Raw genomic sequence first — 144,179 nt, forward strand, 5'->3', positions numbered from 1 at the left:
TATGTAGAACAAAAGGGATTAAGGACCTTAATTTTCCTGATTTTTATTTGTCAGGGCAAATACTAAATGTATGCACTGCAATGAAATATTTGGGACACATCATTAATGATGAAATGAATGATGATGACAATATGTATAGGCAGCGCTGAATGTTATATGGCCAAGCTAATATGTTGGTGAGAAAATTTTACATGTGTTCGGATCAGGTTAAGATAAATCTTTTTAGAGCATACTGTACTTCTTTTTATACTGCTCCTTTGTGGGTTAATTAAAAAAAAGTAAGCATATGTAAGCTTAACGTTGCCTACAATGATTGTATGAGGATTATATTAAAGAAACCGAGGTGGAGCAGTGCAAGTGATCTATTTTGTATGTCAAGAGTAAAAACCTTTATGGCTTTACTGAGAAATTTGATGTATAAATTTAGTTGGCGGCTGGATAATTCTCAGAATGCTATTATTATGCTGTTGTCAAACCCTACGCAAAGTGTGGTGTGATACCAGTCATCTATGAGAAAGTATTGGCATAATTGTCTATTTTAAATGTATTGTATGTAATTGTGTGTAGGTTGATGTTTGTTTTTTCTCTAATGGACCTTGAGTCTGAAATAAAGTTGAATTAGAAAAAAATATTTAATAAAATGACCTTGAAATATATTAAAGGCCAAGCATGAATGTACAAGGCTGCACATAGGCTCTGTGTGTAACAGTGACCACATTTCTACTTCTACATTTCCACATTTCTACATTTCATTTCTACCACTCTTTATTTACTTCTCTGAACTCTATCCCACTGATGACAAAGCGGCCTCCACAAACCCAGGTCAAAGGGAAGAGATGGCCAATGACACATTTGTTCTCTGATGTTAACAGAAATATTAAAGTATTATAGTACACAATCTACACATACTGAAGCATATACCATATACTCAAGACTTCATGATTTCTATTTTTTTGAAGGTAATCAAACCTTTAGGGATGCACGATGATATCGGCACAACATCGGTATCGGCCGATACAAGCTTAAAATGACCATCATCGGCATCGGCCGATATGAATATTTCTGCCGATGAGCCAAACCGATAGGGGGGCGTGTTTCATGTGCGCGCGCGACGACCATGAACGTAGCTTGAGCGCCAAAAACTTAAACTTACAACATGTCAGCTGTGTGGAGGCATTTCGAGATCTGTCAAACAGATAACAAACTTGCTATTTGTAATATTTGTAAAGCACAAGTGATGTGAGGAGGCGTAAAACAACAGTCTTTCAACACTACAAATATGAATACACATCTTAAGAGCCATCATCCTGAGCAGCACCAAGACTTTTTGAAAAGTAAGAAGGAAAAAATGCCGGTGTTCTGACGGAACACCATACCCATCAGAATGGGATACCTTCGGTTAATGCGCATGCGCAGCAGTGACATTTGTGGAATTGCGCATGCGTCACATTTAAACCATCATTTCAGCATACCTCAGATTACAAGCGGTAAGTGTTGGTGTATTATATACACATTACCCAATTGCATGCCTTGTACAATCACAAGAAATGTTGACAGACGTTTTCAATGTATTATTTTTAGCAAGTTGAGTCGTAATGTCGTGTTGAAACGTTAAATCTGGTGTTAACTTCGAGGTTCTAGCGTTTGGCGCCATATGACCGAGATTAAACGCATTGAGGGACGCAAACACCGCGCTTTTCGGCGCCTCACGCTTTTTTCACGTCAGTTTGGGTGACAAAGTCATCTGAAGTCATTCCATAGCTTAATGTGAGGGACAGAAGTCTATTTACACCATTAAAGTAACGTTATACGGAAACTCGTTCTCCCTCCTCTGCGGCTGTCAATCATTCTCCATTCAGTATTCAAACAGGTTGGATGCACGGTAAAACTCTCTCCAATATGATATTAAATTGACAGACCCAGACAGACTTAATATTCACATATAATGCATAAGTAGATAAAAGGCTGTTGGTTTGCATAAAATGACTTTATTTTGTTGGAGTTCGTTTTTAAACGACTCACTGCCGTGTGCTTGTTAGATCACACATATCATAAGGACTATGAATCGGCATCAAACGCACAATAACTGGAATTTAAAACTGTGAAAAAAATGATCAATAAAATGTTGGACAGATATACACTAGACTAGGATTTGTGCGCTCGACATTTCTTCACTTTGTGCCGTGAACTTCTAAATGCGCACTTTTGCGCAGCGCTGTACACTGTTACTCCATGTTGCTTTGAGCACATCATTCTGCACCCGCTATGCGCATACGCGCTTTGTGCACTCTGTTTTGAAGCGTTTCATATTATCATGGTTTTGGGCATTGAAAGATAATTAAAAGCCTGTATTTTTTATACCTAGCCAGCTCAATACATTTAAAATAAGCATAATTTAATTGTAGCCTATATTATTTCTCTGTAGTGTAGGCTATATAAATATATACACTTCTGAATTCTTGACATTAAAATATAAATAATAAAATTGTGAAATGTATGATTGCCTGATTAAATTTTATAAGAGTGCTAATAGTAATTTGTTTTTATTAATGTTTAGATTTTAGTAATTTTCAAGAATTACTTTTTGCTGCTGATTTATACACTCATTAAGTTTAATAAAAATACATAATACATTCATGTAATATTTAAAGGTGTTAACTGTAATCTTACACTGCAAAGTAATAACTTAAAAAGGATTAAATTCATCACATTTATGTAAGTATCTGGAAATTTGCCGCGGGGCGAGTGCTTCGATAACCTCTCTCTTTTTTGACCATACGTGTGTTTGCATCCCTGCGACTAATGTTTTGCTTTATGTGATTAATGCTTATTTTTCTGCTAACTGTAGTTTAACCATGGAAAAAAAGTGGGAGGAAATTTTCAATTACCTTTTAAAGGGTTCATACCCTGCAGAGCTGAATAAAGGGCAGAAGCAAAGCCTAAGGAAATACTCCTCGAAATTCAGGATTCACGGTCAGTATTTACCATCAAAATACGTCTATAATACTGACAGGAATATGCACGTGTACATATTTTGTATTATTTATTATTGGTTATGTCAATATTTCTTAAAGATGGAGAACTAATCTTTGGCAGTCACAGAAGAGTCATAAAGACAAAGGAGGAGGCTATGAATTTATTTAAAGAATTTCATGCCTCACCAATTGGAGGACATACAGGAACCTTAAAAACACGAGCTGCCATGTGTTCACGGTTCTACTGGTATGGCATGACAGTGGACATTGACAAATGGGTATGTAGTTTATCTGTTCATCCATAAGCTAAAATTTGGATTTTTTTATACGTCTTTATCTATATTAAAGGGGTGATGAACTGAGAAATCAAAATTTCCTTGAGCTTTTGACATATAAAAAGTGTAATTATTCAAGTTCAGATATTTCTCTTAAAAATCGTTCAATACTGTTTATGCATCAGTGACTAAACCATCAACTTCACATAATTTCTCGTAGTATTATGAAAATAATCTTTTTTAAACTGTTATTAAATTATATACAGAAAGCGATCAAAGAACGATCCAATCACCCAAGCTGTCAATCAAACAGCACAGCGCGAGCCGCGAGAGCTTATCTGGACACTTACCAAACTCGTGATGAAATAATGACACTGTTACACTACACGACGAAGCTCTTACTGTGTATTCACATCGTGTTTGCATTGTGATTTGGTGTAAGCATTTGTGAGAGTGCAAAAATTGCGTTGCAATGATAAGATCTTTATTCACGAGATCAACTGCTCAGTCAGTGCTCATCATGCTGCAACCTTTCATGTGATGGAATAGATTTACATATACTTTAAACGATACTTTTCACGATTTGTTAATCTCGATAGCTGTAATAGTAAAAACGTAGTAAAAGTTTTCGAGAGAGTTCATATAATACTAGCTATTTCATATGCAAGCATGTCAGCCAATCACAGCAGTGGGCGTTTGCACTGCAGTCTCACAGCAGACACGCCCCTTAAAACAGAGCGTTCAAATCTGAGGCTGAAATCAGGCTTGGAAAAATGGCTTTTATTTATAAATTATGACAATTTTTGATGTAAAAATCATACTAACATTATAAGGGCACCCCAGGCAACATTATAAAATAATAAAACAATCCAGTTCATGACCCCTTTAATATTAGATATTAATATTATTAATAGATATGTGAAACTTACGGTTTGTAATTTGAGCTTCTTTTTTTTTTTTTAAGATATCTGAATGTGACCAATGTCAACAACGGGTGGGACCACCCCTGAATGCAGTTAAAACTCTGGACTGCATCAAGGTCACCATCTTTTGTAATCGACTAAATTTCGACAATGCTAAGCATCATTTTATTTAATCTATTATGCATTCAAATCACTAATAGGTATCTGCTGTTTTAGAGCTCATCGGAATTGATCTCACTGGTCCACTCCAAAAAACATCTACTGGGTATCAGTATATAATGACAGTCACTGACTATTTTTCCAAGTGGGTGGAGGCCTTTCCTCAAAAGACAAAGTCTGCATTGGAAGTAGCCAAAAACCTTTGTACATTCATTTATAGACATGGCTGCCCTAAGCGCATACTGTCAGACCAAGGAAGGGAGTTTGTCAATCAAGTAAGCTTTACTTTATGCATTTTGTTTTGATGAAGTTATTTGTGATTTGGTGCTCAACAAATAAAGATTTATTGATTGAAATATTTGAAAGAAGTACCATAAACCAAATGAAAATAATGTTCTGAATGTTTTTTTTTTTTTTTTAGATCAACAGCACACTTTGTGAGCTGCTCTCTATTGAGAGGAGTGTTACGGCTGCTTACCATCCCCAAACAAATGGACTTGATGAGAAAACCAATGATAACATCAAACGGTAAGCATTCATTATTCTTGCCTTTATTTTCAGGGTTTTGTTTATTTGGTAGCTCTTCTGATCATTATTACCAGAGTGTATTGAAAGTTGGTCGTTTCTGTCTTGAAGTACATTCATTTAGAAATAATTCTAAAAATTATGTTTCTAGGGCACTTAAAAAGCTTGTTAATGATCAGCAGGATGACTGGGACCAGTACCTAGATGCAAGTCTTTTTTCGCTGAGATCCAAAATACACACCACAACAAAATTCTCACCATTTCTTTTAATGTATGGGCGAGAAGCTAGATTTCCATCAGAAGTGCCTGTTGAATTGCCGGTAGGTTTTTTTTTTTCTGTCTTTTTCTCGAAAATGGCTTTCTGTTAGGGCCAAGCATCAAGTGACCAAACATTTTAAAAGATAGGCTTAGATAATATAGCTTAAACCAGTAGGGCTGTCACTTTACGTTCGGAAATAGTGTGAATTCTGCCGGTATTCAGACAGTCTCATGCGTACAGATACAGATTAGGGCTACAATCGCCTACGTAGGCAAAATTTGTTAGACGTTTCTAATCGTAAAACACAGCCATGTTGAAGCCTGTAGTGATGTTTCTCATTGATGTTATGGCAGTCCACTCTGCTTATTGTTTTTCGAGAATGTTGCACTCCTGTTTGTCATTGTGCACGAAACTTCACACCAATAAATCATCAGGAATATTGCTGACTTGTGCGCGTCTCAAGTGCCCTCTTTACGTTCGTCCTAATGCCTCTTAGTTGTCCGTGGATTTGCCCTTATTTGACGTTTAAAATGGAAACGTCTTTAGACATGGAAAATCGATTTTACAATCGATTCAATGAACACTTATGTCTCAGAAATCGAACAGAATTTTTTCACAAAAGTGACAGCCCTATAAACCAGCATGATTTGAGGTTGCATAGCATATTACCCCAAAAGGTGCCACTGCTCCTCTTTTACCTTGCTCAGGTTTTCTGAATACCCCAACCACAGTATCTTTTCCTGTAACTCCCAGATCCCACATATATCCATTAGATGCAGCAGTAATATATAAATTTGTAGATTAATTTAGTGTAAAAGTCTATACTTTGAAATGTACAAGTCATTATCTATTTTGTTGTAGCTTTCAACGATAATACTCCCTGAAGACTGCAGTGAATTTCTCAGGGACAGTCAGAGAATGCAAGAGAGCACAAGAGAAAAGGTTGAGGAGAATATTGCACGGTCACAAAAAAAAATGACAGAGGCATTTGCAAAAAGAGTTCAGAAAAAGTACAGAAATGTGGAGTTTAAAGAGGGAGATGAAGTACTCTTACTGAACATGAGAAAGAGAAGCAGGAAAGGAGGGAGAATGGAAGCAGACTACACCGGAACCTACACAATTAAGGAGATTTTAGGAAAGACAGCAACTTTACAAACACCACAGGGTGTCTGTCTTAAAACAAAATATAACATCAGTCACCTGAAACCTTATAAAAAAAGTAGTGCCAGCTCTCAGGTCCCAGCTCAAGCCAGCTCTCAGGTCCCAGCTCAAGCCAGCTCTCAGGTCCCAGCTCAAGCCAGCTCTCAGGTCCCAGCTCAAGCAAGCTCTCAGGTCCCAGCTCAAGCAAGCTCTCAGGTCCCAGCTCAAGCCAGCTCTCAGGTCCCAGCTCAAGCAAGCTCTCAGGTCCCAGCTCAAGCAAGCTCTCAGGTCCCAGCTCAAGCAAGCTCTCAGGTCCCAGCTCAAGCCAGCTCTCAGGTCCCAGCTCAAGCAAGCTCTCAGGTCCCAGCTCAAGCCAGCTCTCAGGTCCCAGCTCAAGCAAGCTCTCAGGTCCCAGCTCAAGCAAGCTCTCAGGTCCCAGCTCAAGCCAGCTTTCAGGTCCCAGCTCAAGCAAGCTCTCAGGTCCCAGCTCAAGCCAGCTTTCAGGTCCCAGCTCAAGCAAGCTCTCAGGTCCCAGCTCAAGCCAGCTTTCAGGTCCCAGCTCAAGCAAGCTCTCAGGTCCCAGCTCAAGCCAGCTTTCAGGTCCCAGCTCAAGCCAGCTTTCAGGTCCCAGCTCAAGCCAGCTTTCAGATCCCAGCTCAAGCCAGCTTTCAGGTCCCAGCTCAAGCAAGCTCTCAGGTCCCAGCTCAAGCAAGCTCTCAGGTCCCAGCTCAAGCAAGCTCTCAGGTCCCAGCTCAAGCAAGCTCTCAGGTCCCAGCTCAAGCAAGCTCTCAGGTCCCAGCTCAAGCAAGCTCTCAGGTCCCAGCTCAAGCAAGCTCTCAGGTCCCAGCTCAAGCAAGCTCTCAGGTCCCAGCTCAAGCCAGCTTTCAGGTCCCAGCTCAAGCCAGCTTTCAGGTCCCAGCTCAAGCCAGCTTTCAGGTCCCAGCTCAAGCCAGCTTTCAGGTCCCAGCTCAAGCCAGCTTTCAGGTCCCAGCTCAAGCCAGCTTTCAGGTCCCAGCTCAAGCCAGCTTTCAGGTCCCAGCTCAAGCCAGCTCTCTGGTACCTGTTAGGAGTAGTTCTCAAGAACAAGGTGCAATAGAAACTCATAAGTTAGTTCTGACCTGTTGGTCGTTGGTTTAGACCGGTTGGTCATCAAGTTCCATGTTTCTCCCATGACCCGTTCCTGGTCATGGTTGCATGTGTTCTTTGTCAAAAATGTAAATGGTACAGTTTTTCATCTAAATATTAACAAGACTAATTTGAAATGTTCTGTGTTGCAGTCCAAAAACTTTGGTCTTCTAAAGATTCAGGACAAGTGGAAGCGGTCGTGGGACCATACAAAATTTATGATACCTCTTTTAGAACACTATCGGGACAAGGCTGGCTTTCAGATGAGGTGAAAGTACATCCATGTGATATACAAGTTTAATGTTTCTGTCCTGTGTCAAATTAATTACTAACAACTTATTTTATTTACATAGATCATTGATGCATACCTGCACTGCATTATGAAATTAGCCAAGGTAATAAATGAAATTTCACTCCTTATCTGTGTTTTCATTCTGTTGTTAGAAATACTGGATTTTAACAGACCAATACTGTTACAGATACCTGTGTATTGGTTGGACGCTGTACTTGGGTCCTCTCTCTTTCATCGTGGCCATTTCAGAGTTGTTCAAAAGGTAATATAGTTTTATTACAGTCTATGTAACCTTATACACATGTCAAGTCAAGTATATTTGTATAGCGCTTTTCACAATACAGATTGTATCAAAGCAGCTTCACAGTATTAAATCAAAATAACACAACAAGGTTTGTTTCTAGTGGAAAAAACGTCCACGTTTGGTAAGGCAGACCAATACGCTGATTTCACACAGCCGTTATTTTGAAATCGAAAGCAAGGCTCCGGTGGGAAGAAAACCGGAAGTGTCGCCTTTAATCATAGGAGAGTCGTGAATGCGATGGCGTATTGTTGTTTATTGTTGTTTAATCATGTTGTCAATTCTAAAACTGTACATACATTTCTTTCATACTTTTAGACTATATACAGTGAAATTCATTTATAAATAGTATAAAAAGAAGCAGGAATGAACTATATACATATCCTATATTGGATATTAACATCCAATAGTGTAAATCGCGGCAGCAGCTTCAGGTTGGTAGTCCAAAGGCATTGTTGTTTTAAGACGCGCTCGGCCGTGACCCACAGGTGAAAATGCATGTTGGAACTCTGGATTTTAAGTGCTCTCTTCTATTTTTAGATGAAGTTACCCACAACCTCAACTTGGATTTGTCCTGTAAACATTGGAGCTCACTGGATTTTAGTGGTACTTTTCTTGATTCTGTATTTGCCACAAACTTTATTGGTAGTTTTTGGTGTCTATAAAATCTTTAGGGATTGTTTTAGGAGTAACTAATACATTTTTAAAAATTTCAACAGATTGTCAAAATGGATGAAAAATCCCTCCTTGTGATAGACCCCCTCGGTAATGAAAATATGTACCAGAGAAAAATTCTTCGGAATTGGAGGTGATGTAAAACAAGCCTTTCTTACTGTGTTTGTAGACTTATGTATTTGAATATGTTTCTGAACTAATGACTTGTACAATAACAGAAATTTTTGGAAGATAAGAAATGTCAGTGAAGGCCCGTGGACGATCCAAACTGCAAAACACAGTCTGCAGCAGGACGGCTCTAGTTGTGGAGTCTTAATTTTGATGGTATGGGTATTATTGATATATGTAATTGGGGTGAATGTGTGTTACTTTACACCTACACTGACTCTTTGTAGTTTGCAGAGCTCATTCTCCAAGGTAGAAGTATCTGCGTTGCTCAAACAGACACAGAGGAGGTCTCAGCCGCAAGAGTCAAAATTGCAGCCACTCTTCTGGAATGCAAAGGTATCTAATAATTATCCATGTCTGACTTGTCCTTTGACAAGAGACTATATTCAGGATAAATTGTGCTAAAGTCTTGCAGCAAATGTCTGTAAATTAACATTGCTTGTGTTGCACTATTTTTGTTTTCATTTAAGACGGTGTGGAAGATCTCTGTGTTTCCTGCAACATGTTGCAGTTTGATGCTGAGGAGGATTTCACAGAGATGATAATAAGACTATACGTTATATACTGACAAACTGGCAACTTTCACTATCCATCCACTCAGCTTTTTAGCGCAATTTTCCACCGGACAAAATTGCGATTGTTAACTCATGATTTCTGTTCTGTGCGTCTGTGCGCCTATCTACTCCTCAACCAGACCACCTAGAGACTTCGGGTTTTCGGCAGTATGTTAAGGAAGGTCTAATCTCGGGAACGCACAAATAAAAATCCAGGAAAAGATTTTGGATTTTCTGGAAATTCGAGAAAAAAATTCTGTTTTCTAGTCAAGTGATTTTTTTTTGTGCCTTTTTTATTATCCATTGCTGATTTGATTTCAGAAAGTTGATTTGAATTTCAAGAGAAAGTTATATTCTTGAGCAACTTATTTTCTCTTTCATTTACTATCTCTTAGTGTTGTGATCCCATGAGGTGAGAAAATTGCGCTAAAACACTCACTGAGTTTTTATTACTTGTTTGTCTTTATCTGATGTAAATCAATTCTGATACACCCGACAATTGCAGAGTCGTCTGAGTATTTCTGCAGATGACAGGTCTCTGACTTAAACTGGAAGTCTGAGGTGTACAGAGTGAAGTGTGTGTACTCAAATCAAGCTACAGCAAAAGAAGAAGAGTTTACAATAGTCTTAACTATGGCTATTTAAGGCTCTTGTAGCAGTAAGATGAAATGTATTTCTTCTTACTGCTAGTACAGCTAAAAAAGTTCGTAACAATTCTTCAATGCTTCATTGTTTATATATTGCACTTCTAAAGTGACTTTTTTAAAATCTTGTCTTTAAAGGTGCAGTGTGACATATGCTCAAGATGGACGCACAAGGAGTGTACCCCTGCAACCTTTGCCTCAGAGCATTTCAAGTGTAAAAAGTGTGTGTTAAATGCATAATGTTTGCCTCAAACTGTTGAAAAGTTCTATGTTGAACTTGAACTTGTTCTATTTGAAATTTGTATTAAAATATTTTAATATACTAAACTAATAATAAATTAAACCAGTCTATAAACAATGAATGTTTTAATAATTTATTTTCTTTTAGTAAGATACACAGAAATAGGTTATGAAGGGGTATGCTGGTAAGTGTGAAAATACACTTTCTATGAATACATTTTCTATGAAGAAAGACCTATTAAACCAGGTGCCATCAAAACAGCATACCCCTTTATAAACTGTACTTTTATTAAACCAGGGGCCATCAAAACGGCATACCCCTTTATAAACTGTATTTGTATTAAACCAGGGGCCATCAAAACAGCATACCCCTTTATAAACTGTACTTTTATTAAACCAGGGGCCATCAAAACGGCATACCCCTTTATAAACTGTACTTTTATTAAACCAGCGGCCATCAAAACAGCATACCCCTTTATAAACTGTATTTGTATTAAACCAGGGGCCATCAAAACAGCATACCTCTTTATAAACTGTACTTTTATTAAACCAGGGGCCATCAAAACAGCATACCCCTTTATAAACTGTACTTTTATTAAACCAGGGGCCATCAAAACGGCATACCCCTTTATAAACTGTACTTTTATTAAACCAGGGGCCATCAAAACGGCATACCCCTTTATAAACTGTATTTGTATTAAACCAGGGGCCATCAAAACAGCATACCTCTTTATAAACTGTACTTTTATTAAACCAGGGGCCATCAAAACAGCATACCCCTTTATAAACTGTACTTTTATTAAACCAGGGGCCATCAAAACAGCATACCTCTTTATAAACTGTACTTTTATTAAACCAGGGGCCATCAAAACAGCATACCCCTTTATAAACTGTACTTTTATTAAACCAGGGGCCATCAAAACAGCATACCCCTTTATAAACTGTACTTTTATTAAACCAGGGGCCATCAAAACGGCATACCCCTTTATAAACTGTATTTGTATTAAACCAGGGGCCATCAAAACAGCATACCTCTTTATAAACTGTACTTTTATTAAACCAGGGGCCATCAAAACAGCATACCCCTTTATAAACTGTACTTTTATTAAACCAGGGGCCATCAAAACAGCATACCTCTTTATAAACTGTACTTTTATTAAACCAGGGGCTTTAAAATAGCATACCCTTCACAAACACTGGTATGCTGTTTTGACAAAGTAGGTTAAATTGACAGACCCCGCTATAAAACTTAACTTCCGGTATGCTATTCTGACAAAGTATGCTACATCGACAGAACACCGGCAAAAACACAACAGCAGCCTCTACTTCAGTCCTTTGACAAAGCTAGAAAATACAGCAGCGACCACCCAAAGGTAAAAGATCTTAATGAGAAAATCATTGAATTTATTGCTCTTGATAACCAGCCATTCAGCGTGGTGGAAGACGTTGGCTTCAGGAGGCTAATGATGTACCTAGAGCCGCGGTATGCTATGCCTAGCCGGCGCTATTTTTCTGACGTGGCCTTACCTGAACTCCAGAGTGTTGTCGCCAGTCACATTGAAAAGCTCCTCGCCCGCGCTTGTCACATTAGCTTCACCACGGACATTTGGACATCAAGCGTGAGTCCTGTAAGCATATTGAGCCTCACTGCCCAGTGGTTGGACGAAGACTTCACCCTTAAAAAAGCTGTCCTACACTCACAGGAATGCTCCGGTTCTCATACAGCAGCTGCAATTGCGTCCGCATTTGAAAGTATGTTTGGGAAATGGAAAATAGAAAGAGAACGAGTGCATGTCGTGCTACGTGACAATGCCCGTAACATGGCTAAAGCTATGATGGAGTTTGGTGTGGCAAGTCAACCGTGCATGGCACACACACTGCAACTGGCGGTGAATGACGGTGTCCTGTCCCTCAGCGCAGCGTGGCGGATGTTGTGGCCGTGGGAAGGAGAATAATTGGACATTTCAAACACTCCCAGCTGGCATACAGTCGACTGGAGGATGTACAGAAAGAGCTCGGAATGTCGGTAAAACGACTTCAACAAGATATCGCTACCAGATGGAATTCCACATTTTATATGATGCGAAGCTTGGTCGAGCAGAAGAGGCCACTAGGTGCTTATGCCGCTGATTTCGAGCTTCCTGCAACTTTGACGGCAAATCAGTGGGGAATTATAGAAAATATGATCACACTTCTCGCCCCTTTTGAGCAACTGACCAGAGATATAAGTTCAGCAGAGGCCTCTGCTGCTGATGTGATCCCCGCGGTTGTGGCGCTGACACGACTGCTTGGCCGGCCGAGTGACACGGACAGAGGAGTGCAGACTACCAAAACTACCCTGCTGGAAGCCGTCAATCATCGCTTCAACGGTGTGCATTGTGAGGCACTTTATTCTGTTGCAACCATGCTTGATTCCTGCTACAAAGACCGGTACTTTGACGAGGAAAAAAAGAGGAGTGCTCGCGACCTGTTGCTCAAAGTTTTGGATGACATGAGCGGCAGTGCAGATGCCAGCACAGAGTATCCCCCAGAGAAGAGGACCCGAACAGGATCACTGCTGGATATGTACGAGGAAATTCTGGAGGAGAATGTCATGTTTGAGGAGCAAGACAAGACCGCGTCAGCGTCACAGGTAAGCATCAAACATGCACAAATGTAGATTATTATTATTATTTTTAAATATTTCACTTTTGGACCGAGAGCATCCTAATTAATAATGCGACTTTAGCTATTATTATTCTGCAATGTCATAGATAATCGCCTATTTATCATAATTTGCTATGTGTACGGTAGTAATAATAAAAAAGGTGCAACTAATAAATCATTTGATTTCTGGAAAAAAAACATTAGTGTTAATCTGTTAATGCCTAAAGCATAAAGTAAAAAATAAAAATCCGTAAGTGATATTTTTGGTATTCTGTTACTTAATAGGTAATATCATACCTGGCCGAACCCACAATTCCCAGGAACCACAGTCCATTGGAGTACTGGAAATGCAACGGCTTTTTAGCATTGCCTCTGATGTGATAGATGAAAAGAGAAATCGAATGGACGGTGAAAAAGCAGAGATGCTCATTTTTGTGAAGAAAAACCTACCTCTGGTATTAAAAAAATAGCTGAACAGAAGCCTACCGGTCAGCCGAATTTGTCACCCTAGTTAGTTGGACTAAAAAGGTTTGCACGACTCAAGTTCAAGTAAAGGATAAGATGTCCTTGTATTTTAATTTTATTTTTTTGCAATACAGAGAGCACATTGTTTGTCACTGAGTTGTTACCAGACTGTCTGTGGCTCACAAGATAATATGTTGAGCTTGGTTTTAAGTTTGATTATACTTTAAAGTGGGTCCTCAGGACTGAAGTGGAGGTCTGGACTACAGAAGTGTTTTCTGTAAGTTGTTTCAGTACAATGTCATGTTAACCACTATGTTGGGGGAGCATTTGGTAGACCTGTTCCAGTAGGAAAAGATGTAAAAAAAAATATTTGAAAATTTATTTGTATTTATTTTACTCTTAAGGACTGAAGTTTCGAAGTCTAAACTTAAAAATAAAATGTGGCACTGGCATATCATTTATTCTCCAAGTGAAATAATTTACATGTTTTTCAGGGGTGAATGTCTGTCTACATTTGTAAAATGATACATTTATGGTAGAATCATTACAGGAGAGAGACTTGGATTTCTCTTAAGTAAAATTAAAGTGTAAATATATCAGGCGAAAAATGTGTATATATATCGGTATCGGCATCGGACAAAATTAGTTTGAAAATATTGGCATATCGAATATCGGACAAAATCCAATATCGTGCATCCCTACAAACCTTGAAACCTTTTCGATTGGCAGAAGGGTCAAATGCTGAATTCCTGAACCGCAAAAAGTTTTCCCTTCACAGGTTGAGGGTGGATTTGTTGTTGTAATAGATGTGTTACGTTCTCGGGGAGGTAACAAAGGAAAAGAAAATATGACTAAAAAAAAGTAACAGAGACATAAAAATACGTGGAGAACACACTTCAGCCTCACTCTCAGAGTGAAAACATAACACAGCTTTAAGGAAAAGTAAAAGTATTTATTTCCTTCATATATCAAAAAGGTTAATAAAAGATGGGAATAAATCTTCAGGAGAGAGTATGGCCTAAAATAATAAACAAAACAGAAGCTAACTAAGGCTTAAGGGAGCTACCTACCCTGCACAAAAACAAAGATGAAAATCAGCAACACAAACTTCCCTGAGCTTACTCTCTAACCAAAAACAGGAGAAAAAATATAGGGTCTGTGCAAGAAGGCTCACTGGGGGAAACGCATACTTGCGTAGGCCCCGCGGCCAGCTGTGCGCCAGTGCATCCGTGCCGAGCGTGCCCTCGGTCATGGAATAGAACAGGTCGCAGCGGGACGAGTCTTGGGAGGCAAACAGGTCTACCTGTGCGTCCCCGAACTGATCCCAAATCAGCTGAACCGTCTAGGGATGGAGTTCTCCATTTCGGCTGGAGGGACAGTCTTGATCGCACCCTTCGCCAGTAGGGTGGCGACCTCCGCTCTCATGATAGGGGCATTGCCACCGACCATAGTGAAGCAGACTCCCCTGAAGCGGGGAGGAGGCCGCGTGAACTGAATCGCGTAGCCGAGCTTGATGGTTCTCGCGACGCCTTCCTGCGGCTTCCTTCATGACGCGGCCCAGGTGAAGGCTGCTGCTCTGGGGCCATGCGGGAGGTGCGGGATGGGCGGGAGCCACGGGAGGGCGCCCTCGGCGGTGAGCAGGCTGACGATTCTGTGCGACGGCTGGGTGGTGGCAGCAGCGGGCCGTAGGGGCAGAATATGCTTTATAGCCTCAGTCTGCTTCTGGGCGGTCGAGAACTGTTGGGCGAAGTCCTCGACCACACCGCCGAAGAGGCTATGGGGGTGTCAAGGAGACAAGTCCGCTCGGCATCCCGAATATCAGCCAGGTTCAGCCAGAGATGTCTCTCCTGGACCACAGCTGTGGACATCACCTGGTCCAGGGAGAGTGCGGTCACTTTAGTCGCTCAGAGAGCGAGGTCGGTGGTGGCACGTAGCTCATCAAAGAGCCCTGGTTCAGTCCTGCCCAGGTGCATGTCCTTGTGCATCTGGGCCTGGTAGACCTGCAGAATGGCCATGGCATGCAAAGAGGCGGCTGCCTGTCCCGCAGATCTATAGGACTTCGCCACCAGGGTAGACGAAAATCTACAGACTTTGTATGGATGCTTTGGGTCACCGCGGGAGGAAGCGCCCTGCGGACACAGCTGCATCGCGACAGAGCGTTCCACCGGGGGAACCCCAGTGTACCCGTGGGCAGCGGCCTCATCGAGGGGAGGAAAGGCGGAGGAGGTCGACGAGCGATCACGGGAAGACGATAGTGCCTTCCAGGACCTCGAGACCTCCTCATGCACTTCCAGGAAGAATAATATTGGGTTTGGATGCCGAAGGGGGTCAGCGGCCGCACCCAAAAACCAGTCGTCCAGCTTTGAGCGCACAGGGTCCGGTGGCGGGGACCACTCGAGCCCAATGGCCGCAGCTGCCCGGGAAAGCATGGCCGTCAGCTCGGGATCTGACTCGTGCAATGCTGGAACACCCAAGGGTGGCAGCACAGCCGAATCGTCACTTCCCGGGGACTCCTGCCCACCTTGTGATGCTGCGATTGACATAGCATCCTCTTCTGGAGCGCTGAAAGAGACACGCGGGACCTCCGTAGAGGGACCAGCGGTCTCAATCTGAACGTTCTCAGGTAACAATGCTGGTGAGTGGGGTGTGGGCCGCGGACGAATCGACAGCGTTTTGTTCCACACCGTCACCCTCAGGTCACCCTGGCCACCAGCCGAAGTACAGCCTCTCGTGGAGACCGTAGATCGGGGTGTGGATGAGGGGACTCTCGCTCGGAAGAGGTCATTGAGTCTCGACCGTAGCGTTGAGATGGTGGATGATTCATGTTCTCACTGCGAGAACATGAATCATCCACAAGCGCTGCTTTAGTGTGATCAATGCCCAAACACACAAAGCAGCGATTGTGCCCATCAGAATTGGATACAGTCCGACCGCAACCACGGGCGAGGCATCTTTTACCCTCTAGGCGCCACGGTCGAGTTTACTCGACAAGATGCGGCACTGAATAAAACGGCCGATTTTGTCAAATAGGGTATCAAATTTCGTTCGACCTCCCCTACACTAGATGGCAGACATGTCAAACTTCATCCCAGACTCAAAAAAACGTCATGCTTCTATACAAAATCTTCGAGCTAGAGCGCATTGAATCAGTGCGAACAAAAGCGGAGCTAGTGTGCGAGTGAGCCATTTTATCAGAGCAATATTGTCAACGTCAGTATTTGCAGAGTATACAGGACAAATACAGAGTTTTTGCATTAGATTATTATTATTATTATCTAATGGCATCAATAAAGCTTACCCGCAATGAAGTGTTGGGTCTTCTATGCGTGGACCCTGATTCTGAAGGGGAATATCTGCCTTCAGAAGATGACGGTGATTCTGAAAGTGAAAGTATAGCCCTACACCAAGCACAAATGGTGAATCCTTTGCCTAATGTAGATGGTCCTTTGCCCAATGTCAGTGGTGGGAACAATGTTTCCCGGGTCGGAGTGTTCATCGTGAAGTTAGCAGGCGTGTTAGTGTTGTGGGGAACGAGGCGGGAGATTTTTACCGCACTGGCCATGTAGCTTTGTCTTCTGACTGTGCCTCTCCGCAATCACGGCGACAGTATTGTGGTGGAAACTTTGTCTAATGCCACTGGGTATGTTAGACGAGGTCGGAGTATTCATAGGACAGTTAGGGGGCAATGTGGAGACAGGGTGGGGAGTCGCAATGACAATGACAGTAGTCCGAGCTGTGCACACTCGGCGTGCACGCGAGGCAGATCTGGCCGCGCTGCTCGTAGCAGGAGCAGAGGCGGTGTGACACTAGGCAGAGGGGCTATTATGCATAGTCTATCGCAAGCTGATTTGAATGCCGGCTTTGAGAACTTGGCCAATGAGGATGAGTACCAAAGTTGGATCACGCCCTTTGATCAGCCAATTGGATATCTAGGGGAAAGAGAACTCTCCAATGCCAATTCGCCCCTAGATTTTCTATCACTCTTTCTCTCTGATGATTTCTGGAATTTACTTGTAAATGAGACAAAGCGATACGTCCATCAGTTTTTAGCCTCCCATCAAGTCCAGCCACACTCCAGATTTAATCAATGGTCTGACGTAACTGTCAGTGAAATGAAAGCCTTCTTTTCTCTGCATTTGAGTATGGGTCTGGTAGAGAAGTCAGAGTTGGAGGGTTATTGGGCCGAATATTGGCCAACAGCAACACCTGGATTTGGCAAGGTGATGTCCAGGAATAGATTTGAGATGTTTTTGTCTTTCCTTCACTTCACCAATAATGAGGAGTGTGTTGACAGGGGTCAGCCAGGGTATGACAGGCTATTCAAAATCCGCCCAATCGTCAATTTGGTCATCCCCCCGTTTTCAGCAATGTATGGTCCATCTAAGCAGCTGGATGAAATGACCATTGCATTCAAAGGGAAATCAACCCTAAAAATGTACAACCCAAACAAACCAGACAAATATGGCTACAAAGTATTTGTTCTGAGTGAAGCCAAGTCAGGCTATGTGCTACAGTGGTCCATGTACACTGGACAAAGTAGGTCTAATGCAAGTGATTTTGGTGCTACACACCTTATTGTCCGTGAGCTGATGGCCCCATACACAGGGAAAGGGCATGAGGTGTACATGGACAGCTATTACACCTCGCCAGCCATAGCAGATGAGCTGGCAAGCAATGATTCGGGTTTGTGTGGGACTGTCAGCAGTAAGAGGAAGGGGATGCCAAAGGGCCTCACCCGTGAACAGTTACCGTTGAGCAAGGGAGATGACCGAGTCTTCATGAGGAAGGGGAAAATGCTAGCTTGTGCGTGGTGGCATGATACAAAGCGCCTCACAATGCTCTCTACACTGCATTCCAACACATGTGTCAGAAAGCGCATCAGGACCAAACACACTGATAGTGGCTATAGGGAGATAAATAGGCCTGTTTGTGTTGATGACTACAATTCGTTCATGGGGGGTGTCGACACAGCAGACCAGAGAATGAAGACCTACCTCTTTCACCATAGGTCAAGGAAATGGTACAACAGGATTTTCAATGCCATTCTCAGTGTAAGCATGGTGAATTTCCACATCATTTACTGCCGCTGCACTGCTGCTCCTCACAAGCCCCTGAAAGTCTTCATGCAGGATGTCATCACTGCTTTACTGGAAGGCTTCTCCAGGAAAGAGAGCAACAAAGGCCGAAAGTCGTCCTCACTGGGAGACTTGCCACAGAGACTCACTGAGCACCACTTTATCTGCCAGGCTGATGGTTACCCAGATTGTGTAATTTGTTCTGATCGGACCCGCCCTAAAGGCCGCTATCAGACAAAATACATGTGCAGGCAGTGTGGGGTGGGTCTTTGTGTTGTGCCTTGCAATGAGAGGTACCACACCATGAAACACTACAAGAAATGTCACCTGGATGGATAGGGAGTCATTATCTCTACATCAAAAGGTCTGCTACATAAATTCTTCTTTTTTTTTTTTTTTGTCTGCCATTTATTAGTAATAATTTACACTGTTGATTTACTATCTATTTCCCTGACCATTTAGTAGTGTACAATATGTGTTCTTTTTTGTGTGTTCATGTCCTTGTGATGTGTGCGTCTATGTCAGCTAAAAAAAAAAAAAAAAAATCAACAAAAAAATACAAATAAAATAAAAAATACTAACATTGTCTCTCGTCTTGTCTCGTCTTGTCTCGTCATCTCACTCATGATCTGTGCCTTGCCGTGGCGAGTGAGCTTTTGAACTAAACAGGTCTTGTCTACTTGTGTTTGTGTGTCATGAATAATATATATGTGCCCCATATATGGAATCAGAGTGCCTACTGTATATAGTAAATGGAAAATCTCTACAGCAAAAGGCCAACCGCTACATGCATTCGGTTTGTTTCTACCATTTATTAGTAATGATTTACACAGTTTGTTCACTACTTACTATTTACCTGAGCATTAAGTATTGTGCAAAATAGCATACAGAAGGTGAGGTACATTTTGGGGGGAAAGAAGTGCTGCATTTTATCATTTAAACGTGACTTTTCATGAAAATTCTATAATCCAAGATGGCCGCCACCATATGACGTCATAATATGCAAATTAGATGGGAAAACGTAATCCCTACATAAACTTTGGGTCATCCTTAATATTTCTCTAATTTACAGAGAGTCTCTATCTTTTATCACTTTTAAGATATAGCCTTTTGAAATTAAAATGTCAAAATCGAATGTTTTAGGGAAAAACCTCTGGCGCCTAAAGGGTTAAAAAGTACCCTTTAGGGTTAAAAAGTACTGAGAACTTGAGGTATCCTGAAGTACTTAAATATACCTTTGAGGCCTTTCAAAAAATCGTCATGGACATAGCGAAGATGCGAATGTATTTTAAAGGGTTAGTTCACCCAGAATTGAAAATTCTGTCAGTAATTACTCACCCTCATGTTGTTCCAACCCACTAAGACTTTCGTTCATCTTCTTGACATGTGTTCACGAGAGCAACACGGTTCAAAATGGTTCTAAAGTGTGCATTTACTGGATGTCCGAATCGTGAGAAACCAACGAGATAATGTAAAAGTGCCTTGCCAATGCTGCTAAATGAATGGCTTACCTTTCATACTCTCCCATCAAATGATCGTGAGTGTCATCTTCTCAGAAGAAAATGAAGAGTTGAATAAAGTCGTTATTTTTGTTTGTTTTTTTGTGCAAAAAAGTATTATTGTCGCTTGATAAACTTAAGGTTGAGCCACTGTAGTCACTTGGACTATTTTAATGATGTCTTTACTAATTTTTCTGGGCTGGCCGAATGAAATTACCTAGCAACCTATGAAGGAGTGAGACAGCTCTCAGATTTGATCAAAAATATCTTAATTTGTGTTCCGAAGATGAAGGAAAGTCTTATAGGTTTGGAACAACATTAGGGTGAGTAATTACTGACAGAACTTTAATTTTTGGGTGAACTAACCCTTTAAATGTTCCTGCATGTCATGTCTTTTAAGTAGCTTTCAATGTTGATTTGTTTCAATGTTTTTTGACATTGTTGACGGTTTTATTATTAAAGGTCCCGTATTATGCCCCTTTTCACAAGATGTAAAATAAGTCTCTGATGTCCCCAGAGTGTGTATGTGAAGTTTCAGCTCAAAATACCCAACAGATAATTTTTTACAGCATGTTTAAATTGTCATTTTTTAGGGCTCAGAAAAACGCTCTGTTTTAGTGTGTGCCCTTTAGAATAGAATAGAATAGAATGAGGCATTTATATAGCGCTTTCATATGTACTACTGTACACCCAAAGCGCTTTACAATCATATCAGGGGTCTCTCCTCAACCACCACCAGTGTGTAGCATCCACTTGGATGATGCGACGGCAGCCACAGAACAACGGCGCCAGTGCGCTCACCACACACCAGCTATAGGTGGAGAGAGGAGAGAGAGTGATGGAGCCAATTCAATGTAAGGGGATTATTAGGAGGCCATGATTGGTAAGGGCCAATGTGTGGAATGTGGCCAGGACACCGGGGTTACACCCCTACTCTTTACGAGAAATGCCATGGGATTTTTAATGACCACAGAGAGTCAGGACCTCGGTTTTACGTCTCATCCGAAGGACGGTGCTCTTTGACAGTATAGTGTCCCCGTCACTACACTGGGGCGTTAGGACCCACACAGACCACAGGGTGAGCACCCCCTGCTGGCCTCACTAACACCTCATCCAGCAGCAACCTGGTTTTTTCTCAGGAGGTCTCCCATCCAGGTACTAACCAGGCTCAGCCCTGCTTAGCTTCAGTGGGCAACCAGCCCAGCAACCAGCTTTAAATGCAAATAAGCTGCTGCTGCACGGCACAGGGGGCGGAGCTTCATGAGCTCGCGCTCAGTCTGTCAGGACAATTTCATCTCACGGAATGATGATAATATCAGAAACTCTCAATAACGGTGTTCATTTCGAGTCGGACAATAATGCCTACAGAGTCAGAGTGCTGATGTAACAGGTATAGTTTAGTAGTTTAATTACGGTTATTATAACGTATTTGTCATCTGCTTGTATGTATCCATTATTTATTAATAGCCTACAAGTCTGCTGTTTCGGACCAGGTCCGAATGATGATCAAACATATACTGATGAGTTTAATAAAGTTTATTGTACATCACACAAAAGATGAAGCGTCAGTTTTATTTTTTTTTTTATTTTTTACAGAAAATCACCGTAAGAGCTGAGTAAACACAGGAAGTTATTAGAAGTGCGCAAGTACATAAACGAATTTCGGTAGAGTTGAGGGAGCATTCCTGTGGGCGGAGGTTAGTCAAAAAACTGTTCTACTGACGTCATTAAAGAAGGAAGTAGAGGGATGTAGTCCAAACAGGCCGTTCGCTGTAGGCGACTTCTGTTAAATAAAATATCTCGCTTGGCATTGAACTTTGAGCTTTATAATTTTACAGATATTATTTATGCTCTAACAGCAACATTACACACTAACTAAAGTTTTAAACATGGGATCACGAAGAATGGGACCTTTGAGTCACTAAAACGGTTTCAGTATTGACTTTTGTAAATCAAATGAATTCCTCAAATGTTTTTAAGACAAGTGGAAATTCTGGTTTCTGTGAGTTTGTTGGAAGATTGCACTAAATAAACAGTTAAATGTTTGATTCCAGAGTGTAAAAGGCTTATTTTTTCAGACAAAAATTAGGTGATATTTCATGTTGTGTGTAATTTTGTTTTGTATTTATTTTGATATTTAATATATAAAAGTTTAAAAAATTAAGTTAATCCAAATAATAATTTATAATTTAATACTAATTAAACAAATCTCTTTGGTTGAAAGGGTATTTTTACTTTCAATTGACTATAGAAATGTGATTTGTGTAAATTAATTTTTTTAAGTTGAGCTAAAGTAAACCGATTACTTGAAACAAGTTGAAGTAATTTTTTTACTTTGATCCAAAGACTCATTTTTTTCAGTGCATAGTGTAATCTTTGACGCAGCGTCTTGTTCCCTTTGTAAGCTCACGCACGATCGGCCCAAAGCCCGGCTTCCGACCAGCGCGGAAGGTGTTAACGTGTTACTGTCCTTTTCTCGAGGCAAAGTATTTTTTGATTAAATATAATACATTTGAATATGTATTCTTTCGTTATTTCATCTGACTCCATAAATGAAAGGTTTTAATAATATCTGTGCCTCACTAAAAGTGAGCGAATGTTTGACTATTCCTTTTAACCATTAAATGAACAATGTCAAAATCAGTTAGAATAATCACATGTAACAATTTAATATTTCAGATATCAGAGATCAATTCCACAATCAATTCAAATATCTAGAACATGGTTATACATTGGTTACACCAAATAATCTTACCCAGCTTGTACCTGAGAGAGAGAGAGAGAGAGAGAGAGAGAGAGAGAGAGAGAGAGAGAGAGAGAGAGAGAGAGAGAGAGAGAGAGAGAGAGAGAGAGAGAGAGACCACCTATTCCATTTCTGTCCAGCAAAGAAGAGCCAGAGAGCGGGAGCACACCTTCCTTTATCCCTCTTGACCAGGTGACATGGGGGATGGGGTAGACCACCCTCAAATGGCTTAACCAGTTTTCTCTAAACTTCTATAAACCTTATTACCTTTTATTTTATCTATCTGGATATGAGATATCTGTACCACTCACTTTGAGACATTTCAAATGACACCAAAAACATAAGTCAATGATAAATATTCACATTAAACCATGTTCGTTCTTGTGTGAGTTCTTAGTTGTTTCTGAGAGGAAGTGAGGTTGTATGGGGGAGGTTGAATGTTAATTAGCCAGCAGGGCCCGACCAGGCCTCAACCAGTATTTCCAGTCTTACACCTTCTCAGGGAACAAGGGTTACAGTCGTAACTCAAGATGTTTTTCATCGCAATGGTAACTTATGCTACACGACTAACACTATGCTATACTGTGTTAGAGATCGCAAATCTTTTGCTGCTAATTATTTATTATATTTATATTATTTGAGTTATACTTATGTATAATTTGTGTAATGTATAAATATATTATATGAATTGACAATTAATAATAATAATCTTTGCATTTAACTTAAAGAGGCTATGTGCAACTTTTTCCCCAAAATAAATGTAACAATAGCCTTTTTATTTGACCATTTATGACTCAAACATCTCCTGATGAGCATACTGACACCTTTTCAGCTCACAGTGGGTGCACCTATGAGCCTGTATCCTATTTTTCCTATTTTCTGTCAGGTCGGATTTTTCGCGCGCTGTCTGTAGATGTGACGTCAAGCGCGTTCATGTTAAACGTTTCAGATCACTCTGCCACCACCGCTAGTCAGCAAACAAACTTAGTTTCTCAAACAATGTATGTATTTGACTGTTCTTACCTCTGTAAACATAATGTTGACTTCTTTGCAGCGGATGACTTGTGAAGTGTGCACGTACGAGAGCGAGCAGAAAGGAAGAGCAGTTCCGTTTTTTGCGGATTTAAATTTCAGAAAATCGCATGTAGCTTCTTTAATATAAATATATTCATATAAATACAAGCTTTAAAATTAAGCGTTTTAAATGCTAGCTTATGTATTTTCTTTAGAGCTCCTTGTGAAATTCGGTTGATTCACTTGCATTGATATAGTGGGATATTTTCTTTCGACTGCCTTCTCAAACTTTCGCTGCTGCAGCAGAGTTTGTTCCTGTATTGTAAATGCATTTAAATTCATGATATTTTTCGTAACAATCTCTTACGGACAGATTTACTAACATATTGTGCCAGGGCAAACCCTCTTTTGGCATTAAAAAACTACAGTCGGGATTTACTAAATACACGCAGTGCAAAATTAGTGCTGAACAGGGGCCCGTTCTTCGTACGTCGCTAACTCAGTTAGCTGGATTTGATTGTTGACGATTTGGCATGATCTTGGATTGTTTGGTTCTTCGACGCTCATTGTGGACTTGCTGTCATAGCAACAGGTGTGCAAGCTTAAACCTGCTCGGGAGCAGGATTATTTCATGTTAACAGGATTAGATCCCGGCTTCATAAGCGGAGCTGATGCGGGAAGTCCAGCGCAGCGCGATAGTGCACTTTCTGAGATATATATTTTTTCTCGTGACTCGTGAGATTGTCGTTTACATTATTAATTTGTTGGAAACGCACATTTATTTTCGACTTGTTAATCGAAGATTATTTGCGAGTGGCTCTTTCCTTTACACTATTGAAGATGTGGAGAACTTGATGGAAAGTGCTGTCTGACGTGTCATTCGGAGTTTACCTGGCGCTTTTAGGTTTAAAAAACAGTTTTAGGGTTTTTTTGTGGCATTTCCAAGCCACTTAAGACCCAATGTTGTAAAGCAGTTTTTTTTAAAGCAATTTTTTTTTTTTTAGGCTATCATAATTTTTTATGAAGATCATGCAATCATGACCATGCCGATTACAGTATATGTCACTCAGGCTTCACTAAAGGCGGGCGTACACGGTGCGAGTTCGGACCAGGATCGGACACTCGGGAGGTCGTGAGATATTGCACACGTTGCGAGTCAGTTTAACTGATAATCGCGTCAATGCAGCTGGTACACGGCACGACTGTCCTGCACGAATTTTATCCCCAGCCGGCAGCAATCACGTGAGCTTTCGCGCTAAACACAGAGACCGTCAATGTTGCATGGCAAAGCTTCAGATAGAAAAAATGACCGAAATGTGTGTGCAAATGATTTGTTGTAAAGCAGAGAACAGTAGCCATTCAACATAAAAACTAGAGAGAGAGAGAGAGAATTATTATTTGTATTTAATTATTTTTATTTAATATTATTATTATTATTATTTTAATTGAGAGAAGTGTGTGTGTGTGGGTGTGTGAGAGTGTGAGAGAGGGAGAGAGACAGTGTATGCGCACGCTGTATGGTTGCTGCCACTGAGGTATAGCCCCACGTGGTTGTGTATAATTTGGAAATAGGGGACAGCTGGTGAAAATCGGGCCGACTCCCCGAATTTTTTAAACATGTTTAAAGATGATCGGGAGGTCGGGGAGGTGCTCATAACGTGCTCGGCTCGGCTCGTAATTCCTCTCACACGCTGCGAGCCACGACCATGCGAGCATCACCGATTCCACACGATTTCTCCCGAGTGAAAAAAATTATCTGCGAGCTCGTAAAAACAGCAAAAATCGCACCGTGTACGCCCGCCTTAACATGATTGGTACCATAGACTATAGGCTAGACCAGTGGTTCCCAAACCTATCCTGCTGGCACCCCAACACTGCACATTTACTTTGTCTCCCTAATCAAACACACCTGATTCAACTCATCAGCTCATTAATCCATGTCATAATGAGCTGATGAGTTGAATCAGGTGTGTTTGATTAGGGAGACAAAGAAAACGTGCAGTGCTGGGGTGCCGGCAGGACAGGTTTGGGAACCACTGGGCTAGACCATAGACTGCCATCAAGGCCTCAATGAAGGGGATTATGTGAACAGAAAGGGGGTTTCACATGTGCAGCCCAGTTACTATTGTGATTCTTAATATTCCAGATTAGGAATATATCATCAAATAAAAAAGGTAGTTGACTAAAATCTTCCATATCACAAATGTGAAAGCAAAATGGCCAGGATCTGTGCATGACTTAAGAATTTTCAGAGATTCACATTTTTGCACATTATTTGAAAGTGGTAAGGAAAGTTCCACAATTAAATATCAAGTTCACTGTATTACATACACTTATGCTGATCCTAACAGAACTGCATTTTTTCATAGGTGATTATGACATGTTCCTGCCTGCAGACAGGTGAGTAGTTGATATCCTCCACCACCTGTCAAAAAATGATTGATTGAGAGGTGCCCCGCCCCTTCCGGTGACAGGTACCCGCCCCTTTTTGACATAGGATCAAGGGAGATCAAAGGAGATCAAAGGATCAAAGGGGTTTGACAGTTAGTTTTGACTTTTGATTGACAGGTTGACAGTTTCAGGTTTTGATGCCTTTTGAAGCCTTTTGATATTGACAGAAAGTGTTATAACAATATGTCATGGCTGTGACAGCTAGTTTTAATTGTTTGATGCCTTTTGATATTGACAGAAAGTGTTAATCGTTTGAAGACACTGTGATTAAACAATACGTTATGGTATCTGACAGAAAGTCTGATTGTTTTAAACCTATTGAAGCCTTTTGAACATGATAGTTAGTGTGTGTTTTGGAAGACACTGTTATAATAATATGACAGCTAGTTCTGGACTTCTGAAGTTGGTATCACACACGATCCTCCCCCTACATATCCGGGCTGTAATGTGAAACTGATAAGAAAAAACTGTGAAAGTTTATCTCACACAAACGTTGAAAAGCCATTCAGTTCTTTTAAAACAATATAAATGAAATGTTTATAAAATAGCTTACTAAAACCTCACACCAAAAGTTTAAATAAAATGAGTCACAAAAAATTGCAATGAGTCTCTCAAAGCACCGTCTCAAAACATAGGGAGCGTGCTCGTGTCTCTCTCTCTCTCTCTCTGTGTGTGTGTGTGTGTGTGTGTGTGTGTGTGTGTGTGTGTGTGTGTGTGTGTCAGTGTCACGGAATTCCCCCTGCCACCCTTTTGAGCTCTGACATCTGAAACGTGCTGTTCAGACACTGTGATTAAACAATGTCATACAAAACATTCTATCCTTTAAAAGAATATAAATAATTATAAAATAAAGATCTTACTAAAACCTCACTATCTAAAATGGTGCCTTCGAAGGGCACTGAAGTTTTTAATCATTATCAACATATTTTTTGATAAAAAATAACTATAAAAGAGTTCCAAATGACACTTATTTTTGAGCCCCACACTTTTAAGCGCTCCAAAGTTTTAACTAGAGCAGGGGGCAGAGTTAAAAAGGAACTTTGTCTAGCCTTAATTTACTGAAGGCTATGGATGTTAGGTAAATGTTTATTAAATTCATTCACAATATGTACACATTCATTATTAATCTTATGCCTAATATGATGAAAATGGCTGTTATTTGTTTCATCTCCTCTCACATTAAATCACATGTATTATATAGGCCTATTTTAAGTTCAAAATGGTGAAATTAGAAAAAAGTTGATTAGTTTGCCTTGATTATTTTTGTCGTTGTTTAACATTTCTCAAAACATTTCTGTCAAATATGAAATGTTTAGTTTAGCTACTTGCACCTTATCTCACACTTTATGACCGTTATCAGCTGGAACTCGCTCTCAGCGGCTCCTGTATATGAATGTGTCTGCAGGTGTATCTGACCCTAACAACTAATGACCAACTTTATTTTTGCTATTGTACATACATTTTATTCTTCTAACTGTTTGTCTTTGGTTAACACAGCTGGAGAAGAACAACAGGAAGGTTGGAAGACACAGTAGAGGAACTACAGAATAAATATGGAGAGAAAACAGCCTTAAAAAGGATCAAGTCCATAGTAAAAAAAGAAAAAGAAAAAAGATTATCAAACGTAGGAAAAGATTTATAATTTACTTTGTTAGTAGTCTATATGTTTCTCAATCTTCAATAAGCTTTACTATAATGTTTACATGGTTTTGGTTGTGCATTTAATTGTTAATTGTTTTTAACAGATGGTGACGTTCAAACGCTGAGCTTTCAAACACATTCTAGAAACATGACAAATCAACACCCTAACAACCTTCCACAACGAAAGCATAATAATACTAATTCTACATCATTTGGACAGCCATTAATTCAGAACCCTAATCAGCTTAACTTAACAACTGACCAGAAGAATGGTGGGACAATAGTTGCCACAATCATGGTAGGAAAAACAATATATGGTGATGTTAACATCTGATAATTTAAGAAACAGTTGCTTAGTTAAGAAATGATTTGTGTATGTTATATATATTTATGTATGAGTATATTTTTTGTTTTTCATGTTTTCATACACTCAAAAAAATGATTTTAGCTCTTTGTTCAATTTCATTAATTAAAATGAGCATATACAACACAACCCTTCATAGAAATGATTCCAGCTTAATTTCATTAAATGTAATCAATGTAATTTTTTTAAAATTTGGTTTACCAAATTTTTTTTAATTGAGTCAACATGAATATTTTTCGTTCGTCTTAACCGGATGTCACTCAAAAAAATAATTTTGGCCTCTTGTTAAAATAATTAATTACAATAAGCCAAAGTAACACGATTGTTTAATATTGTCACAACTTAATTTAATTGTGTTCAATCAACCTAATTCATTTGTGTGAAAACTACATGAATCATTGTTGTTGAAATCTAACCGGGCAGTGGATCTGTAGTTCCCAGCATGCTTTGCAAGGGACTGCATTAAGAGGGTCAATTTAGGGAAAAAGTGTTATTTTATGTGTTTTTCAGTAAATGGAAAGATGTTGTTAGTTAATGTTAGTGTTTAATGTTCAGTTATGTTATAAACTTAGAGGACTTTCTGTAATGTTTTTGAATTTTGTGGTTACCATTTTGCAGAAGAGTGGCGACTGTGTTTAGGCTGTGGGCTCAGTATTATGCTATATGTGCATAACACCTCATGTTCAGACTGTGGGCACTCAGTATACACTGTGTAAACCTTGCTCACAGACCTGCACAAGTAATAATTCAATTGAACATTAGTGTCTATCAATAGAAGTGACCATAGAGTCAAATTAACTAAAATTATAATGTTGGTTATTTAAGGCAGGTCAAAAACTAAATGTAGTCAACCCGACAAAACTTTATCTAGCAGGAATGACTAAATTAATTTAAATTCATACAACAAGATTACAACACATTATTTCAAACTATTTAGATTTTGTTGGACAAATGTAATTCAATTTCGTGGAAAACCTTTCCTTAATTTAATTAAGTTCGTTCAACAGATTATTTTTTTGAGTGTACATTCCTATATGAACATGTTTGACCACGCTCTGAGACTATATACTTTTTGCAAACTGTACAAAAACAAAAAGAAACAAGATGTCAATTACAGACATTCAATAACTAAAACTGATCACTATAGTGGCTTTTCTGTATTTGTTTTAAATGGCTCATGATGATGCATTTACTTTTAACCCAGTTGACCTCTAGAATTTACTTTTGGTGCAATTTTATCTGCAGGTTTTACCAAAGTGTGGAACTTTGTTTAACAGCTTCAAGTTTTGATGAATATGCATCTCTCGGTGCAATAGTCGGATGTGATTCTGTTGTAATAAGTGTAACTTTGTTACTCATACTTTATGTAATTCGTAGATAGAGGTAAAGTTGCACTAAACAAAGTATCAATAGCCGCGTTTCCATTACCCTTCAAATTGCACAAATTGAAATTGCGAATTGAAAATACGCTTAATGGAAACAGGTCAATTTCGCAAAAACTCCCATTTATCGCAAAAAAGTTTTTACGCTCTCATGAGGTGGTTTTTCAGGCAATTCGAAAAAGGAATATTTCGCAAAACTGCAATGGAAACAGTTTTTGCGCATTTACAGTCACCTGACTTAGAAGACGCAGTGTGTTTGAAGTCCATGAAGGCCTATAGCTACGCAAATAATAATAATTTTATATTATTTTATTATAACATTTAATAGGCTATATTTAGAAGACGCTTTTATGCAAAAAAGGAACAAAGCTGAGCGTGGAGCGCGCACTGCATGACACGGAGGCGCGGCCGCGAACACCTGCATTTTCCTATCAACAGTGGAAACAACTTAAAATACTCTATCATTTCTGGTCAGACAGAAAATAATAATACATTATTCTCAACCACTTTTATTTGTGTAAACTCACAATAACAAGAAAACGCCGTGCTTTTGTAAAATAAAAGAAACAATCAGACGCACTTTCATGATCTCTGTAAACTGGAGCACGAGAACTGAAACAAAATATAGCCTATGTAGGCTAAAGCTTGAAATGTCCACTTTAAAACGAACAAATTCGAATTATGTAGGCTAATCCGTATGAAAGTTGCATTTCTCTCTAAAAGCGCATCTGTTTAACAGCGGAGATGGAGATGTGATTTTAGCCGACAATTAGAAAACAATAGTTTATTAATTATATTAATGGCTCTTCTCATTCAGCACTGCGGGAAAGACATCAATTCTAGTTTATAATTTGGCCTTAGAAAACCAGTAAAATCGACATGTTTTCCATATTAATTTGTGAATATTTTAAATGTTTAATAAAGGGGCAAAAAGTCATAAACAAAGCACAGCAGTTGTGTGTAGCCAGTTCAAATTAAAATTTTGGTGTTCAACTTTGCGTTTTAAAAAGACAACCGTTCATTTTTCGTTTTTCAATTAGGGGTTAAAAAAGAAAATACAAATAGACACAAAAGTAGCCTACATGGATCGCTTGGACAGAATACGAGACAGAATTCTTTATTAAATTCATAAAAGAAACAATAATTAGCCTATAGGAATACTGGATTCTAGGCTAAATCTCAAAGAAATGCCACAATCGGAGCAGAAATGAGGGCGAAACACCCAGAAGAAACTCCTTATATGTGTCGTTCGGGGGTCTTTCCCTGTCATTAATGCTTGGATAACACGCCACGTCTCCTTCCATTAATAATAATAATAATGTCTAATGCGGTGGCTGTGATATTATAACCAACGTCCGTTGCCGTGATTTTTGGAATGACTTATCGCGAGAGAAAAAAAGACGTTTTAGTCGCATAACATCGGTTAATGGAAACGCCGTCATTTCGCAATAGTTTTTTATCGATATTTAGATAATAGCGCAAAACATTTGCGCAAATCTGTAATGGAAACGCGGCTAATGTAGTTCTCAAACAGAAAGACTATCACTTAAATTCTTAATCGTCATTTATTTCTATAAACATTAAATGTTGACGGCTCTCAAAGAAACGTCTTCACCTAAAACACATACAATCCAACATACAAAATGTGAAACAGTGTCGTCTGAACAAGATGACTAAATCTAGTGGAGTAATAAAACCATCATTTGGAAACTTTTTATTATAAACGGCTTTTTTCAATCCTCTTTTCTTAGTGATTTGGTCTTTTGAATCTTAAAGATAAAGAATAAGAATATGTTTTAAAGTTAGTCCATAGGGTGTGGAACTTTGCATCACTATGGTGCAAATAGATTTAAGCACAACTATTTACACACATACTAAGTAGGAGAACATCTTACTGTATTGTGAACATTCCATTATCTGTTTATTTGGGGTCAGAGAACATCCTTAGCTCATACATCTCTTTACTTTTGTGCTGGATGTTAAAGTGTTAAAAAGATAAAGGTATTAGTTAATAACAAACAAACAAAAAAACTTTAAATCAACATGAAGCCATAATATTAATAAATAAAATATGGTTTACAATTACAGTACAATGACTTCCATAATATTTTCTTTTAGTAAAGCTATGTCTGGATCAGCCAACACAAAGTTGTGTATTGTGAGTGAGACCTCGCAAAGATTACACCGATATTAGATTTCTCGAACATTGCATGGTTGCACTATGCCTGAAACTTTGCCGAAAATTGTCAAAAAATCATCTGGTATCATGGTTTAGTTGAATTTTAAAACACTGTTTTTTCTTAAAAATGTTGTGTCAGACGTATTGGGTAGCATGATTATCTTGTTTAATCGTGTATTCAGTCCATATTTATCAGGTTTATATTTGTAGAAATAAGCAAAATACATTTATAAAGCAAAAAGGACCCGTTAATGGCCTTATGTCAGAACACAACAGGTATGAAGGAAGGGTCCATGGAAGCTTCCATGTCATTCCGCCATCTTGAAAAACTATAATGGCAGAGAGGGAAAAAAAAAGCACTAGCTACCTCAACACGTTTCATCATCAACGCGTGTTCGTTCAGAGCCGGTTGCCTGAGACCAGCTAAAGTGGACAAGGAGATCAGTGAGAGGCACTTGTCACTTATGGGGCGCCGTTTGTAAAGCGGCTCACGCTGAAAATAACAGCAACATTTTGTCACATTTAGCTTCAATGAATGTTTAAAAAACTGGTATGAATTTTTGACGGTCACTTTTTACCACATTTACAACAATATTTGTCAACGAGATATTTTAAATAGTTAAATCTAAATATTAAATGTTACACCTAAATGTTAAATATTAAATCTAAATGCTAAATATAAATCTAAATGTTAAATCTAAATGTTAAATCTAAATCTAAATGTTAAATCTAAATATTAAATCTAAATCTAAATGTTAAATCTAAATCTAAATGTTAAATCTAAATATTAAATCTAAATATTAAATCTAAATCTAAATGTTAAATCTAAATGTTAAATCTAAATATTAAATCTAAATCTAAATGTTAAATCTAAATCTAAATGTTAAATCTAAATATTAAATCTAAATATTAAATCTAAATGTTAAATCTAAATGTTAAATCTAAATGTTAAATCTAAATGTTAAATCTAAATGTTAAATCTAAATATTAAATCTAAATCTAAATGTTAAATCTAAATCTAAATGTTAAATCTAAATCTAAATGTTGAATCTAAATATAAATGTTGAATCTAAATGTTTTAGGTGAAACTAAATATTTAACTAATATGCAAATTCAAAATGCCGGAAGTGCCAAAATAAAAGCTCGAGGTGGTCAGTGTGTGTTTATAGCATGGTTTATAGTGTCAAATAACGAATAAAAACCATCTCATAATAATAACTATAATATAACGATAATAACTACCTAAAATAATAAACACGTTTGGAGAAACTGTAGAGTATCGTGATGACAGAGTGATGACATGACATTCAGTCAAAGTGAGCCCCCTAGTGGCTGGCTATTATGGCAACAGTTCATAAGTCCCGCACTTTTCATAAAAGTGACACTAGCCTACTCTTCAAATACAGTTTCTCCAAACGTGTTTATTATTTTAGGTAGTTATTATCACGATAATCCATGTCCAAGAGTCCATTTCCTCGGATGAGATGGGTTTTATTCGTTATTTGACACTATAAACCATGCTATAAACACACACTGACCACCTCGAGCTTTTATTTTGGCACTTCCTGTTACCGGCATTTTGAATTTGCATATTAGTTAAATATGTAGTTTCACCCCAAACATTTAGATTCAACATTTAGATTTAGATTTAACATTTAGATTTAGATTCAACATTTAGATTTAGATTTAGATTTAACATTTAGATTTAACATTTAGATTTAGATTCAACATTTAGATTTAGATTTAACATTTAGATTTAACATTTAGATTTAGATTTAACATTTAGATTTAACATTTAGATTTAGATTAAATATTTAGATTTAACATTTAGATTTAGATTTAATATTTAGATTTAACATTTATATTTAACATTTAGATTTAGATTTAACATTTAGATTTAACATTTAACATTTAGGTGTAACATTTAATATTTAGATTTAACTATTTAAAATATCTCTAAGTTGACAAATATTGTTGTAAATGTGGTAAAAAGTGACAGTCAAAAATTCATACCAGTTTTTTAAACATTGTTTGAAGCTAAATGTGACAAAATGTTGCTGTTATTTTCAGCGTGAGCCGCTTTACAAACGGCGCCCCATAGTCACTACCCCGGCACATTTGAAAGGCTGCACTTCACGGTCCAATATAATGCAGGATCATAGTTATGCAGAGCCACAGGAGAAGGAATCCTCGTGGCCAAAAAGCAAAAAAATTATCGGGATGTAAATAAATATCGGGATAGCTTTTCCCAGGTGGAAAGAGCTAATGAAGGAGAAAGACTTTGAAAGGGAAGTTGCCTGCTTTCTTCTCGACAGGTAAGTCAAAGTTACGGTCTAAATGACAAGCTTTTTTCATTGCAATCAATTGGAAGACATGTTGTCATAGCTTCTTGGCACATAATGGTTACCGTAGTTGCAATACGCATTTGAAAAGCGACGCGCTAGAGAGCACCATTCGTTAAAATGCTAAATACAATTTCACCGCTAGATGGGAGAAATTCTTTTGGGAGGACTAACTTGTAGGGTCTTTAACAAAAAAGTCTCCAAAATCAAGGAGGTCAAAGGGCATGCTTCCTGCTATAGTATCATCAGCTCTCCCCAAAGTCTATTCATACGGCCACCAGACAGATTTTAAACACCGGATTTAAACTTCTACATATATTTTGAGTAGATAACCGATAGTATATTCTCAGTAAAGGGTTTCACCCTGTGTGTTTCCACACTGATTAAGGATAGTTTGGGAGTTACAAGTAAAAATGATCTTATACGTGTAATAGATCATAGCTACCAGTAAGATCATGATTTGAATTAAATCGAGTAAAATTAAATACTCGCCAACTTGACTTATGCCACGTCATGGACCACAGAGACACATGGCGTCTCTGAAATTGTGTGGTGATTTTCCAAATGATACAAACTTAGTGTAAATAAGAGCAATGTAGAGTCCTCGGATTTCTTAAAAACAACACAACATCAAAACATTGTGACAAACTTTGACAACATGTTGTATGGACAAAAATACTGTTTGAAATATTTTTGTATAAATAAGATCTAAGACGCCTAAGCATATACTTTTTTACTTTATTTATTTATTTCATTTTTGAAAAATGTAGTTTTCTGTGATGGTCGTGTTTAGGTGTACATGATCGAATATGCAGTTACGGTACAAAAATCATTATGGCTATGGAAAGCCCCCACCATAAACATTTAAACCCCAGCATGGACAAAAAATGCTGATTGAATCTTTTCATATAAATGAGATTTAAGACGACTAAGTACAGTTTTTCAACCATCTAAAGTTTTTGAAAAGACATTGTTTAATAACAATTATACTTTAGGGTCACCGTTAAACAAAATCATTACAGTAATCTTCTATAAGATAAATAGAAGATATGAATGTATTCAAACTTTAAAGATTTCATTTAAAAAGTCTTTTAATTTTAAAAGATCATATTTAAACTTTTACGATTATGCTTTGAAATAAATTTAGTGTGAACAAAACTTTGGCTCCGGAAAGGCGTTAGCAGACTAACATTACATACGATGTGACACGATCTGTCACCCTATTTCCTGAAGCTAACATTATTGTCAAGTAACTACTTCCTCACAAGACGCAGTGCTGATCGGAAGGACCTTATAAGCAACCTACCAATAAGACAGGCCTATGTGGTCATTTTCTCACATATACAACTTAAGGAATTATTGAAGATTTCACAGATGTGAGATGACTTTTGTGACTCTCTAAAAATGATTTTGTTTTTATTTTTGTTTTGTTTTTGTTGTTTTTGTTTATCTAATTATTTAAGCGCCCTCTGACATGATCCCCCTCCACATTCCTGAGGTTACAGTGAAAGTGAGAAAGAGAGTTGTCCTAATCATGTTTTATATTTCACACAAAAGTTGAAAACCATTCTGTTATTTAAAAGTATATAAATTATATAATATAAATATCTTATTGAACCAATTATTTTAGTTTTAGATAAACAAACATAAAAACAAAATCATTTTTAGCGCTGCGTCTTCTGAGGAAGAAGTTACTTGACAATAATGTTAGCTTCAGGAAATAGGGTGACAGATCGTGTCACATCGTATGTAATGTTAGTCTGCTAACGCCTTTCCGGAGCCAAAGTTTTGTTCACACTAAATTTATTTCAAAGCATAATCGTAAAAGTTTAAATATGATCTTTTAAAAGTAAAAGACTTTTTAAATGAAATCTTTAAAGTTTGAATACATTCATATCTTCTATTTATCTTATAGAAGATTACTGTAATGATTTTGTTTAACTGTGACCCTAAAGTATAATTGTTATTAAACAATGTCTTTTCAAAAACTTTAGATGGTTGAAAAACTGTACTTAGTCGTCTTAAATCTCATTTATATGAAAAGATTCAATCAGCATTTTTTGTCCATGCTGGGGTTTAAATGTTTATGGTGGGGGCTTTCCATAGCATAATGATTTTTGTACCGTAACTGCATATTCGATCATGTACACCTAAACACGACCATCACAGAAAACTACATTTTTCAAAAATGAAATAAATAAATAAAGTAAAAAAGTATATGCTTAGGCGTCTTAGATCTTATTTATACAAAAATATTTCAAACAGTATTTTTGTCCATACAACATGTTGTCAAAGTTTGTCACAATGTTTTGATGTTGTGTTGTTTTTAAGAAATCCGAGGACTCTACATTGCTCTTATTTACACTAAGTTTGTATCATTTGGAAAATCACCACACAATTTCAGAGACGCCATGTGTCTCTGTGGTCCATGACGTGGCATAAGTCAAGTTGGCGAATATTTAATTTTACTCGATTTAATTCAAATCATGATCTTACTGGTAGCTATGATCTATTACACGTATAAGATCATTTTTACTTGTAACTCCCAAACTATCCTTAATCAGTGTGGAAACACACAGGGTGAAACCCTTTACTGAGAATATACTATCGGTTATCTACTCAAAATATATGTAGAAGTTTAAATCCGGTGTTTAAAATCTGTCTGGTGGCCGTATGAATAGACTTTGGGGAGAGCTGATGATACTATAGCAGGAAGCATGCCCTTTGACCTCCTTGATTTTGGAGACTTTTTTGTTAAAGACCCTACAAGTTAGTTCTCCCAAAAGAATTTCTCCCATCTAGCGGTGAAATTGTATTTTGCATTTTAACGAATGGTGCTCTCTAGCGCGTCGCTTTTCAAAGGCGTATTGCAACTACGGTAACCATTATGTGCCAAGAAGCTATGACAACATGTCTTCCAATTGCACTTCATCGAGTTTAACTATACATGTTCTACTGTTATGCTGCCTAAAAAAAATATTTTACACAACCAAGCAATGAAAAAAGCTTGTCATTTAGACCGTAACTTTGACTTACCTGTCGAGAAGAAAGCAGGCAACTTCCCTTTCAAAGTCTTTCTCCTTCATTAGCACTTTCCACCTGGGAAGAGCTATCCCGATATTTATTTACATCCCGATAATTTTTTTGCTTTTTGGCCACGAGGGTTCCTTCTCCTGTGGCTCTGCATAACTACGATCCTGCATTATATTGTACCGTGCAGTGCAGCCTTTCAAATGTGCCGGGGTAGTGACAAGCAGTGTTGGGGAAAGTTACTTTTAAAAGTAATGCATTACAATATTGCGTTACTCTCCAAAAAAGTAACTAATTGCATTACTTAGTTACTTTTTATGAAAAGTAATGTGTTACGTTACTTTACGTTACTTTTTCTTCTCACCTGGGCTGGGCTTGCTTGTTTTTTTGTTTTTTGTTTTAATAACAAGACCAACAAAAAAGTTATATTTTTGGCAAATGTTAAGGCCCTTTCACACCAAAAGTGAACTGAATAAGCCTCAGGCTGAAGGAAATGTATATTTACGCTTGTACAGTAAAGGGTGCCACTTGCCCTGCTGTTCTGGATTAAAGAACAATAATATACAGGAGAAGGAAGTAACACTCTTATTTCTAAATCTTAAGCAATTTTTGCTTATTAGTATGGTTGAATTAGATCATTGACATTAATAAAGTGAGATTAAATTCACAAAGTATATTTGTGTAATTTAATAATTAATTATAAAAGTTGAGATTGAAGTTTACTGTTTTTATTTATTTTGAGCAGTGAGATGAGTAAGTTCACATTTACTCTAGAACTACAATAACCATCATGTTTACACAGCGCACACACCACCACCTCACTTTGTTTCTCTCAACATGGGGACAGGAGAGCTGTTAGTCAAAAAATGTGAAAAAGTAACTAGCATTACTTATTTGGAAAAGTAACTTAGATATTTTATTGCAAATTGAAAAAGTAATGCATTACTTTAATAGTTACTTGAAAAGGTAATCTGATTACGTAACTCAAGTTACGTGTAATGAGTTACCCCCAACACTGGTGACAAGTGCCTCTCGCTGATCTCCTTGTCCACTTTAGCTGGTCTCAGGCAACCGGCTCTGAACGAACACGCGTTGATGATGAAACGTGTTGAGGTAGCTAGTGCTTTTTTTTCCCTCTCTGCCATTATAGTTTTTCAAGATGGCGGAATGACATGGAAGCTTCCATGGACCCTTCCTTCATACCTGTTGTGTTCTGACACAAGGCCATTAACGGGTTCTTTTTGCTTTATAAATGTATTTTGCTTATTTCTACAAATATAAACCTGATAAATATGGACTGAATACACAATTAAACAAGATAATCATGCTACCCAATACGTCTGACACAACATTTTTAAGAAAAAACAGTGTTTTAAAATTCAACTAAACCATGATACCAGATGATTTTTTGACAGTTTTCGGCAAAGTTTCAGGCATAGTGCAACCATGCAATGTTCGAGAAATCTAATATCGGTGTAATCTTTGCGAGGTCTCACTCACAATACACAACTTTGTGTTGGCTGATCCAGACATAGCTTTACTAAAAGAAAATATTATGGAAGTCATTGTACTGTAATTGTAAACCATATTTTATTTATTAATATTATGGCTTCATGTTGATTTAAAGTTTTTTTGTTTGTTTGTTATTAACTAATACCTTCATCTTTTTAACTAACACTTTAACATCCAGCACAAAAGTAAAGAGATGTATGCTGCCCTACAAAGGCAAAAGACCTTAAGTCGCTAGAGTGTGGAACTGAGAAAAATTACTTTAAAGATTTTTAGTTGTCCCGCCAAATTAATTATAGCTAGGACACTGGAAATCTGGCAAATAGATGTTTTAGTAATGGAAATTATATTCATAAAAAAATCTTGAGCTCAAACTTGACTTTTGACCACTATTTTAAAGTTACTGTACTCTGCCTTTGCATTACTGTACTCTGCCTTTGCATTGTCAACAAAAAGTGAGAAGTCATGCCAAGGCAAAAGGCAGTAACTTCCACATTATCAATATTTAGTTGCTGATCACCATTAACAAAAACATTATAGTAACACCTGTATAAAATCTAGTGATCATGGCATTTATTTTGTATGATTTACAATTATATATAGCCATCTACTTATTGCTATCATGGGCTTTGGCTGCCTTCTGATGGCATTATCAATACATTTGACATGACAAAATACCTCCATAGATATATTAGTCCAGCATTGGCTCGACCGTGTTTAGGGCGGGGTTGAAGGCGCCGGCGAAGTTTTGGCACTCTGCCAGCTAGAGTGTTTCAACCAGGTCCTGTACCCGAACTGAGTGAGGCGGGGCTTTAATTCTTGTTTGTATTCATCTGACACGGCAATGTGTAACGTTTCTGTCAGCTCTGCATAATCCTTCGCGATCGATATCGCACGTTTGTTGACGGCGGGTTAAGACCATACTAAATGTTCTGACCGCAACTGTGCAGGACAAAGCTCGAGGACATCAGAAGTTAGAGGGACTGATAAGCGTACAATCAGGTAAGTTAGGTAGCATTATTTGATAGAACACCGGCACAGTAACTTCATATTGAGGCGCGGCTAAACAAAGGCAGAGTACCGTAACTCCATTTCGAGCGTTCCAAAACAAAGCCAAAGAGCCGTAACTGATGTTACGGTGTTCTGCCTTTTGGAAGTTACTGTTAAGACAATTCATTATTTTCTCGAAAAAACAACGGAATTGATTCAAGATACTTATCCACATGATAAAAGAGGTCTTGAATGTGCCAAAAATATAAATAACTCATTTTCGACCAAAAACGAAGTTACGGTCTTTTGCCTTTGCACGGCAGTATGAGCTAAGGATGTTCTCTGACCCCAAATAAACAGATAATGGAATGTTCACAATACAGTAAGATGTTCTCCTACTTAGTATGTGTGTAAATAGTTGTGCTTAAATCTATTTTTACACACCATAGTGATGCAAAGTTCCACACCCTATGGACTAACTTTAAAAACATATTCTTATTCTTTATCTTTAAGATTCAAAAGACCAAATCACTAAGAAAAGAGGATTGAAAAAAGCCGTTTATAATAAAAAGTTTCCAAATGATGGTTTTATTACTCCACTAGATTTAGTCATCTTGTTCAGACGACACTGTTTCACATTTTGTATGTTGGACTGTATGTGTTTTAGGTGAAGACGTTTCTTTTAAAGCTGTCAACATTTAGTGTTTATAGAAATAAATGACGATTAAGAATTTAAGTGATAGTCTTTCTGTTTGAGAACTACATTGATACTTTGTTTAGTGCAACTTTACCTCTATCTACGAATCACACAAAGTATGAGTAACAAAGTTACACTTAAACTATTACAACAGAATCACATCCGACTATTGCACCGAGAGATGCATATTCATCAAAACTTGAAGCTGTTAAACAAAGTTCCACACTTTGGTGAAACCTGCAGATAAAATTGCACCAAAAGTAAATTCTAGAGGTCAACTGGGTTAAAAGTAAATGCATCATCATGAGCCATTTAAAACAAATACAGAAAAGCCACTATAGTGATCAGTTTTAGTTATTGAATGTCTGTAATTGACATCTTGTTTCTTTTTGTTTTTGTACAGTTTGCAAAAAGTATATAGTCTCAGAGTGTGGTCAAACATGTTCATATAGGAATGTATGAAAAAATAAAAAAATAACAAATATACTCATACATAAATATATATAACATACACAAATCATTTCTTAACTAAGCAACTGTTTCTTAAATTATCAGATGTTAACATCACCATATATTGTTTTTCCTACCATGATTGTGGCAACTTTTGTCCCACCATTCTTCTGGTCAATTGTTAAGTTAAGCTGATTAGGGTTCTGAATTAATGGCTGTCCGAATGATGTAGAATTAGTATTATTATGCTGTCGTTGTGGAAGGTTGTTAGGGTGTTGATTTGTCATGTTTCTAGAATGTGTTTGAACGCTCAGCGTTTGAACGTCACCATCTGTTAAAAATAATTAACAATTAAATACACAACCAAAACCATGTAAACATTATAGTAAAGCTTATTGAAGATTGAGAAACATATTGACTACTAACAAAGTAAATTATAAATCTTTTCCTACGTTTGATAATCTTTTTTTCTGATTTTTTTCACTATGGACTTGATCCTTTTTAATGCTTATTTTAATTTATTCTGTAGTTCCTCTACTGTGTCAACTTTTTTCTAATTTCACCATTTTGAACTTAAAATAGGCCTATATAATACATGTGATTTAATGTGAGAGGAGATGAAACAAATAACAGCCATTTTCATTATATTAGGCATAAGATTAATAATGAATGTGTACATATTGTGAATTAATTTAATAAACATTTACCTAACATCCATAGCCTTCAGTAAATTAAGGCTAGACAAAGTTCCTTTTTAACTCTGCCCCCTGCTCTAGTTAAAACTTTGGAGTGCTTAAAAGTGTGGGGCTCAAAAATAAGTGTCATTTGGAACTCTTTTATAGTTATTTTTTATCAAAAAATATGTTGATAATGATTAAAAACTTCAGTGCCCTTCGAAGGCACCATTTTAGATAGTGAGGTTTTAGTAAGATCTTTATTTTATAATCATTTATTTTCTTTTAAAGGATAGAATGTTTTGTATGACATTGTTCAATCACAGTGTCTGAACAGCATGTTTCAGATGTCAGAGCTCAAAAGGGTGGCAGGGGGAATTCAGTGACACACACACACACACACACACACACACACACACACACACACACACACACACACACACACACACACAGAGAGAGAGAGAGAGAGACACGAGCACTATGTTTTGAGACGGTGCTTTGAGAGACTCATTGCAATTTTTTGTGACTCTCATTTTATTTAAACTTTTGGTGTGAGGTTTTAGTAAGCTATTTTATAAACATTTCATTTATATTTTTTTAAAAGAACTGAATGGCTTTTCAACGTTTGTGTGAGATAAACTTTCACAGTTTTTTCTTATCAGTTTCACATTACAGCCCGGATATGTAGGGGGAGGATCATGTGTGATACCAACTTCAGAAGTCCAGAACTAGCTGTCATATTATTATAACAGTGTCTTCCAAAACACACACTAACTGTCATGTTCAAAAGGCTTCAATAGGCTTCAAACAATCAGACTTTCTGTCAGATACCATAACGTATTGTTTAATCACACTGGCCCTCATTTATCAAAAGTGCGTACACCAAATTTCCAGCGTACACCTGGCGTACACCCAAAACCACGGTGACTTTGAGATTTATCAATATGGACATTGGCGTACGGCACGCTCAAATCCTACGCCAGCTCAGGAGGTGGTGTACGCACGTTTTGAGTAAGTGCGGAAATCATAGACTGTAAAAAAATATGGACGTAGTGTCCGTGACATCACCCGTAGGTTTCTCAAGAGCATTTTTGAAGCCTAAAGTGGGCGGAGCCGGCCGTCGCCATCTTGGCCTTGCGTCACTCCCGGATAACAGAAAATAGACAAACAGGCGGGGGGGCGTGAGTGGAGCTGAGTAGCCTGGCCTGGCTATCTGAAATCACCTAGCTCGACGTGATCGAGTTAGCTGATGATGTAAAGCCAATTAACGTTCCTATTTTTGCCCTTCGAAATATTATAATAGTTAAAAGACATGGTTTCAAGTGAGACTGTGTATTACTTCGAGAGTATTTGTGTGTGACAGTGATTTATGTGCATACATGTCCGTCACTCTTTCATGGTCCGTCAGCGCGGTATTGCTCAAGTTCATAGAGAGCTTATTCAGTCCATTTTAAATTCTGATTTTGGCCGTCTCTCAAATGGGTTAAACCATAGATATATTGCCTCTGAAGTGCAAGTAAATGCGCTAGAAAATCCGCGCTCATTCATGTGCATTTATTGCATGGACGGAGAAAGCGCCGACGCCTGCATGATTTCATCTGACGGTACATAAGCATATTATGATCCATCTGTTCCGTGAGAGCAGAAAAACGAGCATGTATCAGGGTTGCCTGTTTAGCTCGGAGTGAGAGTGAGGGGAGGGGGGGGGGGCTGATTCCAACCCAAATTTGGGGTATTTTTATTTAAAGGAATTAATTCTAAAAGCGATTTAAGGGATTTAAGGGATTTAAAGCGATTTATTCCAACCCAAATTTTAAGGGATTTAAGGGATTTAAAGCGATTTATTCCAACCCAAATTTGGGGTATTTTTATTTAAAGGAATTAATTCTAAAAGCGATTTAAGGGAATAAAGAAAAAAAAGCTTATTGTATTAGTGAAATAATTGTAACTATTTGCAAATAATATTTTATTTTTTATTATGCATGCATTCTCTAGGAGAAGCCTGAAGAAGCCAGAGACAAAGATCAAATTCACTCACTGTATTGATTGATACATTTTCTGACAATGTCAACAAAATATAAATATCACAATAAACAGCGTAGGCCTACTACGTAAAATAAACAAACAATAAAAACAATGTGGTTATATTCAAAAGATACAATTATATTCAGAGAGGGCAACGAGGTGGTGGTAATAAGTAAGTGTACTCAGTTTTAAGAAGTCCCAAGTATGCCAGAGGAAGTCCACTTAATGGAAGAAGGGTGCAGATGTCATCAGAAGTCCATCCTCAGACGAAAGGGTTAATTGCTGCGATGTTCAGTGTGTGTGTGTTGGGTTTGTGTGACAGGTCAGCTGGACAAAATATAGATGAACGTGTATGTGTGGTTCTATAATAAAATAAACAAACTCAATTAGTTTCTGTTACAAATCTTACAATAAAAATGCTGCGTCATTATCACTTCACTTGATTGAACGTGAGAGGCATCACAAACTTGTGATACAGGTATAATATAGCAGCTGTTCTTTTATAACTGAATAAATATCTTATTGATGCAATAAACAGAATATCAAACAATGATTAGACAAAATAAATGTAAGATAATCACTTACAGTCTGCAATGACGCACACGCGAGTATTCACCACAGAAATCAAACAACCTCAGGAGCGATCACACAACATCAGCCGCCCATCACATATGAAATACCAAACTGCTCACCAGCTGTATTATTGATCTATAACTTTATGGCCGTCTGATGCACCTTAACTCGTCTCGTTTGCTCACAATATTAACTCGCACCACATTTCTTCACTCTTTCCTCCATTGCCGCGAATATGCGATCTTGCGTCATTTTTTACAGAACTCGCGAGACTTCTGATTCAAACCCTGCCCACTCGGCAAACTCAACACTTGAATGGAACAATGTAAAACTATAATAACAACATAAATATAAAATGACCATGCCCTTTTGCACAGCCGCCCCCAAATTTGGTATGCAAATTTGCCATTAGTAGGGTCTATGAGGAACTCTCTGAGTCTGGGGGTAATATTGGCAATTCAATCAACTTAGCTACTGGTCTTGTGTACGTTTGATCTTTCACTTTGACCACTGCTGTTCTGACTCTCCCATCTGAACTAGGAATGACAGAAGAGACAGTACCAACTCTCCAAAGCGCTCTTGGAATCTGCTCGTCAACAATGAGTACTACAGTACCAACTGCAATATTCTCTTTCTCTCTGTGCCATTTCTGTCTTGACTGTAATGTGGGTAAGAAGTCATGAATAAAATGCTTCCAAAAATGATCACTCAGAACCTGACTATGTCTCCATCTTTTCCTACTGAGTAATTCTGGGTCTGAATAGACAACTTGAGGCAAGGAGGAGTCAGGCCGCCCCATCAGCAAGGAATTTGGTGTCACTGGGTCTGGATCTGCGATGTCGCTAGAGACATAACCCAAGGGTCTAGAATTAAGGATGCTCTCAACCTCGATCAGAATGGTTCTTAATACCTCCTCGGTAACTGTCTGTGCGCCTAAGGTGATTCTCAAGGCTGTCTTTACAGACCTCACTTCTCTTTCCCACGAGCCGCCGAAATGAGGTGCACTTGGTGGATTGAACCGGAATCTGATTTGTTCTTTGGCCAACTGGTCTCTGATACTGGGCTGAATCTGAGAGAAGGTGTCCTCCAGCTCTTTGCATCCCCCTCGGAAATTTGTTCCCTGATCCGAGAGAAGCTCATAGGGTTTCCCTCTTCGGGCAATGAAACGCCTGAGCGACAGCAGGAATGAATCTCCATCCATGTGATCCAATAGGTCAAGATGTACGGCTCGAGTAGTGAGGCACTTGTATACGATACCCCACCTTTTCTCAGTGCGGCGGCCCACCTTCACTATCAGTGGTCCAAAACAATCTACTCCAGTGGAGTAAAAAGGAGGTTTACACAATCGCAGACTTGATGGGGGTAAGTCTGACATTCTAGGAATCATTGGCTTGCCTCTCCACTTGTTACACTCAAGACAGTGGTGCTGGTGTCTTCGAATCGCCTCTCTTCGCCGCAAAATCCAAAACTTACGCCGCAGCTCGGCATACACCCTGCCGGCTCCAGGGTGGCGCAATTGTTCATCGTAATGCTTGATTAGAAGCTTCACCACAGGATGATTCTGTGACAGAACGATAGGGTGTAGAACTGCATCACTCAATCCATGACATCTACGAAGTCGTCCTCCTACTCTAATCAAGTCTAGCTCTTTGTCATACTCAGGAGCAAGCTTAAGAAGTCAGCTCTGTGCAGAAATGTCTTTCCCTCCCTTGAGTAAGGCAAACTCGTCAGGAAAGTTTTGCATCTGACACTGTCTAAGGATAGACAATTCTGCCTTCTGAAACGCATCTGCACTCGGTGAATCTGTGTTGCCAGCCGCCCCATGAAAAACTCGCGCTGTAGCCTCTAATAACTCCGTATAACTACTAAATTGACTGGGATCAGGTTCAACTTGCAACTTATGTTCAGTCAACGAACCGCAAAACACTGATTTCTTTAGTTCCTGAACTTCCTCGGGGGCCTTTCCTTCTGGTGCCTTAGGCCAACAGCTGCTAGACTGCATCAAGAAAGCTGGCCCTTGTTTCCATCGTTTTTCTTCAGCTAGCCGGGCCAAGGACAACCCTCGCGTAATATCATCTGCAGGGTTGGCTGCCGAATCGACATAGCGCCAAGCTCCAGGGTCAGACAACTCTTGAATTTCTGTGACTCGAACTCCTATGAACACTCGGTATCTGCACGAATCAGACTGCAGCCAAGCAAGAACGGTAGTCGAGTCAGACCAATAGACGAATCTAGAGATATCTAGAGTTAGCTCTTTCTTCAGGACGTCTCCTAGCTGCGCTCCTGTCAATGCAGCGCAAAGCTCTAAACGAGCGATGGAGATCTGTTTCCTCGGAGTGACTCGTGACCTCGCCGCCATGAAGGCAACCTGCGTATTGCCCTGATCATCCTCAGAACACAAGTATGCTACAGAGCCGTACGCCTTTTCAGACGCATCACAAAACACGTGAACACTGCGGCTCTTGACAGGATACTGAAGACTGGAACTGTAGCATCTTGGCAAGTGGATCTGAGACAATTGGGGGAGCTCGCTCTCCCACTGATGCCAAACGTCGAGAAGACCTGATGGTAGATTGGGATCATCCCATTCTCGTTTCTTATCCCACAACGACTGCACAACAGTCTTGGCTCTGGTGGTATACGGAATGAGATATCCGAGGGGGTCGTAAAGCCTAGCTAAAGTGCGATAGATGCTCCGCATGGTAATGTCACCATCATCTCTCTGGAAAGGTTTATATACTGTGATGTCACGAGAGGCTGTGTCCTGGAGGGGCGCTACATTCCCCTGAGATGGCTGCAACCACAAACAGCTATGGCTCCATCTGCTGGTGGAATTGGGAACTCCACCCCTCAATACACCACATTCCCGCACACCTGAAACTGATCAGAGTCTGATGAGCTGAAGGGCTTTTTAAGGATCAGAGACACAGTTAATGGGAGTGTGAGGTTTGGGAGACAAGCTTCAGGTTGTTGACTCTGCAGAGGAGGACCAGACCGCTCAAGTATCATTCCTACGAGGAATACTGAAGGTTGGAAATACTTACCAGACATTTGAAGGACTTACTGCTGAATTGGCCACGGGCTGCAGCACTGATTGAAGTAAGGTTGGAAAAGACTGTTTATTTACCTAAGGGAATCGGAATTGTGAAATTCACCACCAGAAGAGGCATCGTTTAAGTTTTGACTGTTGAAGATCAACCTGAACCTTAGTTACACTTTTGAATTTGGAACACTGTTTCTGTTGATTCCCAAGAACTTTAATAAAATCCTTGGTTATATTTGAACTTTGTGTCCTTGCACTACTTGAACTGTCCCGCTTAGAGCTGTGCAGCCTCTCATGACATCACATTTGGTGGAGAATGCGGGCAGAGCTCAAGTGTTAATAGTGCATGTCAGAGGAGGACACTGAAAATTTGATTGCCCACTTTTCCAACTTGGCCGTTGGCCCCGCACATAACAAAATGGAGGAAATTTTGAAAGCCCTTATTGCTGGCCAGCAAGCCCAAATGCAAACGAACGTGGCTCTCTTGGAGGAGCAAAAAAGAGCCAACCTTCTGAAGGCAGAGGAATTGCAGCTACAGAAACAGATGGCCGTCCGGAATGTCCGCCCAATAAAGGCAAGTGACTTCTTATCCAAGATGGGGGCCACAGATGACGTTGAGGCATACCTGCATGCTTTTGAAGCCACGGCCATTAGGGAAGCCTGGCCCAGGGCACAGTGGGTTGGACTGTTAGCGCCCTTCCTAACGGGGGAATCCTTGAATGCTGTCCGGGACCTGGGCCCTGACCAGGTGACTGACTATGATTCCCTGAAGGCTGAGATCCTCAGCAGAAATGGGCTCACCAAGTTTGGTATGGCCCAGCGCTTCCACAGCTGGACCTTCCAACCAGACCAGCCCCCTCGTGCGCAGATGCACGAACTTGTCCGGATCACACGGAGATGGCTGGAACCGAAGAAGAATACGGCAGCTGCGGTAGTGGAGGCCATTGTGGTGGATCGTTACTTACGGGCCCTGCCTTATGAGGCGAAACGGATCATCAGTCAACAGGCCTTGACCACGGCCGATCTAACCGTGGAAGCTGTAGAAAAGTACCAGGCCACTGCAGAGATGCTTCGTGCTTCCAGAAAAGAGCCCACGAATGTGTCCTCGCCACAGACGGGAGGAACCCGTCCAAAGATCCCCAAGGTTTCCAACCCAGCCACTTCAGGAGCTGTCCAGGCTCCAGGGGGAGCCAGAAGCCAGCCGGGTCCAGGAAGAATACTCCGGGAGAGCGAAACCCGACAGTGTTACCGGTGTGGGGAGATGGGACACATCTCCTGGCAGTGTGGGAAACCGGCGGATGAACCTATGCCCACTGCTGATTCCTCCAGCTCACCACCCGCCCACCGTTTTGCCTCGCTTGTGGGAATCATAGATGGCACCCCAGATCGACCACCCACCTGCCCGGTGACTGTGAATCACCATGACGTAGAGGCCTTACTAGATTCAGGTAGCCGGGTCACCCTGGTACGGAAGGACCTGGTGGGTCCATCGTGTCTGACCCGAGGGAAAGTCCTCCCAGTTTCCTGTGTCCATGGAGACACCAGAGACTACCCCATCACTGAACTCACAATGACCACTACCCAGGGAACCATACTCACGGTGGCGGGTGTGGTAGATTCCCTACCCGTCCCTGTCCTAATTGGACGAGACTGCCCAGCATTTCACCCGCTGAGGAGAGAGACTCAGGAGAGGCTAGTCCGTGTACCTCGGAAGCGGAGGGGTAAGACTCATCCTGAGAATACTCAAGTGCAACCCTCAGAATCACTCACTCCAGCCTGTACTCTTGCAGGGATGGCAGGTGCCCAGGCTGACACAGACACTGGTCCAGATACGGGAGAAGAAAACATGGCCCAGGAAAGTACTCCGGTCTCCAGTGAGGAAGACGTCCAAGGCACCAAAGAGCTTCCCCCTCTCACAGGCCAGTATGGTACAGCCCAGTTACAAGATCCCACTCTTACAAATGCCTTAAGAAATGTGCAGGTGTTAGAGGGAGTAGTGCTAGGGGATAGGACAAGCCCTACTTACCCCCATTTCGCAGTAAGCCGGGGGTTAGTGTATCAGGTAGTAAAGAAAAATGATGAAGTGCATGAACAGCTCCTCGTACCACAGCCCTATCGGGCCACCGTACTCAATTTAGCACACACGCACCCACTAGGGGCCCACCTAGGGGTAGAGAAGACTAAGGAAAGAATCATGCAACGCTTCTTTTGGCCAGGAGTACACAAAGAGATAGAGAACTATTGTCGTAGTTGCCCTGAGTGTCAGCAGGTGGCGCCAAAGCCCACATATAGAAACCCGCTCATTCCCTTGCCCATTATCGAAACTCCTTTTGAGAGGATTGGACTGGACATAGTTGGGCCCTTACCGAAAAGTTCCAGGGGGCATCAGTACATTCTGGTCATCCTGGACTATGCATCCCGGTATCCTGAGGCCATCCCGCTGAGGAAGGCTACATCCAGACAAATCGCCAAGGAGCTGTTCCTTCTCTCAACTAGTTTGGGAATCCCAAAGGAGATATTGACGGACCAAGGGACTCCATTCATGTCCAGGGTGATGAAAGAACTCTGTGCTTTACTGAAGATCAAACAACTGAGAACCTCAGTCTACCACCCCCAGACAGACGGGTTGGTCGAACGTTTTAACAAAACACTAAAATCCATGCTGCGGAAGGCGGTTGGGGAAGATGGGCGCAACTGGGATCAGCTGCTACCATACCTACTGTTTGCGGTAAGAGAGGTACCTCAGTCTTCTACTGGTTTTTCACCCTTTGAGCTCTTGCTTTCCTACAGACCCAGAGGACTGCTGGACATTGCCAAGGAGGCCTGGGAGGAGCAGCCATGCCAACAGCGGACCCTGATCGAGCATATCGGGGCCATGAGGGAGAGAATGAAGGCCATCTATCCCATGATGCGTGAACACATGGAGACCACTCAACGGCAACAGCAAGCCTCCTACAACAGGTCTGCTCAGCCCAGAGAGTTTAAGCCGGGGGACAGAGTGCTGGTCCTGGTGCCAACCGTTGAGTGTAAATTCCTCGCAACCTGGCAAGGACCATATGAGGTCATTGAACGTGTGGGAGAGGTAAACTACAAGGTGAGGCAACCTGATAAAAGAAAACCTGAGCAGATTTATCATATTAACCTCTTAAAGAAGTGGCACGCCAGGGAGGCGCTGTTCAGCTGTCTACCCCCCACAGAGTCCAAAGAACCGGTGCGAGAAGAGGTTCAGGTGGGTCCAAGCCTGTCCCCACATCAACGGCAGATGGCCCTGGAACTGGTGGATCGTAACCGAGATGTCTTCTCCTCCCTCCCCGGGCATACGGAAGTGGTCCAACACGAGATCCGCACCATGCCTGGCCAAACGGTAAACCAGCGCCCCTACCGCGTACCGGAGGCTCGTAAAGTGGCTATTCAGGAGGAAGTAAGGAAGATGCTGGAGCTGGGAGTAATCGAAGAGTCCCAAAGTGCCTGGGCAAGCCCCATTGTACTCGTTCCCAAACCAGACGGGTCAGTACGATTTTGTAATGATTATCGGAAGTTGAATGAAGTGTCTGAATTTGATGCATACCCAATGCCTCGTGTCGATGATTTGATAGACTCCTTAGGGCATGCTCGCTTCCTAACCACTCTTGACCTCACAAAAGGCTACTGGCAGGTGCCCCTGACCCCAGCGTCCAAGGAGAAGACGGCCTTTGCCACACCGGAGGGGCTCTACCAATATACCCGGCTTCCGTTTGGTCTCCACGGAGCACCTGCCACGTTCCAATGCTTGATGGATCGAGTCCTTGCTCCCCACAAGAGGTACGCAGCGGCATATTTGGATGATGTGGTCATACAAAGTCCAGATTGGGCCAGCCACATACCCCGAGTGCAAGCTGTGATTGATTCGCTCAGGGAAGCAGGGCTCACCGCGAACCCAAAGAAGTGCAGGCTGGCCTTCAGCGAGACGAACTACCTGGGATACACCATTGGACGGGGGTTGGTCAAGCCTCAGAAAGCCAAGTTGCGGGCCATACAGGACTGGCCACAGCCCATCACCAAGAAACAGGTGAGGTCGTTTTTGGGCCTAGCTGGCTACTACAGACGTTTTATTACGGATTTTGCTACCATAGCTACACCTTTAACAGAACTGACAACTAAACGCCACTCACGAATGGTGAGGTGGAACCCTGCGGCGGAGGCAGCCTTTGTCAACTTGAAGCGAGCTCTGTGCTCCAGTCCGGTCCTGGTGGCGCCAGACTTCAAGAAAGAATTCATTGTCCAGGCGGATGCTTCAGAAGTGGGTCTGGGGGCAGTACTCGCCCAAGCACATAACGGTGAGGAACATCCCGTTCTCTACCTAAGCAGGAAGCTACTTCCAAGAGAGAAGAACTATTCCACTGTGGAAAAAGAATGTCTCGCTGTAACATGGGCCCTGGAATCCTTGCGGTTCTACCTCCTGGGCCGACGTTTTACGGTGGTGTCTGATCACGCCCCTCTGCAGTGGATGGCCAGGAATAGGGAAACTAATAGTAGAGTTACCAGATGGTTTTTGAGCTTGCAACCATTCAACTTTTCTGTTGTCCACAGGGCTGGCAAGCGCCACGGCAATGCGGATGCCCTCTCCCGGCGTGACGCCTTTTTCACCTCCTTCACCCCGACGAGGACGTCGGTCTTGAGGGGGGGAATGTGTGATGTCACGAGAGGCTGTGTCCTGGAGGGGCGCTACATTCCCCTGAGATGGCTGCAACCACAAACAGCTATGGCTCCATCTGCTGGTGGAATTGGGAACTCCACCCCTCAATACACCACATTCCCGCACACCTGAAACTGATCAGAGTCTGATGAGCTGAAGGGCTTTTTAAGGATCAGAGACACAGTTAATGGGAGTGTGAGGTTTGGGAGACAAGCTTCAGGTTGTTGACTCTGCAGAGGAGGACCAGACCGCTCAAGTATCGTTCCTACGAGGAATACTGAAGGTTGGAAATACTTACCAGACATTTGAAGGACTTACTGCTGAATTGGCCACGGGCTGCAGCACTGATTGAAGTAAGGTTGGAAAAGACTGTTTATTTACCTAAGGGAATCGGAATTGTGAAATTCACCACCAGAAGAGGCATCGTTTAAGTTTTGACTGTTGAAGATCAACCTGAACCTTAGTTACACTTTTGAATTTGGAACACTGTTTCTGTTGATTCCCAAGAACTTTAATAAAATCCTTGGTTATATTTGAACTTTGTGTCCTTGCACTACTTGAACTGTCCCGCTTAGAGCTGTGCAGCCTCTCATGACATCACAATACCAATGTATCTGATCTACATTGCCATATCAATCCAAGTGCATTCTCCTGTGGGTTGGCCATTTCTTGACCGAGCTGAATTTCACCACTCTTCGACTTCAATTCAGCAGGAAGGTGGTGAATAACGTCAGGGACGTTACTGGCCCATTGCCTCAATTCGAATCCACCGTCCATGAGATGACACTGCAATCGGTTTACCAGCTGTAGAGCTTGAGCTTCAGTAGAGACACTCTTGAGACAATTGTCAACATAGAAGCTACGCTCTACCGTTTGACGTACTTCATCAGTAGCATCGAGATCCACCTTTGCATGGGACTGAAGTGCGTAGGTAGCACAACAAGGGCTACATGCAGTTCCAAATGGCAGAACTTGCCACTGATACACGATGGCCGGTTCCGATGTTTTCCCATGACGCCACAGAAAACGAAGGAAGGGTTTATCCTCGTCAAGAAGACGGATTTGATGGAACATACCCTTCACGTCGCTGCAGATGGCCACAGAATGTTCTCGAAAGCGGAGGAGAACGCCCAACAAGCTGGCACTTAAAGTCGGAACGGGGAAAAGATGGTCATTGAGAGACTGACCCTGATACTCAAAAGAACAATTGAAGACAATAGGGTTCTTTGCATTGTGATGAACCATATGATGTGGTATGTACCACGACTTGGAACTCAAATCACATTCTGCAAATGTCAATGGGGTGACATAACCCGCTTGCAACAGTTTCTGAATCTCTGATTCGTAAGACGCAGCCATACTAGGGTCTCTAGCTAGTTTCCGCTCTGTGCTACGTAACAGGGCCATGACTGCCTCTTTGGGTGCATTCAGAGATGGAGGAGACTCTTTCCAGAGTAGAGGAGTGGCGTACCTTTTGACCCCATTCACATCAATCCTGATGGTTTTCTCCTCTAGGAGGCGGATAGCTTCTGAATCCTGTCGTGATCGACTGACTACTTTATCAGACTGATAAGGAAGGGTAACCAGCTGCCAAAGTTTTTCAACTTGACGGAATAGCTCAGCTTCAGGAGAAACACAAGAAATGAATAAACATTCTTGAGGCTGCAAGTGAGGCTTAATAAACCTTGATGGACCTTGCAATGTCCAGCCAAGCATGGTATGAACCGCCGCTGGACCCCCAGGAGGACCCAATCTCATTGGCTCCACGGGGGTTATCAAATGAGGGTAATCCGAGCCGATCAGTACCAAGGGCTGCGCTTCGTGGATGTCATGCAAAGGTAAGTCACGGAGATGGCGATATTTCCTTTGCAAGTCGGAGATAGGGTAAGTATGCCGAACTAGGGCTAGCTCTTTTGCGGTGAATGCACCCTTGACCGGGAAGGATCTGTCAGGGTGTGACACAGGTGCTATGGTGAAGGATACAGATCTTCCATGAATGGTATAGACATCCTGTCTCACTGTGCGCAGAGCCAAATCTTCAATTTCACCTTGAAGGTCTAGACGTCGAGCAGCTTCATTCAACAAGATAGTACGCTCAGATCCGTCGTCTAGCACAGCATAGGTTTCTAGTGACTTATCACCATTCCGAATGATTACTCGGCTTAACTTCAGTAGCACTTGCTTGCCACTCGTAGGCCGATCCAAGTACAGGGTCTGAGAAGCAGGGCTTACTGTGCTTTTCTCCGATGTCGGGTTATTACCTTTACTCATCCCATCAGCGTTGGCATTGACTTCATGAAGAACATCAAGATGCCTCCGTTCACACCGCTTGCACTTCGCCTTTAACGTGCATTTAGATGAAGAATGCCCTCGTCCACAACGCCAACATCTACGTCCTGTTCTAATCCAACTCTCCATCTGCTCCTTAGTTAAGAGTTTGAAGTTGACGCACTGATTCATGTAGTTCTGAACTGAGTCACAGAACGGACAATACTTTTTCGGCTTCTCCTGTGGTCTTTCTGAGTCCATGTATTCAGTCTTCGGGAGCTCTACCAATCCTACTTTCTGCTCTCTTCCATGTAGAACAGTAGTCATCTTACGGGCCACAAAGCTAGTTCGCTTGTCTTTGTGAACGCTGTGTTTCACTTGATCAGGATAAGACCCATACTGTGTTCCTTCTACCTGCACACGAACCTCATATTCCAGCCAGTCTGCGAAATCAATCAGAGTTGGAATAGGTGTCTGAATGGGGTTAATGAATCTCTTGAAGTTAGCTCTTAGGTCGTATGGCAACTTGGCTAAGAGACGAGAAACATGAGAGCCACATTTCAGTTCAGTCCAACCTGTGCTACCAAACTGGTTTAACATTCCAACCAGTGCTCGGACACGAAGGGCAAATGCCTTGAAAGACTTCACATCCCCGCTCATATTGGGCCCATCCATCAGATTAGTGATCCTTTGCAGAGCCAATTGATGTGGCTGACCATACATATCAGTGAGCGCTCTCATAGTGTCACTGAATGGACTTCGACTGTGACTGTACGAGTCGGCGACAAGTAATGCATCTTCCAGCTTAAGGTGGTCCATAAGTATTTGGAACTTAAAAGACTCTGAATCGTCTTCAGGAAGAACGTTGGTTAGCGCAAGCTTAAGACGAGCAAATTCTCGCGGATCATCCCTAATGAAATGAGGGATTGTAGGAGTTGGCCCTCGATATTGCATTGGGGGTGGATGCACCGGACGATGAATCTCAGATGGTCCAAGAGAATGGTGAGAGCGGTAATCCCTACGTAACCGTCCATTATCTTGACTGTATTCTTGCCTCCAATCGCTTGGAGAATGATCGAAACGATCCATAGGGGCATTGTTATACAGACGCTCTCTGTCAATTAAGCGACAATAATAAGGGTCCGTTGCTGGTTGATAAAAAACATCATGAGACTGAATACTGGACCGCAACATTGGTGGGTCATCTGCACATTGCTGACGGGTATCAGACAAACGAGGTGGGCGCTGTGGAACATTAGCATCATAATGATGATCATACCGTGGCGAATCATTCTTACTACTATGTGGATCATTATACGAAGGGGTCGACATACCTGAATTAGGCGGACTATCACTAAGCCTGCCTGTTCTCTTTAGACTGTCTGTAAGCTCCTCAATGAGATCTCGCTCACAACTGCGAACTGTAAGGAGGGATTCATCTCTATGTGGCACCAAAGGAGTATGTTCAGTCTGGCCAGAGTTTCCATCACCCTGAAATGACTACGGCATACTAGTAGACTTTGGTGTAGATGACACCACAGCTCCTTCATTCGTAAGCCGTTGCTCAGATAATGAAACCTGGGAAGCTAACACAGGAGAGTTAACAATCATATCAGATATGCGTTGCATGTCCTGCCTCATTCGCCTGTTTTCCTCCCTCATTTCACGCATAATACTAAGCATATCAGACTGCTCATCTGCAAATGCTAGCTGTTTCTGAGGATAACTAACCTCATAGTCACGCAAATGTGTTGGTCGTCTTGTTTCTCTACGAGGACGTACAACCTCTGGCTCTATAGCTTCCTCACTAGTTCTGGACATCATCGCTAAGGTGGTTATAGATCCGGCACGAAGGACCATAAAATGTATTGAAGGCTGTAGAATGCACTGACTGCTATTACGGTTCTAAATCACCTTAGAGTATTATTACACAATTAATGTCCAGTAACTAGGAGAAGCCTGAAGAAGCCAGAGACAAAGATCAAATTCACTCACTGTATTGATTGATACATTTTCTGACAATGTCAACAAAATATAAATATCACAATAAACAGCGTAGGCCTACTACGTAAAATAAACAAACAATAAAAACAATGTGGTTATATTCAAAAGATACAATTATATTCAGAGAGGGCAACGAGGTGGTGGTAATAAGTAAGTGTACTCAGTTTTAAGAAGTCCCAAGTATGCCAGAGGAAGTCCACTTAATGGAAGAAGGGTGCAGATGTCATCAGAAGTCCATCCTCAGACGAAAGGGTTAATTGCTGCGATGTTCAGTGTGTGTGTGTTGGGTTTGTGTGACAGGTCAGCTGGACAAAATATAGATGAACGTGTATGTGTGGTTCTATAATAAAATAAACAAACTCAATTAGTTTCTGTTACAAATCTTACAATAAAAATGCTGCGTCATTATCACTTCACTTGATTGAACGTGAGAGGCATCACAAACTTGTGATACAGGTATAATATAGCAGCTGTTCTTTTATAACTGAATAAATATCTTATTGATGCAATAAACAGAATATCAAACAATGATTAGACAAAATAAAGGTAAGATAATCACTTACAGTCTGCAATGACGCACACGCGAGTATTCACCACAGAAATCCAACAACCTCAGGAGCGATCACACAACATCAGCCGCCCATCACATATGAAATACCAAACTGCTCACCAGCTATATTATTGATCTATAACTTTATGGCCGTCTGATGCACCTTAACTCGTCTCGTTTGCTCACAATATTAACTCGCACCACATTTCTTCACTCTTTCCTCCATTGCCGCGAATATGCGATCTTGCGTCATTTTTTACAGAACTCGCGAGACTTCTGATTCAAACCCCGCCCACTCGGTAAACTCAACACTTGAATGGAACAATGTAAAACTATAATAACAACATAAATATAAAATGACCATGCCCTTTTGCACACCTCTGATTGGCCAATGTGTTCAACAGACATGTCAGTGATTGGCTACAATGCTCAACGCTGCCGTACGCCGTGTGTGCGCTACGGTTTACGCCGCCTTCACACTGGCAGTTGAAATCAGCTCCGATACGGCAGCGAAACGACCGGAAGTCATTCATTTCCTATGGAGATTCGCAGACCGCATGCGAATGGGTCCGAACCAGGTGCGAACGAGTGCGGTGCGAAAAAAATCGTGTCTGTTGGCCATCCGGATGCGTTCAAAAAATTGAACTCTTGCGAAAGGCTACGGACGGTTTCTATCCGAAAATCCCAACGGAAGTTAGCGTTGCTATGGTACTGATAAACAAACCTGGATTCTTAACTTTTAATAAAATACATAATGATTTTATAACGATTAGTTGTCATGTCATTTTTTTATTTTCATGATGTTTTAACGTTATTAGGGCAGTTAATACAATTAAATAATTCAATATTTAAATATACTCGCTTCCGAGGCTTCCGCCCACTGATCTATATAATGACATATATATATATATATATCTATACGTGTCCCAAGTTTAGTATATTATATATATAATGTAATTCTATATAGATCAGTATTTTCCGACGCTTTTCACCGTTGTGTACGACATCCGCTGGGGGCGTATTGCGTATTACGGAGCTGATTTCAACTGCCAGTGTGAAGGCGGCGTTAGTCTCTGTCTCGCATGCGTGCTCACTCTAGATTCCGGGAGATTTTAACTAATTTGCGCCATAAATAGTGGTCCATCCAGTAGTTAAGAGCCTGAATTGTTTATAGTAATTCTGAAATTTAGTGCACACGAGTGAAAAAAAAAACAGCAAAGAAGAATGACTAATTTAGCGTGAGATTTCTTTGTTAAGCGTGAGAGCGTGAGATTGAGGCTGAATGCGTGACTGTCACGCCAGATGCGTGAGAGTTGGCAACCCTGATGTATTGATGTTTTAAATTTGAAAACCCCCAAAAGAAACGAAATAGTCAGACATCCATTAGTGCAGGTTCACGGAGGAAAACAACTGAAATACAGCGCTGGTTGTTCTCTAGAACGATAACGACGGAATCCAAAGACGTGGGCTTTGTACCCAAGTATTAAATTGTATGAAATAATCCCCAAAAAAAGCACAAACACTGCAGAGATGGCAAGTTCAGCAGCTAACATTAGTGAGGTGAAGTGACGGCTAGTAACAGCAGACAAACGGCTAGCACTGACAGCGGCAATCCATCTGTCACTCAAGTGGCCACTGGCCACACCCTTAAATTTAAATATTAATCAACTAAACGGACGAGTTATAAAATAATTCACCCCCCTCACAGTTGTTATGAAGGGCAAAATTAGCTGTATAGACCAAAGCCACAGAGAGATCCAGGCTGTAAACATTTTTTTCTGCTGTAAAGTTGGTAATTTTAACATGAGGGAGATACAGATTTGACTCACTTCTGCAGCCAGGCCAAGCGGCCAGTCAATGAATTGCAGTTTAACTCACTTCCGTGTTGGTTTCAAAAGAGAGACGGGGAGGTTGCCGCTTGGCGGAAATGCACAGAAAAACAATTCCTAACACCACAAAACGCACTGACAAACTAAAAGATAGATATGATATGATTCACTGTAAAAAAACAACAACATAAACTTCAGTGTTTATTTTTGTGCAACATGGACTTCAATGTTTAATTTGTGTGACTTTACCAAAGCATTTGATTTGTAGGCATATGCTTTCAGTGACCAAAAAATTATTCAGACTGACAAAATAATAAAAATGACATTCTTCTTCTTTTAAATAATAATAATAATAATAATACAAATAATAATAATAAGACATTCTTCTTCTAAATTACAATAAGCGTCATTAATAATAAAAATCATAATAATAATAATAAGAATAATATAGCTGCGAGCAGCGATTACGGGCCCAAGCCGGTGGCACCGCAACCCCAGTGCCTTTAGTTACCTAGTTACTTTAGTTACGGTACCGCCGGCTTTGGCCCTTCATCGCTGCTCGCAGCTATATTTATATATACATTATATATATATATATATATATATATATATATATATATATATATATATATATATATATATATATATAAGACAGAAAATAATACTTGACTTACCTTATTCTAATTTTATGATACACTCAAAACATTCCACAACAAATATTTTAAATTTAATGTAAAAATAAAAATGAAAGTAAGCAGTGTTGGTCTCACGTAACCCTCTCATTAGAATCAAAATGTTTCCACATTTGCGATGTATTTGGATGCTAAACTATTCTTTATTATAGGCGTACATGAATAGTGTGTTCATGTTTTTCTATCCCGGTGGGGACTTCAACTAGCCTGGGTGCCAGCCCGAACCCCGCCCACAACATTTTTTGGACGGGAAGTTCGGTCTGGACTCGATCCATTAAGGAGTAATTATGCTCGGCTTCCAGAAGGCCGAGCCAATCAAATTGCCGGCAGGGCGGGCTTTAATCGATGATGGACAGCAACAGTAACGTAATCATCCACGTGACACGTCATCAACGAGCGCTTGGGTTGAATTCATTTACAACAAAGATACATAGACAGTAAAATAAAAGATGACTGCGTCTGGAGAATTTAGATTTCACACTTACAAATAAATCAGATAGAATAAATGCATATTTGGGGTGGTGTCCGAGGAGAGGGCGGGCTCGGTATTCGGCCCGAACACACTCTCCCCGTATTCCAGGCTGTGGAAGAACAAGCCGAGAGTGAGTGGAGGGATGCTGAAAACTGTCAAGGAATGTTAGGTGAGTTGACAGAGTGAATATATATGCTTCCTCTCATGCTGATAGTGTAGACATGGTAATCGTTTGACACGTTGATTGGATTGATTATGGATTTGAATGTGCTTCTCCCGAACTTTGTTTACAAAACGTGCAGATTCGCGTCATCGCGCCATCGTGTCTGTTATAGAAGATATCGACAGCGCATTCATTTTAAAAGAGGAAGAGAGAACCGCGATCAAGGAAACATTTGTCGATCGGAAACATGAATGAAAAACGCCTCGGTTACGACTGTAACCTCGGTTCCCTGAAGAGGGAACGAGCGTTGCGTCGAGTTTGACGCTATGGGAACGCTTTGCGTGATGATGTCTTGAAGCACATGTAAAATCAGTCCAATGGCGTGGCGGAGCGTCAGATGCGGGTGACGTCACGTACCAGGAAACTATAAAGCCTGCTTGAAAACAGAGAGCGACAGCTTCGTAAAAAGTCTGAAGTAGCCGCTGACAGGCATGAAGGAGATATGGCAAGGTGACGCAACGCTCGTTCCCTCTTCAGGGAACCGAGGTTACAGTCGTAACCGAGGCGTTCCCTTTCAAGGGAACTCGCGTTGCGTCGAGTTTGACGCTATGGGAACGTCTATACCAACGCCACCATAGCTACGAATGTCTGTCCTGTGTGAAATCAAGTGAGCAGCACTAGGAAGACAGAACATGAGACCCTGGAGTAGAGTCCAAATCCAGAGAGTAGAACCTGACGAATGTGTGCGGTGAGGACCAGCCTGCCGCATCACAAACGTCCTGTAAGGAAACTCCTGATATAAGGGCCTTGGAGGCCGCCATACTCCTAGTAGAGTGCGACCGGACAGCCATAGGAGAAGGCTGTCCGGCTGCTTCATAAGCAAGCGAAATGGCCTAACCACCCACTTGCTCATCCTTTGCTTAGACACTGGATATCCCTTGTTAGGGGACCCGAAACACCCAAATAATTGGTAGTTTTAAGCCACAGGGCAGCTCTGTGGACATAGCGTCTAACGCCCGAACTGGGCAAAGCAAATAGTTCTTTCCTGGTCCGTGAAAAGGAAGAGGACAGAAGGCCTGCAGAAAATAGTTAGAAGGAACAGAGCTTTCAGTGTCAAGAACTTCTCTGGAGCCTCCTCAATAGGCTCAAAAGGGGCCAGGGAAAGGCCTTGCAGCGCAAAGGACAAACCCCATGGAGGGACCCTAGAGCAAACTGCAGGCCTCAGCCTCAAGTGCCACGAAGGAAACGAGATACCAAGGGGTCTTTCCCCACAGAGATTCCACCCAAAAGCATGTGGTAAGCACCTATGGCCGCCACATAAACCTTTAAAGTGGACGGGGTTAGACCTGCAGTGAACCGTTCTTGCAGGAACTCCAGCACTGTACCAAGTGGGCAGTTAACTGGGTCCAACCGACAGTCACTACACCAAGAAGTGAATAGTCTCCACTTCAGGGCATAAAGTTTCCTCGTGGAGGGAGCTCTGGACTGTAGAATGGTCTCAACAACCTCAGTTGAGAGACCTGACACTATGCGCTGGGCCCCCTCAGAGGCCAAGCCCACAGGTTCCACAGTTCTGGTCGGGGGTGAAATATCGAGCCCTCCGCTTGGGACAGAAGATCCCTCCTGACGGGTAGCTCCAGGGGAGGCCCGTCGAGGAGAGACACGAGGTCGGGAAACCATACTCTGCCCGGCCAGTGCGGGGCTATCAGAAGCAGGCAAACCCGGTCCCTGCGAACTCTTTCCAGAACTCCCGGGAGCAGAGCAACTGGGGGAAAAGCGTACAGACGTAGCCTCGGCCACGTCTGCACCATAGCATCCAGTCCCAGAGGAGCTGGATGCGTGAGGGAGAACCAAAGTGGACAGTGAGACGTCTCTCGAGACGCAAACAGATCCACTTGTGCTTGCCAAACTCCCTCCATATCAGCTCCACCACCTCGGGGTGGAGCCTCCATTCCCCGGGCCTCAGCCCCTGTCTCGACAGAGTGTCTGCTCCTATATTCTGGACCCCGGGGATGTACGCTGCCCTGAGAGACAGCAGCTTTCCCTGGGACCACAAGAGGATATGGCGTGCCAAGTTGCATAACGGGCGCGAGCGCAAACCCCCCTGGTGGTTGATATAGGCGACTACCGACGTGTTGTCCGTATGTACTACACATGGTGTCCCCTGAGACCTGTGATAAAGCTCCTCAGAGCCCGGAAGACAGCTAACATCTCTAGGCTATAGAATGCCAGGAACGATGATGGTCTTCCCACAGACCTTGAGATGAGCGACCCTCAGGATCGCTCCCCAACCCGTGAGGGAAGCATCCGTCGTTAGCAGTTTGCGACGACAAGGAGCTCCCAGCACTGGGCCCTGGGACAGGAACCAAGGTTTCTTCCACATAACCAAGGCACGTAGGCATCACCGCGTGACCTTGATTGTGCGAAATGGGTTGCCCCTCGGGGAAAAACCCTCTGGTCCTGAGCCACCACTGCAGGGGCCTCATGTGCAGCAGTCCAAAAGGTATCCCGTTGGAAGCTGCTGCCATGAGACCCAACAGTCTCTGGAACTGTTTGACAGTGAGTAGCTGGCCTAGCTTTACACTTCTCACAGCTGCCAGGATCGAAGCGTGGCGATGACAGGCGCGCCTGCATAGACACTGAATCCCAAACCACGGCTAAAAAAGTGGTCCTCAAAAATAGAGAAGCACACTCTTCTTGGCGTTCAGCCGTAACCCCAACTCTTTCATATGGGCGAGAACAACGTCTCGATGTTGAACCGCCATCTAATGCGACTGAGCTAAAATCAACCAATCGTCGATGTAGTTCGTGATGCGAATACCCCGGAGGCGCAGAGGCGCCAGAGCTGCATCCACGCATTTGGTGAAAGTGCGGGGTGATAAAGCCAGGCCGAATGGAAGAACTCGATATTGGTATGCTTTGCCCCCGAAAGCAAACCTCAGGAACTTCCAATGACACGGACGGATGGAAATATGCGTCCTTGAGGTCTATCGTGACAAACCAGTCCTCGGACTAATCTGTGGCACGATTGTCTCAATGTTAACATTTTGAACTTGAGCTGCATGACAACTCGAAGACCTAAAAAGGGACGCAATCCCCCGTCCTACTTTGGAACTATGAAGTACCGGCTGTAAAACCCGGTTTCCCTGTTGGAGGGAGGTACATATTCTATGGCCCCTTTCTCTAACAGAGTGTTTACTTCCTGTTCCATAACCAGAACCTGCTCGGGGCCCACCATTGTGGGCAGGATCCCCATAAACCGCGGTGGGCGTTACCAGAATTGTATCTAATACCCTTTTTCCACGGTCTGCAGGACCCAACGAGAAACATTTGACAGTAGCTTCCATGCTGTCAAAGATTCTACTAGAGGTACCAGTCTCTCGAGACTGGTTTCTGGATTTTGTTGCTGTTGAGTAGTCGGTTCGTCGCCCTGTAACGGCGCACCGGCAGGGAATGACCAAACAGACTGCTCTAGCACCCTCCTCAGAGGGGGCGGGCATCCCGAGGCCACTACGTTTCGAGGTGGACCTTGAGATATGTGCTCGCCGGAGACCGCTGCGCCCTGTAACACCAGAGGTGGCAGGGTTGGCAGAACGGTCCCCTGAGGGCACCGAAGAGAGACGGCACCGTATTTTTCTCCTGCTGTTGAGCAGTCGGTTCGTCGCCCTGTAACGGCGCACCGGCAGGGAACGACCAAACAGACTGCTCTAGCACCCTCCTCAGAGGGGGCGGGCATCCCGAGGCCACTACGTTTCCGGGTGGACCTTGAGATATGTGCTCGCCGGAGACCGCTGCGCCCTGAAACACCAGAGGTGGCAGGGTTGGCAGAACGGTCCCCTAAGGGTACCGAAGAGAGACGGGCACCGTGAAAAGAGGTGTTGACCGCTGCACTTCGGGGGGGGGGGGATTACCCTCATTGTCCTGAGCCCTCGAGCATCAGGACAAAAAATTTACTAAGAGAACCAGCCTCTCAAGACTGGTGTAGATGTTACTCGAGCGACCAATTCAGTGCCCTGTATGGCGAACCGGCAGGGAACGACTGAACTGACTGCTCTAGGACCCTCCTCGGAGGGGGCAAGCATCCCAGGACCACTACGTTTCCGGGTGGACCCTGAGATATGTGCTCGCCGGAGACCACTGCGCCCCGAAACACACAAAGTGGCAGGGTTAGCATAAATGGCAAAGACATCGTGTATAAACACACGCGGAATAAGCCTTGCCCACCAGAGATATATATATATTTTTTTTTTTATGTCACTCTGAGGGGCTTATTTAGGCAATGCCGAAACACTTAGGGACGATGCTGTTGCTAGAGAGAGATAGCTCGCGAGCGTCTCTCCCACCTTTGGCATCTCCTCATAACCATGTCTCTTTAACCAGAAAATAGAGGAATAATCAGATATATTTGGAATTAAACACTCTATATGACACTGGTTTCTCCCACGATCTCGACACCTCAGTATGGAGATCGGGGAAAAACGGCAGATTTCGGCGTTGTGATTGTGCACGTGAGGGCAGGAAGTGTACGTCAAGTTTATTATTTATTTATATATTTATTTGAACGAACGTCCTGTTTATAAGATTGCCACACAATACATAGTCTATCGACTGCTCTTGTCACTACATCCAGCAATTCTTCAACATTAACAACATCCAGTTCCTCAGAACTGGACAATTGCAGTGTTTGTGTAACCATCAGGGGGGAAGAAACCGCCGCGCGTGCTTCCGCACCCTGATGAGAAACACCGGGTCTATCAGGCAAGGGCTGAGATAAGGCAGAGCCCGTCTCAGACCCCGCTGATAGATCCATTTGCGAACCCCAGGACTGAGATCGCCGCTGTGCCTCGGCAGCAGCGGGACCCGAGCCCTGGGGAGCGCGAGCTTCCCGGAAGAAACTCAGCCGGGATCGGAGCGAGCGCATGGACAGCGCCTCACAATGCACACAAGCCAGCACCCTCGAGTGCTGACTGGGCATGCTCCTCTCCCAAACAAACAATACACAGAACGTGAGTGTCCCTACCCATAATAAAAACGCGGGCAGGGATGCACACACATTCTGAACTGATCGCTGGATTGCATAATGTGACAGACAACAATAAATAGACAGAGACAGACAGATTTCACATAAAGCGCTACTGAAGACACAGAAGCTGTCGCTCTCTGTTTTCAAGCAGGCTTTATAGTTTCCTGGTACGTGACGTCACCCGCATCTGACGCTCCGCCACGCCATTGGACTGATTTTACATGTGCTTCAAGACATCATCACGCAAAGCGTTCCCATAGCGTCAAACTCGACGCAACGCGAGTTCCCTTGAAAGGGAACATACGTCACTTACTCTGTTGCTGTGATTGGCTGTAGGCCTATCCAATTGAGTGCAGAGAAATTTTCTTTCCTGGTTCGGTTGAAACACGCCCCATAATCAAAGCTTAATGGAGCAGTATCAGACTCACATTCTGCCTAGAATATGAGTATGACGAAGTCAGGCTAGACTTCAACCTGAATGCTTACAGACTCATGGGAACTCGTGTCACAGTGGGAAGCTAAATAGAGGTCCCCATGGGTAAACTAGCTTATAAATCATACAGAATGAGTTTTTTTGGAAATGTAAAAATGCAGAAAGTTTTCTGTGATAGGTAGGTTTAAGGGTAGGGTTAGTGTAAGAAGATAGAATATACAGTTTGTACAGTATAAAACCATTAAGTCTATGGAGAGTCCCTACAAAGATAGTAAACCGTGTGTGGCGTGGGCATGATTGAACAGTGGACACATAAAAACATACTCCGTCATTATACAGGACGACATTCAAACTGCAAAGTGTTAACTTATACTTGTGTACAGTCGCAATAAAACACAACATTTTGCTTTTGTAAAATAATTTCAAGAAATCCACCCCCCGAAAGGCGCTAATTTTAAAATTAAACTAAAATGCTCACGGCTGCACGGGCATTCATAACGGTGCACGTCCACGGCGAGGAACGAGCAGAACAGAGTGAACGTTTTTCAGTTAATTCCTACTTCCATAGGAATTAATTTGAAACGCTCGCTCAACCACTATCAATGTCAGTGTGGACGAACATATTTTACTTTTGTTTTTAAGTTGGCGATTCAAAAGCCCCCAGCGGTGTCACACGTCGATTAACCGGTGGTAAAATATTCTCACCGTCACATACCTAGTATATTTTTATGTAGATACAATAGGCCTACCTGATTTTGAACACAAGAGGGCAGTATAGCCCTATGTATGTATGTATGACTTGACTTTTATGGGACTAAATAGTACAATTACTATTTTTAAACTTATAAATATTTATTAAATTGAAAAAAAAAAGAATAAAATGGGTTTAGTTGTGATATTTTTATACTTTTATATAGAAATAAATAGTGTTTAATTACATTTTTAGAAGATGAGGCTTTAAGTGTTACTTTACTTTAGTCCCTCACTATAGCAAAACCGTTTGAGATGTTTAATATCCGTTCACAATTTAGCATCTTTAATGTATCTTTATCATTTTGAAAAAGTTTGGTGTGAATAAAATAAACCAGTTAGGAAGAGTAGCTAAAAACTCAGAGGGCCCTATCTTGCACCCAGCGCAATTGACTTTGTACACCGACGCATGTATCATTCCTATTTTGCACCCGCGCAAAGCGCGCTTTTCCCTCCACAGAAGCACGTCGGTTAATTAAGAAATACACTTGCGCTCCCCGGGGCGGTTCAGCGCAAAGAGGAGGCGTGTTCCAGCGCAAACGTTCCTTCATGCTATTTTGCAGGTTTAGAAAACAATTGCGCCACTAACCAGGAAAAAATAGTTTAAAGTCAGTGGCGCGTTGCGCATGTTATTCATAAGCTATTTTAAGGGCGCATGCTTGGCCATAATCAATGTAGCGTGTGCACAACGTGAATGCACTTTGATTCTCTCATCTACACAGAAGCAGCAGTTTTCATTTTTGCAAATCATACATTATTAAGATAGATAGATAGATAGATAGATAGATAGATAGATAGATAGATAGATAGACAATTTATTATAAAAGCATACATCTAGCTTACACATTTACCCAAATTATCATACGCCTTTTTAACCGAAGTTAATTTGGGTGGGTTTCTCCATCCCCAACGTCCCTGACGAGAACGTCGGTCTCCTTGGCTGTGAACCGCTCCTGGTGCGCGCCTGGCAAATCCACCGTTACAACAGGAATCCGCTTTAGAACAAACGCGTCTGCTCTTAAAGGGAATGTGAGATGATGCTCTGATTGGTTTATTTCACGTTACGCCCAAACCACACCTATGAATAATGAAGCTACTTCAGACCAACCCATTTTAGATTTGCGCCTGGCGCAAGAGTCATTTATCCCGCCGGGAAAATAGCAACAGCGCCAAGACCCGCCCACACAGTTACTTGCGCTTTGCGCTTTGACACTTGCGTTTCAGATCGTTAAAATAGGGCCCAGAGTCTGAAATATCCAAAAAATCCACATTCAAACCAAAATATCTGACTTCCTTTTGCTCTGAGCTAATAACTGTAAATTAGAAAGTTGTCCGGCTCGGTGAGACCAATATATATACTGATTTTTGTAACTGTTGGTAAAACTAACCCACCCACTTTTGTCAAACGCATGTTGAAAGTGACACACTTCCTGCTGCCAGTTGGTGGCGCTATAACTTTGACTCACAATAGTTACATCCATCTGATCTCTTACCACGAACATACTGCTAAAGTTTCATCAAGATCAGTTAATGTATGCAGAAGTTATAACACTCCTCTCTTTTCTCGCCATAAATTTGTTTCCTCGCCACGGCCAAACCGTTCGAGATATCAAAAATCCGTCCGCAATTTAGCATTCTCAATGTCTTGACTTCATGCTGACTGAGTTTGGAGGTGATTGAATGAATTCTCTAGGAGGAGTACATCACATTCCACAGCAAGCGTTTTCCAAACAACCCATAATAGCCGACTTCCTGTTGGGCTGGCGTGAAACTTGATAGAGGGAAAGTTGTTCGGCCCGATTAAATCTATATGTGTACCGAGTTTCATATTAATTCATGCAAGCGTGTTTGATATATGGACCAAGTTTTCAGACCCTGTTCAAGGGGGCGCTGTTGAGCCCCCCTGCCACGCCCGTTTCTGAAACTTTTCACAGGTCTACTGGCAAATAAGTGTTATGTGTCTGTCGAGTTTCATCCAATTTCAAGCATGCTAAGAGTCTCAAACGCATCCGAAAAGAATATTAAAATTTGATGCGTTGCCACGGCAACAGTATCTAAGATATCAATAATCCTTTCACAGGTCTACATCTGCCGTGTGTTTACATTATACACATAAAGTTTGAAGCAAATCGGGTAAAAGTAAGAGGGTGACTTCAAAGCATTTTGAAAGTGACACACTTCCTGCTGCCAGTTGGTGGCGCTATAACTTTGACTCACAATAGTCACATCCATGTGATCGGCCTCTTACAACGAACACACTGCTGAAGTTTCATCAAGATCAGTCAATGTATGCAGAAGTTATAACACACTTCCTGTGTCCCATTATTCGCCATAAATTCGTTTCCTCGCCACGGCCAAACCGTTTGAGATATCAAAAATCTGTTCGCAAAAATTCATCCTCAATGTCTTGACTTTATTCTCACCGAGTTTGGTGGTGATCGGATGAAATCCCTAGGAGGAGTATTTCACATTCCATTGTATGCGTTTTCCAAACAACGTATAATAACCGACTTCCTGTTGGGCTTTTGTAAAACTTAAAGCACGAAAGTTGTTCGGCCCGATGAGATCTATATGTGTACTGAGTTTCATATTATTACATGCAAGCGTGTTTGATTTATGGACCAAGTTTTCGGACCCCCTTCCAGGGGGCGCTGTCGAGCCCCCCTGCCACGCCCCGGTACCAGCTTCAGCCCGGCCCTGATGGCCGCAGGTTCTGACGTGTGTGCAAAATTTCAAGAGTTTTTGAGCATGTTAAGGGCCCCAAAAGTGGCAAAAAGGCAAAAAAAAAAATAATGAAGAAAAAAAAAATAATAATCCTTACGGAAACAATAGGGCCTTCGCCCTTTCAGGGCTTGGGCCCTAATAATCCTACCGGAAACAATAGGGCCTTCGCCCTTTCAGGGCTTGGGCCCTAATTACAAATTTTCATGCAATAATTAATGTGAATGAATGGTTCTCCACATCACATCATCATCACTATTGTACACCCCAATACATGTGACGTGATACGAAATTAAATGCTAATTGTTTCAAAACGCATGCTGTAAAATAATGCATTGTCATTTGCTCATCCAAACAGCTATTTAAACTGGATTTCCAGCGTACACCAATTCTCAATGATGGCTGACCTGGCGCTTTTAGAAGACGCATATGCGCCCTTGAGAAGGGAAAGAGTATTTCAGGATAGGCGAGATCTTCTGAATGAATCAGATGAATGGCTGATGAGCAGATTCCGTCTTCCAAGGCATCTTCTCCTGGAGCTGTGCAATAACCTGGAGCCCTACCTCCAGCGTGAGACCCGGCGATCAAGGGCCTTACCTGTTCCAGTCCAGGTTCTCTCCACACTGGGGTTCTTAGCCACTGGAACCTTTCAACGGGAGATTGCTGACAGGTCTGGCATATCCCAACCCACCATGAGCCGCATGCTGCCATCCGTGCTGGCTGCTATCAGGACTCTCATCCCACACTACGTCCAATTCCCATACGACAATGCCCAGCAAACAATGATTAAAAGGGGGTTTTATGAGATTGCTGGGATTCCAAATGTCATAGGTGCAATTGACTGTACCCACGTGCGTCTGAAACCACCATCGGTTAATGATTACGCATACATCAACCACAAAAATTATCATTCAGTCAATGTGCAAATTATTTGTGATGCCAGATTCTGCCTATTAAATGTTGTGGCACGATGGCCTGGAGGCACCCACGATGCCTTCATTTTTGAGCACAGCAGCGTGCGCAGACGGCTGCAGGAGGGCGCATTGAGGGGTCATGGTTATCTTTTAGGTGAGTACTAAGAGCAAATTTATTTTGCAAAATATATTCGTTTCCTAACCTCTCTTTTCCCCTTTAGGTGACAGGGGTTATCCTCTTTTGGACTTTTTGATCACCCCTGTGCCAAACCCCGTGACGCATCAGGAGCGCAACTTCTAGCAAAATTTAAATAAAATAATTTAACTGTGGACTTATGTGTGTTTTTTTTTATTGGTCTATCAAATTTAAGTTTCCTTACCATGAATGTCGTCGGTATCTCCCCCAACGGTGATACCTTCTAAAGACGCCGTTCCGATGAGGGCTGCCACCCGCTCCTCGTTCGGTGTCAGCTGGAGGCTTGGATCCGGTGGGCCTCCCCCAGTCTGACTCTGGCTCCTCTTCAGTGCCGAGACGCGCCTCTTTGTGGCGATCTTTATATCTAACCACTTTTTTTCACCTACAATAAACAAGAAAACTCATGCTTAACTTAATCACTATTGGTCTATATTAAGCATTAAAGAAAACTCATGCTTAACTTGATTACTATTGGTCTATATTAAGCAATAAAACATTCTTACCTCTGCTGGAGTGCGCTTCTCAACCCCCACACTATTAAAAGAACTCGTAATTTGGGTCCATATTTTGTTTTTGTGGGCGCCTTTAATCCCACTCTTTAAACTCCCAAATAAAACGATTTTATTTCTTTCCACTTCCCTGGTGATGGTCTCGATCTCCACGTCGGAGAAGTTTATCTTTTTTGCCGTCTTCCGTGTGTCCATGGCGTAAAATGAGGGCGTGGGGGAAGCGGAGACTTGAATATATAGGGGTGTGTTATTCAAATGACGATCGTTTTCAGCCGCGGCATTTATCAAGGGCAGGTATTGCGTACACCTGGATTTCAAAGGTACGCACAGCTTCATAAATCAGGCGGTGAGAGGAGTGTAAGCATAATCTTTCGCCAACATATACGCCCGTTTCTACGCAAGAATGATAAATGAGGGCCAGTGTCTTCAAACGATTAACACTTTCTGTCAATATCAAAAGGCATCAAACAATTAAAACTAGCTGTCATAGCCATGACAAATTGTTATAACACTTTCTGTCAATATCAAAAGGCTTCAAAAGGCATCAAAACCTGAAACTAACTGTCAACCTGTCAATCAAAAGTCATACTAACTGTCAACCTGTCAATCAAAAGTCAAAACTGTCAAACCCGTTTGATCCTTTGATCTCCTTTGATCTTCCTTTGATCTCCTTTGATCCTATGCCAAAAGGGGCGGGTACCTGTCACCGGAAGGGGCGGGGCACCTGTCAATCAATCATTTTTTGACAGGTGGTGGAGGATATCAACCATGTTTTATGACCCCATTTACAAACCAGTTCCCAAACAAGTTGCAATGCAGCCCTAGTCAGGACAAGGGCACACAATGAAATGAACTTTGGCTAACTAAAGGGAAGATTTCAGTGTCTTGATTTCAGGGTTGCACACCTGACAGGGCCTGTGACATTGTTGCATGTGCCATATTACACAACATTGCCAAAAAAAAAAAACTTTTCATTAAATGTTTAATAAAAGACAAATATGCTTAGTTTCTTGAGTTTTATTTCAATTGTTCTTTGTAAAGAAAAGCCAGAGGTCAAGTGCCTGCAACAAGAGATATTAGACACATGTCTCATGCAACAAATAAAAAGGAAAAGTTGGCTAACCACTGCCCACCTGTAGGCCTATGTCTCCTCTGTCTGTGCAGACTCTTCTGTAGGCCTTTCTGTAGATGTGCAATCCTGCAACTTATATTGCAGCCATAAAACATACAAGTATACATTAAGTAAAGTTATTTATGCAATTGCACTTAGGCTAGTTCCTCCATATGACAGTTATCTGAGAGGGTTTATTCACTGTCCAGTGCAATGGAAACAAATGGACATTACAAAGTCTTATACTTTCTTTTAAATTATTTTACAGTGTAGGCTCCAAAGATCTTTTCTTTTTTTTAGCCTTTTTCTTGGTTGCTTTTATAATCAGACAACCATTTATTTAACAGTGCCTTTTATAAAAGAGACTATAATATAACTAAAAATTACCATTATGTAGAATATTTTTGTACTTCACTTTTATTTGTTCCCATGTTCTAGTGTGATGACTCTGACATTACAATGAACAAAGTTATGCAATTATTAAAATACAAAAATATAGGCTATTAAGTGATAAAAACATCTAACATGGCCACTTCTAACGGATTTAAATTGTCTGCTACTTTTTGCCAGCCCTCTCTCCTGGCTTTTGCAGACTTTGAGGTGTTCCCTGGCGTTTTGATTAAACATTAAAATTCCGAATAAACTTCGACTATTTAGGGCCCAAGCCCTGAAAGGGCGAAGGCCCTATTGTTTTCGGTAGGATTATTTATTAGGGCCCAAGCCCTGAAAGGGCGAAGGCCCTATTGTTTTCGGTAGGATTATTAGGGCCCAAGCCCTGAAAGGGCGAAGGCCCTATTGTTTCCGGTAGGATTATTATTATTATTATTATTATTATTATTATTAGGGCCCAAGCCCTGAAAGGGCGAAGGCCCTATTGTTTTCGTTAGGATTATTATTATTATTATTATTATTGTTCTTCAAGGGTTCGGGGGCTTTTGGGGCCTTTAACATGCTCGAAAACTCATGAAACTTTGCACACTGGTCAGAACCCGCGGCCATTAGGGCCGAGGTGAAGCTGGTACCCGGGCGTGGCAGGGGTGCTCAACAGCGCCACCTAGAATGCAATCTGAAATCTTGGACACATACAAGAACGTATTAGTATGAAACTCGGTACACATATAGATCTCATCAGGCCGAACAACTTCCGCACTCTATGTTATTAGCTCCGCCCAACAGGAAGTTAGCTATTATGGGTTGTTTGAAAAACGTACGCTCTGGAATTTGAAATACTCCTCCTAGAGAATTCATCCAATCCCCTCGAAACTCGGTGTGCATGAAGTCAAGACATTGAGGATGCTAAATTGCGAAAGGATTTTTGATATCTCGAACGGTTTGGCCGTGGCGAGGAAACGAATTTATGGCGAATAATGGGACACAGGAAGTGTGTTATAACTTCTGCATACATTAACTGATCTTGATGAAACTTCAGCAGTGTGTTCGTTGTAAGAGGCCGATCACACTGATGTGACTATTGTGAGTCAAAGTTATAGCGCCACCAACTGGCAGCAGGAAGTGTGTCACTTTCAAAATTTTCAAAAATCACCCTCTTATTTTTACCCGATTTGCTTCAAACTTTATGTGTATAATGTAGACACACTGCAGATGTAGACCTGTGAAAGGATGATTGATATCTTAGATACTGTTGCCGTGGCAACGCTTCAAAATTTAATATTCTTTTTTGATGCTTTTGAGACTCTTAGCATGCTTGAAATTGGATGAAACTCGACAGACACATAACACTTATTAGCCAGTAGACATGTGAAAAGTTTCAGAAAGGGGCGTGGCAGGGGGGATCAACAGCGCCCCCTTGAACGGGGTTTGAAAACTTGGTCCATATATCAAACACGCTTGCATGAAATAATATGAAACTCGGTACACATATAGATCTCATCGGGCCGAACAACTTTCCCTCTGTCAAGTTTCACGCCAGCCCAACAGGAAGTCGGCTATTATGGGTTGTTTGGAAAACGCTTGCTGTGGAATGTGAAGTACTCCTCCTAGAAAATTCACCGTGTCCCCTCCAAACTAGGTGTGCATGTAGTCAAGACATTGAGGAGGCTAAATTGCGGACGGATTTTTGATATCTCGAACGGTAAGGCCGTGGCGAGGAATCGAATTTATGGCGAGAAAAGAGAAACACGAAGTGGAATAACTTCTGCATACATTAACTGATCTTGATGAAACTTCAGCAGTGTGTTCGTGGTAAGAGGCCGATCAGATGGATGTAACTATTGTGAGTCAAAGTTATAGCGCCACCAACTGGCAGCAGGAAGTGTGTCACTTTCAACATGCTTTTGACAAAAGTGGGGGGGTTAGTTATAAATACAGTGAAAAAAAATAGTTTTTATATTGTTCTCATGAAGCCGGACAACTTTCTAATTTACATTCATCAGCTCCGGCCATCAGGAAGTCAGATATTTTGGTCTGAATATTGATTTTTTGCTAAATCAGCCTCTGAATTTTTAGCCACTCCTCTTAAACTATTTATTGTATTCCCACCAAACTTTTTCAACATGATAAAAATATATTAATGATGCTAAATTGTAAACTGATATTGAATATCTCAAACGGTTTTGCTATGGCGAGGGATTAAATTAATGTCAAAAAGGAAGCAGGAAACATCGCATAACTTTTAAAAATTTAATTATACACCAGTTATTTTTATACAAAATTATACAAATATTAGAACTAAACCTATTTTATTCCATTTTTGCAATTCAAGAAGTATGAAAAAGTTAAAAACAGGCTCTTTAGTGCTATTTGGTTCAACAAAAAGCAAACACAGGGCTATACTGCCCTCGTGTCCAAAAGGATATCAAAATAGTATATAAAACGTTTTACTAGGTAGGCCTATTGTATTTAAATATAAATTTATTAGGTATATGACTGTGAGGGTATTTTTCCATTGGTTAATCGACGTGTGACACGAGCGGGTCCTTTTAAATCGCTAATATAAAAGTGAAAGTAAAAAACAGACTTCCGCACGGACATTGATAATGGTGCACATTGGAAAGAATGATACTTCTAAACATAACACTAAACCGCCATTAGGTGTCGCCAGGCGACCATCTTAATGAGCGAGTCATTGATTCATTCGTTCAAACGATTCGTTCCAATGAGTCATTTATGATTGAGACAGATGTTTATGGATTGACCATTGAATCTTTGAGTCAACCGATTCGTTTCAAAATGCTGAATCATTCAGTAATGAGAAAACAAGTTGCTGTGAGATGCTCGATGGTTCTGCTGTGATCTTTGTTTAACTATTTTTGCTGCTGAAACAGAACAAAAACAGTCAATATTGCATCTAAAATGTAAGTGACTTAATTGTAACTGTTTATTAACCTGTTGTATGAAATCAATGTCACAGTTTCAATCGTGATTGCATTCAGGAAATAGTAGCCTACTCGTCAAGTGAGGTTGCTTAACTCTATCATATGTTATAGAATATATAAAAACTCCATATTTGTAATTTTTATAGTCAGTATGTTGTTAACTGGGTTCCTTTTTTGTGTGCTGCGCTCATTTGTTTACAATTCTCCTGGAGAAGCTGCACAAGCCTCAGCAGTGCAACCTTGTTAACATTGATCAGTACATTTATTATTAACTGTTGATTGCAACTTAAAATGAATGTAATGCAATTAGAATAATCTCTCTTTTTAGTGATTCCCAAGTTATTTTTTTGTTATTGACGTTCTAACCAGGCTATACTCTGGTCGGGCAAGTAAAATTCTCTTTCAGGTAGGCCCATTGTATTTATATATAAATATATTAGGGATCTGACTGTGATAAAATTTTCCCACCGGTTAATCGATGTGTGACACCACTGAAGGTTTTTAAATCGCTAACTTAAAAGCGAAAGTAAAATACAGACGTCCGCACAGACATTGATAATGGTGCGGAGTAGAACGAGCATTTTCAATGTATTCCTATGGAAGTACGAATGAACTAAAACATTTTATTTATGTTTTTATGTGTCCACTGTTCAATCGCAACCGCGTCACACACACACAATCTTGACATCGCAGCCTGTTCATTATAGCCCTAATAAAATATAATAATAAAATAGTCAACCTGACATATACAAATTACACTCTTCTGTTTAAATAGTCAGTAGTACAATTTGTACCATTCACAGTAAGCACTGCTCCACTGTGATGTTTCCAAGCACATTTTTGCGCGTGTGAAGAGGATGATTTTCTCCATCGATATTGGAACACGAGTGAAGTACAAAGCATATAATAAAGAATAGTTTAGCATCCAAATACATTGCAAATGTTGAAACATTTTGATTCTAATGAGAGGGTTACGTGAGACCAACACGGCTTACTTTCGTTTTTATTTTTACATTAAATTTAAAGGATATGTTGTGAAATATTTTGAGTGTATCATAAAATCAGAATAAGGTAAGACAAGTAATATTTTCTGTCTTTTATATATATATATATGAAGAGTTCAGATGCAAAAGCCTCTAAGTGCCATCCGAAATTTTCTTCTTGAATGATCATTTTTATCAAGCTCGTATATTTAAGTTCAGTAATTTCACTTAAATGACAATTAATAGGTAATTTGCATTGCCATTTAAGTGAAATTACTGAACTTAAATATACGAGCTTGATAAAAATGATCATTCAAGAAGAAAATTTCAGATGGCACTTAGAGGCTTTTGCATCTGAACTCTTCATCGATGGAGGGCCAAAGCCGGCGGCACCGCCATCCCGGTGCCTTTAGGTAACTAAAGGCACCGGGGTTGCGGTGCCACCGGCTTGGGCCCGTAATCGCTGCTCGCAGCTATATTTATTATTATTATTATTATTTTGTCAACCTTTCAGGCACTTTTGGGGCCCTTAACATGCTCGAAAACTCTTGAAATTTTGCACACACGTCAGAACCCGCGGCCATCAGGGCCGGACTGAAGCTGGTACCCGGGCGTGGCAGGGGGGCTCGACAGCGGCCCCTGGAACGGGATCCAAACACATGTCCATAAATCAAACACGCTTGCATGTAATAATATGAAACTCAGTACACATATAGATCTCATCGGGCCGAACAACTTTCGTGCTCTAAGTTTTACGCCAGCCAAACAGGAAGTTGGATATTTAGCGTTGTTTGGAAACGCATGCTGTGGAATTTAATGTACTCCTCCTAGGGAATTCATCGATTCGCCTCCAAACTCGGTGTGCATGAAGTCAAGACATTGAGGATGCTAAATTGCGGACAGATTTTTGATATCTCGAACGGTTTGGCCGTGGCGAGGAAACAAATTTATGGCGAAAAAATGAAACAGGAAGTGTGTTATAACTTCTGCATACATTAACTGATCTTGATGAAACTTCAGCAGTGTGTTCATTGTAAGAGGCCGATCACATGGATGTGACTATTGTGAGTCAAAGTTATAGCGCCACCAACAGGCAGCAGGAAGTACATCACTTTCAAAATGCTTTGAAATCAGTGTCTTATTTTTACCCGATTTGCTTCAAACTTTATGTGTACAATGTAGACACACGGCAGATGTAAACCTGTGAAAGGATTATTGATATCTTAGATACTGTTGCCGTGGCAACGCATCAAACTTTAATATTATTTTTTGATGCTTTTGAGACTCTTAACATACTTGAAATTGCATAAAACTCAACAGACACATCACATTTTTTAGCCCGTAGACATGTGCAAAGTTTCAGAAACGGGCGTGGTGGAATGGCTCAGTAGCGCCACCTTTAGTCAAAAATGGGGGCTTAGTTTTTCCTAGAATCACAAAACTTGGTATGTGTATTGTTCTCATCAAGACGGACAACTTTCTAATTTACATGAACCATCTCCGACCAACAGGAAGAGAGATATTTTGGTTTGAATGTGGATTTTCTGAAGAATTTTCTCTCCCTCTCTCTGTGTCTGTGTGTGTGTGAGGGGAGGGGGGGATTTGACTATTGCTTTTATATTGTTAATCAAGGTTTCAGGGGCTTTTGGGGTCCTTAACGTGCTCAAAAACTCTTGAAACTTTGCACACAGGTCAGAACCCACGGCCATCAGGGCCGGGCTGAAGCTGGTACCCGGGCGTGGCTGGGGGGCTCAACAGCGCCCCCTTGAACGGGGTTCTAAAACTTGATCCATATATCAAACACGCTCGCATGAATTAATATGAAACTCGGTACACATATAGATCTCATCGGGCCGAACAACTTTACCCTCGTCAAGTTTTACGCCAGCCCAACAGGAAGTCGGCTATTATGGGTTGTTTGGAAAACGCTTGCTGTGGAATGTGAAATACTCCTCCTAGAAAATTCACCGTGTCCCCTTCAAACTCGGTGTGCATGTAGTCAAGACTTTGAGGATGCTAAATTGCGGACGGATTTTTGATATCTCGAACGGTTTGGCTGTGGCGAGGAATCGAATTTATGGCGAGAAAAGAGAAACACGAAGTGGAATAACTTCTGCATACATTAACTGATCTTGATGAAACTTCAGCAGTGTGTTCGTGGTAAGAGGCCGATCAGATGGATGTAGCTATTGTGAGTCAAAGTTATAGCGCCACCAACTGGCAGCAGGAAGTGTGTCACTTTCAACATGCTTTTGACAAAAGTGGGGGGGTTAGTTTTAACTACAGTAAAGAAAAAACAGTTTGTATATTGTTCTCATCAAGCCGGACAACTTTCTAATTTACATTCAATAGCTCTGGCCATCAGGAAGTCAGATATTTTGGTCTGAATGTGAATTTTTTTGCAAAATCAGCCTCTGAATTTTTAGCCACTCCTCTTAAACTATTTATTTTATTTGTACCAAACTTTTTCAACATGATGAAACTACATTAAAGATGCTAAATTGTGAATGGATAATAAATATCTCAAACGGTTTTGCTATGGCGAGGGATTAAAGTAATGTCCAAAAAGGAAACACTAAAAATCTTCTAAAAATGTAATTATATACCATTTATTTCTATATAAAAGAATGCAAATATCACAACTAAACCCATTTTATTCTGTTTTTGCAATTCAAGAAGAATGAAAAAGTTAAAACAGGCTATTTAGTGCTATTTGGTTCAACAAAAAAGCAAACATAGGGCTATACTGCCCTCTTGTGTCCAAAAGGACATCAAAATAGTATATAAAACTTTTTACCAGGTAGGCCAATATTGTATTTAAATATACATTTATTAGGTATGTGTCTGAGGATATTTTCCCACCGGTTAATCGACGTGTGACACGAGTGGGTGCTTTTAAATCGCTAATATAATAGTGAAAGAAAAATAATGATAATGTTGCACACACAAATCACACACATGTGGGAAAGAATGATGCTTTTAAACAACACTAAACCGCCATTAGGTGTCGCCAGGCATCCATCTTAATAAGCGAGTCATTGATTCATTCGTTCAAACGATTCGTTCGAATGAGTCGATCATGATTAAGACAGATGTTTATGGATTGATCATTCAATCTTTGAGTCAACCGATTCGTTAAAAATGCTGAATCGTTCAGTTATGAGAAAACACGTGATGCGTGATGGTTCTGCCGTGATCTTTGTTTAACTATTTTCGCTGCTGAAACAGAACAAAAACAGTCAACATTGCATCTAAAATGTAAGTGACTTAATTGTAACTGTTTATTAACCTGTTGTATGAAATCTAGGGGTGGGAGAAAAAAATTATTCTTAGATGCATCGCGATGCGGACGTGGACGATTCTGAATCGATTCACAAATGTCAAAAAATCGATTCTCTAAAAAATTATTTTTCTAATAACGTAATATTGACGGAAGGCAAAAGGCGGAACTCTAAGCGGACGTGCGTGGAGTCTGTGGCGCGCACATAACAGAGAAGTTTCTTCTGCTCACCAAGGCTGCATTTATTTGATTAAAAATACAAACAAAAACAGTAATATTGTAAAATATTATTCCAATTTAAAACAGCTGCTTTCTATTTTAATATATTTTAAACTGTTATTTATTCCTGTGATCAAAGCTGAGTTTTCAGCATCATTACTCCAGTCGTCACTGTCACATGATCCTTCAGAAATTATTCTAATATGATGATTGATACTCAAGAAACATTCATTATTATTTTAAATGTCGAAAACAGTTGTGTACAGTCTTTGATGAATAGAAAGTTCAAAAGAACAGCATTTATCTGAAATCTAAAGCTTTTGTAACGTTAAACACTACCGCTCAAAAGTTTTGGGTTAGTAATAATTGAAATTTTATTTTTGGGGGAAATAAATAAAATAAATCAGTACTTTTATTTATGAAGGATGAGTTAAACTGATCAACAGTTACAGTAAAGACATTTATAATGTTAAAAATATATATATTTGAAATATATGCTGTTCTTTTGAACTTTACATTCATCAAAGCATTTTGAAAAAAAAAATCTGTACACAACTGTTTTCAACATTGAAAATAATAATGAATATTTATTGAGCATCAATCATCATATTAGTATGATTTCTGAAGGATCATGTGACACTGAAGACTGGAGTAATGATGCTGAAAACTCAACTTTGATCACAGAAATGAATTACTATGTAAAATATTTAAAAATTGAAAACAGCTGTTTTAAATTGGAATAATATTTCACAATATTACTGTTTTTGTTTGTATTTTTAATCAATAAATGCAGCCTTGGTGAGTAGAAGAGACTTCTCCTAAAAACATAAAAAATCTTACTGACCCCAAACTTTTGAACAATAATATATATATATATATATATATATATATATATATATATATATATATATATATACATATATATGTATGTGTGTGTATGTATGTATGTATGTATATATATATATATATATATATATATAAATATAGCTGCGAGCAGCGATGGAGGGCCCAAGCCGGCGGTACCGCCACCCCGGTGCCTTTAGGTAACTAAAGGCACCGGGGTTGCGGTGCCACCGGCTTGGGCCCGTAATCGCTGCTCGCAGCTATATTTTATTATTATTATTTTTTTGTCAACCTTTCGGGCACTTTTGGGGCCCTTAACATGCTCGAAAACTCTTGAAACTTTGCACACGGGTCAGAACCCGCGGCCATCAGGGCCGGGCTGAAGCTGGTACCCGGGCGTGGCAGGGGGGCTCAACAGCGCCCCCTTGAACGAAGTCCGAAAACTTGGTCCATGAATCAGACACGCTTGCATGTAATAATATGAAACTCAGTACACATATAGATCTCATCGGGCGGAACAACTTTCGTACTTTTACTTTTTACGCCAGCCCAACAGGAAGTCGGCTATTATGGGTTGTTTGGAAACGCATGCTGTGGATTTTGATGTACTCCTTCTAGGAAATTCATCCATTCGCCTCCAAACTCGGTCAGCATGAAGTCAAGACATTGAGGATGCTAAATTGCAAACGGATTTTTGATATCTCGAACGGTTTGGCCGTGGCGAGGAAACGAATTTATGGTGAATAATGGAAACAGGAAGTGTGTTATAACTTCTGCATACATTAACTGATCTTGATGAAACTTCAGCAGTGTGTTCGTTGTAAGAGGCCGATCACATGGATGTGACTATTGTGAGTCAAAGTTATAGCGCCACCAACTGGCAGCAGGAAGTTTGTCACTTTCAAAATGCTTTGAAATCAGTGTCTTATTTTTACCCGATTTGCTTCAAACTTTATGTGTATAATGTAGACACACGGCAGATGTAGACCTGTGAAAGGATTATTGATATCTTAGATACTGTTGCCGTGGCAATGCTTCAAACTTTAATATTCTTTTTTTAAGCTTTTGAGACTCTTAACATACTTGAAATTGCATGAAACTCGACAGACACATCACATTTATTATCCAGTAGACATGTGCAAAGTTTCAGAAATGGGCGTGGTGGAATGGCTCAGTAGCGCCACCTTTAGCCAAAAATGGGGGCTTAGTTTTTCCTAGAATCGCAAAACTTGGTACGTATATTGTTCTCATCAGGCCGGACAACTTTCTAATTTATTGTCATTAGCTCAGACCAACAGGAAGTCAGATATTTTGGTTTGAATGTAGATTTTCTGGAGAATTTTCTCTCTCTCTCTGTGTGTGTGTGTGTGTGTGTGGAGGGGGTGGGGGGGATTTGTCTATTCCATTTAATCTTTGTTTTTCAAGGTTTCAGGGGCTTTTGGGGCCCTTAACGTGCTCAAAAGCTCTTGAAACTTTTCACACAGGTCAGAACCTGCGGCCATCAGGGCCGGACTGAAGCTGGTACCTGGGCGTGGCAGGGGGGCTCGACAGCGCCCCCTTGAACGGGGTCCGAAAACTTGGTCCATATTTCAAACACGCTTGCATGAATTAATATGAAACTCGGTACACATATAGATCTCATCAGGCCGAACAACTTCCGCACTCTAAGTTATTAGCTCCGCCCAACAGGAAGTCGGCTATTATGGGTTGTTTGAAAAACGCATGCTGTGGAATTTGATGTACTCCTCCTAGAGAATTCATCCAATCACCTCCAAACTCGGTCAGCATGAAGTCAAGACATTGAGGATGCTAAATTGCGGACGGATTTTTGATATCTCGAACGGTTTGGCCGTGGCGAGGACACGAATTTATGGCGAGAAAAGAGAAACACGAAGTGGTATAACTTCTGCACACATTAACTGATCTTGATGAAACTTCAGCAGTGTGTTCGTGGTAAGAGGCTGATCAGATGGATGTAACTATTGTGAGTCAAAGTTATAGCGCCACCAACTGGCAGCAGGAAGTGTGTCACTTTAAAAATGTTTTTGACAAAAGTGGGGGGGTTACTTTTACCCACAGTTACAAAAATCAGTACCTATATTGTTCTCATCAAGCCGGACAACTTTCTAATTTACAGTCATTAGCTCCGAGCAACAGGAAGTCAGATATTTTGGTTTGAATGTGGATTTTTTGGATATGTCAGACTTTAGCTACTCCTCCTAAGTGGTTTATTTTATTCACACCAAACTTTTTCAACATGATAAAAATACATTAAAGATATATATATATATATATATATATATATATATATATATATATATATATATATATATATATATATATATATATATATATATAAATATAGCTGCGAGCAGCGATGAAGGGCCAAAGCCGGGGGCACCGCCACCCCGGTGCCTTTAGGTAACTAAAGGCACCGGGGTTGCGGTGCCACCGGCTTGGGCCCGTAATCGCTGCTCGCAGCTATATTAGTTCTTGCTCTGCTGAGGAGAAAAACTGAGCCTGCTCATTGGCCACTCTGAACAGCCAATAGCAGCGTTGCTGATCAATGTTTCTACTATCGATACATATCCCCTTTTAAACCAGCGCATGAACGCGCAATTATCTCAGATAACTCAATCCAGCTATTCACCTTATTTTTAACGGAAATACGGACGCAGCCAGTTGACGGTATTTTGTGCGAGACTTCCGGTCAGGCACTTCCGGTCACTGGCGCGCTAACTCACTTTTCACCATAGCGGTTAATTAAACAAGTGTTCGTAACAACTAACTTATCGTTATGGCTTCGGGGAAGACCGGGATTGTTTGTGCAGTTAGAGGTTGTCATAATAACTGGTACAAAAGAAAGGTTTACTTGGAGCAGGAGTGTTTTAATCATCGAAATCATTGACATTTTAATTATCAGGCGCCCTACGACCAGAGACACACTGGCTGCGTGGCGTTTCTGTTGCGTGGCGTTTTACATGTCTTTGCACACCAGAAACGTGTCTGACGCGGCACTGCTAGGTGACATATGATAAGCCTCATTCATTGGTGATTATATTCGACATAATGGGGAGAGAGTTGTGGAAGGCCTATACTTAATGTTAAACATAAATATATAGCAGCAAAGACAACGTCGGCAGTATTGACGGCAAAATAGGCTACAGAATATTTCGTTCTGTATTGACAGGTGCAATATTAGAAAATCGATTTTTGCATTGCATTTATATCTGCATTTGTCACAACCTAAACTTTCAAACATCAAAATGTCATTTATTAATATGTATTCATGTCAAAATGAAATACAAACATCTTTTCCTATTCTATTTTGCCTGGAAACGCTTCCAAAACGCTTCCGTGTAGCGTGAAAAATAGGCGTCGATTCTAATGCACGCGTTTTCCGCGCCTATGAGACGCGCGCGTCACGCAGGCAGTGTGCACGTTCTGTTAACATGGGAGCCGAAATAAAAATGGACACGCCACGCAGAGTGTCGCCGGCCTGAGGAATCCCTTCGCCTGTGGTTAAAAGCTTTACATTTGAAGAAACCATCGAAACGACCGTATATGTTTGTTCTTTTCATTTCGTGAACACAAGACCGACAGAAGACCACCCGATACCAGAAAAGTGGCTGGACTATGAAGTCTCAATAATAAACCATGATAAAAACTCCAAGGAGAAAAAAAATCATTATAGTAGCTGCTAACCCTTGTATAAAATATAGTGATCATGGCATAATGGCATGATCATGACATTTATTTTGTATGATTTCCAATTATTTATAGCGATCTACTTATTGCTATCCTATGCTTTGGTTGCACTCTGATGGCATTAAATACATTTGACATGACAAAATACCTCCAGATATATTAGTCCAGCGCTGGCTCGACCGTGTTTAGGGCGGTGCTGAAGGCGCCAGCGAAGTTTTGGCAGTCTGCCAGCTAGATGCATGAGTGTTTTCAACCAGGTCCGGTACCCTAACTGAGTGAGGCGGAGCTTTAGTTCTTTGTAGTATTCATCTGCTACGGCATGTGTAACATTTTTCTGTCAACTCTGCATAATCCTTCGCGATCGATATCGTTATTTAGCACAGGGAAGCGAGGAAACGGAAGTGCCGCACAAAAACCGGATATTGGACCCATGTTTACTTCTTCTTCTTCTTCTTTCAGATTTTTAATGGCGGTTGGCAACTCATCTAAAAGGTGCATTACCGCCACCTACTAGACTGGAGTGTGGACATTATAATGACAACAAAGAAGACTGTTTTAAAAAAAAAAAAATATTAAATTCTTTCGCTTAACCCAGTATTTTTCAAAAACACAATTAATAATTTGTGTATTTTCCCAGATGTTTTTCCTAATAAATGTTCAAGTGTAATACTTTGTTCATCCATTTGTGTCTTCAATTCTGCCCTATCTTTTTCATATTTTTTGCAGTCTAACAATATATGTTTCACTGTCTCTTGTACATTACAATAAGTACATAGTCCAGTGGGGTGTTTTCCTATTCTGTACAATGTTGTATTTAAACCAGTGTGACCCATTCTAAGACGTGAAACTAACATCTCTTCCTTTGGGCTTCTGCCCTTCCTCATGCTTGTGACTACTTGATTTTGAATACTGTATAAATGACGTCCTGTATCGGCTGTGCTCCAATATTCCTGCCATTTTTTAATTGAATGTTGCTTTATGATGGTTTTAACCTCTACTCTACATATTGGTATACACACATCTACTATTTCATGCTTTATAGAGTTTTTTGCTAGCATATCTACAGCTTCATTTCCTTCCACCCCTACATGAGCAGGAACCCAAAGGAAAGAGACAGCTATTCTTTTATTATGAAGTGTAAGCAGCAAATGAAGTATTTGATGAATGAGGTCTTGTCTACATGATGCTCTCCCAGATTGAATACTTAATAATGCTGATAAACTATCTGAGGCTATAACGACACCTTGGTCCTGACTATTTTCTTCCACCCACCTTAACGCTAGTAAAATTGCTACTAACTCCACCGTGTAAACTGACAGGTAATCTGTTGTCCTCTTTTTGACTGCTACTTTATACCGAGGAATAAAAAAAGCTGCACCAGTACGGCCTGTTTCTGGCTGCTTAGATCCATCCGTAAATATAAATAATTCCTCTTGATACTGTTTTACATCGTTTTGCACTATTATCCACTCTGGCATTATTTTTGAGTTTTCTTTTAGTATTTGTTGTAAGCTTATATTCACAGATGGTGTTATAAATTTCCAGGGTGGTATCATTGATATTGCCACAGTGGGTCCTATTTGCAACTGATTGAGACCTACATTTTGAGCCTTAGCATTCCCCACCCATCCGAAGCTGTAAAAATTGCTTTTACTATGCTCTGCGCATTCCTGCAAGACAGTTTTTGTGGGGTGCTCCATACTATGTCCTTGTAAATTAGTCCAATACGCCAACATGATCTTGACCCTCCTGATACGTAGCGGCATCTCTCCTGCCTCCACCTGTATTGCAGTTACTGGTGATGTTTTAAATGCTCTAGTACAAATCCGAAGTGCCTGTGCCTGTTCCACATCAAGCTTTTTAAGGTTAGTATCCGATGCTGACATATACGCTAAACAACCATAATCAGAGGCAGTTCTCATGAGAGCCTGATAAATGTTTATTAGCGATGCTCTACTCGCTCCCCAGTCACGCCCTGATAGACATCTCAACACATTATTGATCTTCTTACATTTATTTCTGACCATTTCAATATGTTGACACCAAGTCATCCTCTCATCAAAGAGAACTCCTAAAAACCTCACCACCTTAACCTGTTCCAAATCTTGTCCATACAATTTCAGTGGCACTACTTTATGGCGCTTAGAGAAACATATAACTTGAGTTTTTAAGATTGAGAGTTTAAATCCCCATTTATAAGTCCATTGTTCAACTTTCTCTATTGCATTTTGCATTTTTTTCCTTAGATATTCTACATTTCGACCCCTAACCCAGAGTGCTCCATCATCTGCATAAAGTGACTTACCTACACTTCTGCTTACCTGATCAAAAATGTCATTTATCATAATATTAAATAGTATAGGGCTGCAAACACTACCTTGTGGTGTACCATTTTCCACAATATGCCTACTTGAATACTCTGTACCAACCTTAACTTCTATTGTTCTTCTGTCTAGGAAGTCTAACACCCACCCGAATAATTTACCTTTTATTCCTAATCTGTTAAGTTTTATAAGTAGTCCATCCTTCCACAGCATATCATACGCTTTTTCGACGTCAAAAAACACAGCAATTACACTTTCTTTATTAGTTTGTGCTTTCCTAACTTCTGCTTCTAAGCACAAAATAGAGTCCATTGTCCCCCTACCCTTACGAAATCCAGACTGATACGCTGAAAAAAGACCCTTACTTTCCATATAATAACTTAACCTATCTGTTACCATCCTTTCCATACTTTTCCCTAATTGTGATGTTAACGCAATAGGTCTATAACTTGATGGGTCCACCGCATTTTTACCGGGTTTGAGTATTGGGACTATCACTGCCTGTTTCCATTCAAGTGGAATTCTACCTACATTCCATATCATATTAAACAGCCTTAATACTACCTCCAGTGATACATCTTTCATATGCCCTAGCATGCTATAACATACAGCATCTTTTCCTGGTGTTGTTTGTCGTGCATTTAGGATAGCCCTTTTTAATTCAAACATAGTAAAAGGCAGGTCCATATCTCCTCCTGATGCAATTCTACTTTCTTTTATTCCAGAGTTTTCCAACAGTATCTGGTTCCTATGCTTTTTATCTACTGTAGATAAATTTCCAGAACTATGGATTTTCACAAAAGTTTCTACCAAAAGCTCTGCTTTTTCTACATTACTAACTGCATTCTTGTTACTGCTACATAACACTGGCATTTCAACCTTTCTACCTAATCCACTCATTCTTCTAATTGTTCTCCATATATCTGACAACTGAGTTTCACTTCCAATTTTATTGCAATACTGTCTCCAATACATGCGTTTGGCTGATCTAATAATTTTCCTAACTACTGCTTGTGCTTTTTTTATAGCTAATTAAAGTTTCTAGTGTGTGGTGAGCTTTAATCTGTCTAAATGCTTTATTTCTTCTTTTAACTGCTATTCTACAGCTCTCATCCCACCACGGCACACTTTTTCCCGGTTTATTCCCTGTACTTTTAGGAATTGTTTCTTCTGCTGCTTGTATAATGGCTGCAACTACTGCACTATTCATTTCCTCCACATTTGTTAGATCTCTACTCAGTATTTCTACACACTTAATCTCATTAATTTCTTGAAATGATTGCCAATCAGCTTTATCTCATTTCCACCTAGGTATTTCCACTTCCTCATCCTGTTGCACCTCTATGCCAATCCTAGTTATTATCGGATAGTGATCACTACCCACTGTCGATCTACTTATTTCCCATGCACTAACTCCTGCAATTCCAATTGACACTAGTGTTAGATCAATAGCACTTTCTGTATTACTTGAACTATTATACCGTGTGCCCTTTCCATCATTAATACACACCAGCTCCTTATCATCTATAAATTTCTCTATTACTAATCCATTTATATCGGTGTTTTTACTTCCCCATAATGTGCTGTGTGCATTAAAATCCCCACATACCACTATTTTGCCCTGTATTTCTCCGCAAACTACTTCCAACATATCAGTACTTAATTTATTGCAAGGGTTGTAAAAATTTGCTATTCTTATACTATTTTCCCCTGACCATACTTCAATTACAACAGATTCATGTTCTTTCCCTTTACTAATAAGTTTATATCTTACCCCACTTTTAACAAAAGTTGCAACCCCTCCACCTTTTCCTGCTTCTCTATCTCTCCTAATTGAAGTATATCCATACAATACAAAGTCCAACTGTGGTTTTAACCATGTTTCTTGCACACATATTACATGAGGTCTATCTGCTAAATCTGAAACAAAACTCTTGAATTCCTGTCCATTTGCTATAAGGCTTCTAGAGTTCCATTGCAATATAGCTAATATCATAAAGAGCCACCAGCCCATGCTTGCGAACTTGTGCTTCCTGCCACTATCATTTCTTCCACTACCTCACAGCTAAGCCCTTTTATTCCTAGATACTTTTCCGCTGATTTAACTATTATTTTGATCTTTTCGGTCTTTCTGTCTGTCTGTGCCGAGCAATTTATCACCTCAACCATAAACATCACAAATTCATTTTTGCCCATAACTAACAGATCCTTTTTTGCCTCAATTTTTTCACATTTCCCACAAGACCTACTTTTAATTTCTTTGGTTTCTGGTTTATAGGCTTCCTTTTCCTTTTCCTTAGACACTTTCTTTACAGCTTCTGCATATGTTATTCCTTGCATCGACCTCACTCGCTGCACCTCCATTGCTCTCTTACTAACTTCACATCCACGATAGGCTGCACTGTGCTCCCCTCCACAGTTACAGCATTTCAGCTTTACTCCTTCTCCACATTTCCCATACTCATGCTCGCCTGAACACCTACCACATCTTTGTTTACCCTTACACACTGCTGCTACATGGCCATATCTCTGGCACTTAAAACATCTCAATGGGGGAGGGATATATGGCCTGATCTCGTAGCTCATGTATCCTATGTACATCTTACTTGGAAGTCTTGCTCCATCAACTTTAATCACAACAGACAGGCTATCGCATTTCTCCCCATTTCTGGTTGTTTTAAGGCGTTTTACCTCTAACACGTTTGCCCCTGTTATATTGTCTCTGATCTGATCTTCAGTAACATTTACCGGTATTCCTGTAATAACTCCTCGAACCATCGCCTTGCTTTCAGTCGAAACACACTTAATTCTCTTGCCATCTATTCTATTCAGTTCTATGGCTTTCTCTTGTTGCATTTTATTCCTACAGAAAATCAGCAGCGCTCCACTTCTTAATACTTTTGCATTTTTGACCTCGCCTAGCAATTTGTTTATCGACTTCCACTTCGATCGGATTCCACTCACCAAATGACGACCCCTCCTGAGATAGTTTCATGATCACTTTATATTCTTCTTCTTGTTGTTGTTTACTTACTATTGTCGTACTTTGTTCACTATCTGTTTCATCTATATTAGATACTACTTTCTCCTTTTTTTTCTGTTTTCTTGACCGCATTACATTCCAAACACTCCTATCTCTCCCGCCTTCTTCTTCAAATCCCATCTCACTTCCTGTCTCCTCACTTCCTTCCGCCATCTCTTGCCCATTCACAGTCTAGCTATTGCCAACCGCCTCGTACTGACAACAACCAACAACCCCATGTTTACTTCCGCGTTCGAAAATAAGGTGAATACTAATCATATCCGGCAGGTGTGTTCGAAGAACCTAATTAGGCAGATCATGATTAGCACGATGATATCATATTGGATGTGTAATTTGATCTCGGATGTTTTAAGCAACGTACGAAGAACGGGCCCCTGGTTGGATTTGTTTGTTTTGTCAACACTGTTTGTTCAACTAGATTCATGCAACAGGCCTCAGAACAGGAAGCAGAATGAAAACGAAACACACACACACACAAAAAAACTTACTGGACAAGAACATTAGCCTGACGTGTACTTTTTAAAGAATTGTTTTTTGTTTTTGTTTTCTTTCTAGTGCTTCTATTGCAGTTCATCCAAATTTACTAATAAAAAACTGAATTGTAAATTGCATAACTCAACTCAAATAGTCGCTTATTAAGCCATAATGTTTGCAACAAATTGCATATTTATTTAACAATTCTTTTGCCATGTTAGAGGTTGCAACTGTGCTCTCCTGAATCTTAACAGGTTTTTGGATAATGTTTGCTAAGTTCTGTTTTATTATGCACATTGATAATCAAAATAACGTTACTAAGTTAAACTATTAACTGAGTTGACATGCTAACAAACAGATTAGTTTAACTAACGTACCCAGATCAGTTTTAGCAAAATACATTTGTGTGAAACCGATTGGCTTGTAAGTATATATCACATAGAAAAAAAATGAGAACAGATTACTGGAAGATAGGTGTTATTTGTTTTATTTGAAAAATGTTGTTCATGTTATCAAAAAAGTGTTATTGGCTTATGGATATTTTTATTGAACACATACTATTATATATTATATAATATATTTATATATTGTTTCATCTTATACTTACCCTGGTAATCCAGATTTCTCTCGAGAGCACAAGTTGAATTTGCTCAGTGAGTTACTCTGGTGTCTAGTAATGATGCTCATCAAATATGCCCCACGATCTGAGCTGCACCAATCACATCGGGTTATCTGATATAGGCGGGCCAGACGTCGAAGTCATGAGTAAACATTGCAAGATGACTATGAATGAATACCAGTTGTTTGACGGTTTTGGCTGCTACAATGGCTTTTTATCTAAAACAGGAACAGAATACGCCGCTCGAATCGTTCGTTTGTGAGAAGGACGTTTTTGCTGTTTTGCCGACCGGATACAGTAAGAGTCTAATCTACCAGGTAGCTCCGCTGGTAGCTTAGCATATGGGGTTTATTGTTGTGATTGGTCGTAGTGTTATCCAATTGCGTGCATGCAGTGAGATTTTCAAATGCATGCTTGGTGCCGCCCCTTGAGCTGGCCGATTTTCATTAGTCGACGCCAGACCATTAATCTTTTAGATTTAGGTCTGGATTTCCAGGCTATCTTATACTTAGTGCAAAATGAATATATAAATAGTAAACTAAGTATGATGTTAAATTCACTTAAACAGACACTATTGACACTAAAACACTTACAAAAATCTTAAAATTCAATAAACTTCTGAGAGTATAATTCAATGCCTACTTAAAACTAAGAAGTTGACTGAAAAATAAGCAAACTAACAGTATAGATTTACTTTGTTGCAATACAAAGAAAAACTGTAAACTAGTTGTGTAAATTCAAAGTTTACTGCTGATACACTAAAGTACTCTTAAAAGTGCAGTACAGTACACGTACTAGGACAATACACTTGTAAGGGCAAGCAAGCAAATATGTGTGTGTTTGTTTGTAGTTCATGTATTTCCTGAATTGTAGAGACAAAATTAATTTTTAACTCTCACTAGAGTGTTAGTAGAGTATTAGTAGACTGGTAGGGTTAGGGATATAATAAGTTGACATGTAGTTGCAAAGTTACTTATAGTCTGTAGAATTTCTGTTGGAGGACCATCACAATAGAGTTAGGAGATATTAAGCAGACAGTCTACTAATACTCTAATGAGAGTTAGTTGACATGTAGCCTACTGTAGTTGCAAAGTTACTTACAGTAAACAGAATGTTCAAAAGGGTCCATCAAAATAAAGTGTTGTTTTTGCATTGGTAAGTATTGTAGCCTTTGAATCTCAAAACTGCGATGTTTACCAATGGACGTGACGAAAAAATTATGTCAAAATAGATTGTTATTTTGTGTGATGTTGAGTCAGGCCATCAGTGTGTGCTATTAATTAGAGAATTTGTCTTTTATTGACTTTTATTGAACAGTTAAGAAAACAATAAACTTACTGTACATAATAAAAAGTCTTCACAATCTTAAGTTGTGTGTCACTCAAAAAGTAAAACAGCATTTTGGTCATCTGTTTTTATATAAGCTTCATACTGTCATAAGTCAGCACTTCCTTCCAACACATTTATTATGACCATGAAAAAATGTATGAAAATAACTGTTGTCTCGCATGCTCATTTTTACTTGTGACTCCTTTGTTGTGATCTTATTGGCTGGTATGAATTCGGTAGGGGTGTTCAAAAGATTGCTTAAAAGCATGAATGCTAATCTTGAAGTGCTCTAAAGCTGTGAGCAGTCCTTCTCTCCTTTACTGCAATGAAGATTGTTGTGTTCACTTTGCTAGTTGTGGCTGTGGGTATGTAGATCTCTCTTATTAGTAATTATTCATGACAATTGTTTGTTTATGCCTACACTAATATGTATTATAGATAGTCTTTAGCATTAATATTAATAAAAGAACAATTAATTTTTCAATAAAGTTTACAGCACAGGTGATAAAATCATTGGAGGTTATGAATGTCCACCCCACTCCCAGCCCTGGCAAGCGTACCTTACGGACGGGCATTACATGTGTGGAGGATCTTTGATCAATAAAAGATGGATTGTGTCTGCAGCTCACTGCAGTTTCAAGTGAGTATATAACTTCCCTTTTTAACCTGTATTTTTTTAAAAAACATGTTAAAGCTACTTTACCATCAAACTACCTTTTCCCTAAAGAGTACCCTTTTAAGGAATCGATTAGCAAAAGGTTGTTATTGTTTACCATTTCTGAATGTGTATTAAAAAAATTCATAATTTCTAAAGAAAAGAATTAAGGCTGTCAAAGTTACACATTATGTATAATAAAGATGAGAGTACGTCAGTCTACCAACCATTGGCATCCAGCTCTAATTTTGAATATTTTAGTTTTGAAACAAATTTACATTTGTGTACAGTATTTAAATATGCCTCTTTTCTGGCTTCAATAAATAATCACAATTTTTTTAAAATTATTATTCAGCATACTAATGCAGGATTTCTATTGTCTATATGTCTCTTAGACTAGGTAAAACCTAAAGACCTGATATGTAGGTATAGGCAATATTCTGATAAACATTATATCAAGGCTGAGTAAAATATGAGTTTCTTTTTCAAATAGAAGCCAACTCGTCATCCACCTGGGAAAGCACAACATGTCTGTTAATGAATGCACAGAGCAGCGGATCGATGCAGAGAAGAAGATTCGTCATCCAAACTATAATGATCAGCCTCTTAACAATGATATCATGCTGATCAAGCTGAGAAAGCCTGCCATCCTCAACAAATATGTAAAGCCGATCCGTCTGGCAACCAGCTGCTCTTCTGCAGGGGAGCAGTGCTTGGTTTCTGGATGGGGCAAAACTGGAGGTGAGATGGCTGAATAATTAAAATCTTCTTACACTTTTATATAATATGGTCAGGCATTAAAACATGCATTCATTCAATAGATACATAAACGATGACAACTTTTAGCACTGTTCATATTCTTTTTCCAGTTCGCACTGCTTCTGTTCTGCAGTGTTTGAATTTGCCTGTACTCTCAAGTGCGCAGTGTAGGGGAGCATATGGTGCACAAATAACTAAAAACATGTTCTGTGCTGGATTCATGAAGGGAGGCAAAGACTCGTGCAAGGTATGTTATTGACTCAGTCTTCCTCTTTACATGCGTTTTAAATTTTTATATAAACCACAAATTTGTCCTTTTCATTTTCCAATTTTCTTCTCAGGGGGATTCTGGTGGCCCTGTGGTGTGCAAGAGGAAACTGAAAGGTGTTGTTTCCTGGGGCAAAGGCTGTGCTAAACCAGGCTTTCCTGGGGTTTATACTGAGGTGTGTCGATACACTGACTGGATCAAATCCATCATAGCTAATAACTAGCTCTTTGTTCAGCCTGGTCGGCTAATTTTCTGTAATAAAATTCAGTTTGAAACGTGTATGTGTTTCTATCTTTTATTTTTATATGGACATTGTTTTTAAGCATTTTTTAATCAGTTGCTCCACACCCCTTACGCTGAGCTTCTACAGCAGCATGGCAAAATTAAGTACCCCATCATATGGGTCTGCAATGTCAAATGGAAAACATTCGAAGCCTCAGAGTATCGACAACAAGGCCATCAGAAGATGTAAGTTCTAGTCGATGTTATGTCTAAAGGCTTAGCAGACAGTCAATCACATCTGTTGCCTCATATGCACATGCTTTGTATAGTCACAGAAACACTGTGTTGACAGTATAGACTATGTTTCAGCGAGGGGAAAAATGTCAAATAGTGACTAAAAATACGACAATTGTAGAAGTGACCGTTTCATTCTTACTTTTATAGTCTGAAAAGTCTGTTCAGTACAAACTTGACAACAGTCGGCAATAATTATGAACAATGTGAAACGTAAAAGCAAGTTTACCCGTGGTTTAGAATGACTCAGGGATAACTATTGTGTGAAAGCACTTTGTAGTATTGGAAATATGTATTGATTATTTTAGTATTTCTATATTTTTCTATGTCTAAGGTAGCTTTTGCAATAGCCATATGAAATTAGGTCTCAGTGAACAGTACAATCTTTGTCAATGTCTGGGGCAAGACAAAATTACAGTGTCATTCAGTCTCAGTTGCTCTACTCTTTATAAATCAACACTTTCTAATAAAACAAATTTACAAACTGATTTTTGGACTGAAATTTGTTTAGATGACAGCTGAGCAATTCGGTTTATGGCCACTTCCATGGTTATTTGGGTCAGAAAGTCGCACCCTGCATCCCAATGTGCATACTATGCATCCTAAATAATATTTGAGCTTATAAGTGTGTCCCAAAGCATAATAGGCTATATATATGCCAAAATTCCCCGAATGATCTACTATTTCTGTTAGATTATTGAAGTGTGGGTCCGTACACACTCTAATGGCTAATATTGCCCACAACCCATTGTGCTTTAGAGAAGGATTCGGTTCAGAGAAAAAAAAAAAAAAAAAAAACATGGCGTGCACGATTAATGGTTAAAGGGATACTTCACCTCTGGAAAGATGAATGTGTATTTAAAATAGGGCATTTATGTAGAAGATATGTGAAATTATTTTTGAATTTGGAGCTTTCTAGACTGAGAAAAGCCAGAAAACGTATTTTTGGCTTATGTGGATGAAAGACAACAACTCCCAGAATGCACTTGCTTCCCTGCCCTAGGAGGCCACTCCCAAGCCACGCCTACCGGTAAGAGAGCGCAGTTGAAAACAACAAGACTAGCTGCTAGTGAGTCTCCGTGACGAGTTTGCCCGGGATTTTTGAGATCGCCCAAAATGTCCGGGATTCGGCTTTTGCGTTCTACAGTTCATTATGTTTACTAGTGGTGGGCAGATCGAGGCTTCGTGAAGCAATGAAACAGTTGAACCAAATGGGCCATATTGTTTCGAGGCTTCGCATCAATCCGACACCCATCTCAATGGTGACACCTAGTGGTCACTTGCAGGTGTTGATCTGAAACAACCTTGACGAGCCATTAAAAAAATGTGTTTTTATTATTGTATTTTTCTAATATGTGAAGTTTGTAACCTATAGGCTCATGCATAATGTAAGTGTGCATAATGTTATTTTGGTCCTGCAAAATGAATATTAATAAAAGAAATCAAGCCACAATGTCTCACTTTTTTAGAGATTTTTAATCAAAAATATTAATTTCTCTGCTGTGGAAGGACTTAGCCTACTAATTTTTTTACAGATAATTTCTCCAGCCTTTGAAAAAATCCTCTCACAAGGGACACTTGTTGCTGGCATGCAAAGATATTTTTTAGCTAGGACATACAAATGAGGAACGATTACTGCTTTCTCTTTCCAGTAAGTTAGTGGATCATGAGTTCTGGGCAAATACGCATCGTTGATGTATTTTTTTCACTTCCACTGTGGCATCAGCTGTAGCATTGTGTGTCTCATATGTAGACCAATAAAATGTATATTCACACAATATTATATTATATTATATTATTATATTCACATTCAGCTATTTTTAACATGATTGGCAGTTGTGATTGGGACATTAAGTTGTAGGGCACAGGGCTATGGACTTTCTAAACATTGTCCCAAAAGTTTGTAATTATATTTCAATTATAATTATATTTCAAACAATGCCTACCTTGCTTAGATGGCCTAGCAGTGTCAGTAGCAGGCCTAGGTAAAGGGGGAATGCCATCCTCTGCACCCTGCAAAATGGCTGGATGAGTGCTCCTCAAATGGCGCATCATGGATGATGTATTGTTGCAGTAGGCTAGCTGCCGATCACAATACACACATCTCACTTTATTTGGGGTTTCTAAACGGAAATGCTCCCACACCACAGATGTATGGCATCTCTTCTGGGGAGCCTTCATTTTATCTGTCTATCCAAATCTATCCATCTATGTATCTATCTATATGAATCTATCTATGTATCTAGATATGTATCTATAATCTATCTATGTATCTAGATATGTATCTAGATATGTACCTAGATATGTGTGACCTCTGTGTAATGTCTCCTGCCTGATTGAATCTCTCAGACACCGTCAGGTTTGTGGTAACAGCAGGTTTATTCCACATCTGCATCTGCATTCATGACAAAGGATAACAATCGTAGTCATCTCATGTGGACAAACAGCGCATGATCTATCTCAGGGAAAATCCTCCGTTGCTTTTCTTTTTTAGGATTACCCATATGTAAGCTTTACACAAAAGTAAAGTACAGTTTGACACATTGATTTGATCGTATAGTGGATTTTAACTCATATAAACAAAATAATTAAAACAAACCAAATTGTCCCTCTTAATCTTACAATGAGGAAATAACATAATTATACAGATTTCCCACAGTTACCTTTCCATTTTATGTTAACAGTTATGTGTAAACAATTATGTAACTTCATTATAATTCAACATACAAGAGACAGATAAACAGCAGAAAATACCTCAATCTCATGTTCAAACATTACAACGCTTTATAACAACATATGATAATAACATATCTGCATTCATGACAAAGGATAACAATCGTAGTCATCTCATGTGGACAAACAGCGCATGATCTATCTGGAAAGACGGCATCATATTAAAGTTAGCTAGCTATACTGGAGTGACTTTCTATCGGCTATAAAACACATAACCAGATGGTTGACTTCATCTACAACACATATTATTCAATCAAAAAAATCTAGCTTAACTTTTACATGCTTTTCAAGTGAGTTAACATTGTTTAGTCCACGGACATTCACAGACACGTTACCTCAGGGAAAATCCTCCGTTGCTTTGAGGATTACCCATAATCCTTCGTCATTACTAGCGTTCGCTGCAGTTACACCTTTATGACAGCAGGTGGCACAATAATCCCATTTAGTAGGATTTAACATGAATCTTAACTATGTTACATACACCCCCCTTAAATCCTGCTAAATTGGGTCACAATAATAACAAAAAAAATGAAACAAAAACTTTTTTTTTTTCATTAGATACCAAACAGTTGTTACGTACTAGGAGCATAATGCGTTTCAAGTCAGTTAGAAACTTTCCACCTGGGAATATGTCAATAAGGGGGTAGCTAAGCCCCATACTAACAAAGACACAAAAGATGCCGTGTACACCTCTCATATTGTAAACATTGCTCAATAGCAGATTCTTGTCAAATACCTCAGATAAACTAGTGCAAAAACTCTTATGACATATTGCTTTTGTATCTATCCAGAAAACATGTTCCTCACAAAAGAAAACAAAGAATCAACTGTTGAAGCTGAGTCATCTACAACCTGTTCATTCATTTCACAAATTAGTCGAACTGGAGGCTTAACAGATCTACCTGCCCTAGTGCAGAGTGGAGGTGGCTGTTTGCAAACTACGTGGTCCTGTGTGAATGCACCTGGCTGTGCGTCACTTGCATATTCAGGGGAGGAGACACAATGAGCTCTTTCTACTGAGGGTGGGGAGGGTCCTACCTCAGACACCACAGATTCTACAGGGGGTCCAGGTGAAAGTGATTGCTCAGCAGATTTCGATGAATCAGGGGTTTGCAAAATCTCACTCACAGCATGTGGGACTACATTCACTTCAGTCTCTGAGGGAGAGGCACTCACAGCTACAACAGGTGAGTAATTGGGATGGCTAGTGGTAGCATCCTCACCATTAGCCTCATCCATTTGCAGTAACCACTCAAGTGTCTTTGTCTCACTGTCCTGCACGTCAACAGGAACCACAGGGTCACTTTGTCCACTTTCATTATCTGATGAACAGCTTGACTCCAGAATGTCGTGACCTCCTGCTGGGAGGAAATTCACTGGGAGTAGGAGGTTTCTGTGAACAACTTTTTCTCTGGATGTCACTGGGTCACTGATACAGTAGACATTTATTCCAGGTTTCACAGACTTAACTTCATAAACTGTGGATTCCAACTTGTCTGCAATTTTCCTCTTCCCTCTCTCACCACGATTTGCAAGCAAGACTCTGTCACCAACAGTGAGGGGAGACCCTTTTGCTTTGCGGTTGTAGTTCTTTGCCTGTCGAGCCTGCTCTGTCCGACTGTTTTCATAGGCAATGCGTGCCGCTTCAGACAGGTCACGTTTCAAGTTAGAGACAAACTCACGGTGGCTAACGACAGCATCGCTGGGGAGGGTGTGCTGAAACAAAACATCCACAGGCAGACGTGGAATCCTCCCAAACATGAGAAAGAAGGGGGCAAAACCTGTTGTCTCATGCTCAGTGCAACTGTAGCAGAATGTCAGCATCTGAAGCATTTGTGGCCACCTGGCTTTGGAATGGGCAGGCAGGGCCCTTATCTTGTTCCCAAGAGTCCTGTTGTACCGCTGAACAACTCCATTTCCAGGATGGTATGGGGTGGTATGCGATTTCTGGATACCAGCCATCTCCAGGAGCTCTTTAATGAGTTGGCTCTCAAAATTGGCTCCCTGGTCCGAGTGGATGCGTTTTGGGAAGCCATATATACAAAAGAAGTCATTCCACAGACGACGGGCAACCTGTTTCGCTGACTGGTTCTTACAGGGGAATGCATGCGACAGTTTCGAAAAGTGGTCCGTAACAACTAAAACGTCCACACACTTCTTGTCCGACTGCTCAGCAGTCCAAAAGTCGATGCACACAAGTTCCATTGGCTCAGAGGTGCAAATGCTTTCAAGAGGGGCACGGTCATTGGGCTCTGGGGTCTTCCCAACCACACAGCGAAAGCAGTTCCTCACATGGTTGATGATGTCATGTTCCATCCCTGTCCAAAAGAATCTCTGCCTGGCAAGAGAGAGTGTGCGAGCCTGTCCCTGATGACCAGCTGAATCGTGGAGGCCGGAGAGAACCTGGCCCTTGAGGGAGTCTGGAACAACAAACTGGTGGATTGCCATGTTCATTTGCCTGTCTTTCTTTACTTTGTACAACATGCCGTTTTTGATGGAGAGCTTTGCCCAGTGTCTCAACATTTTCATCACTCCACGAGACTCACTGGCACGTTCACGTCGAGTGGGCCTCCTGTGACGCTGGATGTAAAAGAGAACTCTGCCCAAGATGTCATCCTGTTCTTGAAGATTAACCAGTTCACTCCTTGGTAAAGAGGCATTCTGGTCAACACTGACATGTTGAGGAATAGCTGGTCCCGTGCCTCTCACTCGGCAAACACCTCCAGAGTCATGCGCCTCTAGCACAGCTGACACATCCTGCAGGGAGAGGGACCCTTGAGGGGGGGCGGGGTGACAGCATCATCTATGGGCTGATCAACAACAAACTGGCAGTTAGCAGCAGTAAATAAATGTCTAAATGCATCTTGTACTGTCTCATCCACCATTCCACCCACTTGGTTCAGCAATGAGGCATAAGGTTCACTTACAAGACGATGGCCTATGCATGACTGGACAAATGGCTCTCTACTTACTGCGTCTGCAACCACATTCTTTGGGCCAGGGACATAGTGCAGATCAAAACTGTATGCCGCGAGCTTTGAGACCCATCTCTGTTCACATGCATCTAACCTAGGTTTGGTCAAGATGTATGTTAACGGATTATTATCCGTCCAGACTGTGAAACGTCGTCCTTTCAGCCAGTGGCTAAACTTGTCGCAGACCGCCCATTTAAGAGCGAGAAACTCCAGGCGATGTGCCGGATAGTTCAGCTGGGAGTGCGATAGAGTTTTGCTGGCGAACGCCACTGGTCTGGCAACATTACCATCAGGAGGCAACTGTGAGAGGACGGCTCCTAGGCCATCAAAGGAGGCATCAACAGCGAGGATGAATGGTGCATTAAAGTCTGGATGGGCCAAGGTGACACTATGCACAAGCTCATGTTTTAAAGTTTTGAATGCTTCCCTGCACTCAACAGTCCAGTCAGCTGGAGACAGTCTAACATTGCCCTTCTTGAATTTTGGTTTATGGCCTCTCCCTCTTATGTGTGGTGTAGCAGGCTCAGCCACAAGGTTGAACAATGGCTTAGCTTTAGCAGAACATCCCTCGATGAAATGGTGGTAGTAAAGAACCATTCCCAAGAAAGATCTGATTTTCTTAGCACTTGGTGTCTTCATATCAGATTCCATCAGATCAGCTTCCTGCACATAATTTATAGCTTGCACTTTACTCGGGTCTGTCTTACAACAACACTTACAACAAACATTTTCTACTTTTCCTCACTGAGAAGCACTACTGCTCAAACCTCATAGTTACAACGCGGACTGTTGAGCAGACGTGTCTCAAGCCTGTTAGTGATTCTACGCTGGATACTCTTATAGGTTACTCCCGGGGATCACGGCTGAACGCGTCTTCTCAACACTCACTTACAAACATTTTTCACCTATCGTGCGTCTACTCTACACCCGTACCACTTAAAAGACGGATTATATCTAAGACGCTTGTCAGAAATTAGTATTAATTGATAGCATCACTGGTAGTGTCGTTGCTAACTTACTGTCCATCTGTTAAAATGGCGAATATATCAGATGCAAGTAGTCTACCTTTTGGTGCAGGTGAGGACACATTTGAGCTGCACGCGGTACAGTCTGAGCTGGAAGCTGTTGAGAAACAGATCCACGACCTTTTAGTGAGACAGGCCGAGCTGAGAGACCGGCGTTTGGCTCTTGAAACATCACGCGCTGATGCTCACAAATCAGAGATTAATGTTACTAACCCGCTGACTCCGACCTCGTCTACTCCGTGCGTTACTCGGCATCGGTCCCGCAGCACATCGCCTGATATAACGATCATTGTGTCAGGACCGCTTCCCACGTACCGTCTAGGACATGACAAGTTTAGTAGATTATTCGCGCTAAATGAATGGTTAACGTCATGGTGCAATGAGCAGAAACTGCTCTTTGTAAATAATTGGAATCTGTTTTGGGAGCGTCCTAGGCTATACCGTGCTGATGGCTTACACCCAAACAGATTCGGATCGGATCTTCTGTCAGATAACATCTCCAAAATGTTAAATACCTTTTGACTAGTAACCAAAAGTCCAAATCATAGTCTCTGCTGCACCAAATTAACTGATATAAATACTAGTGTAGAACATTGCATGGAAACTGTGTCTATTCCTCGTTTAGTGCGATCAAATAATAAATCTACTGCAGGATCTAGGAAAAATCTAATTGTTATTAAAACAGAAAATGTTGCTATTAGTAAACAAAAACAATTTCTAAAGCTAGGTCTTTTAAACATTAGATCACTCACACCTAAGGCAGTTATTGTAAATGAAATAGTCACAGATAATAGCATAGATGTACTTTGCCTTTATGAAACCTGGCTTAAACCAAATGATTATTTCGGTCTAAATGAGTCTACTCCATCAGGATACTCCTATAAGCACGAGCCCCGTCTGATTGGTCGTGGCGGCGGTATTGCAACTATCTATAGAGATATTCTCAATGTTACTCAGAAAACGGGTTATAAGTTTATTTCATTTGAAGTACTTGTACTAAATGTTACGCTCTTAGATGATAGAAAAACATCCCTATTATCTTTAGCCTTGGCTACCGTATATAGACCACCAGGGCCTTACGCTGATTTCCTAAAAGAATTTGCAAATTTTCTCTCAGATCTATTGGTCAATGTCGATAAAATATTAATTGTTGGAGATTTTAACATACACGTAGATAATCAAAATGATACGTTAGGGGCTGCGTTTATAGACTTATTAAACTCCTTTGGGGTTAAGCAAAACGTTACCGGACCGACTCATCGATTTAATCATACACTGGATTTAATTATATCACATGGAACCGATCCAACCGATATAGATATCATTCCGCAAAGTGATGATGTAACTGACCATTACATGGTAACTTGCATATTACGTACCCCGGTAATATATCATGCTGCGCCGCGTTATCGATTAGGCAGAACAATCCTTCCATCCACCATAGATAATTTTTCAAATTGCTTATCGGATCTGTCTCAGCTGCTGCCTGAACCTAAACAAACAGATGAACTAGACGAACTAACCAGCACTATGAGCACCGTTCTCTCTGGAAAATGGGATATTGTTGCACCTATGAGACTAAAAAAGGTCAGAGAGAAAATTAAAGCACCATGGTACAACAATACTACTCGTGTTCTAAAGAGAGAAACCCGTAATTTAGAGCGTAAATGGAAACAAACTAATTTAGAGGTTTTTAGAATCGCTTGGAAAGACAGTACGTCACGCTATAAAAAGGCCCTAAAAGCGGCCAGGGCTGAGCATCTCCGCAAACTAATAGAAAATAACCAAAACAATCCTAGATTCTTATTTAACACCGTGGCTAGACTAACAAATAAACAAGCGTCACCTGAACAAAATATTCCGTTACAGTTTAGTAGTAATGATTTCATGAATTTTTTCACTGAGAAAATAGAAAACATCAGATCCACAATTGTAAACGTTCAATCTTCAATCGCGCCTTATAATTCAGCCTCGATTATCACCCCGCAAGAACAATTACAGTGCTTTACAACTATAGAACAAAAAGAGTTAAATAAATTTATCATTTCCTCTAAAACAACAACATGTTTATTAGATCCCATACCAACTAAACTATTGAAAGAAGTGTTACCTATAGTGGAAGAGCCTCTCCTCAATATTATTAACTCGTCTTTATCTTTAGGTCATGTTCCAAGAACATTTAAATTGGCAGTTATAAAACCTCTCATTAAGAAACCACAATTAGACCCAAATAACCTAGCAAATTATAGACCCATTTCAAATCTTCCTTTTATGTCCAAAATATTAGAAAAAGTTGTGTCTGCCCAACTGGGCTCTTTCTTGCAAGAAAATGACACCTATGAAAAGTTTCAGTCTGGGTTCAGGCCGCATCATAGCACTGAAACTGCGCTCGTTAAAATCACAAATGATTTACTCTTAGCTTCTGACCAAGGCTGTATCTCAATACTAGTTTTACTTGATCTTAGTGCTGCGTTCGATACTATAGATCACACAATACTCTTAGATCGGCTACAAAACTATACCGGTGTTCAAGGACAAGCATTAAGCTGGTTCAGATCATACCTATCTGACTGCTACCATTTTGTCTATTTAAACGGAGAAAAATCGATCATAACTCCAGTAAACTATAGAGTGCCGCAAGGATCTGTGTTAGGCCCTCTATTATTCTCAATATATATGCTGCCACTTGGAAATATTATAAGGAAACATGGAATTAGTTTCCATTGTTATGCTGATGACACTCAACTATATATTTCATCACGGCCGGATGAAAACGCTAAATTATCCAAATTGACAGAGTGTGTTAAAGATATAAAAGATTGGATGACGCACAATTTTCTTTTATTAAATCCAGATAAGACAGAGGTAATACTTATCGGTTCAAAAAACCGCCCACAAAACCTCTTACAATACAACTTTAACATAGTAGGGTGTCCTGTTACTTTATCCTCTACAGTAAAAGACCTGGGTGTTATATTAGATTGTAACTTGTCTTTTGAAAATCATATTTCATATGTTACAAAAACAGCCTTTTTTCACCTTAGAAATATTGCTAAATTACGTAACATGCTATCTGTTTCTGATGCAGAAAAGCATGACCTCGATACTAGATTACTGTAATGCTTTATTAGCTGGTTGTCCTGCATCCTCAATAAACAAGCTACAGTTAGTCCAAAATGCCGCCGCTAGAGTTCTTACTAGATCAAGAAAGTTTGACCATATAACACCAATTTTATCATCACTACATTGGTTACCTATAAAGTTCCGTATTAATTACAAGGTATTGCTACTGACTTATAAAGCCCTAAACGGCTTAGCTCCAGTTTATTTAACGGATCTTCTATCGCCCTATAATCCATCGCGCTCTTTAAGATCACTAAATTCGAGGCTTCTGGTCATACCTAGGATATCCAGATCCACCAAAGGAGGGAGAGCATTTTCACATTTAGCACCAAAACTCTGGAATAGCCTTCCTGATACTGTTCGTTGCTCAGATTCGCTCTCCCAGTTTAAAACTAGATTAAAGACGCATCTCTTCAGCCAGGCATTCATATAATATTTTAATCTTACAGTTAAATCCGGTCTCTACTTCATAAACGCCAGAGGAGAACTGGCCCCCGACTGAGCCTGGGTTCTCCCAAGGTTTTTTTTTCTCCATTAGGTCACCTGATGGAGTTTTTCGGTTCCTTGCCACTGTTGCCTTTGGCTTGCTCAGTTGGGGATGCTTAAATTGATTAATCGATTCACCAGTGCTATTGATCTGCATTACCAAACGTGGATGTTTTACACCAGAAACAAACACTGATGTACTATTTTATTTAATACTGTGAAGCTGCTTTGATACAATCTGTATTGTGAAAAGCGCTATATAAATAAAGTTGACTTGACTTGACTTGACTTGTCTTAACAGCATCTCCACATATAATGTGTCCTAAGAACTTAACAGACCGGCGAAGGAAGTAGCACTTCTTAGGTGAGAGCTTCAAATTGTTGGCAGCAAGACGTGAGAAAATCATTTGCAGACGGTCAAGTGCAATCTGTTCAGACGGCGCAAAGACCATAAGGTCATCCAGATAACATAACAGCATTGTAAAGTTCTCATCACCAAAGATGGCCATCATCATTCGCATAAAGGTCGCAGGACTGTTTGTCAGGCCCTGGGGCATCCTATTATATTCATGGAGGCCAAATGGGGAGGAAAACGCTGTGAACTTTTTGTCGTCTTCATGCATTCTGACGTTATAGAACCCTGACGTGAGGTCCATTGTTGAAAAGAACACATTGCCACCAAGTGCAGCGAGGGCATCTGTCTGATGAGGCAAGGGATGTGCGTCTTTCACTGTTCTTGCATTCAACCACCTGAAGTCATTACAGATGCGAAGATCCCCACTTGGCTTGAGAACTAGGACGAGAGGAGATGAATACTCGCTCTGAGACTTTCGGATTATCCCCAATTCCTCCATTTCATTTAGAGCAGTCCGAAGCTTGTCATAATGGCATGGTGGAACCCGCCTGTATGGAAGTCTGAAGGGCTTGTCATCCACTAGGCGGATTCTGTGTACAAAATCTGTTGCATCACCGCAATCCATTTTGTGCTTCGAAAAGATGGACTCATACTGCTCAATGATCCGCAGCAGTTTATCCTTCCATTCAGGGGAAAATTCACAAGAAGAGAGGTTCAAATCCTGCAAGCCCATGTCAGTCAAAATTTGTGATATTTCATCCTCTGACCTAGGTGCCGGTGATGAGCTCTGTGTGAACTGTGCACTGGATTGGATGTGATTTGGCTCAGGAAAGTCCTGCACAGAAAGACAGGGTAACACATCTGCAACTTTTGCATTTCTTTTAAGGATGAGTGGCTTTTCAGTAGGATCTACTATTTTGACTGGAACCCAGCCATCTCCCCATAATGAGGTGACAACTCTCCCCACTAGAATTTGAGCAGGTCTGGCTTTGGACTGAGTGGGCTCGATGGTGACTGTACTTCCCACTGCAGAAACATCAGATGCAGGGAGTTTAGCCCACACCAAATGTTCAGACATAGGTTGTAGTGTGACACATCTCTTGAGCTTTGCTGTGCCAATTTCAAGCGGCGTTGCTCCACATTTGTCTGAGCAGGACAACAGAGATATCAAGTTGGGCAAGTTATCAGCATGGGCACTGCTTACTGGGGACGTGATATTTTGGCTCTCAACAGTGTCTTTCATCTGTGAAATTAGCCACTTGATGGCGTTACTGCCAAGGATCATGTCATCGGTTTGGCCTGGCACCACTAGAACAGGAATTATCACCTTATAGCCATAAACTGATGCAGTGAGGTCATACATGGCAGAAGGTGTGACCAGATGACCCCCACAGCCAACAATAACAAAGTCCTCAGCAGTTTTCACTTCAATGTTAGGAATAGATTGTGAAAGTTTTTTGTTGGCTGTTTCACTTAGAGTGCACACCATAGAGCCACTATCCAGCAGTGCTCGAAGAACCTGACCACTATCAGTAGACACCTCTGTGTAGAATAGGCTATCAGTTTTTGAAAGTCTTTGCAAGCCTTGCACAATCAGTGTTTTTTTGCGGTGGCACTACGCTGCTGTAGGCTTGACACAATGTTTCATAATCATTAATGTCTGTCAAATCCAAGGTGGGAGGCTCACTCACTTGATCTGCGCTGTCCTCCCCTGTGCGCAGATCATTCAGTTTCCCTGCTGAAAATGTGGAGGAGGACGTCTCCCCTCCGGGCAGTTGCGTCTTGAATGGCCAGGTAAGTGACAAAGAAAACACAGTCCGTTCTGACACAAACACGGCAGTGTGTGAGGGCAGAGTGTGAGCTGTCATTACATATGGAACATGGCATGTCTCTTAAGCCCTCAATCTGTGGAAGTCTGCTGTTGGTATTTGATTTTTTATTGGCTCGAGCATAACCTGGGCCCTGAAGCAAAACTTTCTCTAACATTCCAATCAATCTCTCTAGAGTGGAGGTGTCTTGACTTATAGCTGGTTTCTGTTCTGGGATGTCTGAAACTAATGGAGTGTTAGGGCTAACCTCGACTTTGTTCATGCTGATTTGTCTACTCCTTTCAGTAGAAGACCTGAGTCCCTTTTTCAGGTGGTATTCATCTAACACTTCCTGAACCTCACGAGCTGACCATTTATCAATCGTCTTGGACCTAAAGGTAAGAGCTAAATCTCTACTGGGGCAATGTCTGATGAACATACGCGTGACTTCAACACTGGGGTTGTCAAATGTTTTACCCTGCTCTCTAAGGCAGCTAGCAGCATCATCAGCAGCTCTGTTCAGTCTGAGCCAGTACTCGTAGGAGTCTTCCTGGTTTATTTGGCAGTGTAGAATAAAAGTCAGCAAGGGGCATTGAGGAGAAATGGCTGGAGCCAAAATGTTTGCGCAGGAGCCCGTAGATAGCCTGTGGGTTATTCTGGACATCAATTTCACCATTTCTTATCCCAAATCTTACAACATCCTTTGCTCTGCCTCTCAAGTGAACAATTATTTCCTCAGCTTGATTTTCCAGCTGAACATTGCTTTTTTTGACGTAATTTTTCATTAATTCCTCCCATTCATCGACAGCCAGTGCATCTGAGCTCTCTCCTCGGAAAACTGGTGGGTCTTTGACTTCTCTCCGAGTGACAAGCTGGACTTGGGAGAGATCTAGCGTGTTGACAGGTAAAGAGGCTTTTGTATTGCATGTTTCTTCATGGCTTTCATGCACAGTAGCTATAGGGCTAGTTGTGTTGAGATGTGACATAATGCTATCAGCCAGCTGCTTCCCTATCTGCTGCACAATGGTGCTCATTTGATCAGCCAGTCTCACATCATCAGGGGGAGGGTTAGGAACTGATGTACTAGTGCACTGTGGTGGTTGTAACTCAATCATAGGCTGACTTTGGGTTGCCACTACTTCCCTATGTCTAAAAGGACTGTGAACAGAATCTTCACCAAAATATGTCTTATCCCCCCCTTGATGGTCACCCAATGAGAATGGAACAGGTGTGCTATGTAGCCCTCTACCTCTACCAATACCTAGAGGAGTCATTTCAGAGGTAGTGAATTTACTGAAACTCATAATGGGACCCTTACTCAAACAAAATGACAGTTAAGTAAATATGGCTGTTAATAACTAAATAAACCTGCCAATCAAATACACTAACGGAGTAAGTTCAGCTCCACAACGATGCAGCGGCAAGAAGACATCAGTCCCGGTCCGGCGTAGTCATGGACGGATCACGGCACCAATGTGACCCTTTGTGTAATGTCTCCTGCCTGATTGAATCTCTCAGACACCGTCAGGTTTGTGGTAACAGCAGGTTTATTCCACATCTGCATATGCATTCATGACAAAGGATAACAATCGTAGTCATCTCATGTGGACAAACAGCGCATGATCTATCTCAGGGAAAATCCTCCGTTGCTTTTCTTTTTTAGGATTACCCATATGTAAGCTTTACACAAAAGTAAAGTACAGTTTGACACATTGATTTGATCGTATAGTGGATTTTAACTCATATAAACAAAATAATTAAAACAAACCAAATTGTCCCTCTTAATCTTACAATGAGGAAATAACATAAAATTATGTAATTATACAGATTTCCCACAGTTACCTTTCCATTTTATGTTAACAGTTATGTGTAAACAATTATGTAACTTCATTATAATTCAACATACAAGAGACAGATAAACAGCAGAAAATACCTCAATCTCATGTTCAAACATTACAACGCTTTATAACAACATATGATAATAACATATCTGCATTCATGACAAAGGATAACAATCGTAGTCATCTCATGTGGACAAACAGCGCATGATCTATCTGGAAAGACGGCATCATATTAAAGTTAGCTAGCTATACTGGAGTGACTTTCTATCGGCTATAAAACACATAACCAGATGGTTGACTTCATCTACAACACATATTATTCAATCAAAAAAATCTAGCTTAACTTTTACATGCTTTTCAAGTGAGTTAACATTATTTAGTCCACGGACATTCACAGACACGTTACCTCAGGGAAAATCCTCCGTTGCTTTGAGGATTACCCATAATCCTTCGTCATTACTAGCGTTCGCTGCAGTTACACCTTTATGACAGCAGGTGGCACAATAATCCCATTTAGTAGGATTTAACATGAATCTTAACTATGTTACATATGTATCTAGATATAATCTATGTATTTATATATGTATCTATAATCTATCTATATATGTATCTATCTATTAAGCTGTCTATATAGATTTATATCTATGTATCTATTAATGTGTCACTATATGTATACTCTGTCTGTCTCTAGCCTATCAGTCAATGTGTTGTGTAAATTTAAATGTAAGCCTAAATAGCCTATAACTAATCAAATTGCGCTATGTCACTATATCATCAAAAATCCGCTATCTCAAAATCAAACTCCTCTCACAAAAACCCACGAGGTCAATATGCGTTGATTTCACTTTTATACAGATGTGCGATGTGTGGTCTGTTCCCGACCCTGTCAATCAAACGCTGATTCGCCGGACCACACCTGATGAAACACTTAGTGAAACACTTTGAGGCTTTGTTTGGCCATAGTCACGTGACATGGGTGTTGAATCACACTTCGGATCAGTGTTTCGAAACATCTGCGCTTCGGGATCTTGCAAAGCTTCGGAACGACTGTTTCGCGTCAGCCATCCCTAATGTTTACTGTGGCGAGCAGGACGAGGCTGAGGGCCGCGGGAGAACGGCGCGAGGCCGGTGGCGTCATTACTGAGACGCAGCAGACGGAAAGCGGGAATTTTCTTAGCAATGTTAAAACGCACATCAACCGATCACTTGTTTAGTGTTCATATAAACACTACATTCAGATTCACCAATCGGAATGAATTCAGTTAGATTGAAACAAAAGGTGTGCATGTAAACAATGAATGGCGACTGCAGAAAGCAAAAGATGAATCAAAAGGGAAAAAGACGATGGTAACCCCTACTACTCAGCTTTCTCCACAGAACAAGAGCCTGCTAGCTTAGCTTCCAAAGAAAGACGGCTGACACTGTGTACATTCTGTGAGTGAGATCCCACCTCCATATGGGCGGGTTGAAAACATGCGGAACTAGCGCCTTCTGCTGGCTGTAGTCTTTAGCCTCTGGCCAAAAAATCCTCCGATGACGCAAAATGACGATTTTTGCGTCATCGGAGGATTTTTTCCAGACAAAAAATACGTAAATCTCTCATCTCAGAGAGATATGAGGGTGGAAAGCATAGCCTTTCGAAAATACTACAGGTTTTCTACTAATACAAAGCTCAATGCTAAATCCTGAAGTATCCCTTTAAGTAGAGAGGTTTAAATAAAGGGGCTTGAATGACTAATAATCAACATTTAACCTTATAAAAATATTTATTTAATGTTATCTTTGTTATATTGTCTGCAACAATAATGTGCACTTTTATAAATATCTGTTTGGCTCTTAACTTAAATGCATCATTATGCAAAAATATTAGAATAGTTCTCTGCATGAATGAAAGACCTATGACTGGTAGATCAACGTGCTACTTATTTTCTCTCCAATATGGTAGGAAATTAAATGAAATTAAATTTGGAGGATTTTAACTGTGACAAGATGATTGACATGCCAGTTTATTGCAACAGGATGAAAGGCAAAAGTTGGAAGAGTATTGGGCCATTAAGTGAAATCAACGAGGAGGAGGCAGATCTTGAAGAGCGTGACAGGGAACAAACTAAAATGTTTGATTGAACTAGATATCACCCTCATTGAGGAGACCTAAAAGTTACTTAGGGAAGATCTTTCCCCATCACCTCCACCGCCAGCATTTAGCGCTCTCTGCAACACCTGCGTACACTGGAAGGCCTCATGGTGATTGCATTGCATATAATGTGTGCTGGTCAACTACTCTAAAATTAAGAAACTCCTAGAAAACAGTAAAAAAACAAAAACAGGAACATTGTGTGTACATGTGATTTATTTTAAATTTGCTACTTTTATTTATTTACTATTATTCCAATATCCAAATATGATACTAAATCCCACAGGGAAAAGGGGATTTTCTATTTGTGACGTGCTGTCTTTGCATTTGAACATTGCACATTTTAAACAGGACACGCATTAGCTGAATAAATGTTAGCCAATACAAACGTATTTATAGAAAACAGTTGACAATGAATAGACAGAAGTCCTGTCACATGACCCAATAATAGCAAAACTAATCACTTATTCTAAAAAGAATATCAAGTAAGTTCGAATAAGACAAATCCGACATAATGAGGGCTGTGTTAATGGTAAAGCGTCTGTCATTTAACAAATTTTAAAAACACGAATGGATAATACAAAATCCTTTCTGACATTTTGACAATCGCAGCACTGATACAACGGTAGCCTGCTTTTTAATCCATAAATAACTAACACGCTAGTTTTCATACAAAATAAATATGTAACATAAATAGGTACTTTAGTTAATATTAACACAATAACGTAACACATTGCAGGCTACGTTTCTCACCACTGAGAATGAATAAATAAACGCCTGTTTCTCCAGTATCGCGCTTGTCAGTCATCCACAAATCACAGCACTTTCATAATCACTAAGCCATAGCGATTTAAAATTTATTTCGATTTATTGTTCAGGTTACTTGAGTATTTTATTTATTTATTTTATTTATTAGCATCTATTTAGCATAGCATTTCTATAGTTATTTAGCTTCTCCAAACAGCTCGCGCTGAAAAGTGACGCAGTGCCAAATGCTGCTCCTCCTGCATGGACTCCATCACTGCAGCAGCGTCTTGATGTGAGTGAGCATATATTTTTAGTCACAATTTATGTTCCTTCCTATTAGGCTAAAGTTAATCCTCTGGTGTCGACAAAAGCTCCGGCGCATTTTGCATTTTTCACATAGCAACAAAATAGACTTACAATACTCTGTCATTTTTTGGTCATACAGACTTAAGAAATATGAAAAAATAAACTGTTAAATGTCTATTTTTTTATGTGTCCACTTACAATCGAAACAAAACATTGTGCTTTTGTAAAATAAAGAAAATAAACAGGGTGTGCTCTCTGAACTTTTTTTCTGGAGCACGTCTCTAAACTTAAACAAAACTCAGCAAATACTAGTCACACAGGCATAAGCAATATCTTTATAAACATTTAAGTCTCTGCTATTAAATTATAGGTCCCAAGATAGGTATAAGGAAGATTTCATTTCTTTGCACCGCTCAGGAACCTGACGATCAAGTCATACTTCCTATTGATACTCTGCACGTGACGTCACAAGTACTGGCTGGCGGGCAAGAACGCCGTTCTCCAGCAATGAAACCCAGTAAACTAATCAAGGGTCGCCAGTTTTGCTATACAAAAGTTGGTGTTTTGAGGTGTAAACGACATGCCAGATAGTTGTTGTGCAATTGGATGCACTAACCGCAGATGAGATAAGCAACCTTCACAGTAGGCTACACGTCTGTGCAAATTACCATCAAAGGTAATTTCAACATTTGTTTGAATACAAGGGGTGTATGATCATGTAATTTATTGTGTCTTTAGGTTACTGTAGTTTTGTCAATCAACACCACCAGTATTCACCAGCTGGTTCGGCGAGTCAGGTGTTTGTGTTATGAGTCTAAGCTAGGCTAACTGTACGTTCACACCGCCGCCAGCGAGAGCGGCAAAATTCATTGAAAATGAATGATTTCCAGGCACTTTGACGCTCTCGCCGGTGGCGGTGTGAACGCACAGTAACAGCTGTCGTCTTTTGCTAACAATAACAGAAGTGTGTGATAGATATCGCAAACCTCAAAACAACCTATGATTTTCAATGAGAACCAGAGATGACCCAACAGCAGAGCTAGATTATTTACGGAGGAATTATTACTGCTCGATTATCTTAAAAAAACTTGTCTGTTTTACACAATTTAGTTACCTTGGAGTTAATCCTAGTCCATAGTTATGCAGCTAGCAGCTAGCTCGCTAACAGACTTGATATCTACTAGAAAGACAGGACTCAACGTTGAAAATACCCATTTGTTGCCAGCCAGGTATCCGTGGTAGTCACGTGACTGCAAAGTATCAATATCTCAACTGCATCCTGATGTGCTTTAAGGCAACATCATTTTGAGGGAGGAGTGGAACAGCCACACTCCGAACCATCTTCTGCAGGAAGGAAGCACAGAAGTGATCGAACACTCTCAGGGGTCTTCGAGAAGAACACCAACAACGAACAGGTTCTACTTCAGATCGTAAGCAAGCCTCTTTTCTTAGAGGGAGCTCTCGCAGAAGTAAAGTATCTAAGCTCTTTCAGAGGTTGATAGCTGAACCACCACAACAGAACCTGTATCTCTCCAGCCCGGTGCAGGTGGCAACAGTGCCCCATCCCTGAGAATCTCAGAGGAAGAGTCAGGAAGGCTGTCTAGGGAACGAGGTCCTAGTTGGGCCATTACGGGGCAACTAAGAACCTGCTCCTCTGACCTGACTTGGTCAGAGAAAAAAGGCTCACTGGGGTTTTTATTAGCAGACTTTGTGTAGACCCTGGTGTCAGCTGTGAGCCAGTTTCTCCGTGTTTAAAGGGTAACTAAACCCTAAACCAACTTTTTTTAGTTAATGATCTGTAAGAATGGGGCTTTATTAGTGCTGTTCATTGATTCGAGTAACTTTTTTTGACATTTGGGTATAAAGTGTTTTAATTCTACAATATATGGTGTAAAAACGTCTGAGTGCTGCCCTCTTCAGGTTGAACGGTGGCTACTGCAGTCGAATTTTCCTATCGGATGTTGTGGTACTGCGTGACGTAAGCGGTACTGCGTGACGTAGGCAGGTTCCAGCTCACCACGCCCTCCCTTGGTACGAGCTACCACGCCCTTGGATGAGCTAGCGTAGATTTATCTGTATTTAGTACAGTGGTAGGTGTAGTACAGTCTATGGTGTAGTGTTGCTGGGTGCAACAGCACTGCTGGACTGCATAGCTTTCCAGCAGACTTGGAAATTAGACGCCAGTGTTTGCATGCACTTGGCCAGGAAGACCGTGAGTGTAAAACCTGCATTTTACGCGGAATTGCTTTTCCAACGCAATAGAGGTGGAAATGGGCTTCTCCACACAGCTCGCGCTGAACAGCGACACAGTGCCAAACGCTGTTCCTCGATCCTGCATGGACTCCACCACCGCAGCGGCGCCTTGATGTGAGTGATCATATATATTTTAATCACAATTTATGGTTAGGCTAAAGTTAATCCTCTGGGGTCGACAAACGCGTCGGCGCATTTTGCTGGATTTTTTCACATAGCAGCGGCAAAATATGAATATGCATATAGAAAGCGCGCGCTATTGACATCAACTCGATAAAACTCATCAGATGCATTTTTACGTCGTCTTGCGACCCTGTGAGCAAACTCTCCATTTTAGACAGTCTGACAGCAGGACTCTCAGGTGCACGCCCCCCCGCTCACGGTTCGTCCCCTGTATCTCCGCTGGGGTCTGCCCACTTTTCTAGCATTTTTCAATTATTGCCAGTGGGTGGAGTCAGGCTCTGACCAGGGGTTTAGTTACCCTTTAAGGGAGTAAACAACTAGCAAGGGAACAAATCAGAGTGGCAACAGATGTAACTGTGCGACCCCGAAGATATCCAGACAGCTAGAACCCCTGGGGATGGAGTCTCCTCTCTCTTCGGCAACAAGCTGCAGTGAGGCCACCTGGGCGGCACGATTGAACAGACTGGCATTTTTAAAGTGGAAGAAGTGACCTCAGAAGCTTCTGACCCCATAGGAGGAGGTGACGGGCGAGTAGTGATACGCGAAGGAAGCATATGAGCAACGGTCGCTGAACTGGGCCGTGCATCTTGCTGAGCAGTGCATCTTGCTGAGCTTCTGAGGGAAGAAGTGACCTCAGAAGCTTCTGACCCCATAGGAGGAGGTGATGGGCGAGTAGTGATACGCGAAGGAAGCATATGAGCAACGGTCACTGAACTGGGCCGTGCATCTTGCTGAGCAGTGGCATCAAGCAAGGAAACTGCTACAACTTGAGGCAACTAAATGCCAATGCAGTGTGAGGTAAGCCCAAACCCTCCTTACTGCATGCCCGTTATACATGGCCCCTAAGCTAGTGTTTAATAGACACTTGTTCTAGGAGCCATTAGCCCAGAGAAACAAAAGGTCTGAACACTGTTAAGGGTTTGGCAGAATACCAGGTGCTGTTAACACATGGAGCATGCTGCTCTGCCACGGCCACCTTGGTCATTAAGTCAGTGCTAAAGCGGTCATCATATGGAGTAAACCATTTATATAAGGCTGCATCTCACATATGCCCCAGGAGCCTCTGAAGTTTATTCAGTGGGACCCTTTCTCACCTCTAAGCATTGACCGGACACATTCCAATTGAGAAACGTGTAAACCAAGTTCACCTCCGTACCGGAAAAAAGCTCCTCAGTCCGTAGATGAGTACTCCTTTCCAGTTGACCTGAAATCCAACTGGCTATGTAGCACTCGAAGGGAGGGACTTGTACAGAGACTTCGACCCATCAACGCAAGGATGACCCGTGTTTGCGGAGGAGTGGATATCTGAAGAATGCATCCTTCAGGCCCCACGATGTAGAACATTCATAGGGATGTGCATTAGTAATGTGTACTGTGTAGTAACTTGAACGGAGGCTTAGAAAAAAGGCCAGAATCAAGCACACAGATCCATAATGGTCTAACTCACTATAGTTTGGGTACAATGAAGAACAGGCCTCACTTAGAAGTCTATTTTCATATCGGCTGGAGGAACGGCTCGATCGCAGCCTTCGCCAGTAGGAAGCGACAACCACACACGGCAGCACAATTCGGAAAACAGATGTGTAACAAATCGTCTAGCCGAGTCTGATGATACAAGAACCGGCTGAGTCGGTTGGGAGCACCTTTCACTGCTACAACGGACCAACACAGGGGGTCCAATGTATCAGAGACGTACTCAGAGTAGGCATGTGCCGGTATCAAATTTTCATGCTGCGATTAATTGATTGAGCTTTTATCACGGCATACGGTATTATCACGATATTTTAATTGCTCAAGAGAAACGGATGGATTGTGGGGGGGGGGGATGTAGAAAAAAAACCAACTTGCATCACAATTGTCAAAACATTTGGTAACTAAACAGAATTTTACACAGTTTTCACGATTTCAATTCAATTCTTGGGATTTGATTTCAATCTTGATTCAATATTGACTCTTTGGATAAATATTAGGTAGGCTACAGTAGATAGCCTACATGTTAATTTTTCTCAAGAAAAAATATATCTCACATAATGCTGTAAACATACAGAGAGCTCTGTCTTATAATTTGGTTTTCATTATGATAACAATTATGACACAAGTAAAAATATAATACAAATGTAATATAGTGCACATATTTAGCTAAATACTCCTCTCTATATCTATAGCTATTTTTTCTAGTCAACTAACGTGTTGGTCATTAAATGGCTTTCCTGAGGTAAATGTATAAAGTTCTGTGACATAATTGTTGTCCTGCAGTTTTATTGACCTCTTTCCGTGGCTGAAAAACCCTGATTGATCGATATTATGTATGAGGCATAAATACCTTTCGGTAAGTTGTACTGTATCTTTAAATAAAAAGTAACAGATGATCGGTTTGCTTGAACTGAGGCGCTACAGCGATCGGTCACGTCACATTTACAAGCGCCAAAACGGTATTTATTGTCTGAATTTCATAATAAAATGGACAGAACATGAGAGCTGAGAATTATTTTCATATCAAAAGTAACCTGCTCTGTCTAGTCTGTCGGGTGTCAGTGTCCTCTTTGCTCCGCAATTTTTCTCTGCGTGAGAAAATGGATGTTATGTGTGGCGCGAGAGCGTCTGAAAAGTGTTTATTGCGTGAGTCTCACACTGAATGCGTAGAGTTGGCAGCCCTGCTTTTAGAAGGGGGATAAATCGACAGCAGCGTTCCTTCTTCCGCCATGCTTCTTCTCCTTGTGAGGATTGTTTACATTAGACTCTAGTGCGCACTGCCCCGCATGCACACAGCGCTTCATGTGGGGATTGTTTACATCAGAGTGCGCACGTGTTTCGCGCAGCATATACGCAGTGTTTGTTTAAGCGGTTGATGGAAAATAAGCTAATGCGCGTTCTATAAATATAAATTCTGATCTATTATTTTTCACGGTATTTTGAAGTGCCCACGATAACAATATCGTGCATATTCATGACCGCGATTTATCGCATTACCGAATACCGGCACATGTCTAACTCAGAGTGAAGCAGCGCGTTAGAGACAGGGACCCAGCTCGGAAGGCCCAAAGGTGGCCCGAAGCAGGGTCTAAGGTATAAACACCTGTCTCTAGGTAGCGGCAGAGAATGCGTGAGAATGCGTGACCGGGTCCTCGAACGCACTCAATGCCAGCTAATGAATCCGAGTCTGTAGGTACGGGGGAACAGCTGAATCAGCCAGGAGGACCATGTAATGCTACAACTGAGCGAAGCAGCGGAACCACGGATACCAAAGCCTTCAGGCAACAAACTTGAAAGGCCCGAAGGCAGCCCGAGACAGGGCCTGAGTGTGTAGTGCGACTCTTACCTGTCTCTAGATGACCTCAGAGAGTGCGTGAGAAGGTGAAAACGGGTCCTCGAACCGCACCCAACTGTTGGATGGCGAAGCAAGAGGTAGCTGAATGTTGCAAGGCTGTACAGGGTCGCACACCAACAGTCTAAACCTCTATGGACTGAGGAACAGAGGAATTTACTCTTTCTTTGAAAACGTAGGTACCGCTGGCTCTGCTTTACGAGAGCCACACAAACAAAGACTCCTCCCGGTCCTCCACCGAGGGGAGGGAGTGGATTGGTGACCATCTCCAAGAGCTCTCTACTCCATCCACGAGCTCTTGCCACCTGGTTTGGCAGCGTCTGATACAGGCCGGGCGGCCTGCCTGCGGCTAGCTCTCCGCTGAGGCCTGAGTGAAGGCTGCTGCGGAGGCCCAGTGGGAGCTTGAGCGGTGGCAGGGAGGCGCCCTCAGAGACGGGCAGGTGGAATGTTACGTCCCAGGGTCTTTTAATATAATGTGTTGTGAGAAAATGCTTGTATGCCCTGTGTTGTGCTCTGTTTCTCTCCCTCACTCTCTCTCACTCAGGTTAATTACCATCACCTGCAACTCGTTGTGAGCATGCCTGAGTCTGAGCTGAGCAGTATAAATGCAGCACTCCGAGAAGCCTGTGCTGAGGAACACTTCTCCCCCAGCCTCAGACTGAGATTGTGTGTTTTGGGTGAAAACCGTGCTTATACTTGAGTTAGAGTGGACCTATACTCATTTGTTTCGTGCTGAGAAGTGACAGAGCTTGCTTTCTAGTGTTGATTTCTCTACCTGTGGGTAAAGGTATTGTATGGAATCTTGTTAGCTTTGTTCATTTTGGATTGTCTGGGGAATGTAGGGAGAGGGTGCCTTATTTCATTTTAATACCTTTTTCCTGTTTTTGGTTAGAGAGGGAGCTCAGGAAAGTTTTGTTGTTAATTTTCATCTTTGTTTTTGTGCAGGGTAGATAGCTCCCTTAAACCTTAGTTAGCCTCTATTTTTGTTTGTTATTTTAGGCCATGCTCTCTCCTGAAGAGTTATTCCCATCCTTTGTTAATCACTTAAAGGGCACCTATTATGCAAAATTCACTTTTACATGGTGTTTGAACATAAATGTGTGTTGGCAGTGTGTGAGCAAAACCACCCTAGAATGATAAAAATCCACCCAGTAGTTTTATTACTATCTCTATAAATCATAAGCACTGTCTCAGAACACCCTGTTCTAGATTTCCCTCACTGTGACGTAGAAATGAGCTAAGCCCCACCGACGTGATTTGATTGACATCTGGTTTTGGCATAGACCCCGCCCTCGGTGATCTGCATCCTCGACAGCCGGTAATGTCTCCTAAGAAGTGTAGGTGTTCTGTTGTGGGATGTAAGAATGGACATAGGCTACTAGTCTTCACTGACATCAGAGCCACTGAAAACGCAGCGGATGAATTTTATTTATGAAGAAAAGGCGCCACTTAAACTTCCTAAATAGCTACGAGATTCATTTTCTGACTGACTGTTTAGTGAACGAGGGTCAAAGTTAATCCTCAAGTGTGGATCGTTGCCTACTGTTCGCGATCCAACGTCACCTCCAGAAGAAGTAAGTGTATTTTATGATTTATGAGCAAATAGTCATTTCAATCGATGTCAGCCAGTTCAACAACAAATGCGTCTAAAGCTTGTCGTCGTCATAGGATGTCTCAACAAACAACGTCAGACAGTTTTATGTCACATAGGCATTTTTTTGCAGCATTTACAAATGTAAATAAATTAAGGTCTGCTCTATCTCCATAGATAGTAGGCTATATAAACGTCTATCTCCCTCCCCTTAAGAAAAAATAAATAAATTGTTTGTACTTAGCAAACGTTATCACAGTAGTGTGTGTGTGTGTGTGCAGGTTCAAAAAATTGCGCGAACGTTATCACAGTTCGTGTGTGTGTGTTTGTGTGTGTGTGTGTGTGTGTGTGTGTGTGTGTGTGTGTGTGTGTGTGTGTGTGTGTGTGTGTGTGTGTGTGTGTTGCACATCCATAATGGCAAAGGGGACGCGATTAAAACTTTGTAAGTACATAAATGTATCAAATAACCATTCCGAGACGTTTAGTCCATTCTCATTCGTGTTTATTCTGTGCCGGAGTCTCTTCATCATCTAGGTCCAGCAGCAGGGCGGGGATATGCAGCTCATTTACATTTAAAGTGGTAGACGCCAAAACAGCTCTTTTTAAAACAGGCCCCAAAAATGACATTTTCAAATGGTTATAATAAATTAACTGTGGGGTATTTTGTGCTGAAACTTCACAAATGCATTCTGGGGACACCCAAGACCAATATTACATCTTCTAAAAAGGGGCATAATAGGTGCCCTTTAAATATGTAACAGAAATAAATACTTTTACTTGTACTTGAAGTTGTGCTTGCTTTCACTCTGAGGCTGAGGCCGAGGTGTGGCCTCCACGTAATTTTACGTCTCAATGTTGCCTTTTTTTTTCTCTTTGTAACTTCCCATCCTGACCCCTAGACTGGGAGGGGAACATAACATGGAGGAACTACCACCAGTGGCGGGGTGATGGCAGCAGCGGGCTGCTGGGGCAGGATGTGTCAGACCTCCTCCATCTGCTCCTGAGCAGCAGAGAACTGTTGGGCGCAGTTCTCCGTCGCGACGCCGAACAACCCAACCTGGGAAATTGGGGAGTCCATGAACCGAACCTTGTCTGCATCTGCCATATCAACCAGGCTGAGCCAACTATGACGCTTTTGAACCACCAGGATGGACAGGTGTGCCGCGACAGACCGCTCCAGATTTAACAGTTTCATGTACACAGTATTTGTACCAGACCCATCAGTCACCTCTCAGATATTTACAGACATTAGAGAATTCATGAAGTTCAGTCTCGGCTCCTCAGCGGGAAAACATAACTGCATTTTGCCGGCGTACTTCCTTATATACACACGAGGTGGGGCGGATGTGAAATGAACCTCGTGGCCTTGCTAACAAGAGTGTGGCACAACAAGAGTTCACAAAAGGCCATACATATAACTAACAAAATATATGTTAATACTCTAATTCAATGGTCAACATATTAGCCAAACCAAATCACAAACATAAAACACTCGAAAACTCTGCTTATTTTACATTATAATCAAATTAATATTACTGAACTGAGACGGAGCATAAATAAACCCACCCACAGCACAGCGTGCAGCAGGCTACACATTGCAACTGCTGTGTTGCGTCATCTCCCGTCTTACCGAACATTTTTCCTGCAGTCCCCAAAGAAACCACAAGAGGGCACCACAACAATATGAAATTAACAACTGCTGCTGAATTCAGGAGGAATTCACAATAAAAACAGAATAAAATACTAACTCTGTTACACTCACCCCGACTGAATTCTGCTGAATTAAGGCAGCGGTTAGTACTCCGAAACAAAACACCCCTTGAGTACATTTGCACGCCAATACATACATAGAGATACCTACAACAGGTAAGCCAAACACAAGGTTATCTCAAAAGATGAAGTGGAAAGAGAGAAGCGCCAAACTCTCATACCAACGTCTGGCAGTAAGATGCCCATACATGGCCGTCAGTTTGGTTTGAAATGTACAGGGAACAGAGACGCATTCGGAAGTGCATTTTCAGAAGTGCTGGGTACAATGACGCATTCATTTTTTTCCCCTCTTTCGCGCAGGTCATGTTTTGAAAGACGATGTCCTGTAGCTTACTAATGTAAATAAATAAAAATGTATACAAAAATGTGATGATGTCCGACTCGTTTTATGAAGAAGAAGAAAGCCTTAAGTTTTCAAAAAGCATTAGACAATGACCCACTATTCTGCTTCATAAGTACCACGTTGACAATATGACATGACGTGGTTTAATTTACCTAAACAATGATTACCAAATTTCTCTCTCATATTGCTCGTCATAACCACTGAAAAACGGTAAAAAAAAAAATCGAACCAAAAGTCAAATTATGGACGTAATCTGACAAGCGTTTCTGCTTCATTAGAGCCTATTGTAAGGAAAAAAGCTTAACGTGGTTTAATGTACCTAAACAACGATCAATGATCCCCAAATTTCTCTCTCATATTGCTCCTCATAACCACTGAAAACTCTCAAAAAATCGAACCCAAAGTCCAATTATTATGGATGTTATCTGACATTAAACGTTTCTGCTTCACATTTTCAGCAGGGCAGTGGAGCGGCTGTGGGTTGACTCCCCACGGTTCTCATGGGCTTTATATATAAGTCTAAACGTGAAAAAGCTTTACGTGGTTTTATGTACCTAAACAATGATCACCAAATTTCTCTCTCATATTGCTCCCCATAACCGCTGAAAACTGTCAAAAAATCAAACCCAAAGTCCAATTATTATGGACCTTAAGTTAAAAGTGGTGGGTACAAAATGACTCATGACGAAATTAGTGGGTACACGTCCCCACCGTCCCCACCGAAATCGATGCCTATGTGCCCATATACATCTCACAACACTCTATACCAGGGCATATAGCAAGCAAATATCAATTATATCAAGGTATGTCATGAAAAGAAAATACAGTGAATAAAAACAAAATAAACATTGTATCTTGTGTCTTCTTGTAACCCTTTATAATTAAACAAATTAATTATAAAAAGGAATTAATTAAAGAGTTGTTAAAACTAACCAGAAATTATTAAAGAGTGCAAGAAAAATTATAAAATCAAAAAGAAACGCATTTCAGTGTGATGATTGACATCTTAATGATTGTCCAATTGCGTGAGATTTATTGTTGATGTCCCGCCCCACCACGTTAGTTTCTGTATGGGGGAAGCCATTTTACATTCTCTGCGTTACTGCGAGACGAGCAGCAGCATAACTTTTTGTAAAAGTTCAGATCGACAGAGAGGATTGAAAAAGAGACATTTATATGATCTATTTTCTTTGGATTTGGTCGGGTTTTTTTTGTCCTGCTGGAACTGCGTTCATTTCGGCGCGACGATCTAAGATGGCGAGCCTTCCCAGTGAGATGAACATTGAATGATTTGAGTTCAAATCAACACCTGTGGATTCGGGTAGGAAAGTTCTGATTGCCTGATAGTTTTTTTTCCTAAACAGGACTGAGCTTTGTTTTTGAAAGACTGCTCAGAGTATTTTATTTTTCTGCACAACAGATTTTTCTTTGAAACTATAGAATCATTTTACGATTCTAAGGAACTTTGGATTCTCCAAACTGAATCTTTTGAATCGAATCTTTTGAATCGAATCTTTTGGATTGAATCTTTTGAAACGATTTTTTTTAATCTGAGCCTCTAAACGAACTTGAACTGAACTTTTTAAACAACCTTTTGAACTGATTCATTGAACTGCTGTCTACTGAACTGTTTGTTTGTATTTTGTTCAATTCGTTTGAGTTTATTTTTGAATGTGATTCAGTGAGTTGTCAACATTTACAATTGTGACCATTTGTAAAGGTTTATAGGGTTGTATTTGATATTGATTTTGAAGGTGTAGTATTTTAGGATATTCTTATAGCCTAGAGGGTGCATCCAACTAATTGAACGAACAGAGTCAAGTGAAATTGTTCATTGATTGTGAATTTAATCCATATAACTGTGGTTTGATATTGATCAAAAGACTGTCACAAATTGTTTATTTAATTTATTTCATTTTATTTTATTTTTTTGAATATCAACAATTACTTCCAATCATTCATTTAAATATAAAGATTTACTTTATTATTTAACCAGTGTTGTCGTTATTACACCTCCATAGTCGAACCTACTGGCCTATAGTGAATATTAGTAACAAGTTCAATATTATTTGACACGTGTGCTACATTCTCATTTGTACATGTATAAACATGTTGAACAACTCAGTACTGAAACAAAACAAAAACAAAAATTCAAACATTCTGAATTCTGCAACCAGGCATTGATACAACATCTTGCCTAGACATAGTGTACAACAATCTATTCACAGGCTTGTGGAAACGTCCAAAACGAGACCTGGCCACAATAAAGGTCCCAGTGTCAGAAACTGCCACATCTTCAGCATCAAATTTGGAAACATCTGCTGAATAATTTGAAATCACGGAATGTGCAAGACTCACAGATTCTACCTTAGAATCCAAATTCCCAGTAACACTTGAACTATCAGATTGTTCGATTTGTGCACTCACTGACACATTGCTCAAAGACACAACTGATCCCAGCTGTGAACATTTATCCGGCAACCCAGAAACCCAGTCAGATGTTTTGGCACAACTCTCAGTTGTAGCACATGAGACATTAGCATCAAGAGACAAACCATCATCAGGTCTAACAGACTCTGAATCCTCATACGTCTTTGCCAACCCACCATCTCTGACACTCGGCCCAGATTTCAAACTGTCAACACCCATACCTGCCAAAGACTCTGAAACACTGTTTTTGTCAAATGAATCAGGCACAGACGAAGATGAAACTGTGTCGGATACTGCACACTCTGCTTTGTATAATGGCAAAATGCACAACCTTTTCCTGACCAGTGCATGCATCTCTTATCTTGAAAATGTGAGTGTCGACATTTCTATCCACCACAACAAAGACAGCAGACATCCACCTGTCAGCTAGCTTCCGCTTACCCCTACCAGCCTTATTTGCTAAAAGAACACGGTCACCAACATCAATGTCCTGACCTTTGACTCTCCTGTTGTAGAGCACTGCATGCCTGGACTGTTCCTTTGAAGCATGCACCTGAGCTATCGACAAGGCCACCTCCAAATGTTTCAAAATAGAAGCCACATACTTGTCGTAGGAAGTCACAGTGTGATCACACAGAACAGAGTGGAAAATTATGTCTACTGGTAGGTGAGGAACTCTACCGAACATGAGATAAAACGAAGCATAGCCTGTCGTCTCATGAACAGTACAGTTGTACAAGAAAGTCAAAGATTGCAGTTGTCTTGGCCAATTATGCTTTGCATTGGGCACCAATGAGCGGATCATCTTCCCCAAGGTCCTATTAAATTGCTCCATACTACCATTCCCCATAGGATGGTAGGGAGTCGTGTGTGATTTTCGTACTCCAGACACTCGAAGAAGCTCACAAATCAGCTGACCCTCGAAACTCGCCCCCTGATCACTGTGTATGTGTTCAGGAAACCCAAACACACAAACGTATTTGTCCCACAAGACACGTGCCACCTGTTTAGCAGACTGATCTTTGCAATGAAACGCTTGCGCCAACCTGGTAAAGTGATCAGTGATCACTAAAACATCGACTAACTTGTTGTTATGATCTTCAGCAGACCAAAAATCAATGCATACCAACTGCAATGGTCTACTAGTCACAATATTCTCTAGGGGTGCTCGACCCTCAGGCTCAGCGGTTTTACTGACAACACACCTCTGACAGCATCGTACATACTCCCTAACATCTCTGTCAATGCTCAGCCAAAAGAAACGACGTCTCGCCAGTCCCAAACTTCTAGACTGCCCCTGATGACCCGCATGATCGTGAATTCCCCTCAACACCTCCGACTGAAGCGACTCGGGGACAACGTACTGGAAAGGCTTACCCTTAGACAAATGATCGCGGGAGATCCGGTAGAGAATCCCATTTCTCACAACAAATTTCTCCCAATGCTTAATGTATCTAAGGACCCCAACAGATTCCTTAGCTCTCTCACGCCTGTTTGGTCTGCGATGTCTCGCCACATAATGAATAACCCTCGACAGCACACTATCAGAGAGCTGATTTTCACGCAGGTCATGTTCGGAATATGTAAGTTGCATCTCTGATTCAGAAACCATCTGAGGAAGATGATTCAAAAGCAAGGCCATTACATCCTCCTTTTCCAAGGAAGTTTGTGCAACACTCACCGAATTACTGTGCAAAGGAACGTTGCTAGAAACACCCTGCTTTGCCTCAGACCCACAAGACCACCGAAAAGCATCCTGAACTGAGCCGGCAGAAACTTCCTGTACTTCAGACAAAAGTTTGTCATATTTATCACATAACAGTCTAGAGTAGAGGTCTTCACAGTGAACCCGAGACCTGTCGACCCGGGACCCGACCCGGGACCCGTACGGGTTCGGGTCTATATTTTAAATGATCAGCGGGGTCCAGGTCGGGTCCGAATTTATTACTTCGGGTCCCGGGTCTGTTTAACATTGTGTGTAATACCAGTGCGATCAGAGTCATTAGATCAGACTCGGAGAAAACCCGGCCGTGATTAGACACTGCTTGTGTTTTTGTGTAACTTGCAACTTGTAAAATTAGGACACTCAAAATAAATTGCGTTAAAAAGCATATTTTAGGTTGATCCAGCTAGCGTGCATGTGCAGTCTCAAGCGTGTGTCATGTTTCTATGGCAACCAGTTACCAGAGTTTCAGTGAGGGACCGCCAAACCGCACTTTAGATTTTACAATATAAATTAACCGTCTTGTTTAATCTTGAAGTTTTAGTGGTCAGATTCAGACTCGATGCAGAGCAGAGAGCACGGAGATGATAGCAAATAAATAACGTCAGCGGCCATGGCACTGAACAAGCAATCGTTATTATAACGTTAGTTCAAAAGGGCAAACAGTCAAAGTTATTATGCGAGTTAACTCGAGTCAGAATGTAAGTTACATGTGCAAAGTTGCATTTGTCATCTGTCACCGTGACATCAAGTGGACTTTTGAAGCTGAAATAATGAGTGGATTAAGCTTGGACTTGGAATAACAAGAGGAATAACATGAATAACTTTCTTGTCGGAGGATTGTAATGCATGATCACAGCCAGTCAGGTAACGTTAACGTTACAAGGAAGGGAGAGGAGACTACTACGCTACCACGGCTCCTTAAATTAGGTAAGACAAAAAGTTGTATTTTTCGCAACATGTTTATTGACTTGTAATAGCAGTTTAAGGTGGAATATGTGACAATCGGGTCCAGTCAGGTCTGTGTCTTCTTCTCTGGTCTGTGACTAGACCTCTAGTCTAGAGCCAATGCTAGTTTTCACGAATGGAATCCTACTCAAAGCATCAGCCACAACATTCTGCGCACCTGGTACATACTTGATGTCAAAATTGTATGCTGCAAGTTTGGCCACCCACCGCTGCTCACAACAATCAAGTTTAGGTTTGGACAAAATGTGGGTGAGCGGGTTGTTATCGGTCCATACTGTAAATACGTGACCTTTCAGCCAATGGCTCAACTTTTCACAAACTGCCCATTTTAATGCTAAAAACTCTAAGCGATGTGCCGGGTAATTTCGCTGAGATGGAGAAAGCGACTTACTGGCAAACGCTATAGGTCTAGCTCTAGTGTCACCTGCCTGAACTTGAGACAGCACAGCTCCAATGCCATCTAAAGAAGCATCAGTCGAAATGACAAAAGGGCGGCTAAAGTTCGGATGGGCTAAGACAAATGCTTTTACCATGGCTGTCTTAAGATTCTCAAATGCCAGCTGCGTCTCAGGTGTCCAATCAACTACAGTCAATTTCCTTAACGCACTGTTCATTTTATTTGCATGACCTCGTTTTGCTCTTTTTATCTGACCTTTCAATAGATCAAAAAGGGGTTTGGCCACAGTTGAGTAGTTGGGTACAAAATGCTGATAATAGTTAACCATCCCAAGGAAGGATCTTATGCGCTTCTGAGACGGCGTAACTCCATCAGCCTCCATCAGATCCAAGCTGGTCATTTTGGATATACTCTCAACCTTACTTGGATCTGTGGATACACCAGACTCATCAATCATATGTCCAATAAATTGCACAGATTTCCTAAGGAAATGACATTTCTTGGGGGCAAGTTTCAGATTGTGCATTCTCAACCGACCGAATACCATCTCAAGACGTCTCACTGCTGTCGTTTCGTCGGGTCCAAAAACAATCAAATCATCTAAATAGCACAACAAACTTAGTTTTGGTCCCCAAAAATACTTGTCATCATGCGCATAAAACTCCCCGGACTATTACAAAGCCCTTGAGGAAGCCGATTGTACTCATATAAGCCCATAGGTGTTGTAAAGGCTGAGTACTTTCGGCTCAGACACATCACAGGAATCCAAATCAAACCCCTCTAGACCAACTGACCTTAGCTTCTCAGCAACAGACCTCAGATCAATGGAGTTACTATCCTCTGGCTGAGTCTGTTGTGTCTGAGAAAGCAGGTTCCCATCATCCATGTCTTCAAGAGCAATACCTGGAAACAAATCGGCTATCTTGGCATTGCGTCTCAGCATAACAGGTTTTTCCCAAGTATTAATTAACTTCAACAAAATCCACCTGTCCCCCCCATAGGTGTGTGACAAGCCGGGCCAAAAGAACGCCTCTAGGTGCTGACCGCGAACTTGTAGGCTCTGTCTGCACTGCACTACCAGAAGACACTTTCGTGTGTTTAGGCAACCTACTCCACACAAGGTACTCACGACCAGGCTCCAGACAGATTGCAGAATTACATCTCACCATGCCAATTTTGTCAGGCACCCCATCACCCCTCCAGCGATTCAAGCCTGCAAGCATAGACAGGAAGGCCTCAGACATAGGATCATTACACACATGAGGAGTCAAAACTGTCTTCCAAAACATATCACATTGCTTAGAACATCTTATGATTTGTTTGATAACATTCGTACCAACAATGAATTCATCATGCTGCCCATTGACAATCAAGGTAGGTACCAACATTTTGCATCCATAAATCTCCAGCTCAAGTGTCACAGTACATTTTGGTTTTACCCAGCTGCCCCCGCAGCCAATTAGCATAACATCTGGGCTGCCTCTACATTGATCGCTGATTATTCCAGCATCTAACAATTTCTGTTCTGCACTCTCACTCATGGTACATGCCATGGATCCACTGTCGAGCATTCCATCCAGGACCACTTTATCAGCCACCATGACAGGAGCGTAGAACAGTCATTTCTGCAGATGACATTCGTGTTCAGAAACACAACATTCTCACCACAACAATATTGTTTAGCAGACATGAACATGTTTTCAGCATTTGCAATATTGACATCATTTTGGGAGTTGCCATCAAAACCTGTACAGCCTCACACCATATACAGGTCGGTTAGTTTCCCGACTGAGGCAATGGACAGGCTGAATGAGCATGCCCCGGAGAAAAACAAACAAAACACAACCTGTCTTTGAGGCAGTAAGACTTAGTGGAATGTGCAGTATTACCGCAAACTCCACAGCCTCTCGCTCTGCCTCTGTACCTGAAATTCACATTCCTCTCAGGATTGATATTGTGACCCTGCTGTTGTCACGACCGCTCTGGGAATGAAGAGCACAGGATCCAAAAGTGCAGCACGAAGTATTTATTAGGGGTAATCCAAGAATCAATATCCAAAAAGGCAGGCAATGGTCAAATCCAGCCAGGCAGTCAAGAAAAACAATAAACAGACTATAAACAGGAAAGACACGGGCAACAGACGCGGTGTGACGAATAACATTGATACACACCGAACATGAGACAAACAGGGCATTAAATACATGAATGACAACGGGATAACGAGAGACAGCTGGTTATACAAACAACAGACACCTGGGTGCGATACACAAACAGACTTGTGGGGAATGGAGTTCTAGTGCCTAACACTGTGGGGAAAGAAGGACATCTAGTGGACACCTGGGGAAACACAACCAGACACCGTGACAGCTGTACTCTGTCCATCACCTGCTCCAACATACCCATCATAATATTCAGGACATTTTCATCTGATTTTCCCAAATCCTGAGACTTAGGAACAGTTTGATCCGGACAGCAAGCACTGCACAAACGGTCCTGTACACCACTGGGCACAGGAGGAGGATTCACATAATTTGCAAAGCCAGCACCAGTTTCCTGAAAGTGAGACATCGGCAAACGCTTATCACTATGTGCAACATCAACATTTCTCACTCCAAGAGAGCTGGCAGAGGCCAGAGAAGAGCATTGCTCTCTCTGATACTCATCCAACCTCCCCTGGACTTCTTTCGCTGTCCATTCACTGATCAGCTTGTGCTTAAAGAGACCAGACAGAACTAGCCTGGTTCTACCAGACTCTCGTACATTTCATTTGTACAGAGAGTCAGCAGCCATATCACCCGGTAGCCCAAGACCGGTTGCCCACTGAAGCTAAGCAGGGCTGAGCCTGGTTAGTACCTGAATGGGAGACTTCTGAGAAAAAACAGGTTGCTGCTGGAAGTGGTGTTAGTGAGGCCAGCAGGGGGTGCTCACCCTGTGGTCTGTGTGGGTCCTAACGCCCCAGTGTAGTGACGGGGACACTATACTGTCAAAGAGTACCGTCCTTCGGATGAGACGTTAAACCAAGGTCCTGACTCTCTGTGGTCATTAAAAATCCCATGGCATTTCTCGTAAAGAGTAGGGGTGTAACCCCGGTGCCCTGGCCACATTCCACACACTGGCCCTTACCAATCATGGCCTCCTAATAATCCCCTTACATTGAATTGGCTCTATCTCTCTCTCTCCTCTCTCCACCTATAGCTGGTGTGTGGTGAGCGCACTGGCGCCGTTGTACTGTGGCTGCCGTCGCATCATCATGGTGGTTGAGGAGAGACCCCTGATATGACTGTAAAGCGCTTTGGGTGTACAGTAGTACAAATGAAAGCGCTATATAAAAAATGCCTCATTCATTCATTCATTCATTCATTCATTCATTCAGAGAGTCTGGCCTCTCTCCATTGACAAGCGTTAACTTCCTTGTAGGCGGGTACTCTGTTGAAGTTTAAAACTATTGGATCTGCCCAGAGTCACTCTGGATCTGCCATAACCAATCGCTAACGTTTGGTCATGATGTAACCCTATACTCAAACTAGCGCACAACCTCAACGTCATCGTTCTCAGCCACTCCCTCTGTTCGCTGATTGGACCGGTAAAAAAATGATCGGAGAAAACCAAAGAATACACCACAATCCCAGACGTAGTACTGAAGGGAAATAAAATTGAGTGGAAGTACGCAGGAGTTCCAGAATTTACCCCTCCGCTGACATGAGACTCGCGGCTCGATCCATTTTCAATTATTTTGGCAGTGACAGCATCACTAATTTGTTCACCCAGCCGTCCAAACATATCAGCTAGACAATCATTTGATTATCACAATTTGCACTATGTGGTAGATGTGTTTCCAACATGGTGCTCCACAGGCGGGTCTTGAAAAAGCAGACCACGTCCAACACCCTGTGTATTATCGAACACCATGCACAAAGGACTTCCCTCCTGACATTAGGTGTAGGCAGAGCCAGCTCTCCCTATAAGCGAACTAAGCGGCTGCTTAGGGCCCCTCCGCCACTAGGGGGCCCCCTAACTACAGATGGTACTCGCCGGTGTCGCCGCAGTTTGACAGTCAACCAACCGTTTAAAATCGTTGTCTCCCCTGGATTTGGAAATTTAACCGCAAAAATGAAACGAATCTATCCAACGGGTGCAGAAAAAAGGAGAAAAAAAATCCCATTATAGTAGAGCTACTACTCTAACTAAATCCAAATTTTAAGCAGTTATTACTGTAGAATTATTTTTGCATGAATTTTTTAACTTGGCACATTACACAATGCACAAATAACCGCTTATTGCGCCTTCAGACCAATTCGCGGTGCTATTTCATGGCAGCCTCGGAGGATGTGTTAAAGTGGACATAAGCCCATTATAGTAGAGCTGCTTCTCTAATTAAATCCAAATTTTAAGAAGTTCTTACTGTAGAATTATTTTGTTATGAATTTTTGAACTTGACATTACACAATTGTAATGTCAAGTTCAGTTGGACATTATCCCATTATAGTAGAGGCAGTGGCACTACTCAAACGAAATCCACATTTTAAGCAGTTTTTACTGTAGAATTATTTTTGTATGAACTATAAGAATGCTTTAGCATCCTTCGTTTCCTGATAAGGCTGTGGATTTATGCATTGGGGTCACCACAGGGTTTCTTGGCCATTTGGTCGTAAGTTTGGGGAACAAAGGAATCTTTTCCTGCTGTCCTGGCATCGCTGGTTTGAGATTAGACACGCACAACAAGGGGAAGGGGGGTGACATCTCCTTTAGCCATCTTGGCACCATGACTGTGTTTTATGACTTCCTAATGATTCACTGGGGAATCGTTCCGAACTGTGGAATGTGGTGTTGGGTTCGTTTGAAATGGACTGTTCAAGGATAATCCTACACTGGGAAGCATCTCTCAGTAGAAATATGGGGGGGGGGTCACTTACATATGACCCGAGAGGGGGCTGCATATGGAGAAACACTGGGGTGTCCAGCCTGCAGGGTGGAATGTTTCAACCCCAGGGGGGGCAAGGTGGGAAAGGGAAGACACATGCTCAGAGAGGCTTACAGTGGAAATACACATGTGGGGGTCGCTCAGAGGGGGAACCATGCACATGTTGGCACCTAGCCAATCGCGAAAGCTGCCGGTGGCATAACTCAGGAACTCAGGGCTTCTCGGGGAGGCTCACCGGAGGAGAATATCGCATGTATCCAGTCCGTGGAGTGGAATGGCGTGCAATCGAAGACACCTGAGCAAATTCTAGTACCGGCTGGTTGAAGCGAGTATGTGGTATGTAGGTGTCGCTCAGCCTGCAGCTCTGCAGATGTCTGTTAGAGAGGCGCCATGCGCTAGAGCCCAAGAGGAGGCCACACTCTGGGTGGAGTGGGCCTTCACACCAAGGGGGCACGGTCAACCTTGCTGCTGGTATGCCAAAGCAATGGCGTCCACTATCCAGTGAGACAACCTTTGCTTGGAGAGAGCCTTTCCCTTCAGCTTCCCACCATAACAGACAAAGAGCTGGTCTGAGGTCCTGAAACACTGCGTTCTGTCTATGTAAGCACGGAGGGTGTGTACTGGACGGAGCAGTGCCAAGGCTGGATCTGCCTCCTCCAAGGGCAGCGCTTGCAGGTTCACCACCTAATCTCGAAAGGGAGTGGTGGGAACCTTGGGCACATATCCAGGCCAGGGTCTCAGGATCATGTGAGAGCAGGCTGTCCTGAAATCCAGGCACGCTTCGTCAACGGAAAATGCCTGCAGGCCCCCTACCCTGTTAATGGAGGCCAATGCAACCAGGAGCGCTGTCTTAATTAACAGGAACTTAAGCTCCACTGATTGCAGAGGCTCAAAGGGAGTACTCTGCTGGGCATTTAAAACCACTGAGAGGTCCCAAGAGGGAACGAGAGGAGGGTGAGGAGGATTCAGTCTCCTCGCTCCTCTCAGGAATCTGATGACCAGGTCGTGCTTTCCCACGAACTTACCCTCGACTGCGTCGTGATGTGCGCCGATAGCTGATCAGACTAGTACGTGCTGGTTCTTGAGAAACGCATGGAAGCGGTGCAGAGCGCGACGTACTGCCAGCAACTCAATGCAATTGACATGCCAAAGGTGCTCTGCACATGGCACCCCAGCCCCTGGTGACAACAACATGCCTGGAAACTCGTTCTAAGGGCACTCCAGCCCGTAGAAAGCTGAGGTTCGACCACGGGGTGAAGGTCTGACGGCAGGTCGGAGTAACTGGTACTCGGAGCGTGTCGTGTTGCCATGCCCATCTCAGGACTCGATCGCGAAGCCAGAGCTGAAGCGATCTCATATGAAGCAGTCCGAGCGGCGTTACTGCGGCTGCAGATGCCATATTCCCCAGGAGCCTCTGAAATAACTTCAGTGGAACCGCACTCTTGCCCTTGAATTGTCTCAAGCAAGTCAGCAGTGACTGTGCGCGCTCAGCGATGAGTCGATTTCTATACCGGGAAAAGAGATCCTCTGCACGGGGCAAAGTTTGCTCTTCTTCCGGTTGACCTGAAGGCCCAGACGGGCTAGGTGCCGGAGCACTAGGTCCCTGTATTCGCAAACCTGGTCTCGAGAGTGAGCTAGGATCAGCCAGTTGTCGAGATAATTCAGGATGCTAACCTCGTGTTGCCGTAGCGGCACAAGGGCTGCCTCGACGACCTTCGTGAAGACGCAAAGAGACAGGGCTAGACCGAATGGGAGAACCGCGTAATGATATGCCCGCCCCTCGAAAGCAAACCGTAGGAATGGCCCGTGTCGAGGAGGAATGGAGACATGGAAGTTGGCGTCCTTCAGGTCGATCGCTGCAAACCAAACCTGTGGCCGCACACATTCGAGAATGCGTTTGGCCATGAGTATCTTAAACGGAAGCCTGTGAAGGGATCGGTTCAAGACGCGCAGGCCCAGGATTGGCCGTAACCCACCGTTTTTCTTCGGTACAATGAAGTAGGGGCTGTAGAACCCGGACTTCATTTTGGCTGGAGGGACAATCTCGACCGCACCTTTCGCCAGTAAGGTAGTGACCTCTGTACGCATGACAGGGGCATTGCCACCCACCATAGTGTAACGGACTCCCCGGAAGCGGGGAGGAGATTGTACGAACTGAACCGCATAGCCGAGCCTGATGGTTCTCTCTACCCAGCAGGACAGGTTGGGAAGCTCTAGCCAGGCTCCCAAGAACTGAACCAGTGGGTTCATGGGAACCACAGACGTACCCTCGGTGGGGCAGCGAAGCGGAATGACCGGCCCGGACGTGGGCGGCGTAGCGACCCGGTGTGGGGGCACGGTCATTTGTCGCGTCCTGACAGAGAAGGCCAGGGAAGGACCAGCGTTCCACGGGGGCCTGCTCTGACAGAGGTCTGGTGAGAAAAAAGGGGGGAAGGAGTGGTCCTGCTACAAGCTCCTGAGAAGAACTGCGCCCTAACTCCAAGCTGCCTGTTTCAGGAGTGCTGCGTTTGGCGTTTGTCCGGTTGTCCGGTTGTCCGGTAAGGGGCAGAGACGCAGGGAGGCGGCCTCGGTGGGAAGCAGACTAAGGAAACCGCACGTACGGATGACGGACGGTGCAGAAGGCCTCAGTCTGCTTCTGGGGGGGGGTCCAAGACTGTTGGGTGCAGTCCTCAACCACACTGCCGAAGAGCTCATCCTGGGACATGGGGAAGCTGAGAAAACAAGTTCCCAGACATCCTCACATTAACCTGGCTGAGCCCATTCCTGGACCACACTTGTGGACATCACCTGGCCCAGGAATCACGCAGGTATTGATGTTGCATATGTCCCATAGAGCGTGGTCAATAGTGTGTGTGGCAGATCGACCAGCCCGGACATGGGAGGCATAGCGCCATAAGTTGGCTTAGAACAGGTCAGAGGGGAAAGTGTTCATATGACGCAAGATGAAAACCAATTGATTTCACGTGGGTGACTCCCATCGATGAATACGTGCACACCGACAAAGAACGCTTGCTTTCCTTTCTTCCTAGCAGCGTCATCCTCAGCGACTTATCTGCTTGAGACAAATCTTCTGTGAATCTCAGCTTGTGACTCCTCAGATATTCAGATCAGGTCCCGCGTAGATCTTCTTACGAAGCGAAAGATCACTGGTCTTGGTCTATTGGCCTGCTCATTCAGCTTTCCCAGTTGATGCACAACATCTATGTCCTCTTTGAAAGAAAAGTTTGAGTCGGGAACAACTGAGACACAGACGCTGATGACTTCTTGCTTTATGTTCTCATCAGAATGTTCAGGAATACCGTACAGACGGAGGTTCCATCTCCGCTGATAGCGCTAGGCATCGTTCAGTCTTTGCTCAAGTTCGTGGATTTTGGTGCTGTTTAAATTGGTGGTAGTTTTGCAGCTCTTCAAGTCTGTTTTTAAAGCGTTTACTTCTTCAAACACAAAGTCAATTGATTTCTTAAGGCCCTAAATGCTCACTGTGTTGCTGGTAATCATTTTGCCGAGGTCGTTTGCACTTTCTTTAATCCTGGATGTCAATGCCTCAATGACATTATATTGCAATTCCGTCAAGGAAATTTCGCCTCGAGATTTCTTTTGTTGAGGTTTCACAGGCGTATCTAGGTCGGAGTCACGTACGATCTCGAGACGTGGGCTTTCAGACCGGGTGACAACTGGATTTTTTGGGCCGTATTGATGGTCTACCTTGATATGTGCAGATTCACCAACAGCAACAGGAACATCTAATTCCTGTCTAATCTTCCGTAAACGACTTGGAGGTAGAATTCTTATTTTTTCCTTTGCATTTCATCGTGCTATGGTTTCCATGTGCATTCAAGAGTTCAGTTAACGATCGCCAACTTAAGGAGGAAATTAAACTAACTTAAATAACAAGTTACTCCGCCTAAACAAAACAGAAAATGGCCTAATGCATAATCGAGCGATATGATCCGTCTGGGTTTAAATAGAGTTAAAATATAGGGGATGAAAAGTAAAATGGAATCAGCTGCATGAAACTGCGACCGCACCGGCTGCCATCTTGGATCGCCCTCCTGGTAATGGAACTTGGTCGCTGTTGTCTCTCGCTCTCGCTGTCAGATCACCGGAAGTTTTCACCGGAAGTCCTGGCCCACTAGCCTGGTAATACCAGACTCTGCTACTTCACTTTGCTTCGTAGACAGAGTCTGGAATGGCATAACAGAGAAGTGTTTTCTCTCTTGCTAGGGGGCGCTTGTCTGAATTTTAAAATCATTGGTTACCCGTAAGCCAATCACATAACGTTTGGTTATGGCGTGTGTTATGCGCATGCTCAGCCGCTTTTAACTTTCACTGTAAACACATGTATGATGCGAAAACAAAACCATCGAGCGAAATACCGGAGTGAACATGGCTGTGAACGACTTTTGCAGATTATGTGAAGTAAATCTACGCATCCACGGTACAATCAGCGTGTACGTCACGGCTCTCAGCCCGCCCTCTGTTCGTTGATTGGCCCGGCTGTTTCCAGACCGGTGGCAAACAGAAAGCTCTGAAGCTGTCTCAGACTGAGTACAGTAGCGAAATGAAATTGAGCGGAAGTACGAAGTCTGACGTAGTCAGGCTACTGGCCCACACACTCAAGTTCGAATGTCAACGGTCGCCCTATTGTGCGAATAGATGTGTTACGTTCTCCTCCCAATCTAGGGGTCAGGAGGGGAGGTAATAAAATGAAAAGAAAATATGGCCAAAAAAAGTTACGTAGAGATGTAAAAATACGTGGAGAACACACTTCAGCCTTCCGTCTTATATCAAAAAGGTTAATAAAAGATGGGAATAAATCTTCAGGAGAGAGTATGGCCTAAAATAATAAACAAAACAGAAGCTAACTAAGGTTTAAGGGAGCTACCTAGTACCTACCCTGCACAAAAACAAAGATGAAAATCAGCAACACAAACTTCCCTGAGCTTACTCTCTAACCAAAACCAGGAGAAAAAATATATATACGAAATATAAAGGCACCCTCTCCCTACATTTCCCAGATAATCATAAACAAGTGAACAGAGCTAATAAGAAGTTATACCCTACTGGTAATACTTTACTTGAAGTGGTGTGCATAAGACTGACATCTTCATAATCATGACAAGACACATGTCATGAATATGAAGGAGTTTTTAATGCATGTTTATGACAACTGTCATTAAGTGTGTGTGTGTGTGTGTGTGTGTGTGTGTGTGTGTGTGTGTGTGTGTGTGTGTGTGTGTGTGTGTGTGCGTGTGTGCGTGTGTGTGTGTGTGTCTGTGACAAACAGTGACAAACATTTTTACTTCTTTCTTTACTTCTCTAAACTCCGCACCAAAGACAAAACCACAAACCCAGATCTAGGGGAAGAGATTGGCCAAAAGTTTTCCCAGAGGTAGAGTGGTTTTGTTGCAATTGACCTTTTTCACATTTCAGGGTTTCACAGAAGCAGAAGCCGTCACAGTTGGGTAAACTTCTGTAGCGGTGAATAAGAGACTACATTAAATATAGTTTGTGTGTGTTATGATTTGCTCAAATAGCAAAAGAAGCTCCGCAATAGTGTTTTCACAACTTTCAAAAAGAGTAGAAAAATAGTGAGGGATTGATAACAGCAGTCAGAAGAGAGAAAGATGTCAACTTTACTATCACTCCCACAGCCGCTGTATTAGAAACACCCTCACAACAGGGTTAACTCGTTTTCTGTTATTTGATGCAAAGGTAATATACTACAAAGTATAGTGTATAGTCATCACAGTCTGTGAAAGGAGTCCATGAATGCATAAACTGGGCCCACACAGACGGTTTCAGTCACAAGATTGTGCAGGGCTCCAGACTAACTTTTTTTATTAGGAGCGCTGTAGCCCCTGACTTAAAATTTTAGGAGCGCAAGCAGAAAATTTAGGGGCACACCTTCACATTTTCCCCCTAAATAACTATTACAGACAAATGCTTTGATAATAAATAGATTAAGCGTACAGAAATTATGGTGCAGTTTTATTTTAAGATCACAGGGCTTCAGACTAACATCTGAGGGCCGCGGCTCTTAAGTTCTACAGAAAGTATTTGGTAGCACTGTGGGATGACAAAGCACTGAGCTAAATTTGAGGTGTATAGATAAAGTTAAATTTAATTATTATCCTTCATAATGTCTTAATATTATTTCAAAAGCAAAATGAGTGACAAAATAGATATTAGGGAGTGAAAATAGCCAATAAGCACCCTCAGCAGCTGTTTACAATGGTAATTTAGTCTTCTTTAAAAAAAAAATAAGTGTGAGTTTTCCTACTTCTTGAAACTTTCAGTTTTATAAATAGAGACAATCTTTAAAGGATGAACAAAAATGTTTTGGTCGACACATAAAAAAAAAATATTTTAATAGGATATAGTTTTGTAAGTGTAAGTGCTGTAAAAAGATGTGTAGGCTACTTTCATAACCACAGTATACCATAGTTATAGTTATGTCTGGTTCAGAATACGCAATTTTTTTGTCTGTTACTACAGTCAATGTATCAGATTACACGATTTCGAGTCTCGACTCCTAAAAATCTTGTCATGTCCTGGACAAGAAACATTGTCAGACTACACATTGCTTTACGACCAGTCATCTCGAGCCGTCTCACACACATATTCACTCGCACATGTACACACGCACGCACACACTCTCTCACTCTCTCTCGCTCGCTCGCTCGCTCGCTCACTCACTCACTCGCGCGCGGGCGCACACACACACACACACACTCATTCACTCGGAACCCTTCATGGAGGACCGTTAAAAAATTAATTGTCGTGATGTCGTAAACAAAGCATCGCAGACGCGACGTCGGTTGTCGCCCACTATGAACGAGATGAAATTTACTGGTCGCACATGTGCGACTGGATGTAAAATTTAGTCGCACACTCTCAAATTTTGGTCGCAAAATGCGACCATTTGGTCGCAGTCTGGAGCCCTGTTGTGACTTACTAAAATTGTAGCTTTAAGGTGTACTTAATTCTGTAAGAATTATGTTTTTTCTATTGCTTTTAATACAATTCAAGCACATCTTTTAGCTTATGCATTACTATAGGATTGTCAAAAAAAAGTCAGTCCTTAATTTTTTTAAAACTTAATGGTACCAGTCTACTTTTCTTTTATTAAGGGTCTCTTTTATTATCATCATTAATTTAGATTAAGGGTCATCATAACAGACAACAGAATGTTTACCAATCAGCCTGATAACACATCGGTCAGAAACACCGTCTGGCACAAAGGCTTTGGTCTGGGGCAAGAATGGAAGGTAATACATGTCGCTTGTGTTTCATTATGTCTGTTTATCTGATAAACAAAATCCACGCCACATGCATGCGAAACAGAAGAGGCTGCATTTTGAATATTGATTAGTCCTTTTGGGAAATAGACTGTGATAATTAGTTAGGAACCTTCTGATTTTTCAGGTTTTGTCAAAAACAGATCTCATCTGTCAACAAACATTTCATTATAGCTTTGAACATCTGGTGACTGAATAGACTAAATGCAAAATAAATATTTAGTTTTTTTTTTTTTAAAGGAAAAGTTGGTATTTGCCTGTGAAGAATACTTTCTGGTTTGTTACTAGCCGTTTGTAAAGCGGCTCACTCTGAAAATAACAGCAACATTTTGTCACATTTAGCTTCAAACAATGTTTAAAAAACTGATATGAATTTTTGACGGTCACTTTTTAGCACATTTACAACAATATTTGTCAACTTAGAGATATTTTAAATAGTTAAATCTAAATATTAAATGTTACACCTAAATGTTAAATGTTAAATCTAAATCTAAATCTAAATGCTAAATCTAAATCTAAATGTTAAATCTAAATGTTAAATCTAAATCTAAATGTTGAATCTAAATGTTAAATCTAAATCTAAATGTTGAATCTAAATGTTTCGGGTGAAACTAAATATTTAACTAATATGCAATTTAAAAATGCCAGTAACCGGAAGTAATAAAAGCTTGAGGAGGTCAGTGTGTGTTTATAGCATCATCATGGTTGTCAAATAACGAATAAAAACCATTTCATCCGAGGAAATGGATTCTTGGACATGGATTATCGTGATAATAACTACCTAAAATAATAAACACGTTTGGAGAAACTGTAGAGTTTTGTGATGAGAGTGATGACAGAGTGATGACATGACATTCAGTCAAAGTGAGTCCCCTCGTGGCTGGCTATTATGGCTACAGGTCGTAAGTCCCGCACTTTTCATAAAAGTGACACTAGCCTACTCTTCAAATACAGTTTCTGGTGTCTCGCTGGCACAGCTCGTTACACCGTGAAAACGAACAAGTTCATTCAACTTAAAATAATTTGTAACCTGGCTGCCTTAAAATGTTGTGTTAAGTAAGCTAAGAAACTTCAGTTGTTTGTACATATATTGGAGTTCTTTAAACCTAGAATTAATCGTTGGGGTAACAAAGGTGAAGGCGACAAAATAGTCTGATCAACTTTAATTTAAGTTTAATTAACTAGTTTTTATTTACTCAAACAAGACATTAAAAGTTGTGTAAACCTGAATCCCAATTGAGACAACATAAAATGAGTGACACCAACAAACTTTTCTGCTATCTTGAGTTGTTTACACTAAGCATCTTGTTGAGTCAATTTATAATTATTAGTTGTGCAAACAATATAAAAATTGTCTAAACTATTCATTTTGTTGAATTAACTTATTTTTTTTAAGGCAGCCAGGTTACTTTTTCAAGAATAGTTCATTTTAGTTGGAATGTTAAGTTCATTCAACAGACTGAACAGCGTAATTTGCCCACACAACTTAAGTTTCTGTTTTCTAATAGTACTACATAAAAATTATTCATTGGCAAAGAAGAACATGCAAATTTTTTTATTTGATTTCAAAACAGACAACATCTTTTAATGTACTTAATGTAAAAACACCTTACCATTAAAACACATAGCTAAACATTGAAATTTCATATTAATGTTTCTGTAAACATGAACATTTAAATGAACATAAAAAAAAGTGAACTCTGGTACATAAAACTGTAAATATATAAATAAAATCAATGCCGATACCACAGCCGATGTCCATGAAAACTTTTTGTATCATCTCGAATGTGTACTTAAGTTCAGTCACTTGGGATAGTCTATGTCAACACAGTAAAGACCCATGAGTGAGGAAAAGGCATTAGCAACATCTCCTAGCTTACGTATGATGATGTTCTCTTCCAGCACAACTACAATAACGACTATCTCCTTTGCCAGAAGTGCTTGGCTGCTTCCGCCGTCCTCAGTAACAATGAGAAGGCCAACGTCAACTTCTTTTGTAGCCTCTTTGTCGGAACTGGTAGTCTAAAGAACATAATTAAGTATTTAGTAATTAAGCATGTACTGTTACAATACCAAACTTGAAAGGGTTAGTTCACCCAAAAATGAAAATTCAGTCATTAATTCCTCACTCATTTCATTCCGAACCCGTAAGACCTTCGTTCATCTTTGGAACACAAATGAAGATATTTTTGATGAAATCCGAGAGCTTCTGACCCCTCCATAGACAGAAACGTTATTACCACTTTTTAAGGCCCAGAAAGGCAGTAAACACATCATTAAAATAGTCCATGTGACTAATGTGGTTCAACCTTAATGATATGAAGCATCATGAGAATACTTTATGCGCAACCCCCCCCCCCAAAAATAACGACTTTATTCAACAATTTCTTCTCTTCCGTGTCACTCTCCGACGCTGAGAAGACATTGTTGAATAAGTTCGTTATTTTTATTTTTTTTACACACAAAAGTATTCTCGTGGCTTCGTAACATTAAGGTTGAACCTATGGAAGCTTGTTTCCGCCACAAAATAAAAAAAATTAAATGATAATTGCGACTTTTTATCTCACAATTGCGAGTTTACATCTCGATATCCTGACTTTATTACTCAGAATTGCGAGATATAAAGTCAGAATTGTGTGAAATAAAGTCGCAATTGCGTGTTATAAAGTCAGAATTGTGAGATATAAAGTCAGAATTGCGTGAAATAAAGTCACAATTGCGTGTTATAAAGTCAGAATTGTGAGATATAAAGTCGCAATTGCGTGTTATAAAGTCAGAATTCTGACTTTTTTCTGACTTTATATCACGCAATTCTGACTTTATAACACGCAATTGCGACTTTATTTCACGCAATTCTGACTTTATATCTCACAATTCTGACATATTTTCTCAGAATTGTGAGATATAAACTCACAATTGTGAGATATAAAGTCCAATTCTAAGGGGGAAAAAAAGACAGACTTTTTTTTTTTTTACCTTAGAATAGTTTATCTCACAATTCTGACTTTATATCACGCAATTGCGACTTTATATCATGCTATTCTGACTTTATGGGCCCTATTTTAACGATCTGAAACGCAAGTGTCAAAGCGCAAAGCGCAAGTAACTTTGTGGGCGGGTCTTGGCGCTGTTGCTATTTTCCCCGCGGGATAAATGACTCTTGCGCCAGGCGCAAATCTAAAATGGGTTGGTCTGAAGTAACTTTATTATTCATAGGTGTGGTTTGGGTGTAACGTGAAATAAACCAATCAGAGCGCCATCTCACATTCCCTTTAAGAGCAGGCGCGCGCCAGGAACGGTTCACAGCCGAGGAGAGCAACGCTCTCATCAGGGACGTTGGGGATGGAGAAACCCACCCAAATTAACTTCGGTTAAAAAGGCATATGATAATTTGGGTAAATGTGTAAGCTAGATGTATGCTTTTATAATAAATTGTCTATCTATCTATCTATCTATCTATCTGTCTGTCTGTCTGTCTGTCTGTCTGTCTGTCTGTCTGTCTGTCTGTCTGTCTGTCTGTCTGTCTGTCTGTCTGTCTGTCTGTCTGTCTGTCTGTCTGTCTGTCTGTCTGTCTGTCTGTCTGTCTGTCTGTCTGTCTGTCTGTCTGTCTGTCTGTCTATCTATCTATCTATCTATCTATCTATCTATCTATCTATCTATCTATCTATCTATCTATCTATCTATCTATCTATCTATCTATCTATCTATCTATCTATCTATCTATCTATCTATCTATCTATCTATCTATCTATCTATCTATCTATCTATCGTAATAATGTATGATTTGCAAAAACGAAAACTGCTGCTTCTGTGTAGATGAGAGAATCAAAGTGTATGCGCGTTGTGCACACGCTACATTGATTATGGCCAAGCATGCGCCCTTAAAATAGCATATGAATAACATGTGCAACGCGCCACTGACTTTAAACTATTTTTTCCTGGTTAGTAGCGCAATTGTTTTCTAAACCTGCAAAATAGCATGAAGGAACGTTTGCGCTGGAACACGCCTCCTTTTTTGCGCTGAACCGCCCAGGGAGCGCAAGTTCATTCCTTAGTTTAGCGACGTTCTTCTGTGGAGGGAAAAGCGCGCATTGCGCGGGTGCAAAATAAGAATGATACATGCGTCAGTGTACAAAGTCAATTGCGCTGGGTGCAAGATAGGGCCCTATATCTCACAATTGTGTATTATAAAGTCAGAATTGCGTGATATAAAGTCGCAATTGCGTCTTATAAAGTCAGAATTCTGACTTATTTTCTCGCAATTGCGACTTTATAAAGTGAAAGAATTTAAAGAATTGTGTATAAAGAATTGTGTCAGAATTGTGTAATTCTTTATACACAGAATTGTGTATAAAGTCGCAATTGCGTGTTATAAAGTCAGAATTGCGAGATATAAAGTCAGAATTGCGAGATGTAAACTCGCAATTGTGAGATAAAAAGTCGCAATTATCTCTTAAAATGTTTTATTCTGTGGCGGAAACAAGCTTCCATACACTGCAGTCACATGGACTATTTTAAAGATGTCTTTACTGCCATTCTAGGGCCTTGAAAAGTGGTAATAATGTTGCTGTCTATGGAGGGGTCAGAAAGCTCTCAGATTTCATCAAAAATATCTTCATTTGTGTTCCAAAGATGAACAAAGGTCTTACGGGTTAGGGACGACATGAAGGTGAGTAATTAATGAAAGAGTTTTCATTCAGCCTACTTTTTTTTCCCCTATTCCATGTGCAGTTCAATACCAACCAATAAGATTCCATGTACGATGTCGCATTTTCATTGGTCAGTCGTTGAAGCCTATTTCTGATTGGTTGTTGCCATTATGCCAAGAGCAAAGAGAAAGAAATCGAAGAGAAGAGTACTTAGGCATGCGCGAACGCACGGGACACAGTCTAAGCACATACACGCTTACTTTAAGCGAAGAGGAGAGATTCGCGATTGCACTGAACACGTTTTAAGTGCAGGCATATTCTCTGAGCGAACCCAGAGAAAATTCTTACAAGAGCAGCGTGTATCTGAGAGCGTGCGCAAGCAGAGAGATTCGCACTCAGCACATTATATTCCGCGCGCGAGCAGAGAGATTCGCGCTCGCGTATTATATTAATGTAGCCTACTTTCGCGCTACAATAATGCGCTCTCGACATTTGACAGAAAAATAACCATATCTTTTTCGCCGGGTGGCGCGCGAGCACAGCCAGTTTCTGAACTTTGTACAACCAAAGCCTCGTTTTCACGCATAAAATATTGAAAATGGCAAACGTGTGACATAAGTGTATTGATATTTATTCACACACAGCACACTATACATAAGAGTAAATAGCATTTCCCACCTTTTCTATTTTTCCCCAGGACCTTGCTCTTGAATCTGAACCTGTCAAAGTTCTGGCTACTCTGTTTAAAAATGAAAAAGAGTGCTCAAGAAAAAATTACATTGCTAACAGTGCTGAACATCTCATAAATACAGTCATGTCAGAGCAACCAGGTTTGGCATTTGACAGAGTTCAAAAACACAATAGTGATTTCAAAGAATGTGTTGATGTTGACAGAAACGTAGAAATCAAGAACTTTGACAGATTTCAAATCTTCATAACAAGCGCAGAAGCACCACACCAAACAAATGCTGGAGAGGCCTGTCAAATACAGGTATTTTGTTTTGAAACTGTTAATGCATTGTATAGGGCTCTGTTAGGACTGGGCAGTAGGATTTGAAATTCATGTCACTGTGTATTGT

The 144,179-nt window shown here is 41.1% G+C and overlaps 2 protein-coding genes and 2 long non-coding RNA genes across 4 annotated transcripts; all 4 read left to right on the forward strand.

Moving 5' to 3' along the window:
* Nucleotides 1-4,422: 4,422 nt before the first annotated feature.
* On the forward strand, nt 4,423-5,031 carry LOC308695176. The gene is made up of 3 exons (XR_014030670.1): nt 4,423-4,607; nt 4,754-4,860; nt 5,009-5,031. It is a non-coding gene; the product is annotated as an uncharacterized lncRNA (long non-coding RNA).
* A 43-nt stretch (nt 5,032-5,074) lies between these two features.
* Nucleotides 5,075-7,779, forward strand: LOC308694476. The gene is made up of 3 exons (XR_014030599.1): nt 5,075-5,177; nt 7,534-7,649; nt 7,735-7,779. It is a non-coding gene; the product is annotated as an uncharacterized lncRNA (long non-coding RNA).
* A 31,641-nt stretch (nt 7,780-39,420) lies between these two features.
* LOC308694804 (putative nuclease HARBI1) lies at nt 39,421-69,871 on the forward strand. The gene is made up of 3 exons (XM_081372558.1): nt 39,421-39,597; nt 68,986-69,695; nt 69,763-69,871. The coding sequence occupies exons 2-3, from the start codon at nt 69,023-69,025 to the stop codon at nt 69,840-69,842; spliced, it is 753 nt and encodes a 250-aa protein (XP_081228684.1). The 5' UTR covers nt 39,421-39,597; nt 68,986-69,022; the 3' UTR covers nt 69,843-69,871.
* Nucleotides 69,872-91,725: 21,854 nt separating this feature from the next.
* On the forward strand, nt 91,726-93,475 carry LOC308694416 (trypsin-3-like). The gene is made up of 5 exons (XM_081371927.1): nt 91,726-91,879; nt 92,004-92,154; nt 92,663-92,910; nt 93,039-93,175; nt 93,270-93,475. Exons 1-5 carry the CDS (start codon nt 91,840-91,842, stop codon nt 93,417-93,419), a joined length of 726 nt encoding a protein of 241 aa, XP_081228053.1. The 5' UTR covers nt 91,726-91,839; the 3' UTR covers nt 93,420-93,475.
* Nucleotides 93,476-144,179: the final 50,704 nt, after the last annotated feature.

Source organism: Scardinius erythrophthalmus (assembly GCF_964197995.2).
Source record: "Scardinius erythrophthalmus genome assembly, chromosome: 8".
Classification (NCBI taxonomy): Eukaryota; Metazoa; Chordata; class Actinopteri; order Cypriniformes; family Leuciscidae; genus Scardinius; species Scardinius erythrophthalmus.

Coding starts and splice junctions, on each gene's coding strand:
- LOC308694804 (XM_081372558.1), top strand. CDS start 69,023: ATGATGGCTGACCTGGCGCTTTTAGAAGACGCATATGCGCCCTTGAGA. Junction 69,696..69,762: donor GGGTCATGGTTATCTTTTAG/GTGAGTACTAAG, acceptor TTTCCCCTTTAG/GTGACAGGGGTTATCCTCTT.
- LOC308694416 (XM_081371927.1), top strand. CDS start 91,840: ATGAAGATTGTTGTGTTCACTTTGCTAGTTGTGGCTGTGG. Junction 91,880..92,003: donor TTTGCTAGTTGTGGCTGTGG/GTATGTAGATCT, acceptor TTTTCAATAAAG/TTTACAGCACAGGTGATAAA. Junction 92,155..92,662: donor GCAGCTCACTGCAGTTTCAA/GTGAGTATATAA, acceptor TTTTTCAAATAG/AAGCCAACTCGTCATCCACC.